This window comes from Pseudophryne corroboree, chromosome 1 (genome assembly GCF_028390025.1).
Source record: "Pseudophryne corroboree isolate aPseCor3 chromosome 1, aPseCor3.hap2, whole genome shotgun sequence".
Taxonomy (NCBI): Eukaryota; Metazoa; Chordata; class Amphibia; order Anura; family Myobatrachidae; genus Pseudophryne; species Pseudophryne corroboree.
Window position 1 is genome coordinate 62879715 of NC_086444.1, and position 144179 is coordinate 63023893.

General features: G+C 46.3%; 2 long non-coding RNA genes and 1 pseudogene across 2 annotated transcripts; all 3 read left to right on the forward strand.

Moving 5' to 3' along the window:
* The first annotated feature begins 11035 nt into the window (after positions 1-11035).
* On the forward strand, positions 11036-36024 carry LOC134919767 (uncharacterized). The gene is made up of 2 exons (XR_010177464.1): positions 11036-11424; positions 35854-36024. It is a non-coding gene; the product is annotated as an uncharacterized LOC134919767 (long non-coding RNA).
* Positions 36025-44596: 8572 nt separating this feature from the next.
* On the forward strand, positions 44597-44715 carry LOC134943484 (5S ribosomal RNA; annotated as a pseudogene).
* Positions 44716-55275: 10560 nt separating this feature from the next.
* On the forward strand, positions 55276-88409 carry LOC134920806 (uncharacterized). Its single transcript, XR_010177476.1, has 3 exons — positions 55276-55435; positions 82088-82127; positions 88248-88409. It is a non-coding gene; the product is annotated as an uncharacterized LOC134920806 (long non-coding RNA).
* The last annotated feature ends 55770 nt before the right edge of the window (positions 88410-144179 follow it).

Sequence of the window (144179 nt, forward strand, 5' to 3'; positions counted from 1 at the left end):
TGCTCATCATCTGCGGCATGAAGAGGGACTGGGAGCCCAGCACCCAAAGCATGAATGGGGACTGGGAGCCCAGTATCCATGGCATGAAGAGGGACTGGGTGCTCATCATCTGCGGCATGAAGAGGGACTGGAAGCCCAGCACCCAAAGCATGAATGGGGACTGGGAGCCCAGTATCCATGGCATGAAGAGGGACTGGGAGCCCAGCACCCGCGGCATGAAGAGGGACTAGGAAGCCAGCATCCACGGCATGAAGAGAGAATGGGAGCCCAGCATCCGCGGCATGAAGAGGGACTGGTAGCTCATCATCTGCGGCATGAAGAGGGACTGGGAGTCCAGCATCTGCGGCATGAAGAGGGACTGGTAGCTCATCATCTGCAGCATGAAGAGATATTGGGAGCCCAGCATCCATGGAAGGAAGAGGGACTGGGAGCCTGGTGGCCATGGAAAGTTTTAGATTTTTTTTATTGATTCAGAATCGTGACATCATTCTGCTGAATTGCATGTGAAGAGTAGCAGCAGAACTTGAAGACAGAGACGGTAAGTGGGGCTGGATACTGAGAGAAATGATGGGGCATATTTATTAAATTGCTAGTTTTTAGAAGTAGAGATGTTGCCCACAAGGTGCTAGATAAATGATAAGTAAAATCTGATTGGATGGACAACATCTCTACTTCTAACTAAGTACCACACTTTAGTAAATATCCCCCGATGGGTGTACTGCTGAACCTGGAGAGGGAGAAGAAGCTTAATCACATTAAAAATAAAACTGAATTAACTTACCTAGTGTTGACAGACGCGTATACTGTACACTCACAGAAACACACTTTTTAATCATCCTACATTTTTGAAAATTGAACATTTATTATTGTCGAAGAACAAAGATTTTAAAAGATCATTTTTTTCTTCTCAGTTTTATTTAGAGAAATGTTCTGAACAATGCACCAACCGTATATAAAAGATATCGCACTGAATGTTCTAGTTTATTTATGGAATGGTTTGTATTCAATCTTGAAAAGTTACAATAGAAATAATTAAAATTTTATGCAAAACTTCTGTGTAATTTCTTTAGAGTCATTTCTGAGGTCATTTAAGGACTTAAGATAAATTCCTTATTTATAGTAAATAGCAGTAACATTCACAACGCTTCAAGAACTTATTATTGGATATTGGACATAATGATGTGATAATGGGGAAAGTCGTTCAGAAAAACAGGTTGTTGAAAATAGAGATGAGCGCCTGAAATTTTTCGGGTTTTGTGTTTTGGTTTTGGGTTCGGTTCCGCGGCCGTGTTTTGGGTTCGAACGCGTTTTGGCATAACCTCACCGAATTTTTTTTGTCGGATTCGGGTGTGTTTTGGATTCGGGTGTTTTTTTCAAAAAACACTAAAAAACAGCTTAAATCATAGAATTTGGGGGTCATTTTGATCCCAAAGTATTATTAACCTCAAAAACCATAATTTACACTCATTTTCAGTCTATTCTGAATACCTCACACCTCACAATATTATTTTTAGTCCTAAAATTTGCACCGAGGTCGCTGTGTGAGTAAGATAAGCGACCCTAGTGGCCGACACAAACACCGGGCCCATCTAGGAGTGGCACTGCAGTGTCACGCAGGATGTCCCTTCCAAAAAACCCTCCCCAAACAGCACATGACGCAAAGAAAAAAAGAGGCGCAATGAGGTAGCTGTGTGAGTAAGATTAGCGACCCTAGTGGCCGACACAAACACCGGGCCCATCTAGGAGTGGCACTGCAGTGTCACGCAGGATGGCCCTTCCAAAAAACCCTCCCCAAACAGCACATGACGCAAAGAAAAAAAGAGGCGCAATGAGGTAGCTGTGTGAGTAAGATTAGCGACCCTAGTGGCCGACACAAACACCGGGCCCATCTAGGAGTGGCACTGCAGTGTCACGCAGGATGTCCCTTCCAAAAAACCCTCCCCAAACAGCACATGACGCAAAGAAAAAAAGAGGCGCAATGAGGTAGCTGTGTGAGTAAGATTAGCGACCCTAGTGGCCGACACAAACACCGGGCCCATCTAGGAGTGGCACTGCAGTGTCACGCAGGATGTCCCTTCCAAAAAACCCTCCCCAAACAGCACATGACGCAAAGAAAAAAAGAGGCGCAATGAGGTAGCTGACTGTGTGAGTAAGATTAGCGACCCTAGTGGCCGACACAAACACCGGGCCCATTTAGGAGTGGCACTGCAGTGTCACGCAGGATGTCCCTTCCAAAAAACCCTCCCCAATCAGCACATGATGCAAAGAAAAAGAAAAGAAAAAAGAGGTGCAAGATGGAATTGTCCTTGGGCCCTCCCACCCACCCTTATGTTGTATAAACAAAACAGGACATGCACACTTTAACCAACCCATCATTTCAGTGACAGGGTCTGCCACACGACTGTGACTGATATGACGGGTTGGTTTGGACCCCCCCCAAAAAAGAAGCAATTAATCTCTCCTTGCACAAACTGGCTCTACAGAGGCAAGATGTCCACCTCATCATCACCCTCCGATATATCACCGTGTACATCCCCCTCCTCACAGATTATCAATTCGTCCCCACTGGAATCCACCATCTCAGCTCCCTGTGTACTTTGTGGAGGCAATTGCTGCTGGTCAATGTCTCCGCGGAGGAATTGATTATAATTCATTTTAATGAACATCATCTTCTCCACATTTTCTGGATGTAACCTCGTACGTCGATTGCTGACAAGGTGAGCGGCGGCACTAAACACTCTTTCGGAGTACACACTTGTGGGAGGGCAACTTAGGTAGAATAAAGCCAGTTTGTGCAAGGGCCTCCAAATTGCCTCTTTTTCCTGCCAGTATAAGTACGGACTGTGTGACGTGCCTACTTGGATGCGGTCACTCATATAATCCTCCACCATTCTATCAATGTTGAGAGAATCATATGCAGTGACAGTAGACGACATGTCCGTAATCGTTGTCAGGTCCTTCAGTCCGGACCAGATGTCAGCATCAGCAGTCGCTCCAGACTGCCCTGCATCACCGCCAGCGGGTGGGCTCGGAATTCTGAGCCTTTTCCTCGCACCCCCAGTTGCGGGAGAATGTGAAGGAGGAGATGTTGACAGGTCGCGTTCCGCTTGACTTGACAATTTTGTCACCAGCAGGTCTTTCAACCCCAGCAGACTTGTGTCTGCCGGAAAGAGAGATCCAAGGTAGGCTTTAAATCTAGGATCGAGCACGGTGGCCAAAATGTAGTGCTCTGATTTCAACAGATTGACCACCCGTGAATCCTTGTTAAGCGAATTAAGGGCTCCATCCACAAGTCCCACATGCCTAGCGGAATCGCTCCGTGTTAGCTCCTCCGTCAATGTCTCCAGCTTCTTCTGCAAAAGCCTGATGAGGGGAATGACCTGACTCAGGCTGGCAGTGTCTGAACTGACTTCACGTGTGGCAAGTTCAAAGGGCATCAGAACCTTGCACAACGTTGAAATCATTCTCCACTGCGCTTGAGACAGGTGCATTCCACCTCCTATATCGTGCTCAATTGTATAGGCTTGAATGGCCTTTTGCTGCTCCTCCAACCTCTGAAGCATATAGAGGGTTGAATTCCACCTCGTTACCACTTCTTGCTTCAGATGATGGCAGGGCAGGTTCAGTAGTTTTTGGTGGTGCTCCAGTCTTCTGTACGTGGTGCCTGTACGCCGAAAGTGTCCCGCAATTCTTCTGGCCACCGACAGCATCTCTTGCACGCCCCTGTCGTTTTTTTAAAAATTCTGCACCACCAAATTCAAGGTATGTGCAAAACATGGGACGTGCTGGAATTTGCCCATATTTAATGCACACACAATATTGCTGGCGTTGTCCGATGCCACAAATCCACAGGAGAGTCCAATTGGGGTAAGCCATTCCGCGATGATCTTCCTCAGTTGCCGTAAGAGGTTTTCAGCTGTGTGCGTATTCTGGAAACCGGTGATACAAAGCGTAGCCTGCCTAGGAAAGAGTTGGCGTTTGCGAGATGCTGCTACTGGTGCCGCCGCTGCTGTTCTTGCGGCGGGAGTCCATACATCTATCCAGTGGGCTGTCACAGTCATATAGTCCTGACCCTGCCCTGCTCCACTTGTCCACATGTCCGTGGTTAAGTGGACATTGGGTACAGCTGCATTTTTTAGGACACTGGTGACTCTTTTTCTGAGGTCTGTGTACATTTTCGGTATCGCCTGCCTACAGAAATGGAACCTAGATGGTATTTGGTACCGGGGACACAGTACCTCCAACAAGTCTCTAGTTGGCTCTGCAGTAATGATGGATACCGGAACCACGTTTCTCACCACCCAGGATGCCAAGGCCTCAGTTATCCGCTTTGCAGTAGGATGACTGCTGTGATATTTCATCTTCCTCGCAAAGGACTGTTGAACAGTCAATTGCTTACTGGAAGTAGTACAAGTGGGCTTACGACTTCCCCTCTGGGATGACCATCGACTCCCAGCGGCAACAACAGCAGCGCCAGCAGCAGTAGGCGTTACACGCAAGGATGCATCGGAGGAATCCCAGGCAGGAGAGGACTCGTCAGAATTGCCAGTGACATGGCCTGCAGGACTATTGGCATTCCTGGGGAAGGAGGAAATTGACACTGAGGGAGTTGGTGGGGTGGTTTGCGTGAGCTTGGTTACAAGAGGAAGGGATTTACTGGTCAGTGGACTGCTTCCGCTGTCACCCAAAGTTTTTGAACTTGTCACTGACTTATTATGAATGCGCTGCAGGTGACGTATAAGGGAGGATGTTCCGAGGTGGTTAACGTCCTTACCCCTACTTATTACAGCTTGACAAAGGGAACACACGGCTTGACACCTGTTGTCCGCATTTCTGGTGAAATACCTCCACACCGAAGAGCTGATTTTTTTGGTATTTTCACCTGGCATGTCAACGGCCATATTCCTCCCACGGACAACAGGTGTCTCCCCGGGTGCCTGACTTAAACAAACCACCTCACCATCAGAATCCTCCTGGTCAATTTCCTCCCCAGCGCCAGCAACACCCATATCCTCCTCATCCTGGTGTACTTCAACACTGACATCTTCAATCTGACTATCAGGAACTGGACTGCGGGTGCTCCTTCCAGCACTTGCAGGGGGCGTGCAAATGGTGGAAGGCGCATGCTCTTCACGTCCAGTGTTGGGAAGGTCAGGCATCGCAACCGACACAATTGGACTCTCCTTGTGGATTTGGGATTTCGAAGAATGCACAGTTCTTTGCTGTGCTGCTTTTGCCAGCTTGAGTCTTTTCATTTTTCTAGCGAGAGGCTGAGTGCTTCCATCCTCATGTGAAGCTGAACCACTAGCCATGAACATAGGCCAGGGCCTCAGCCGTTCCTTGCCACTCCGTGTCGTAAATGGCATATTGGCAAGTTTACGCTTCTCCTCCGACAATTTTATTTTAGGTTTTGGAGTCCTTTTTTTTCTGATATTTGGTGTTTTGGATTTGACATGCTCTGTACTATGACATTGGGCATCGGCCTTGGCAGACGACGTTGCTGGCATTTCATCGTCTCGGCCATGACTAGTGGCAGCAGCTTCAGCACGAGGTGGAAGTGGATCTTGATCTTTCCCTAATTTTGGAACCTCAACATTTTTGTTCTCCATATTTTAATAGGCACAACTAAAAGGCACCTCAGGTAAACAATGGAGATGGATACTAGTATACAATTATGGACTGCCTGCCGAGTGCAGACACAGAGGTAGCCACAGCCGTGAACTACCGTACTGTACTGTGTCTGCTGCTAATATAGACTGGTTGATAAAGAGATGTCTATGTAACTATGTATGTATAAAGAAGAAAGAAAAAAAAAACACGGTTAGGTGGTATACAATTATGGACGGACTGCCTGCCGAGTGCAGACACAGAGGTAGCCACAGCCGTGAACTACCGTACTGTACTGTGTCTGCTGCTAATAATATAGACTGGTTGATAAAGAGATGTCGTAGTAGTATGTATGTATAAAGAAGAAAGAAAAAAAAACCACGGTTAGGTGGTATACAATTATGGACAGACTGCCTGCCGAGTGCAGACACAGAGGTAGCCACAGCCGTGAACTACCGTACTGTACTGTGTCTGCTGCTAATATAGACTGGTTGATAAAGAGATGTCTATGTAACTATGTATGTATAAAGAAGAAAGAAAAAAAAACCACGGTTAGGTGGTATACAATTATGGACGGACTGCCTGCCGAGTGCAGACACAGAGGTAGCCACAGCCGTGAACTACCGTACTGTACTGTGTCTGCTGCTAATATAGACTGGTTGATAAAGAGATGTCTATGTAACTATGTATGTATAAAGAAGAAAGAAAAAAAAACCACGGTTAGGTGGTATACAATTATGGACGGACTGCCTGCCGAGTGCAGACACAGAGGTAGCCACAGCCGTGAACTACCGTACTGTACTGTGTCTGCTGCTAATATAGACTGGTTGATAAAGAGATGTCTATGTAACTATGTATGTATAAAGAAGAAAGAAAAAAAAAACCACGGTTAGGTGGTATACAATTATGGACGGACTGCCTGCCGAGTGCAGACACAGAGGTAGCCACAGCCGTGAACTACCGTACTGTACTGTGTCTGCTGCTAATATAGACTGGTTGATAAAGAGATGTCTATGTAACTATGTATGTATAAAGAAGAAAGAAAAAAAAACCACGGTTAGGTGGTATACAATTATGGACGGACTGCCTGCCGAGTGCAGACACAGAGGTAGCCACAGCCGTGAACTACCGTACTGTACTGTGTCTGCTGCTAATATAGACTGGTTGATAAAGAGATGTCTATGTAACTATGTATGTATAAAGAAGAAAGAAAAAAAAACCACGGTTAGGTGGTATACAATTATGGACGGACTGCCTGCCGAGTGCAGACACAGAGGTAGCCACAGCCGTGAACTACCGTACTGTACTGTGTCTGCTGCTAATATAGACTGGTTGATAAAGAGATGTCTATGTAACTATGTATGTATAAAGAAGAAAGAAAAAAAAACCACGGTTAGGTGGTATACAATTATGGACGGACTGCCTGCCGAGTGCAGACACAGAGGTAGCCACAGCCGTGAACTACCGTACTGTACTGTGTCTGCTGCTAATATAGACTGGTTGATAAAGAGATGTCGTAGTAGTATGTATGTATAAAGAAGAAAAAAAAACCACGGTTAGGTGGTATACAATTATGGACGGACTGCCTGCCGAGTGCAGACACAGAGGTAGCCACAGCCGTGAACTACCGTACTGTACTGTGTCTGCTGCTAATATAGACTGGTTGATAAAGAGATGTCGTAGTAGTATGTATGTATAAAGAAGAAAAAAAAACCACGGTTAGGTGGTATACAATTATGGACGGACTGCCTGCCGAGTGCAGACACAGAGGTAGCCACAGCCGTGAACTACCGTACTGTGTCTGCTGCGACTGGATGATAAATGATATAAAAAATATATATATATCACTACTGCAGCCGGACAGGTATATATTATATATTATATAATGACGGACCTGCTGGACACTGTCTGTCAGCAGAATGAGTTTTATTTTTATAGAATAAAAAAACAACAACACACAAGTGAAGTCACACGACGAGTGTTTAACTTTTTCAGGCAATCACAATATAAGTATACTACTAACTATACTGGTGGTCAGTGTGGTCAGGTCACTGGTCAGTCACACTGGCAGTGGCACTCCTGCAGCAAAAGTGTGCACTGTTTAATTTTAATATAATATTATGTACTCCTGGCTCCTGCTATAACCTATAACTGGCACTGCAGTGCTCCCCAGTCTCCCCCACAATTATAAGCTGTGTGAGCTGAGCAGTCAGACAGATATATAATATATATAGATGATGCAGCACACTGGGCTGAGCCTGAGCAGTGCACACAGATATGGTATGTGACTGAGTCACTGTGTGTATCGCTTTTTTCAGGCAGAGAACGGATATATTAAATAAACTGCACTGTCTGGTGGTCACTCACTATATAATATTATGTACTCCTGGCTCCTGCTATAACCTATAACTGGCACTGCAGTGCTCCCCAGTCTCCCCCACAATTATAAGCTGTGTGAGCTGAGCAGTCAGACATATATATAATATATATAGATGATGCAGCACACTGGGCTGAGCCTGAGCAGTGCACACAGATATGGTATGTGACTGAGTCACTGTGTGTATCGCTTTTTTCAGGCAGAGAACGGATATATTAAATAAACTGCACTGTCTGGTGGTCACTCACTAGTAAACTCTCTGCACTCTCTACACTTCTACAGTACTCCTCCTAGTCCTAAACTCCAGTAAATCTCTCTCTCTTATAATCTAAATGGAGAGGACGCCAGCCACGTCCTCTCCCTATCAATCTCAATGCACGTGTGAAAATGGCGGCGACGCGCGGCTCCTTATATAGAATCCGAGTCTCGCGATAGAATCCGAGCCTCGCGAGAATCCGACAGCGTCATGATGACGTTCGGGCGCGCTCGGGTTAACCGAGCAAGGCGGGAAGATCCGAGTCGCTCGGATCCGTGTAAAAAAAGCTGAAGTTCGGGCGGGTTCGGATTCCGAGGAACCGAACCCGCTCATCTCTAGTTGAAAATGACCTCATTTATGGGCCAAAGTGAACAGGACCAGCAGTTTATCAGGCCCAAGAACTGGTTTGTGTGTAATCATGGAAATGGTCATCATATTAGTTACCATGGCCCTTATTCATGTCGGCTGCGTTGTCCTAGGTTACGGCACTGCTGATCATCGCAACTGAAGCTGCCGCCCAGGAAAGGATATAGACGCCCACCGGGCAATTGCAAACTCAGTTGCAGCTGAGAACACATACGTAGACTATAAGCAATGACGAGGAACATCGACTGCCAGGGTTGGCCTATGGCTAACCAGACTAACTGCGGCAGTAGCGACGCTGGCGCCAAGTTTCTCTATATACATGATCGCAGATGAAGGCAGATACCTACCTCAAAAACGGTCATGACACACCTGCATTTTTCCCGCCACTCCTCGTTAGCCCCCCCAAACATACCCTTCCTTCCAATTATTCTACTTATAAACTGTCAGCGTGAGCATGAGTGCAAAGGTACCTTGACCTGTGGACAATGTGATTGCAGCACACTCGCAGTCTGCTGATAATTGCTCCATTGCAAAAACATCTGCATTTTGTGCAAACATGAATGAGGGGGACATGTACTAAGCAGTGATAAAAGTGGAGAAGTGAGTCAGTGGAGAAGTTGCCATGGCAACCAATCAGCTGCTCTGTATATCAGAATCAGCTTTATTGGCCAGGTATACTTGCGTATACTAGGAATTTGTCTTCGGTTTACTATACAACAGCCAAGTAGGTAACAGATAAGCAGGTGTGTGGGGGCGGGGGGGGGGGCAAGTAAAGTCACACATATAGGTATACCGTAGGGACACAAGTGAGTTACATGTACGTCTAGTCAGTCAATGTTCAGGAGTTCAGCAGGCGGACCGCTTGGGGAAAGAAACTTATGAGGCTCCTGGTGGACCCGGGGGGGGATGGCCCTGTACAGAGGCGGATTGGCCATAGGGTTTACAGGGAAGATTCCCGGTGGGCCGACGCATCCGCGGGGCCTGTTTTGTTTGAGGACATGTGGTCCTTTTTACAGACATAATGAATAAGATGCAAAATAATTTGCATATATGAAAATGACTTTGCCACTTAGCCTGTGATTGCAGATGATCTAGTGTATGCTCTGTCTGCCTGCTTGGCTGACATATAAGATTGAGTGAATAGTGATTGGGATACGGTTGGTGTAATAAGCAAGAAAATATATCTTTCTAAAGAATGATATAGTTTCCTAAATTCTGAAGGTGTATCATATAATGTGCTCATAATATTTAATTTTATTTATTTTTAACTTCCCCCTTGATGCTGGACATGCCCACTATCTGGAAAGTCTTGGGGGGAGGGTGCTGCTGCCATGGCCCATGGCTAGACCTTACACCTCTGGTGCTGCCCATGTGGGGCCACTAGTACAAATTTTTCCAGGGCCGCTTTTTGTTCCCAATCCACCCCTGGCCCTGTAACGCCTGGCTGAAGGAAGTTAAACATGCTGTGGCCGAGGTGTAGCTGGTCCTTTACTATCTTCGTTGACGCTTTTTAGCTATGGACAGGTACAAGTCCTGGACTGAGGGAAGGTCAGCCCTGATGATCTTCTCTGAGGTTCTGACCACTTTTTGGAGCCTGCATCAGTCCCTCATGCTGGTGGAGCCGTACCATACCAGTATCGAGGAGCACAGTACCGACTCCACAATCGCAGAATAGAAGAGTAGCAGAAGCTTCTGTGGGATGTTGAACTTCCTTAGATGCCTGAGGAAGAACAACCTCTGCTGCGCTTTGCCAACAGTGGCGTCAGCGCTGGACCCTCATTTAAGGTCCCGGGAGATTGTGGTCTCTAGGAACTTGAAGGAGTTCACTAGGGATACCACACTGTCAGCAATCGTTAGTGGATGTGCACTAGCTAACTTCTTCCTGAAGTCCACTATCATCTCGACAGTTTTGAGGGGGTTGAGCTCAAGGTTGTTGTGGCTGCACCACTGGGCCAACCGGCCTACTTTCCGTTTATAGGCCGATTCGTCCCCGTCCTTGATGTGGCCAATGACGGTGGTGTCGTTGGCAAATTTGATGATTTTTACTGATTGCGCCTCTGAGGTGCAGTCATTTGTGTACAGGGAGAAAAGCAGGGGTGAGAGGACACAGCCGTACTAATGGACCGCGCTTGAGAGGTGAATTCCCCCGATATCACCACCTGTGTCCTATCTGTCAGGAAGTCTACTATCCAGGAACAGGTAGCTTCTGGGACCCCTAGGCGAAGTAATTTGGGGTGGAAGATGCTGGGGATGATTGTGTAATACCCCACTATGAGCAGTATTGTGTCAGACATTGTGCATCATGCTACAGCGCAGGTGTACGTCATTATACAACTGACAGACCATAACTTCCAGCAGCCCCGGCAACTGCTCAGGAGCAGGTCACATGACCAATCAGGTGGAGAGGTCAGTGACAGTTGGCAGAAAGGCAGTTGGTGAGAGCAGAGGTGAGGTACCTGACCTTGAGAGGAGATCTATGCCGTCAGTAGAGCGCTGAGGTGACTGAGAAGATGGCGGCGGACCCTCCTCCAGCAATGGACAGTAATGTGACTCGTCCCCCATACAAGACAAGATTGGGGATGCGGTTGTAATCAGAGTGACAGCGGCAGGAGCAGTTTCCAATAGTGACGGGTGGAGCAGAGGTGAAATTGCCAGCCCTCTGTGTGTATTATTAAAGGCAGGAGACGGGCCTAGATTCCCCAAATAGGGACAATAATGGGCAGCGGGGAGCGTTATCTGCCTACTGGAGCATGAAAGCCGGCGCAGGTCCTGCACAGACAGCTGTCTACAGCACAGCACTTCCATTACTACTGCACAGGTATCACTGCAAACAGCTGTATCAATACTCAGTAATTGTGAGTCACCACAGTTCACTACACACTAACTATACAAAGAATAAAGCAGTTTCTGTACTTGTGAGTTAACTAAGGCACCCTGCTGCAATATTACCTATTACACGGGGACAGTTATATTTGCATTGAGCAGAACTTAAGTAAATGAGTGATTCAGTCCTGCAGGATTTAATGTAGTGCACATCAACATATTGTGGTACTTCTTCCTAAGCAAGAGTAAAAGCTGGCAGTCATATCAGGCGTGATACTGAGATTTTAACCCTGTTGAGCCAGTTCTGCTAGTAAAGTCCTGCTTGACATCCATCCCCCTACAAACTTCAATGTCAAAATGACAACTTATTGAACCTTTTATCTCAGTTGCATTTGTCTCAAGCTAACCTTGAAATGAGCGCTCTTTAATACTACTCATATGCCTCATTAACTCTTAAAAGGAGACAGGAGTAAAAGACAACTCATGTGCACCACCAAAAGTATATACAGCTGAACTTTGTTGTTTAATTAAATTTGAAGCATGCTCAGTACTGATCAATATTAGAGCTCTGATATCGTGTATTAAAGATAACATACATATGGTAACCGTTTATGTATCTGACACTGTTATAAAATTTACTCTGCTAGTACGGATACAGGTAATTCTGTTTTGACTCCTGAGTAAGAAGACTCTGAGGAGGAGTGATAGATTTTATTGTTTGGTGTGCCATTGCATAGGGTTGTTAATATTGCTAAATTGGATGCTGTTGTACAAACATTGGCCCTCATTCTGAGTCGTTCGCTCGGTATATTTCATCGCATCGCAGTGAAATTCCGCTTAGTACGCATGCGCAATATTCGCACTGCGACTGCGCCAAGTAATTTAACAATGAAGATAGTATTTTTACTCACGGCTTTTTCTTCGCTCCGGCGATCGTAATGTGATTGACAGGAAGTGGGTGTTTCTGGGCGGAAACTGGCCGTTTTATGGGAGTGTGTGAAAAAACGCTACCGTTTCTGGGAAAAACGCGGGAGTGGCTGGAGAAACGGAGGAGTGTCTGGGCGAACGCTGGGTGTGTTTATGACGTCAAACCAGGAACGACAAGCACTGAACTGATCGCAGATGCCGAGTAAGTCTGAAGCTACTCTGAAACTGCTAAGTAGTTTGTAATCGCAATATTGCGAATACATCGGTCGCAATTTTAAGAAGCTAAGATTCACTCCCAGTAGGCGGCGGCTTAGCGTGTGTAACTCTGCTAAAATCGCCTTGCGAGCGATCAACTCGGAATGAGGGCCATTGTGCTTCAATAATATTACTAAGTTAAACCTCTTTGAGTAAGATTCCCTTCTCCCCTCTCTATGGAGATTACAAGGACCTGTGGATTAGGAAGAGAGAGACAAGTTACTACATGAAAACCCTGCCTGAATACTTACCTCTAGATATTAGTATAATACTCACCTGGATATTACAATTGTATTGAAGGCCGAGCTGAAATACACAAACAGGACCCTCGCGTAGGTACCGGGAATGTCTAGGTGCTGTAGAATGTAGTGCAGGCCCAGGTTGACTGCATCCTCGACACAACGATTCGATCGATAGGCAAACTGTAGGGGGTCCAGTTGGGGGCCAGTCACAGTTTTCAGGTGATTCAAAACCAGACGCTCGAACGTTTTCATGACCACAGACGTCAGTGCTATCGGCTTGTAGTCGTTCAGGTTCCTGATCGAGGGTTTCTTTGGGACCTGGACGATAGTGGACCTTTTGAGGCAAGAAGGAACTTTCTGTAGCTGCAGCGATTTGTTGAAGATCTTGGTGATTATGGGGGCATTATGTTTATAGTATGCAAATTCTAAATGTTATGTCAATGCTGATTGGTTGCCATGGGCAACTTCTCCACTGGCTCACTTCTCCATTGTTATCACTGCTTAGTACATCTCCCCCTTTATCATCTACGGCCAAGCTGTCGGGCCAAGCTATGGAATGTTCTCTGGACAAAATGTGTCAGAAAAAACGCAGGCGTGCCCAAGCATTTTTGGGGATGGTCTCTGACATTAGCGCAGACAACTTCCAGCCCGTCTCAGTTGCAGATTAGTGGATGCCTGAGACCTACTCACATTTGCTCAGGCGCCAAAGACTGTCAGGGCGGCGCCTTTCTACTCGCAGACAACTTCTTTGAATAACAATCCATGCTGAATTAGGCGCAATGTGTGCAGTGGGAGCCATGGCCCACATCACACGTTATACTCACTGCTCTGGCATCCGCCGACATGCAGAAATTACCGGCTGCAGCATATGCAGTAAACGCTAGCACAGTGCCGGATTCTACTTTGCACCTGCATATGATCCCAATTAACTTTTGCGTAATGTAGCCCATAGACTAAGGGGGGAGTGTACTAAGCAGTGATAAAAGCGGAGAAAGGAACCAGTGCAGAAATTGCCCATGGCAACCAATCAGCTGCTCTTTATAATTTGATAGTATGCAAATTATAAATGTTACGTCAATGTTGATTGGTTGCCATGGGCAACTTCTCTACTGGCTCACTTCTCCACTCTTTTCACTACTTAGTACATGTTTCCCTAAGGCTCTATGGGCCCGATTCATTGTATGGAATTGCACAGCCACAAGGAAGCGACTATGCAATTCCGTTTAATTTAAATTCTAATGCAGCAGGATGAGTCTGTAAGAGATTGAAGCCTCCTGTTTGCTTTAGCAAGGATTATGCCTTTGATCTCCCTCACAACCATCTGACATGTAGAGCCATTCCGAGTTGATCGCTCGCTGCCAATTTTTGCAGCACAGCCACCAGTTATAAAAAACAGCAAAACTGTGCATGCGTATGCACCGCAATGCGCACACGTGCATCGTACATGTACAAACAGCATCATTGCTGTGCAATGCTTCTAGTGACGAATCCATTCGCACAACCGATCGCAAGGAGATTGACAGGAAGAGGGCGTTTATGGGTGTCAACGGACCGTTTTCTGGGAGTAGTAGGGAAAATGCAAGCATGTCCGGGCGTTTGCAGGGCGGGTGTCTGACGTCAATTCCGGAACCGGACAGGCTGAAGTGATCACAAGGACTGAGTAAGTTCAGACCTACTCATAAACTGCAAAAAACTTTTTCGTACCACTTGCAAAAGCGAAAATACACTCCCCCGTGGGCGGCAACAAAGCATTTGCAAGGCTGCAAAAAGTAGCTAGTGAGCGATGAACTTGGAATGAGGGCCCTGATTCGTGATGGTTACAGCCACCAGCCTGCCTACATAACCTGAGCTTACTCAGGATCATAGGATCCGGACAGTCTGTGTCCTTTTAGATGTGGTAAAAGTTAGAATACACAGAGCAACACAGAGAGGTAAAATTACTCTGTATATATATTGGAAAAATAATCGGCCTATATAAAGTTATTGCAAAATATATATCAGAATTATATGACTATTATTTTTGCATGACACAAATGTACTGATACAAAGTCGAGCATAATTCTCCTGCATTGCATGCACTAAATGCACGCAGTATGGCCCTCATTCCGAGTTGTTCGCTCGGTAAATTTCATCGCATCGCAGCGATTTTCCGCTTAGTGCGCATGCGCAATGTCCGCACTGCGACTGCGCCAAGTAAATTTGCTATGAAGATAGGATTTTTACTCACGGCTTTTTTTTCGCTCCGGCGATCGTAGTGTGATTGACAGGAAATGGGTGTTACTGGGCGGAAACACGGCGTTTTATGGGCGTGTGGATAAAAACGCTACCGTTTCCGGAAAAAACGCGGGAGTGGCTGGAGAAACGGAGGAGTGTCTGGGCGAACGCTGGGTGTGTTTGTGACGTCAAACCAGGAACGACAAGCACTGAACTGATCGCAGATGCCGAGTAAGTCTGAAGCTACTCTGAAACTGCTACGAGGTGTGTAATCGCAATATTGCGAATACATCGTTCGCAATTTTAAGAAGCTAATATTCACTCCCAGTAGGCGGCGGCTTAGCGTGTGCAATACTGCTAAAATCGCCTTGCGAGCGAACAACTCGGAATGAGGGCCTATATTCGCATATATACAGTCATGCATCTCTCTGGCTGTAGTGCTTAGTTGGAAATGTGTTCTCATCATATTAGTGCACTTCTGTACCAGCCATGTTCTAGGTGCAGAAGATCTGTACGAAAAAAGATGTGTTTATGCTTCCATATAACTCTGCAGAACTGGAGGTTCCATCACCACGGCCGCTCTGAACTGTGCCTGCTAGCAAGCGCCCTACTGCAGCACCAATTACAGATTCAGTATGATATCCCGGCTGTCGGGATCGCAGCGGTCAGGAGACCGACGCTGGGATCCCAACAGCTGGATTACCGGCGGCGGGCACAGTTCAGGCCACACCACAGGGTTGTATTCCCCCTCGGCTGGTGGCGTGGACCACCACCCAAGTGGGGATTTCAGCCGACCGCTGGTATTTCACCGGATGTTGGGATTCCGGCGTTGGTCTCCTGACAGCCGGGATCCCGACAGCTGGCAAATTGAATGCCTCCCCCAATGACACCTCTTCAGTCGTAAGTGGATGTGTGATTATATTGTGCACAACTTGGCATGGCGCATACTAGTGTATGCTTAGCTCCAGTGTGCATATGCACACATCCGCCACGTCATGTCCACAATGCTACCGGTGGTGTCAGGATCCAGCTCCCAGCAGCAAACATGATGTAATGCATTGCAACGCTGCTGGGAGCCTGCCAGGAGGCGACAGTGTGGGGAGCCCTGGGGGGTCTATTCATGAAGCAGTGAAAAGTGTATATAAGTGAGCCAGTAGAGAAGTTGCCCATGGCAACCAATCAATATTGAAGTAACATTTATAATTTGCATACTATAAAACTATACAGAGCAGCTGATTGGTTGCCATCGGCAACGTCTCCACTGGCTCACTTCTCCGCTCTTTTCACTGCTTCATGAATAGATCCTCCGGTCTATCAAACCCCCTCGCTAGGGCTGGGCTGGCCATCTGGCAGTTCTGGCAAATGCCAGAAGGGCCGATGACCACATGGGCCAGTCCGACCAGGGAAGCCGAGGGGAACTGTGTCACTAGGCTGACCGCGGCTCTTCCCTCTGTAGATCAAGCACCAGTGGTCTCTGGCGGCGCAGATGAAGGGTTTATTTGCCATACCTGCACCGCAGTGTCTTGGCGCTTCCTCCGCGCCTTGTAATGTCGCAACGCGTGACATTATATATATGCTGCAAGCAGCCGCATGCCACTGAACACAGCTCTAAGGAGCCGGGCTGGTATAGTGAGGTGACTGTCATGTTGCAGTGCTTCCTGCTGCTGATCAGGCTGGGTGAGTTGCGTGTGTGTGTGTGTGTATATATATATATATATATATATATATATATATACATACACATATGTTTGGTACCAGGGTTGTTTAGATGTTTATTGAGTGGGGTATGTGTATACACAGAGGGATGTATATATGTATATGTGTGGGGTGGGATGTCAATGTAGAGGAAGGTGTATATATGAATATTGGGGGGCATGTGTACATATGCATATGGGGGGCATGCGTGTGTACAGGAGGGGTGTATATTGGGGGTATGTGTATATACAGGAAGGGTGTATATGTGGAGGTATGTGCAGTGGTGCATGTATGGGGGTACGGGCCGATACGGTGTACCATTAAGAAATTGGCGGCAGGTACACTGTACCACCTGACCATCTTACAGCTGCTATTAGTTTATACTGCGCCGCTGAGCACTGTACTCGATGGCGTGGCAACTCCTACCATCACCCGTTGGCCAAGGCTGCTGGGAGCACAACGTCACACCATGCGTCGCTCCTTGTCCTGCCCAGCGGCTCACATGAAGAATAGCCTGCTCTCACTGTGTACTTCCTGTGGCGCATGCCTGGCTTCACCGTCCACCTCATACAGAAAGCAGAGGTGAGAGGGGCTGGCTGCCAGTGAACAGGGGCAAGCTGAGCGACACAGAGGGAAGGAGGGTGAGTTGATGTGTGTCTGAGAGATGCATGGGGGAAGATCATGGTGTGGCTGAGAGATGCAGGGGGGGAAAATGATGGTGTGGCTGGGAGATGCAGGGGAGAAGAGGATGGTATGGCTGAGAGACGCAGGGAGGAAGATGACGGTATGGCTGAGAGGTTCAGGGAGGAAGATGATGGTATGGCTGAGAGGTGCAGGGGGAGATGATGGTGTTGCTGGGAGACGCAGTGGGTAGAAGGTGACACAAATGGCATGAGTCTGGTTGAACCTGTGATGTATGATGATGACATTGGTTATATTCCTACACAAACAGGCATCTTCCGGACCATGTGATTTCCTACATGAATAGTGATTACCGACTGAAGACGCTGTCTGACCAGGGAGGATACATTTCTTCAGAGGATCCCCATTGTGAGAAACCACCATATAGGTAAGGTGCATATGGAATGTAAAGGAATGTTCCCAGAGTGACGAGAAATGTGTGGGGTGTCATGTTGATATGCCCCCATGTTCAGTGGCCAGGCCAATTTTTTGCCGTGCGCCTCCGGCGCGTCCACACTGTACCGCTAAGTATTTTTTCTACTTGCACGACTCGGCATGTGTATGTACAGGAGAAGTGTATATACGTATTTGGGGAAGTATGTGAATGTACAGGAGGGGTGTACTGTATATACACAGTATAACTCTGTGGTGGTGGGGTATATGTGTATATATACTAGTGATGTGCACCGGACATTTTTCGGGTTTTGTGTTTTGGTTTTGGATTCGGTTCTGCGGCCGTGTTTTGGATTCGGACGCGTTTTGGCAAAACCTCACCGAAATTTTTTTGTCGGATTCGGGTGTGTTTTGGATTTGGGTGTTTTTTACAAAAAACCCTAAAAAACAGCTTAAATCATAGAATTTGGGGGTCATTTTGATCCCATAGTTTTATTAACCTCAATAAACATAATTTCCACTCATTTCCAGTCTATTCTGAACACCTCACACCTCACAATATTATTTTTAGTCCTAAAATTTGCACCGAGGTCGCTGGATGGCTAAGCTAAGTGACACAAGTGGCCGACACAAACACCTGGCCCATCTAGGAGTGGCACTGCAGTGTCAGGCAGGATGGCACTTCAAAAAAATAGTCCCCAAACAGCACATGATGCAAAGAAAAAAAGAGGCACACCAAGGTCGCTGTGTGACTAAGCTAAGCGACACAAGTGGCCGACACAAACACCTGGCCCATCTAGGAGTGGCACTGCAGTGTCAGGCAGGATGGCACTTCAAAAAAATTGTCCCCAAACAGCACATGATGCAAAGAAAAAAAGAGGCGCACCAAGGTCGCTGTGTGACTAAGCTAAGCGACACAAGTGGCCGACACAAACACCTGGCCCATCTAGGAGTGGCACTGCAGTGTCAGGCAGGATGGCACTTCAAAAAAATAGTCCCCAAACAGCACATGATGCAAAGAAAAAAAGAGGCGCACCAAGGTCGCTGTGTGACTAAGCTAAGCGACACAAGTGGCCGACACAAACACCTGGCCCATCTAGGAGTGGCACTGCAGTGTCAGGCAGGATGGCACTTCAAAAAAATAGTCCCCAAACAGCACATGATGCAAAGAAAAAAAGAGGCACACCAAGGTCGCTGTGTGACTAAGCTAAGCGACACAAGTGGCCGACACAAACACCTGGCCCATCTAGGAGTGGCACTGCAGTGTCAGGCAGGATGGCACTTCAAAAAAATTGTCCCCAAACAGCACATGATGCAAAGAAAAAAAGAGGCGCACCAAGGTCGCTGTGTGACTAAGCTAAGCGACACAAGTGGCCGACACAAACACCTGGCCCATCTAGGAGTGGCACTGCAGTGTCAGGCAGGATGGCACTTCAAAAAAATAGTCCCCAAACAGCACATGATGCAAAGAAAAAAAGAGGCGCACCAAGGTCGCTGTGTGACTAAGCTAAGCGACACAAGTGGCCGACACAAACACCTGGCCCATCTAGGAGTGGCACTGCAGTGTCAGGCAGGATGGCACTTCAAAAAAATTGTCCCCAAACAGCACATGATGCAAAGAAAAATTAAAGAAAAAAGAGGTGCAAGATGGAATTGTCCTTGGGCCCTCCCACCCACCCTTATGTTGTATAAACAGGACATGCACACTTTAACGAACCCATCATTTCAGCGACAGGGTCTGCCACACGACTGTGACTGAAATGACTGGTTGGTTTGGGCCCCCACCAAAAAAAGAAGCAATCAATCTCTCCTTGCACAAACTGGCTCTACAGAGGCAAGATGTCCACCTCATCATCATCCTCCGATTCCTCACCCCTTTCACTGTGTACATCCCCCTCCTCACAGATTATTAATTCGTCCCCACTGGAACCCACCATCTCAGGTCCCTGTGTACTTTGTGGAGGCAATTGCTGCTGGTGAATGTCTCCACGGAGGAATTGATTATAATTCATTTTGATGAACATCATCTTCTCCACATTTTCTGTAAGTAACCTCGTACGCCGATTGCTGACAAGGTGAGCGGCTGCACTAAACACTCTTTCGGAGTACACACTGGAGGGAGGGCAACTTAGGTAGAATAAAGCCAGTTTGTGCTAGGGCCTCCAAATTGCCTCTTTTTCCTGCCAGTATACGTACGGACTGTCTCAGGGCCGGCTCCAGGCCTACTAGCACCCTGAGCGAGAAAATGTAAAAGCGCCCCCCAACCCCTATGCGGCGCTTGCGCTTCGGGGAAAGTGAGCGTGGCCTCCAGGGAAAGTGGGTGTGGTCTCGTAACTTCATATTATTAAACTATAAATAAATATATTTTTTCACACCCCCTCTATGCACACAATTAGCAGCCTTATGCAGAACAGCCACAGTAGTGTTCCTAACACACAATGTCTCCAGTGTAGTGCCAGCTACACATGACATTCCCCGCAGCAGTGCCAGCAACACATGACATGCCCCGCAGCAGTGCCAGCAACACATGACATGCCCCGCAGCAGTGCCAGCTACACATGACATGCCCCGCAGCAGTGCCAGCTACACATGACATGCCCCTCAACAGTGCCAGCTACACACAATAGACCCCCAGCAGTGCCAGCTACACATGATAGTGTTCACGTTTTAGGGCAGGGTGCTGATCACAAGGAGGGCACATTTTTAAGTAAGGAGGGCAAAATGATGTACATACTGTAATGCTTGGTGCTCCTCCACCCACAAGCTGAAGCAGGGACAGTGCGCGCCGAAGGCGCGCAGCAAAAATTTAGGGGCGTTGCTTCGTGGGGAAGGTGCATGACCACAGAATAGTGGCAATTCGCATTACACCACATAGTAGTGCAGCTAATACACATTGCACCAGGTAGAACCTCCTATACACTTTGCGCCAGGCAGAGCACGTTAGACACTTTGCGCCAGGCAGAGCACGATAGACACTTTGCGCCAGGCAGAGCACGATAGACACTTTGCGCCAGGCAGCGCACGATAGACACATTGCCTAGCCACAGACGCCTAGTAGATACACTACATGATATGCCCCCCAGCAGTGCCAGCTACACGTGACATGCCCTCCAGCAGTGCCAGCTACACGTGACATACCCCCCAGCAGTGCCAGCTACACGTGACATGCCCCCCAGCAGTGCCAGATACATAAATGGCCACACAGTGCAGATATGCCCCCAGTGCCAGATACATAAATGCCCCCACAATGCCAGATACATAAATGACCACACAATGCCAGATACATAAGTGCCCCCACAGTGCCAGATGCATCAATGACCCCACAGTGCCAGATACATAAGTGCCAGATACATAAATGCCCCCAGTGCCACAAAACATAAATGCCCCCACAGTGCCAGATAAATAAATGCCCGCCGTGCCACAAAACATAAAAGCCCCCACAGTGCAGATATGCCCCCACAGTGCCAGATACATAAATGCCCCCAGTGCCAGAAACATAAATGCCACCACAGTGCAGATATGCCCCCACAGTGCCAGAAACATTAATGCCCCCACAGTGCAGATATGCCCCCACAGTGCCAGAAACATAATGCCCCCACAGTGCCAGAAACATAATGCCCCCACAGTGCAGATATGCCCCCACAGTGCCAGAAACATAATGCCCCCACAGTGCAGATATGCCCCCACAGTGCCAGAAACATAATGCCCCCACAGTGCAGGTATGCCCCCACAGTGCCAGAAACATAATGCCCCCACAGTGCAGATATGCCCCCACAGTGCCAGAAACATAATGCCCCCACAGTGCAGATATGCGTATGCCCCCACAGGGCCAGAAACATAATGCCCCCACAGTGCAGATATGCCCCCACAGTGCCAGAAACATAATGCCCCCACAGTGCAGATATGCCCCCACAGTGCCAGAAACATAATGCCCCCACAGTGCAGGTATGCCCCCACAGTGCCAGAAACATAATGCCCCCACAGTGCAGATATGCCCCCACAGTGCCAGAAACATAAACGACCCCACACAGTGCCAGACAGATTTTTACTTACCTGTCACTGACACTGCGGTGCTGGGAGCCGGGAGTACTGCTGTAGGCGCGGGTGGGTGGGGGGGCCGCGGACGGAGGAACGATACTGTCTGCGCGCTATGCACGCTGCGCGGCGCCGGCGTCCAACGTCAGACGCCGGCGCCGCACAGCGCGCTGCATATCGCGCACACAAGCGGCCGGGAGTGGGACACAGATTAAAAGCTGGCTCCAGGCAGGAATATGGCGGCCGCAGCGTGCGGCGCCCTATAAGAGTGGAGCCCCGCGCGGCCGCTTTAGTCGAACATGCCTGGAGCCGGCCCTAGACTGTCTAATGTGTCTACTTGGATGCGGTCACTCATATAATCCTCCACCATTCTTTCAATGGTGAGAGAATCATATGAAGTGACAGTAGACGACATGTCAGTAATCGTTGGCAGGTCCTTCAGTCCGGACCAGATGTCAGCACTCGCTCCAGACTGCCCTGCATCACCGCCAGCGGGTGGGCTCGGAATTCTTAGCCTTTTTCTCGCACCCCCAGTTGCGGGAGAATGTGAAGGAGGAGCTGTTGACGGGTCACGTTCCGCTTGACTTGACAATTTTCTCACCAGCAGGTCTTTGAACCTCTGCAAACTTGTGTATGCCGGAAAGAGAGATACAACGTAGGTTTTAAATCTAGGATCGAGCACGGTGGCCAAAATGAGGTGCACTGATTTCAACAGATTGACCACCCGTGAATCCTGGTTAAGCGAATTAAGGGCTCCATCCACAAGTCCCACATGCCTAGCGGAATCGCTCTGTTTTAGCTCCTCCTTCAATGTCTCCAGCTTCCTCTGCAAAAGCCTGATGAGGGGAATGACCTGACTCAGGCTGGCAGTGTCTGAACTGACTTCACGTGTGGCAAGTTCAAAGGGTTGCAGAACCTTGCACAACGTTGAAATCATTCTCCACTGCGCTTGAGTCAGGTGCATTCCCCCTCCTTTGCCTATATCGTGGGCAGATGTATAGGCTTGAATGGCCTTTTGCTGCTCCTCCATCCTCTGAAGCATATAGAGGGTTGAATTCCATTTCGTTACCACCTCTTGCTTCAGATGATGGCAGGGCAGGTTCAGGAATGTTTGGTGGTGCTCCAGTCTTCTGTACGCGGTGGCTGAATGCCGAAAGTGGCCCGCAATTCTTCGGGCCACCGACAGCATCTCTTGCACGCCCCTGTCGTTTTTTAAATAATTCTGCACCACCAAATTCAATGTATGTGCAAAACATGGGACATGCTGGAATTTGCCCAGATGTAATGCACGCACAATATTGCTGGCGTTGTCCGATGTCACAAATCCCCAGGAGAGTCCAATTGGGGTAAGCCATTCTGCGATGATCTTCCTCAGTTTCCGTAAGAGGTTGTCAGCTGTGTGCCTATTCTGGAGAGCGGTGATACAAAGCGTAGCCTGCCTAGGAACGAGTTGGCGTTTGCGAGATGCTGCTACTGGTGCCGCCGCTGCTGTTCTTGCTGCGGGAGGCAATATATCTACCCAGTGGGCTGTCACAGTCATATAGTCCTTAGTCTGCCCTGCTCCACTTGTCCACATGTCCGTGGTTAAGTGGACATTGGGTACAACTGCATTTTTTAGGACACTGGTGAGTCTTTTTCTGAGGTCTGTGTACATTTTCGGTATTGCCTGCCTAGAGAAATGGAACTTAGATGGTATTTGGTACCGGGGACACAGTACCTCAATCAAGTCTCTAGTTGGCTCTGAATTAACGGTGGATACCGGAACCACGTTTCTCACCGCCCAGGCTGCCAAGGCCTGAGTTATCTGCTTTGCAGCAGGATGACTGCTGTGATATTTCATCTTCCTCGCAAAGGACTGTTGGACAGTCAATTGCTTACTGGAAGTAGTACAAGTGGTCTTCCGACTTCCCCTCTGGGACGACGATCGACTCCCAGCAGCTACAACAGCAGCACCAGCAGCAGTAGGCGTTACACTCAAGGATGCATCGGAGGAATCCAAGGCAGGAGAGGACTCGTCAGACTTGCCAGTGACATGGCCTGCAGGACTATTGGCTTTCCTGGGTAATGAGGAAATTGACAGTGAGGGAGTTGGTGGTGTGTTTTGCAGGAGCTTGGTTACAAGAGGAAGGGATTTAGTGGTCAGTGGACTGCTTCCGCTGTCACCCAAAGTTTTTGAACTTGTCACTGACTTATGATGAATACGCTGCAGGTGACGTATAAGGGAGGATGTTCCGAGGTGGTTAACGTCCTTCCCCCTACTTATTACAGCTTGACAAAGGCAACACACGGCTTGACACCTGTTGTCCGCATTTGTGTTGAAATAATTCCACACCGAAGAGCTGATTTTTTTTGTATTTTGACCAGGCATGTAAATGGCCATATTCGTCCCATGGACAACAGGTGTCTCCCCGGGTGCCTGACTTAAACAAACCACCTCACCATCAGAATCCTCCTTGTCAATTTCCTCCCCAGCGCCAGCAACACCCATATCCTCATCCTGGTGTACTTCAACAGTGACATCTTCAATTTGACTATCAGGAACTGGACTGCGGGTGCTCCTTCCAGCACTTGCAAGGGGCGTGCAAATGGTGGAAGGCGCAAGCTCTTCCCGTCCAGTGTTGGGAAGGTCAGGCATCGCAACCGACACAATTGGACTCTCCTTGGGGATTTGTGATTTAGAAGAACGCACAGTTCTTTGCTGTGCTTTTGCCAGCTTAAGTCTTTTCATTTTTATAGCGAGAGGATGAGTGCTTCCATCCTCATGTGAAGCTGAACCACTAGCCATGAACATAGGCCAGGGCCTCAGCCGTTCCTTGCCACTCCGTGTCGTAAATGGCATATTGGCAAGTTTACGCTTCTCATCAGATGCTTTCAATTTTGATTTTTAGGTAATTTTACTGAACTTTTGTTTTTTGTATTTTTCATGCTCTCTACTATGACATTGGGCATCGGCCTTGGCAGACGACGTTGATGGCATTTCATCGTCTCGGCCATGACTAGTGGCAGCAGCTTCAGCACAAGGTGGAAGTGGATCTTGATCTTTCCATATTTTAACCTCCACATTTTTGTTCTCCATTTTTTAATGTGTGGAATTATATGCCAGTATCAATAGCAATGGCCTACTACTATATATACTGCGCACAACTGAAAAGCACCATAGGTATGGATGGATAGTATACTTGACGACACAGAGGTAGGTAGAGCAGTGGCCTTCCGTACTGTACTGCTATATATAGTATACTGGTGGTCACTGTGTCAGCAAACTGCAAAACTAAAATGCACCACAGGTATAGAATGTAGATGGATAGTATACTTAATGACGACACAGAGGTAGGTACAGCAGTGGCCTTCCGTACTGTACTGCTATATATAGTATACTGGTGGTCACTGTGTCAGCAAACTGCAAAACTAAAATGCACCACAGGTATAGAATGTAGATGGATAGTATACTTAATGACGACACAGAGGTAGGTACAGCAGTGGCCTTCCGTACTGCTATATATAGTATACTGGTGGTCACTGTGTCAGCAAACTGCAAAACTAAAATGCACCACAGGTATAGAATGTAGATGGATAGTATACTTAATGACGACACAGAGGTAGGTACAGCAGTGGCCTTCCGTACTGCTATATATAGTATACTGGTGGTCACTGTGTCAGCAAACTGCACAACTGAAATGCACCACAGGTATAGAATCCAGATGGATAGTATACTTAATGACGACACAGAGGTAGGTACAGCAGTGGCCTACTGTACCGTAATGCTATATATTATATACTGTTGGTCACTGGTCAGCAAAACTCTGCACTGTACTCCTCCTATATAATATTATACTGGTGGTCCCCAGTCCCCACAATAAAGCAGCACACTGAGCACAGATATGGAGTGTTTTTCAGGCAGACAACGTATACTGGTGGTCACTGTCAGCAAAACTCTGCAGTGTACTCCTGCTATATAATACAGCTGCTCCCCAGTCCCCACAATTAAGCAGTGTGAGCACAGATATATGCAGCACACTGAGCACAGATATGGAGCGTTTTTTTCAGGCAGAGAACGGATAACTGGTGGTCACTGATCAGCAAAACTCTGCACTGTACTCCTCCTATATTATACAGCTGCTACCCAGCCTTCCCCACAATTAAGCAATAGTGCACAGCACAATCAAGTTCAACAATAACGGAGAGGACGCCAGCCACGTCCTCTCCCTAACATTTCCAATGCACGAGTGAAAATGGCGGCGACGATCGGCTGCTTATATAGAATCCGAATCTCCCGAGAATCCGACAGCGGGATGATGACGTTCGGGCGCGCTCGGGTTACCCGAGCCATACGGGAGAATCCGAGTATGGCTCGGACCCGTGTAAAAAGGGTGAAGTTCGGGGGGGTTCGGTTTCCCGGTCATCACTAATATATACATAGTATATTGGTGGTTTAGGGGTATGTGCATGGACGCCAGCCTGTGCACCCGCTGACCTGGTAACCATTCTTTGTGTTGATTAGATTTGTCTCCGTAGCTCAGTAATACCCCTTTCACACCGCAATGCCAAGTCCCACCAGGGAATTGGAAACGGGTTCTACGCATGCGGGACCTGGCATTGGACCCTTTCACACTGCCCTCCCGACCCAGCAATATGCTGGGTTGGGTTGATATCGCGGGTGGGGGCGGAGCTGGCATCGGGGGTGGGTGCGGAGGTGGCGTTGGGAGATGACATCATCTCCGCGCCGCTTCTCCCTATACAGTGAACGGGTCCCGGGTCGCATCGTCCCGACAACCCGTTCACACTGCACTTGACTCGGTATTTAACCCGGGAATAACACTGCTTTATTCCTGGGTTGAATTACCGGATCTGGCGACCCGGGAATTTGACCATGGCCCCTTTCACACCGTGCAGTGACCTGTGTTATCCCGGCAATATACCAGGTCGATAACGGTTTATTTTTGTGGTGTGAAAGGGGTATAAGTGTGCTGATAAGACATATGTGTGGGCAGGGGAGTGTGTCTTGTGATAGGGAGTGAGGAACTGTACTGATAGGGAGTGAGGAACTGTACTGATAGGGAGTGGGGAACTGTACTGATAGGGAGAGAGGAACCGTACTGATAGGGAGTGAGGAACCGTACTGATAGGGAGTGAGGAACCGTACTGATAGGGAGTGAGGAACTGTACTGATAGGGAGTGAGGAACTGTACTGATAGGGAGTGAGGAACCGTACTGTTAGGGAGTGAGGAACTGTACTGATAGGAAGTGAGGAACCGTACTGATAGGGAGTGAGGAACTGTACTGATAGGGAGTGAGGAACCGTACTGATAGGGAGTGAGGAACTGTACTGATAGGGAGTGAGGAACCGTACTGATAGGGAGTGAGGAACTGTACTGATAGGGAGTGAGGAACTGTACTGATAGGGAGTGAGGAACTGTACTGATAGGGAGTGAGGAACTGTACTGATAGGGCGTGAGAAACCGTACTGATAGGGAGTGAGGAACCATACTGATAGGGAGTGAGGAACCGTACTGATAGGGAGTGAGGAACCGTACTGATAGGGAGTGAGGAACCGTACTGATAGGGAGTGAGGAACTGTACTGATAGGGAGTGAGGAACTGTACTGATAGGGAGTGAGGAACCGTACTGATAGGGAGTGAGTAACCGTACTGATAGGGAGTGAGGAACCGTACTGATAGGGAGTGAGGAACCGTACTGATAGGGAGTGAAGAACCGTACTGATAGGGAGTGAGGAACCCTACTGATAGGGAGTGAGGAACCGTACTGATAGGGAGTGAGGAACCATACTGATAGGGAGTGAGGAACTGTACTGATAGGGAGTGAGGAACTGTACTGTATGTTTTTTTTTTTCAAACATAGTACCACATCGATAGGTAGATATTGACTAAAAGGGACTTTTTCTTTTTTTCTTTTTTACATCATTTTTTTTTCTTAAACTGTTGTGGACACACATTATATTTATTATACTGATTGGCTCGTGACCGGCACAAGATTCCGGCACTGTCTCCATGGCTACCTGGCTACTTGCCAGTGTGCAGCTAATGGTCCAGCACCAAATCCAAACCTGCTGGTGGCAGATGGGGAGGTGAGAGGCTGCTGGAGGGCACAGGGGGAGGTGAGAGGCTGAAAGAGGGGGTGTCATAATGTGTAAGGGGCATTACTGTGTATCATAATGTTATAAGGAGGATTACTACAGTATGTGACCTATTGTGGAAGAGGCACTAATATTGTGTGGCATTTGTAACGGCATTACTGTGTGTGGCATAATGTGTAGGGTAATATGTGGGTGGAGGGTAACCCCTCAGGTGATTATGCACTGGACTGAGCAGTATTCAGAACTAATAATACAATAAACCAGATTATTACTTTTTTGTACATCAAATTGTCATGTGTCAACGAGCTGGAGGTGCACCAGAAAGCGAGATACAATATGTTTGCTTGGGGTGAATGATCTTCTAGAGAGCTTATTCAAGGAAGGCTTTCTTTTTGGTGCACTCTTTTTTAAATCGATTTGTTAGTTTGTTAAAACATAACTTTTAATTTCAATTGTTTAAAAATTGGTGACACTAGTTGTCAAAACGGTGTAACTGACAGTGCAATAATAAAAATATAATGGCTGTTTATTAAGCCGTGCCACAAATGGCAATAGTAATTATATATTAGATCAATGTAGACGTACCAATACTTAATTCCACTTGGATCCGAAAAAGCTGTATTGAGAAAATATTAGTTGGTATGTTTCTGTAAGATATAGACAGTGTTCCACACAGAGGGTATATACTGTACATTTATAAGTGTGAAATTTGTTCTGTGTTCCTGGAACAATGATTGTGCAGCAGTCAGACTGGGCAAGTGAGACACGTGTGTAACAAGTTATAAGTGTCACAAAAAGCTCAGTTCTGCTTTAATAGCCTCTAAGAATACAATTGTATCCACCTGTTCTACTTATATAGCCTCTCAAAATACAATTGTATACAACTAGTGTCGCCAATTTTTAAACAACTGAAATTACAAGTTATGTTTTAACTAACTAACTAACTAACTAACTAACTAACTAACTAACTAACTAACTAACTAATAAATCGATAAAAAATAAGAGTGCACCAAAAAGAAAGCCTTCCTCAAATAAGCTCTCTAAAAGCTCATTCACCCCAAGTAAACATGTGCAGGGTGCATTATTGTGTGGCATAATATATAAGGAGCACTACTACTGTGTAGCATAATGTGTTAAAGGAGCATTTCTACTGTGTGTCATAATGTGTTATAAGGAGCATTACTACTGTGTGTTATAATGTGTAAAAGGGGTTCTACTGTACAGCATAACGGGAATAGACTTAACTTTGTGATTAATGTGTAAAAAGGGGAACTCTGCTGCCATAATGTGTAAAAATGGAACTCTGCCTGCCTAATGTGTAAAAAGGGTGACTCTGCCTGCCATAATTGTAAAAGGGGGACTCTGCTTGCCTAATGTGTAAAAAGGGGGACTCTGCTGCTGTAATATGTTAAAAGGGGACTCTGCCGTAATGTGTAAAAGAGAGCTCTACCTGCCAGTCTGTGTAAAAGGGGACTCTACCTGGCATATTGTGTGATAGGGGCTCTACCTGGAGTAATGTGTAAAATGGGGCTCTACCTGGCGTAATATGGTACAGGGGCTCTACCTGACGTAATGTGTAAAAGGGGCTCTACCTGTTGTAATATGAATTGTTATTATTTTGTGGTCACTCCCATTCCCCATGAAGCCATGCCCCTGTATTTTTTGCGCGTTTTGTATATGGGGGGGGGGGGGGGGGGGGGGCTGATGCTGTTTCTTGAATACAGCACTAAAATGTCTAGTTACGGCACTGCACTACTTTTTGCCATAATTTTAATTTAAGGGTACAGTTGATTTGTCATGCCCATTCCCAGCGCGCACTCTCCCTGCTTCAATTATGGAGGGTGGCATCAATGCTCTTTATGTACCCAACTTGGTACGGCACTAACATTCAAACAGAGAAGGGGGGGTGGGGGGGTTTGCAAATCCCACCCCTACATTTCCCTTCAGCACACTAAAAATTAGCTGTAACCATACCTGAACCAATCTGGTAATAAAAATTCAGAGAATTAGTCACACGTTTGCAAACGCATGTTTAAGCTGCTGAGCCACTTCATGGCTTCTCCGATGTCAGCAGTCCTAACACTACATGATAGCAGTGCCCACATAGGGCCATGTAATTTGTCACAGTAGGCCTCATGATAAAGGCTATTACTAAAACACATCCAGACAGAGAGTTAACTTACCCAGGAGCCACCCCCAGGATTTCCCATTGACTACAAGGAACAGCATGCCTTCCAAATACTGCTCCCATTCAATGCCTCTCGCACACAAGCAGACAAACAATGGAAGTTGCTTGATCATTCCTGGAGATAATTATGTATCAGGTGCTGGAAAGGGGGAGGGGTCACAGACAAACAAACAGAGGGGGGGTTGCAAATCCCACCCCTACATTTCCCTTCAGCACACTAAAATTACCTGTAACCATACCTGAACCAATCTGGTAATAGAAACATTGCAAGATGCTTCATCATAGGCGTATCTATCATGGGTGCAACGTGCGCAGTGCACACGGGCTCCTGGGTCCAGGAGGCTCACACAACACACATTGCACCCATATTGTTTTAACACTCACCTTTCCGGAATCCAGCGACGGGAGCTGCAGCCGCATAAAAAAAAATCACATCCAAATTGCCCGCTTCGCAGTAGATAATTAGTCTCCGGATCATGGCGACCTTCGGCGCCATGAAGAGGAGGGGACCCACCCAGAGTCTGCACAAGGGCCCCCTCTTCTTTTAAAACGCCCCTGCTCTTCATTCATACATACTATATGTTTGGAACCTAAGTGAGCCATACTTACCTACTGTGCTGCCCCCTTCTCCGGGAGGAGGCAGCATTGTAGGTGCATGGGGGTGTGGCCGACAGCAGAATGGGCATTCCGGGGGCGTGGCCAACCGGATAGTGGACAGTCCAGGGGGCGTGGCATCAGGATCACGTCATTGTGGCTCCACCCCCCGCTATGCAGTGCCGAGAAAAAAGGCGCTGTATAGTGGGGGAGGAGCTACGATGATGCGATTCAGCGCGAATCACATCATTGGACCCCCTCGGACCGCCCACTTGTTCTCTTCGATTTTCGGGAGCCTCCCAGAATGGCAAGTATGGTTTAGTGCAGCCACATCTGATTGAACCCCAAAATATTCAAGTTCTGTTTTTACCTTGCCATTCCGCAATGTCTGTAAAAAAAATCTGGGTCATCCCCCCCCCCCCACCCGGTGTGGAACAGATAGGACAGAACTGGGATCATTTGCACCTGAATCCTGCTTGTGGAGCATAGAACATTTGGTGCCACAAGACAACAATGTGAATTTTTCAGTTACTATAAATATTTGGATAATTACGCCCTTCTCTACTACAGGTCCGAGGCTGCAGGATAATAATCACCTGCAGTGTACAGATGGGTCCTCCGTTATCTTGACTGTTTCTGCGCCTAGATGGAGGTTTAGTCACGCCTAGGCGATAGCTTAGGTTGCTGAGTTTAATCACGGACAGGCGCATTGTGGCGCGACTAGATACTCAGCATGCAATACACATCTCCACCACTGGGTGGCTAATGCTTCACTAATCCAGTACTTTAGTTTGAATAGCGGCGGATTGATCTACAGTACAAGCTCTGGCAAATGGTCAGTGGCGACTGTAATGTTAATATACAGTCCTGTACTGCATAGTGTACACACAGATGGTGACCAATGGTCAGACGGACTGAGCAAAAAAAAAAAAAAAGTTTATTCAGACACAAACGAACGTGTTAAAAGTTAAAACACTTGTGTATGCAGACGCAACTAATGTCTGAACACTTGCGTATGCAGACGCAACTAATGTGTGAAAGGAATAATGTAGCTCACTGACTTTACAGTATGTACAGTGCACGAAATGAGCGTGTGTTCTAGGAAGTGGAGTAACTGAGCTTCAAGAGCTTAATTCTTAATAAGAAAACAAAATTCAGTAGAAGAGTTTGGAATCTTCTCACACTGTACGATTCTCTGCTCGAGTGATAATTGTCCCTTAACAATTAATATCCCCGCGCAGCACAACCTCTTTCTTACTATTTGTATAATCATGATAATTTAATTGACTGCTCACACAAGAGAACATTGCTCAGCAGATCACTGCGAAGAAAGAAAAGGGACTATTGATCCCCGGCGCAAATGAATACAAATAAGAACCCAGCATCATAGACAGAATTATTAATGATTAGAGGAATAGATAAGTACAAAAACATATATATCTAAACCAAGAAATGTAAAACGCCGCTGTGATTAAACTGGAGACTCAAAGAGGGAGTAAGTGCAGGCAGCAGCGGACAAGATTTATTTTTTAATATTTTAAATAAGGTTCTTTTTGTCACTACAGTAAAAGAGATACTGTGAAAGATGCCTGCAGTCGCCGATGCTCTCTAGCCAAGCGTTCCGCTCACTGATGTTTTCTGAATGCTTGATCAAAGACCCCCTGCAAAATAAAATGTGCTGCTTTTCTCGTGTCTAAAACGACAGTTTATCCCGTCTAGTTGCTGTCCAAGCTGCACACCGCGGTGACTCTATTAGCTGGTGGTTATAATAATGTGACTCCACCGTGTATTTCCAGTAAATAAATAAATAAAGGGCCCAGTTACAAAAAGGGTGGTACTCCTCTAAGGAAGCTTCATTCCCTGTACCAAGATGTCTACTCTGGCTACTACTGAAAATGTGCAGAGCCATCTTGAGACTGTGGGAGAGTGCCACAGAGAAAGACAGGAATGCAACCTGGTATCTACTTACACTCACTGGCTGGGGAGCTGTATGACATTCCACTCTGCTCAACCACGCCCCTTCTACCAGTGTGTATAACAGTGAGTACGGCTGTATTGAACCTTCTTTATCTTCAATAAAACCACTCCACTGTTTAAGTAAGTGGGCTTCAGGCTTCCTTTGGTGTCTGTACACACATACTGTATTTCCAATATCTTTAAGTTTTATAACTTTTCTCTTTGTTATAAAATGTTAAATTGGGAAAGTAGAGACTTCAACAGGTCTTTTCTATGGAGGTTTACCAATATTTACTTTTCTAAGGAATTTCGTATATCAAAAAGACATTACTTAGCATACATCAACATATATGATCTTTATTTGTTTATGTTACACATATATGTTAATGTTATTGGGAACCTCTGCATGGTCCCTTATGTACTGTCTCTGATCCTATGAATAACATTTATTACAGATACAGTATGTCTTCTTACATCTTTGCTGCAGTCACGCCAAACAGCTCCACTTGGCACGCCAGGTCACGTGAGAATTTTTGGGTGTGGTATGTTAGGTAGATTAGACTTAGGTCAACAGTTTTTAGGTCAACCATAATTGGTCGATAGTAAGTATGTCATTTCTAGGTCGACAAGGATTCTAGGTCGACATGTACTAGGTCGACTTGAGAAAAGGTCGACTTGAGTTTTTTTATACTTTTTGTGGTGTCGTTTTCTCCGTACAGTGACCGGGAACCCCAATTAGTGCACCGTATCCCCTCACATGGTGAGGAAACTTTGGGCAAGGAGCCTCCATCCGCTACCACACCGCTCGGCACAGGTTACCATTCCCAATTGTAGTTCCCAAAAGTATGAAAAAGTATGAAAATGCAAAAAAAAATATAAAAAAAATGTGAGCCTTTTGTCATGTCGACCTAGAACAAATCGACCTAGAGTTCTTGTCGACCTAGAAACCATGTCGATCTACTTACTGTCGACCAATAGTGGTCGACCTAGACTGTGTCGATCTACTTACTGTCGACCTAAAGACCGGATCCCCTTTTTTTAAATCTTTTTTGCCCTACATGAATCAGCACAGAGTCCTCATGCTTCTTAAACTGGGCATACACTATACAATTATCTGGCAGATAATCTGTGGTTGGAATGAAAACCTGGTAATGGATGAGAGCAACTGACAATCGATCATTTGCTCCCAAACACTGGAAAATGGACAAAACCTGTCTGTGATTTAACCAATTTGTATAAACAACAGGTTTTGTCCGTTTTCCCGTGTTTGGTAGCAAATGAGTGATTGTCAGTGTATGCCCAGTTTAAGAAGCATGAGGACACTGTGCTGATTCATTTGATATATGACATGTGTACAGTGCAGATGGGTCCTCACATAGCTTTGCTGTGATGCGAACACATCGCAGCGTCCTATTACCTATTCCTACTAGCAGCAGAAGCGTTCGCATTGCGGCTGCATGCAGCCGCAGGCAGCGGGTTAGCAGCGTTCCCGCGGCCTGATATTACAGGGGAGTCACCAGCACATATTAGGAACAAGTAGCAGCGAGCTATGCGCCTGCATTCTATTGTTATTAGCTGGCTCCCTGTGGCGTTCGTGGGAGCGTGTGTATGCATGCTTCCACGAATAATAGCAAGACAATGTTGTGCGGCCGCCATGCTGCTCGCAGCAGCACCCCACCATGAAGCCATTTGTGGCAAAGGTGTGTGAGGATGCATCTGTATACCCCGGGCTGACTCTCTGTTCTGCTCTGCGCCATATACAGCCTCAGTCACACACAATATGTTGTACGAGTGTCATATATCAAATTAATCACAGTCTCTCCTTGTGCAACCTAGCCGCATTGCTTTGAGACTAGGAGCCTAATTTTGGGTGGGTTATTTTGTTTCTGTGCAGGGTAAATACTGGATGCTTTATTTTTACACTGCAATTTAGATAACAGTTTAGACACACCCCACCCAAATCTAACTCCCTCTGCACATGTTACATCTGCCCCACCTGCAATGCACATGGTTTTGCCCATTAGAGTACAATTTTGCTGCTGCGATCAGGTCTGAATTAGGCCCTAAGATACATTTTCAGCACCTGGCCGCTCACTCATGCCAGACATTTTGCGCTGTATGGTGTATTGAGTCTTTATGAATGAGGACACATCTGTATCCTTGCCAACAATCCACCAAGACCCCAGATGCTTATTAGAAGTCCATATCCTTTTCCTGGTAGTATTTGGTTGCTGGTCATCGTGACTGTTGCATAAAATCACTGTTGGCTTGTAACACTTGGAAAATATTTATCATAAAATAGTTTTATAATTAATAGTGATTAAACTAAGAATCCTATGGAACAGGAAGGTCTCTGCTATGAGCCTTGCATGAGGTATGGGCCCTCATTCAGAGTTGTTCGCTCGCAAGCTGCTTTTAGCAGCTTTGCACACGCTAAGCCGCCGCCTACTGGGAGTGAATATTAGCTTATCAAAATTGCGAACGAAGATTAGCAAAATAGCGAATAGACACTTCTTAGCAGTTTCTGAGTAGCTCCACACTTACTCGGCATCTGCAATCAGTTCAGTGCTTGTCATTCCTGGTTTGACGTCACAAACACACCCAGCGTTCGCCCAGACACTCATCCGTTTCTCCAGCCACTCCCGCGTTTTTCCCAGAAACGGTAGCGTTTTTTCGCACACACCCATAAACCGGCCTGTTTCCGCCCAGAAACACCCACTTCCTGTCAATCACATTACGATCACCAGAACGAAGAAAAAACCTCGTAATGCAGTGAGTAAAATACCTAACTGCATAGCAAATTTACTTGGCGCAGTCGCACTGCGGGCATTGCGCATGCGCATTAGCGACTAATCGCTCCGTTGCGAGAAAAAAATACAGAGCGAACAACTCGGAATGACCCCCATATCGCAGTGCTTTTCTTTGGCAGACCAGTGCTGAGATTGTGGTTGCAGAGTTCCCTACCTTCATTAGGAGTGTGTAGGCTCTCTTCAATAAACACCTGTGTCAAGTCTACACAGATAATTAGCGTAATTCTGCCATTTCACTGTCTTAATGGTGTAATTTGCCACGCCTTTCAAGCCCTGGACAGCTGCTGCTATAGAAAATAACCTCAGGATTAAAGTCTAATTCCCATCCTTGCATCCTTAGGGCTTTCTGGAGTAGTCATGGCAACATACAACGGCTGCAAATGATTTCCTCTAATAATAGCATGAAAAATGATGATCATTTCATTGAGGTTATCTATATCAGGTAACGCTAAAGAAAAATTAAGTTGCTCTTTTAAATTTACAGTAATAAAGTGTTCGTCTCCTTTGAGAATTTTTGCATGGTGTTTTTATTTCATTTTTTTCTTCTTGTCTTTATTAAGATTAGAGAAGAGACACGTTTTGCAAAGCATACAGTAAATCATGTGTATCTTCATGCTAACTAGTAGTATATACCAACATCGCAGTAATTCCCCACCAGTATGGTAGAATACATTTATACATCACAAGATCAGACTTTGGGGCTTATTCAGACTGGATCGCTGCAGCGGCAGTGATCGCAATCTTAATTTTATTTGTGGAGTGCGCACGCACAGCGGCCGCACTGCGCGTGCGCTCCCCGGGAGCCAAGTGAGATGCTATTAGCATCTCACTGGCTGTGATCGCCTCTGCCTGATTGACAGGCAGAGGCGGTTGCTGGGTGGGAGGGGGCGTGCTAATGGCGTTAGAGCGCCGATAGCAGGGCGTGGTCCGGACAGCGGAGACGTGCCCGGACCATTTTGTTGGGGCGGGCCGCAGTGGCTGCGTGACATCACAAGCAGCCGCTGCGTCCCAGAACGCGGTTGGTAGCTCCCTGCCAGCACGAGGGAGCTGCGCAAGTAGGGAGCTACTCACCAGGTACAAAAGCATTGCTGACATGTGGGGCGGACTAGCCCTGTGCTGGGCGTCTCCCCGCATGTCAGAGTAACTGATCGTAGATGTGCTAAATTTAGCACATCTATGATTAACTCTGAATTACCTCCTTTGTCTAATAAATTCAGATGTAGACGTAAACAAAATAACATTATAATATGCAATCTTAATTGTATTCTTGCTTTGGATGCACCCAGTTACAGTAGAATGTAAAGTTTAAGCTTAATGAACCTGTATCATTTTTAAATCCTCAAAAAAAAGAATCACCTGGCATCTGTGCTGTGTCAACATGACCGACACTGGCAGAATGCCGACAGTGGACAGAGTAATTATTTTACCCCTCCCCTGTCCCCTACGCTAACCCGCATGGGGTAGCAGCTAGGATTTAGATTTGTGGGGTGGCAGCTAGTGCTAAGAATCTGGGGGTGGCGACTAGGGCTAAGATTCACGGGGTGCCAGCTATGGCTAAACCCCTGCTACTGCCTAACCCTAACCACCCCGGGCCCTAAGCCTAACACTGACCGCGACACTTACTTTTTGGATGTCGGCGGACAAGTGTTCTGGCGCTGGGATTCCGAGTTGTGTTGGGATTCTGGTGTCAGTCACATGACACAGGCATTCTGACTGCTGGGATACTAACTGCATCCTGTGTCAACCATATAGAGTGGGAACCATATATCTCAGCTGTTGTATGGCTATAAGTCATAGTTATAGATTTATTATGACATTTTTGAAGGTAATTAAAATGTAAGTTATGTAACCAAAGAATTAGAAGGCTATATATATACAGGTTGAGTATCCCTTATCCAAAATGCTTGGGACCAGAGGTATTTTGGATATCAGATTTTTCAGTATTTTGGAATAATTGCATACCATAATGAGATATCATGGTGATGGGACCTAAATATAATCACAGAATACATTTATGTTACATATTCACCTTATAAACAAAGCCTGCAGGTAATTTTAGACAACATTTTTTATAACTTTGTGCATTAAACAAAGTGTGTCTACAGTCACACAAATCATTTATGTTTCATATACACCTTATACTCACAGCCTAAAGGTAATTTAATACAATATTTTTAATAACTTTGCGTATTAAACAAAGTTTGTGTACATTGAGCCATCAGAAAACAAAGGTTTCACTATCTTACTCTCACTCAAAAAAGTCTGTATTTCGGAATATTCCGTATTTCGGAATATTTGGATATGGGATACTCAACCTGTATATGGTTTATGCATACAGTGCTTCTGTCAAATATACAGAATGCATTCAGCACTTCAATATGGTGAGTTTCTGTTACTGAAAGAAAAAAGGAATTGCTGATTCTGGGGTTATAAGCAAACCATATCACAAATGATGGTCACTGATGATGATGATGATGATGATGATGATGATAATAATAATAATGATGATGATGAAGATGACGACGATGACAGTGATAGCATAGTGTGTGTTTATGGGTATTCATTGTACTTCAATAAGTAAGGCAACAAGACCTCTCACTAATGATGATGATGATGATGGCAATGACAGTGATGGCAGAGTGTGTGTTTATGGGTATTCATTGTACTTTAATAAGTAAGTTAACAAGACCTCTCACGTGTGTAATATTCTCTATTTCATTATAATTTCCCACCAAGTCAGAGCAAGTAGACCCCTGCTTCCCCTCACGCCCATTAGACTGCGCCCCTCACGCCCATTAGACTGCGCCTGAAATCAGTCATACTGTCCCAACATGAGCAGTGAAATAGCGGGTCGGTCGGAAACATATCAGGTACACCTAGACAAGCTGCCAATGACTTTCAGCTGCTGATGTGCCCTTTAGATGCAGAAATCTGATCACACTACGCACCTCAATGTTTGACCATGTTTCCTACCGGCTGGCCATCTTACAGCTGATGTTGGGACAGTATGACTGATATGAGGAACAGTCTGATGGTCATTAGGGGAAGCAGAGGTCTACCTGCTCTAACGTGGTGGAAAATTAGAATGAAATAGAGAACATTACACACGTTAGTGGTCTTGTTACCTTAATATTTGAACCACCTTCGTATATTTGTAATATTTATATATTTACTGTGTGTCATTTTGTTATCACTGTACAGCGATGAGTACACTTTGAGGAACCCTATAAATAAAATAAATAATTACCACTTCACCGAGGTCTATCACCAGCTCAGTTGCAGGAGGTCAATTAAACAATTGATAGATACAGCCTTAAATGGAGGTTTCAAATAACTAGCCCTTGTTACAAAGCTAATTGATTCTAGTAAAGGGTTTAAAAATGTTTGGCCCCACAAGAGATCCATATTAAAGAAACACAAGGGACCCCCTAGCCCCACCATGGCTGTAAGGTACTGTACAGCAAGGAGAATGCACCATTTAAAGAATTAGACCAAGTGTTAAGACAAGTTGATGGAAATCAGTTACTGAGATTGTGTATAGCAATCAGGTGGACAACACATAAACTGGTTTAATTAAAGGTTGTTGAAGCTAAAGAACTACTGTATGACATCAGTAGTGGATCTTGCTACGGGCAAGCAGGATTTTTGCCTGGGGAGCCGCCTTCCGGATGGCGCCGCCACCGTCCGGAGGGTGCCACCGCCGTGGCAAGATCCGCTACTGGTGCCGGTGCTGTGCGGTGCGCAATGAAGTAATCGCGCAATACACTGCATTGTGGGAGCGGCACATAGGCGCTAGAGGTCATAATTTACCTCTAGTGTCTATGTGGTGCTAGTGGAGAGACGTCATGTCGTCTCTCCCATAGATCCGAGGAGCGGCGCCAGTGGCCAGAGACGGAGGGCAGCAGAGGTCGGGAAGCAGGAGCATGGATTGTATGTATTAATTTATTTTTATTATTTTTTTTATTTTCTACTTTACAGAGGGCACAGTACTGGAGACAATTCTACAGGGGGCACAGTATTGGGGGTAATTCTACAGGGGACACATTATTGGGGGCAATTCTACAGGGGGCACAGTACTGGGGGCAATTTACAGGGGGCACAGTACTGGGGGCAATTCTACTGGGGGCACAGTACTGGGGGCAATTCTACAGGGGGCACAGTACTGGGGGCAATACTACTGTGGGCACAGCTACAGGGGGCATAATTGACCACACCCCTTCTCCATGAAGCCACGCCACTATTTTCCGCCCGGGGCATTGCAAGGTCTAGATCCGGCCCTGTATGACATTTTGGAAAAACAAGAGCACATCCCTTAATAGGCAGCAGCTGTCAATTGTTGGGAATGTGTGTGCAGTTTTATAGATAGGCAGAGTACTGTACATCGCAGTTATAATGTAGGCAATGATCAGTCCAGTAACTTAACCAGGCTTTGTGGTTTATTGTACAGCTGTACTCACTGTTATACTGTTTGGATGACAGACACTGTATAGTGCAGTCTGTAGCAGAACAGGGGTGTAGGCAGCTCACCATGGTTCTGGAACAGGAGTCACAACTGGGTAAATATGTGGGACTCAGGAGCTAAAAGGAGGATGTCCTACAACCACCATGTCACTCTTACACATTCAGAACAAGATGGTTCTGCTCACGTGCAGATACACTATTGGAGGCCATCTTGGTTTGCGTATGAAGTTTCCCTAGAAGAGCCATTTTGTTGGTGCAGGAGTGCAATACACGTCTAACATCAATCTCACCATTTGCATCTTGACTTGACTGGCTGAAAATGTATGAGGTGTTGCAACCATGTCACTTGTGCTACTCCACACTGTTGTTTAAAACTGTCATTTTACAGAGAGGGGCAGGGCAACTAAGATACGATTAAATGTAAATACTATCATCAAACCTCCAAACGTCCACTTTATTTGGGAAGTGGGCGGTGTTCATGGGACTGGACCACTCTCTTGGGAGCCCTGTAACTGTAACAGGTGTGGAACATACCTGCCTAACTTTTTGAAACTTTTCTCCGGTTAAAGCCAGGTGAGAGGTTCATGCTTTGCCAGTGAGGGGGCAAGGCTCAGGACCTTCTGTCATTAAGCCATGCCCCCATCATGACTAACCCTGTGAATAGAGAGTCTAAGAAGAGGGGACAGGGCCAAGATGATTCTTAAATAATCGCGTCATACTGAACTCACCCTCTTCCACAGACAAGTGACTCATTTTATTACTCTCACCATCCTAATTCATTAGAAATATATAGTGGGGGACCTTCAACTGCACACGCTACATCCAAACATAATAAGAGGTGTTTTCATGTTAAGACTTGTAGTTCCACACAGAAATAAAAGAAAGAAAATGCAGATGCACACTCTAGAGTACTAATTACATTGCTAATCAGAATAATTATAATAAACTATGCAATCCAACATAGAATAAAACGGAGGTGCTTAGCATAATTTTTGGCCAAAAATATGTGCCCACCAACATTAACCATGTGACCTCATCTGGTGGGACCCTAACACTAAGGTTCAAGTCCCATACCCTGATTTTGAACCTTAGTGTTAGGGATCCACCAGATGAGGTCACCTGTTTGTTGTTGGTGGGCCCATATTTTCGGCCAAAAATTATGCTAAGCGCTTCAATTTTGCACTATGTCAGATTACAGAGTTTATTATAATGATTCTAATTAGCAGTGCTTAGTACTATAGAATGTACATCTGCATCTTCTTTACTTTTTGTTCTGTGTAATTCATTAAGAAGATAGAAAGTGGACAGGATGCTGGATATCCTCCCATCTTCCAGGGGTCCGGTGGATTACCCAAATAATCGCGAGTCTCCCGGATGGCCTGGGCGAGTAGATAAGTATGGTGTGGAACTGTACTATAATATCAGATACTGTAAATGTTGTGGTTTGGAGTTAAACTAATGTATGGGTGTTTGCATTGCACATTTTAAACCACAGCTACATTTGTCAACTATTATTAAAGTTAATTTTTAAATTGCTTATGTATTTTCATCTAAATTGTGCACTTCTATCAAATATGTGTATTATGAAAGTATGTAATTGTTATTTTAAAATGATGGTGAGGAAATGAAATACTTATACAAAACAATATTAAAAATATCAATAATTTGTTTCGAAATTGGTTGTACATAATAAATTTAATAAATCTTGGTAATGGAGACTTACTGTACACTGGGATGTGAATTCACTTTCTAGGTTGCGACGTTCTGGTTAAAGGCCCAAGTAACATTAGTGTATCCTGAGCATTATAGTGCAGCAGTCTGAGATGATGATTAAATATTCTAAACATTACACAACTATGATATAAATTGCTATTAATAATAAAACAAGACGAAGGAATGCAGTGTACCTAAAAGAAAAACGTTTTTCAGCTTATTGAACAATTTCATTTTTACTTGATCTGAGTTTAAACTTTGTTTTAAATTCTGCATAAATGAGAAATTCAGTTCAATTATTTAAATCAGATATAATTAATTTAGGAGATTTTGGCACTAACTCTTGCTACCAGCTACGCATCAGATCCCAGGTCTTTGGGAACCAAGATCATCATCAGCTTCATTTATTTTTGCCTTCAGACTTCATGGATGAATTGAGAAGAAGTTCTTGATTTATATGATGTTCCAGAGTAGAGACACATCTCTAGTTAAAATAATGTGCATTAATATAGAAAATCTGATCAGCATCTCAACTACTTGTGTTGCTTTTCCAAATAATCATATTTTACATGGCTCCTTAGCTGAAGGAATTTTAGAGGATCTTCAAACCATAAAAAAGTTGAAAGAAAATGTTGGATTTAGCATTAGGCTTATGAGCAACATCGGAAGGGCTGGTGGGATTCTGTGTATGGTGCAGGAGGGCATTTGGCTGGAGAAGCCTTTCCCTGCTCTTCCAGTAAATAGCTATAGGGACCCATCGACCATTAATGATTCCAAATTATTAATGATTTATGCCCGATGATGAATACTTTTTGCCATCAATGGATGAGAACCAGGTGCAAACAACATGGAGCATAACACCCATAAAGCCCCGCCCCAGGTTCTGATTGGCCCACAGGCCAACCAGTGAAAGAAAAGGGATGACCATCAGTTGGTAAAGCCAGTGTCCTTTTATAACAATGCCATGTTACGTACACATTGCAACATGCGTATCATGGTAAATCAGGTGCGTGCATACACTCGCACTCATGATCATACGCATTGCATTGTAAGACTGCGGGTGTGAGTGTGTAGCCTAGCACTGCATAGCAGTACCACAATGCGTGTACCCATGCGTTTGCATTGTGGCTGCATTGTAAGAGGACACATCTGTAGTTTGCAACCATTGATGGTAAAAACACCGATGGCCATCCCAAGCTAGATATTTCTCTGGGTCCCCTACCTTATCTGTGCTCTTTTATTTTACCTTGAAATACAAGGTGCATGGCTTCAAATGCCCAGTAAAGTGCAAAAACCATGCTAGGGCCCCATTACTCCCTATGCCCTCAGAGCCAAAAGGCTCTATGAGAGGGAAAGAGATTCTTCAGGTCCCTTCTTGCTGAGGCTTAGAAGGACCCCTTGAATCACCGACCCACAGAGCCAAATGGACCCCCAGGGGGCAAAGGTCTTCAGGCTTCCCTCCTCACAGCTCATGGTTGCCCCTTTCTCCCCAGAGTTGGTTCCTCCTCACAGCTCGTGGTTCCCCTTTTCTCCCCAGGGTTGGTTCTTCCTCACAGCTCGTGGTTACCCCTTTCTCCCCAGGGTTGGTTCTTCCTCACAGCTCGTGGTTGCCCCTTTCTCCCCAGGGTTGGCTGAATCTTCTTCCTGGGGAATGGAATATTTGGCTATTCCCAAAAGGAGAGAGCCTCAGGTAACTAGGGGAGAGGGCTTCCCATAATGGTCTTGCACAAACCCTCACAAATGTGACAGACTCACCAAAGCAACAGAAAAAGGTGAGGTAAATGGGTACAAAAAAAGTTTAAAAATGTGCATAAATAAATATGCCCCAGCCAGAAGGTTGGGTACTGTAAATACAAATGTATTTTTGCCCCAACCATAAGGACAAAGTAAATCAAAAATAGTGCAGCCTGGAAAATAAAGTGATCCAGGAAGTGATCAAGCCCGTGTCACGGGTGAAACGCGTCTTCTGTGTGCTCATCGTTGGTCCCCTTTGCCGTTGGATGCCGCATATCCACTACAATCAGCCGCCGCCTCGCTGCCCAGTGTCTGTACCAGCTTCCGTGTGCTCATCGGTGATTTCCTTTACCGCTGAATGCCGTACATCCATCACAATCAGCCGCCGCATCGCTGCCCAGTGTCCGTACCAGCCCCGCCGAGTGACGTCATTCCATCGTCAAGACTGTCTCCAGATCACGACCCGATCTCAACGAGTCTGCCCGGTATGCGTGCCTCATGTCCTGGAATGTGACTACATCATATGAGAACTCTACACCTCACCTCATAACAGGACCATCATCTACATTTGGGACCCTTCTCCCTCCGACTACTTTGCGGGTAATATCGCACCATTTACCGACTTAACCCCGGCAGTGTAATTCTATTTCTATTTTTTCATATACTATTTTTTCACTTGTTAATTTAATCACGGCTGTGCAGTTTATTTCATCCAATTTAATTGATATTATTCAATCATTTGTTGTAATTAATTTTCTGATAGGAATTACAAGATATGTATATCAGTAGATCAGTGGGTTCTTCTGTGACCTGGAATCAGCAACATTGACAAAGTATCTTTTTCCTTCTGGGCTAAATCACGGAGCACTGGCAACATTGCTGTTACATTTTAAAGCCTGATATTATGTTCCTTGCATTCATGTTAAGAACTCATCACTTTCTATCATTTGATAATGTCTGTGCATATTAAGAATCCTAGTTTTGACACTATTCATTAATTGATCTGACAGGCACTATCATCTGCTTTCATCCTTTATATCTTTTTCGTGGACTCTCACCATTGATTCAGGGTTTATCCCTGTCTAACATTGGCAGCAGATCCATCTTCTTCTTTCTACTATACATTTAGTGAACTCTCATCAGTGATTCCAGAGCCCTTGCCTTCATCTGCAATCCTCTACTATCATACCACACTGTAAACGCCCGAAACCGTCCGATCTTGGAAGCTAATCAGTGTCGGGCTGGGTCAGTACTCTAGTGGGTGACCATTGAGGAATACCCGGTGTTGTAGAGCTCACATTGGTCCGTTACGCTCTGAGTCTAACGCTGACAGCAGATTCACACTGCTATCTTTTTCTTATCTGCTCTATCCCCTGCTCAAATAGTGTGAAAATTATCATTTTATTATCATTTGATCTTGCACGGTTACAGGGCCAACCAGTTTAGGCAGCCCCAGTATTAATTGAAGGCGTTATATTTGATTTATTATTTTCAGGGCATTCTTACTAGATTTATGCAATCGGGACCGATTATGCTAATTCGAGCATTGACTTGTTACTAATTTAACATTTATCTACTTTATATTATTAGTTTATGCTACTGAGGATCAACATAATTTTTGTTATCCTAATTTCAGTATATATTGGATTGTTACCTTACTTGACGACTATACATCCTTTTATTCCATGATGCTAGTAAAAGTTATATTTTATATTTAGACTTTTCCGTATTTGATTGATGTAATATCTACATTATCATTTAAAAGTAAAGAGTGCGCCCACAAAAGAGTCTCTTTTTTCTCTTCACTGTTTTCGTTAGCAGCCCCATTGACTCTGGGTGCACCGCCAAATCATAACTGAAAACGTAGCGTTTTCCATAACTATTAATTTTGGCTGATTTGATCTATTTTACCATATTCTATACACCGGTGCGGTATTTATCCAAATATAAATACCCTTACAAATATATTTCATTCCATAATTGACTCTGGTTCCCTATCCTTACATTTCAATTCAGATATTGTAAGGGCTTTACCAAAGCGTAGCAAACAGTTGTGGATTCAGGTGGGGGGGGGCACCCAGACACGTGCCCCCCCTGTCGCTTAGGATAATTTCTGAATCCTTTATAGTCATTACATTCCGGCTGCATAGCAACAGGGCTGGCCAGAGCGGCGCAGCGGTGCACGGGGGGCGTGATTTAGGGGCACTGCTTCTAGCTCTCTTCAGCCCAGACTGCTGCTGCCGCTGCCGGGTCCCGCTGCTGCCCGTACTCGGCACAGTGACAGGGTGAAGCTCTCGTCTCCAGCGTTCCCTGTCACGCAGGCTGGGTGCTGGGCAGCTCAGACTGCCCAAACTCCTCCCATGCTCTGGTGCTCTCTCACCCTTCTGGAGACCCCGGTTGACCAGGGAGCCAGAACCGGCATCTTCACCAACGGCTCCCCTCGCTGAACACTGTAAGTAAGATTGGTATCCCTGGCAAGGGGGCAGAGGTTGCGGGAAATACTGACAAATTAGTAAAATACAGAGGGATTATGCTTCATTTTTTCAGTGTTTATATTTTTAGTGTTTTACAGAAAATAAACTCTGCACTCTTTCCCCAAAACGTTCCCTGTTCAGATTTTCATACAGCGATTCTATCAGAGAGCTCAGGGGCAGATTTATTAAGCATGATGAAATGATAAAGTGGAAGGTGATAACGCACCAGCCACTCAGCTCCTAACTGTCATTTTTCAAACCCAGCCTGTGACATAGAAGTTAAGTTAGGAGCTGACTGGCTGGTACTTTATCACCTTCCACTTTATCACTTCACCGAGCTTAATAAATCTTTATTAGGCATCATCTTAAACTGTCATTCAGCCATCTGCTCAGTGGCGGAACTACCGCAAGTGCAAGCAGTGCCTTGCACTGGGGCCCGCCACTGTCCAGGGGCCCAAATCCAGTGCGGCATGTAATGAGTCAAACTGACTCATTACATGACGCTGTCTGCCGTAATGTGTAAAAAAGGGGGACACTGTCTGCCATAATGTGTAAAAAAGAGGATGCTGTCTGCCTTAATGTGTAAAAAGGGGGACGCTGGCTGCCTTAATGTGTAAAAAGGGGGACGCTGGATGCCTTAATGTGTAAAAAGGGGGACGCTGTCTGCTGTAATGTGTAAAAAGGGGGACGCAGTCTGCCGTAATGTGTAAAAAAGGGGACGCTGTTTGCCATAATGTGTAAAAAGGGGGACGCAGTCTGCCATAATGTGTAAAAAGGGGGACGCAGTCTGCCGTAATGTGTAAAAAAGGGACGCTGTCTGCCGTAATGTGTAAAAAGGGGGATGCAGTCTGCCATAATGTGTAAAAAGGGGGACACTGTCTGCCGTAATGTGTAAAAAAGAGGATGCTGTCTGCCTTAATGTGTAAAAAGGGGGACGCTGGATGCCTTAATGTGTAAAAAGGGGGACGCTGTCTGCTGTAATGTGTAAAAAGGGGGACGCAGTCTGCCGTAATGTGTAAAAAAGGGGACGCTGTCTGCCATAATGTGTAAAAAGGGGGACGCAGTCTGCCGTAATGTGTAAAAAGGGGGACGCAGTCTGCAGTAATGTGTAAAAAAGGGGACGCTGTCTGCCGTAATGTGTAAAAAAGGGGACGCAGTCTGCCATAATGTGTAAAAAGGGGGACGCTGTCTGCCATTATGTGTAAAAAGGGTATGCTGTCTACCGTAATGTGTAAAAAGGTGGACGCTGTCTGCCGTAATGTGTAAAAAGGGAACGCTGTCTGCCGCTATGTGTAAAAAGGGGACGCTGTCTGCCGTTATGTGTAAAAAAGGGGATGCTGTCTGCCGTAATGTGTAAAAAGGGATGTAGTCTGCCGTAATGTGTAAAAAAAGGGGGACGCTGTCTGCCGTAATGTGTAAAAAGGGGACGCTGTCTGCCATAATGTGTAAAAGGGGCTCTACCTGGTGTAGTGATGTTACTGTGCGGCGTAATTTGAATAATGGAGACTGCTGTGAATTGGTATTATTTTGTGGTCATGCCCCTATATTTTTTGGGCGCGCCTATGGCGCGCACTGCCCCTGTTTTACATAGAGGGGGTGGGGCTCCGATGCTGTTTCTTGCACACAGCCCTAAAATGTCTAGTTACGGCACTGTTGCTAGGTATCCATTTCCATGGCCCCGAGCAGGTCCCCCTCACCAGATCCTCTCCAGGGGTGAGGGGGTGAACTTGGATGGGATGGGGCCCAAAGCATTTTGTCGCACCTGGGCCCACCGCTCGCTAGTTCCGCCACTGCATCTGCTCATGGATGTCTCAAAGACATTTAAAGTTAAATATAGAAAAACACTGACTTTATTCCTCCTGTCACTGTATTAACCACTGCATGATGCCTTTTCCACAGTCAGTGACCCTGCTATCCTATGTGACTGCAAACCTCTGTGCCACCTCCCGCTCCCCACTATGTATCACTCATTGTATCCCACATCCTGCATTATTTGCATACACAAATCCAAACCCATGCTTCCTTACCCTGATTGCACCATACTGTGGCAACTAGCAGTGCAGAGTGGCTCGTCGGCATGCCATTACCTGTGAGGCCACAACCCATGTTATGAGCCACACCCAGGAGCATGAGCAAAAGAACCCCCCCCCCCCCCCGACTTCCGCTATCATGGTGCCCCCCCTGTCATTTTGTTCTGGATCCGCCCCTGGTAGCAAGTATCCTATTCTTATGCCCTTCTACAGACTTCTGGAGATTGTCTCAAATGTTTCATTATTGCATAATTTATGGCAATGCCAAAAAATAAGTAGGTTCTGAGGTAAGCTCCTTGGCTACTTAAATGCCACTCTAGGATTTATAATCACTAATACCACCTTCACACTGCACAAATAACCCGGTAATAACCCGGCATATTGTCGGGTTGACACTGGTTGCTGTACGGTGTGAAAGGGGCTATGGTCGAATTCCCGGGTCGCTTGACCCGGTAATTTAACCTGGGAATAAAGCAGTGTTATTCCCGGGTTGAATACCGTGTCAGTGATAGTGTGAACAGGTTGCTGGGATGATGCGACCCGGGAACCGTTCACTACATATGGAGAGGCGGAGCGGAGATGAGCTCATCTCCCAGTGCCACCTCTGCCACCGCCGACGACTCTGCCCCCCGCCGCTATGGCAACCTAACCAAGCATATTGCAGGGTTGGTAAGCCTGCAGTTAGGGTCCAATGCCCGGATCCCACCCGGGAAGGACACATTTCCAATTCCCGGGTGGGATCCGGCATTGGAGATGTGAAAGGGGTATTAGAGGGCTGAAGCTATTTTATTTATTTTTTTGGTGTGGGGATGCTTACTCCTCCTGGATTGCGAATTCTTCGTTGGGTCAACATGTGCCCCTCCTAGCTGTCATGGTTATGGTGACTAAGCAGATTATTGTAAAACATTGGATCTTTCTATTTCTTTAGAGACCCTTTATTCCATAATACTTACTTCTGCTCTGTGGGTTGCCACCACTTCTCCCTTCCTCTTTCTCTCCTTTTCATCGCTTGCTAAAATTATGGGACACATAGCATTATGGTACTGGCGTGGCATGATGTTTTTTATTACTATTTTGCACTATATTGTAATCTTAATGTGGTTTTCCCTTTTCCTTTCTTGCATTATTTTGTCTCCTTTTATTTATTTACAGTAATTTCTTTTTCCTTTCTCCCCTTTGCTTATCTGTGTATAGCTCCTTGTCAAGTTTTATTTTACCGCCTCTGTTTTTATGGGTACTAATTTGCCATGTACAGTATGCTTACTGTTCATTTAGAATAAAAAAACAACAACAGCAAAAACAAAGTCGCAAAGAAAACTGTAGGCAATTGAAAAAATGTAATTCTGCTTTATTTAGCTTTTGTTTTCTGTATCTGTGCCTTACAATCAAAAATAAAGTAAATGAAACTGTGTATCAGGTGCAGGATTGCAGAAAGTGGAGTAGGCAAAGGGTGCAAACTAAGTACTCTGGCCTGCATCTGCCGTTGAAGTGTAGCCATGCCCCCCCCCCCCCAATATTATGTGGCCCCCATCCAGTGTCATGACGCAACCGCATTGAATCTTCAGAATCTGATAAACAATAGTGGCAAGACCACACCACTGACTTGGCCACACACCCTTAAAGTACTGGAGTCTGGAACTTTTCATGGCAGCCCCGCTCAAGGGTTTTTCCGGGTCATAAGAACATGTTAGATATGTTTACACCCAAAAAGAGGCGGATGAGAGGGGACATTATTAATATTTTTAAATATATAAAGCGACAATACAATCGATCTATCAGGCAATTTGTTTTTTGCTACCCAGGACACGTGGATACCGTCTGAGGTTAGAGGAGAGAAAATTTAATACCCAACGAAGGAAAGGATTCGTCACAATAAGGGCAGTAAAAATTTGGAATTCTCTGCCAGAGAAAGTGGTAATGGTGGACTCAGTCAACATGTTTAAAAATGGATTAGATAAATTCCTAACTGAAAGAAATATCCAAGAATACAGCATTTAAAGAAAAATAATTTTAGAAAGGGCGTGACTTATAGCTTTCAGTTAGACTTAAAAATATAACTTCATCTGGGCCATTATAGTTAAAATATACAGTAGTTATATACATATTAGTGTAAGAATTATAATGCAGGTTGAACTCGATGGACATTTTGTCTTTTTTCAACCTCAGTAACTATGTTACTTTGTATGACAGCAGTGCATCAGATGATGCAGTACATTGAGCTGTCCAGGCAGAAGATATGTACACTGTTATCTAGGCATCTATAAACAGGTGTTATTGGGTATGCTCTACTTGGGAGCAGAGCTGGATTAAAGATGGACATAGAGGCATGAACAACATGTGAGGACCACCCAGAAGATGAATGGGGGTGAGTCGGATGATAAGTAGTTATGAGCTGGATGTCGAGTGCTGACAAGAGGGGGAGGACCGCAGGAGTGGGGGCACGTCCCCCTGACTTAAGTGCCCCAGGCTCCCTGAAGGCTTAATCTCACCCTGCCTGGGAGTCTACAGTAGGATTAAGATGGAACACATTATTCTTTATGGACAAAAGCTTTACAGGACATTGCCCTACCCAGGGAACCCCTGAGCTCTGGAAACTTTGCTGTTTGTTGTTCCTGATACTTTCCCTGTGGGCACATAAACTTCTGTCTCTGTGCAGGTGACTAAGGCAGATGGGCGGACAAGGTGGCATTTGCGATCAATGTGAGAGCGATGTTCTGAACTTCACAGAGGGAGTAGTGTGAAATGTTAATATATTCCAATTAGATTTTGCCAATTGCCAAGTAATGGATGACTGGATCTCCTGCCCCTGTTTACTCATAAGTGTATTCACATTATGTAAATATTTTGTCATCTTATTTCTTTGCTCTTGCTAGAAGAGAGCCATCTTTTCCCTTGGAGAATTATTCATGTGTGATAAATATGTGGCTCACATTGTAAAGCACAACGTGACACAGTAGTGATGTATAAATGTTTGCTAAATGGAAATAAATAAATGGCAAACCTTCACTATAATTGTACATATTATTATATTATTATTTTGATCTATGCGTAATGGGAAGGGAAGCCTGTTATTAACAGATCTCTTGCACCCAGCATAGGGGAGGGAGTGTACAAGTGCTGATACTAATGGCATATTAAAAGAGGAAGCGGCCCGTGCGCAGTTTCTGTCTGGGGCCCCCACCCCTCTCTAGCAGGCAGTGGCAGTGACTCTAAGCACTAGGTGGTGTAAAAGTCTCTGGTCAAATGGTATGGCGGCCATTTTCCTGGTGACTTTGTCTACTGCGCATGTGGAAAATGCCAGGAAAATGTCTGATGCGCCATTTTTCAGAGAGACCCACGGCACCACCTAGTACTCAGAGTCACTGTCACTGCTGCGGGACTCTGGAGAGGTAAGTATTGATAAAAAGGGGAAATGGTGTTCGGTGTGGGCCCCTTTGGACTCAGGAGACCATGTGCACCACACACACTGTACCCATTATAGATACGACACTGCTAATGGTGATGGTTGAGGTTGTTCATGAAGCCATACGGATCCTCACTTTGGCCCTACGGATACTTATGCACAGTGCCATAAATGGACTCTACGTTGCCCTGTGCCAGCCCCGCCCCCAAGCACATGATGTTGCACTTAGTGAGCAGAGCCACCAATCAGTGGGCTGTGGATGCTCTGAGTGGCACTACAGACGACAGGGTGCTTGTCTATAGTATCAAGGATGCTCCAGGGGGCATGGTTGCATTTATAATGGCTGTAGGGTGCTGTTCCAGATACCATACTATCTAGATGCAAGGAATGTGGGGCAGTGATGGTGCCGCATACAGAGCCCTAACCTCTGTGTGGAGTCAACACTTGCACACCATGGGCCTTATGCAGTTCAGCGATCCAACACGCAGCTTCCAGATAATCCCGATCCAACCTGAATAATGCCCCCTATTTGCAGTTTTGCTTATGTATTAGCATAAGGTAGAAAATCAGGCTTCCAGTATAAATTCGGCCAGCTGGGAATCAGGCTCATAGTGAAACAATAATAAACAGGACACTTTTTGTTTTTATGTAGTTATCACGCATTATCTAGAACACCTCAAAATGTATTTATGTCACATTATGTATTACAAATACATGGCAAAACATATCCATTATAGTTATTACTACATCCATCATTTTATATGATGGGGTACTGTTTATGTAAATGTCATCATTAATATTCATTATACCTATTAGTATTCACTAACCATTTAAAAAATATTGATAGTAATTTTAAGATAGTAATAAAATATACAGTATTTGTGATCTATATTAAAATATAAAAATCTATCAATTTATCACACGCTTAGTATTACTTTTCATCACTTAGGGGGACATGTACTAACAGTGATAAAAGTGGAGAAGTGTGCCAGTGGAGAAGTTGCCCATGGCAACCAATCAGCTGCTCTGTACACTTTTACAGTATGCAAATTATAAATGTTATGTCAATGCTGATTGGTTGCCATGGGCAACGTCTCCACTGGCTCACCTCTCCACTTTTATCACTGCTTAGTACATGTCCCCCTTAGTAAACTAGGAATATGGTAGCTACTGTAGGTGAGAGATGGAGGGTGGATGGTATCTGCCTTAGGATAGAAGAGTAACACTTATCTTTACAAAAACATAACATACAGATGTATCCACATTTATCTTGACGGTTAATAGGATTAACTGTGACTGGCCAGTCGGACTTAATCCCCTGCTGTAATGACTTAATCCCCTGTTGTATTGTTCTCTGTATTGTATTGCAGTTAAGAACAATAGATATAGGGTTTATGCTAATAAGTCATGATGTGACTAGGCACAGAAAACTACTCAAGATAACGGTGGACACATCTGTATAAGAAATATCAAATAATAACAAAAACAGACATTTTTAAAATTCATTGAATGACTAATAAAACAAAACAGATGCAAACATAGAAATCGATGGGTTTGGATCATAGGGTCAACCTGGAAAAGGTTGACAGAAACCAGGTCAATCCCAAATGGTCAACACAGAACAGGTCAACATGGGAAAAAAGGTCAACATGGTAACATGGTCAACACAGTAAAGGTCAACACAGGAAAAGGTTGATATGAGATGTTTATTTCGTGTCATTTATGCCATAAAGTCACCGGAAACCCTAGTTAGTGCACCGCATCCTCTCGCTTCGCTCGCCATGCTGCAGGCAAGGTGCCCGCTCCACTACAGTGGTGCTCGGCACAGGTTACTATTCACAATCGTAGTCCACGTGGATGGTAAAGAGAGAAAAAGTTGATATTTAAAAAAAGAACACGTCAACATTTTCCTGCGTTGACCATTGCCATGTCGACCTTTTTACAATGTTGACCCTTTGTTTATGTCAACCTACAGTAATGCATGTTGACTAATAGTGGTTGACATATTGGGGGAGATTCAAATGTTTGAAAAGTCAGTTGGGAGTCTGTCTAATAGACAGGAAATAACAGACACCCAACCGACTTTTCAAACATTTGAATCTCCCCCATTGACTGAAGACCTTAGTAGTGTCTACCTACAATCTGGAGACCAGAAATCCATATACAGTAGATGATGGAAATATAGAAATGCCGCACAATCTGATTTATTTTGTGATGTAATACATGCTATACATCAATACAATTTTCCTGCTATTAACATACAAAGTACTTTTATTACATTTCAGACAATATAATTGACGGTATTTTTGTTACATATTCTGGGTCTGATAATATTAAGATAATTAATACTCCCATCACATATGATCGTTTAACAAATCTATTCTCCTCTCTGATTAATATCAGCACTTCAGAGGTTAATCCTAACATAATGAGTGATGTCACCAACTGAAGCCAAATGATTGGCTATTCATGGTTTAAAGGAACGAAAGACTGCATAGGATAGAGTGAATATAAGCACCCTGTTTGTTTATGTAACTAAGCTAGATAGATCTGGTTTTTGTGTTGATATTAGTTGATAGGTCACTGACGTTTGTCAATCAAATAAGTTAGCCAATGAGAAGGGTTTAGGTAGGCGGGTTATATTAGTTTATTTAAGTGAGGGCTGAGGTAATCTAATTCCTCTTGCCATTTTGTGATCCCTGGACTGGTAAAGTATTTTGGTATCACTCTGCAGGCGTTTCATTAATTATAAATTGTATTCTGGGTTTTATCTTTTCATATTATTATATCATTTAGCTTAATTATATTTGCTTGGTTTGTTTCATTTGGTACATTAATTTAGTAAAAAGTTTGTTGTGAGGTAAATTTCGGGAGCTATTTTTGTCAGTGTTCTGCTGCTATTTTTAATTGCTTCTTGTAGCTATAATGCCTTGTCCCCGCTGAAGTGCACCCCCTCCCCGCCGCCTGGTTGAGGCGTCCAAGCCTCTCTCTGCCGCCGCTGCCTCTCCGGCGGTGAGGGGAGCGCAGCGTTTCTCCGTCAGGGGAACAGCTCGCGCTGCGCCGTCGGAGGTAGCGGTGATGAGTCACCCGCCTCCCGCTCCCTCTCCCTCAGTGCTGCGGGCCTGGCTGTCGGGCGTGACGGCCAGCCCAGCGAGCACACCCCGCCGGCCATCCTCAATCATAAGCAGCGGGTCCGGTGCATCGGCACCCGCTGCCACAAGCCCCGCCCCCATTTCAGTGACAACGCACCCGGCGGCCGTTAGCCCCTCTCCCACAGCTTCAGGAGCTGGGCGGGGGGGGGGGGGGGGGGAGCGCGGCTGCAGGGACAGGAGAGCAAACATTAGGGCCCCAAGGGAGAGGCAGCATATTAGCCTCTCCCATAGTAAGAGGTATAAATGGTGCAATGGGTCAGGTGGGGGCATCAAGGGGAGTAGTGAGTTCCCCAGGACCTGCAGTGGCAGGTTTGCATCTGACAGGGGGATTGATTACAATCCCCCCCCCCCCTCCTTCCCATCAATTTTAATGTCCAGGCAGGTGGAGATTTTCAACCCCAGCAAGTGTCATGGTCTCCGTATTTGAATCAAGGGGCCCAGCAAAATATTGTGCATTTGCCTTTAACAAGGCAGCAGTATTTATTTAACCCTCAATATCCCCAGCAATTAGGTCAATTATATTAACCGTATGCTTGCCCGCAGTTTATGCAGTTTTCGGCCCCTCAGCAAGCAGGCCCTCAATATGGGCATTGGTTCCAGCCTGCGCCTAATCAATTAATAGGCGCTCATCAGGTAGGGCTGCCGCCCCTGCCCCAAGTTCCTCCACCAGCTAGACCTCCATCACCAAGGCAGTCGGAGAGTCATCAAGTGCAGGCATCGGCGGCAGCGGCCGGTGGGTTAGACGAGGTCGGTCAAGCAGGAACTAACGTTGTCTTATTGAGTCCGCAGGTTTTAACATCTCACACAGCTTCGTTGGATGCGGCAGCAGTCGGAAGGATTTCACTTGATCAGCAATCATCAATTCAAGCTGCGGCGGGTGTGACGGGCGCGTCGCACAATGCGGGACAAGAAGTCGCAGGAGAAACGGACGCGGGTCTTTCTACATCTGGAACTGGTGAGAAAAATTTAGAAGTTAAGTTTAGCGCAATTCTTTCTCATTCTGACGAATCATCTGATACGTCTAGTTCGCTAGAATCCACGTAAATTTATGCGGACATTTGTTCAGCACCTTAGAGGGAAACGTAAAAGTTCAAAGGGAGGGCGTAGCGTAGCGATGCAGCTCGGCTCCTGATGCAACTGGGGATAACGTACATTGCGCGAATACAGCAATACTAAGATGAGTTAGGTCTAAGGTTAGGAAAAGGATAAAAGGCCGATTTGTAGACATGTTTGCGATTACGCATGATGCCAAAAATAAGTTTTACTCACCGGTAAATCTATTTCTCGTAGTCCGTAGTGGATGCTGGGCACTCCGTAAGGACCATGGGGAATAGCGGCTCCGCAGGAGACTGGGCACAATTAAAGAAAGCTTTAGGTCACCTGGTGTGCACTGGCTCCTCCCACTATGACCCTCCTCCAAGCCTCAGTTAGGACACTGTGCCCGGACGAGCTGACATAATAAGGAAGGATTTTGAATCCCGGGTAAGACTCTTACCAGCCACACCAATCACACTGTACAACTCGTGATACAATACCCAGTTTAACAGTATGAAAACAACTGAGCCTCTCAACAGATGGCTCAACAATAACCCTTTAGTTAACAGTAACTATGTACAAGTATTGCAGACAATCCGCACTTGGGACGGGCGCCCAGCATCCACTACGGACTACGAGAAATAGATTTACCGGTGAGTAAAATCTTATTTTCTCTGACGTCCTAGTGGATGCTGGGAACTCCGTAAGGACCATGGGGATTATACCAAAGCTCCCAAACGGGCGGGAGAGTGCGGATGACTCTGCAGCACCGAATGAGAGAACTCCAGGTCCTCCTCAGCCAGGGTATCAAATTTGTAGAATTTTGCAAACGTGTTTGCCCCTGACAAAGTAGCAGCTCGGCAAAGTTGTAAAGCCGAGACCCCTCGGGCAGCCGCCCAAGATGAGCCCACCTTCCTTGTGGAATGGGCTTTTACTGATTTAGGATGCGGCAGTCCAGCCGCAGAATGCGCCTGCTGAATTGTGCTACAAATCCAGCGAGCAATAGTCTGCTTAGAAGCAGGAGCACCCAGCTTGTTGGGTGCATACAGGATAAATAGCGAGTCAGTTTTCCTGACTCCAGCCGTCCTGGAAACATACATTTTCAAGGCCCTGACTACGTCCAGTAACTTGGAGTCCTCCAAGTCCCTAGTAGCCGCAGGCACCACGATAGGTTGGTTCAAGTGAAAAGCTGATACCACCTTAGGAAGAAACTGGGGACGAGTCCTCAATTCTGCCCTATCCATATGGAAAATCAGATAAGGGCTTTTACATGACAAAGCAGCCAATTCTGACACACGCCTGGCCGAAGCCAAGGCCAATAACATGACCACTTTCCACGTGAGATATTTTAGATCCACGGTCTTAAGTGGCTCAAACCAATGTGATTTTAAGAAACTCAACACCACGTTGAGATCCCAAGGTGCCACTGGAGGCACAAACGGGGGCTGAATATGCAGCACTCCCTTCACAAACGTCTGAACTTCAGGCAATGAAGCCAGTTCTTTCTGGAAGAAAATCGACAGAGCCGAGATCTGTACCTTAATGGAGCCTAATTTCAGGCCCATAGTCACTCCTGTTTGTAGGAAATGCAGAAATCGACCTAGTTGAAATTCCTCTGTTGGGGCCTTTTCGGCCTCACACCAAGCAACATATTTCCGCTAGAGATGAGCGGGTTCGGTTTCTCTGAAACCGAACCCGCACGAACTTCATGTTTTTTTCACGGGTCCGAGCAGACTCGGATCCTCCCGCCTTGCTCGGTTAACCCGAGCGCGCCCGAACGTCATCATGACGCTGTCGGATTCTCGCGAGACTCGGATTCTATATAAGGAGCCGCGCGTCGCCGCCATTTTCACACGTGCATTGAGATTGATAGGGAGAGGACGTGGCTGGCGTCCTCTCCATTAGAAATTAGATTAGAAGAGAGAGAGAGATTGTGCAGAGTCAGACAGAGTTTACCACAGTGACCAGTGCAGTTGTTGTTAGTTAACTTTTATTTATTTTAATATAATATATCCGTTCTCTGCTATATCCGTTCTCTGCCTGAAAAAAAACGATACACAGCAGCAGCCAGTCACACAGTGTGACTCAGTCTGTGTGCACTCAGCTCAGCCCAGTGTGCTGCACATCAATGTATAAAAGGCAAAGCTTATAATAATTGTGGGGGAGACTGGGGAGCACTGCAGGTTGTTATAGCAGGAGCCCCCAGGAGTACATAATATTATATTAATTTAAAATTAAACAGTGCACACTTTTGCTGCAGGAGTGCCACTGCCAGTGTGACTAGTGGTGACCAGTGCCTGACCACCAGTATAGTAGTATATTGTTGTATGTATTGTATACTATCTCTTTATCAACCAGTCTATATTAGCAGCAGACACAGTACAGTGCGGTAGTTCACGGCTGTGGCTACCTCTGTGTCGGCAGTCGGAACTCGGCAGGCAGTCCGTCCATCCATAATTGTATTACAATATATACCACCTAACCGTGGTATTTTTTTTTCTTTCTTTATACCGTCGTCATAGTGTCATACTAGTTGTTACGAGTATACTACTATCTCTTTATCAACCAGTGTACAGTGCGGTAGTTCACGGCTGTGGCTACCTCTGTGTCGGCAGTCGGCAGGCAGTCCGTCCATCCATAATTGTATTATTATTATAATATATACCACCTAACCGTGGTTTTTTTTTCATTCTTTATACCGTCATAGTGTCATACTAGTTGTTACGAGTATACTACTATCTCTTTATCAACCAGTGTACAGTGCGGTAGTTCACGGCTGTGGCTACCTCTGTGTCGGCAGTCGGCAGGCAGTCCGTCCATCCATAATTGTATTATTATTATAATATATACCACCTAACCGTGGTTTTTTTTTCATTCTTTATACCGTCGTCATAGTGTCATACTAGTTGTTACGAGTATACTACTATCTCTTTATCAACCAGTGTACAGTGCGGTAGTTCACGGCTGTGGCTACCTCTGTGTCGGCAGTCGGCAGGCAGTCCGTCCATCCATAATTGTATTATTATTATAATATATACCACCTAACCGTGGTTTTTTTTTCATTCTTTATACCGTCGTCATAGTGTCATACTAGTTGTTACGAGTATACTACTATCTCTTTATCAACCAGTGTACAGTGCGGTAGTTCACGGCTGTGGCTACCTCTGTGTCGGCAGTCGGCAGGCAGTCCGTCCATCCATAATTGTATTATTATTATAATATATACCACCTAACCGTGGTTTTTTTTTCATTCTTTATACCGTCGTCATAGTGTCATACTAGTTGTTACGAGTATACTACTATCTCTTTATCAACCAGTGTACAGTGCGGTAGTTCACGGCTGTGGCTACCTCTGTGTCGGCAGTCGGCAGGCAGTCCGTCCATCCATAATTGTATTATTATTATAATATATACCACCTAACCGTGGTTTTTTTTTCATTCTTTATACCGTCGTCATAGTGTCATACTAGTTGTTACGAGTATACTACTATCTCTTTATCAACCAGTGTACAGTGCGGTAGTTCACGGCTGTGGCTACCTCTGTGTCGGCAGTCGGCAGGCAGTCCGTCCATCCATAATTGTATTATTATTATAATATATACCACCTAACCGTGGTTTTTTTTTCATTCTTTATACCGTCGTCATAGTGTCATACTAGTTGTTACGAGTATACTACTATCTCTTTATCAACCAGTGTACAGTGCGGTAGTTCACGGCTGTGGCTACCTCTGTGTCGGCAGTCGGCAGGCAGTCCGTCCATCCATAATTGTATTATTATTATAATATATACCACCTAACCGTGGTTTTTTTTTCATTCTTTATACCGTCGTCATAGTGTCATACTAGTTGTTACGAGTATACTACTATCTCTTTATCAACCAGTGTACAGTGCGGTAGTTCACGGCTGTGGCTACCTCTGTGTCGGCAGTCGGCAGGCAGTCCGTCCATCCATAATTGTATTATTATTATAATATATACCACCTAACCGTGGTTTTTTTTTCATTCTTTATACCGTCGTCATAGTGTCATACTAGTTGTTACGAGTATACTACTATCTCTTTATCAACCAGTGTACAGTGCGGTAGTTCACGGCTGTGGCTACCTCTGTGTCGGCACTCGGCAGCCCGTCCATAATTGTATATACCACCTAACCGTGGTTTTTTTTTCTTTCTTTATACATACATACTAGTTACGAGTATACTATCTCTTTATCAACCAGTCTATATATTAGCAGCAGACACAGTACAGTGCGGTAGTTCACGGCTGTGGCTACCTCTGTGTCGGCACTCGGCAGCCCGTCCATAATTGTATACTAGTATCCAATCCATCCATCTCCATTGTTTACCTGAGGTGCCTTTTAGTTGTGCCTATTAAAATATGGAGAACAAAAATGTTGAGGTTCCAAAATTAGGGAAAGATCAAGATCCACTTCCACCTCGTGCTGAAGCTGCTGCCACTAGTCATGGCCGAGACGATGAAATGCCAGCAACGTCGTCTGCCAAGGCCGATGCCCAATGTCATAGTACAGAGCATGTCAAATCCAAAACACCAAATATCAGTAAAAAGCCTCTTTTTTTCTTTGCGTCATGTGCTGTTTGGGGAGGGTTTTTTGGAAGGGACATCCTGCGTGACACTGCAGTGCCACTCCTAGATGGGCCCGGTGTTTGTGTCGGCCACTAGGGTCGCTAATCTTACTCACACAGCTACCTCATTGCGCCTCTTTTTTTCTTTGCGTCATGTGCTGTTTGGGGAGGGTTTTTTGGAAGGGCCATCCTGCGTGACACTGCAGTGCCACTCCTAGATGGGCCCGGTGTTTGTGTCGGCCACTAGGGTCGCTAATCTTACTCACACAGCTACCTCATTGCGCCTCTTTTTTTCTTTGCGTCATGTGCTGTTTGGGGAGGGTTTTTTGGAAGGGACATCCTGCGTGACACTGCAGTACCACTCCTAGATGGGCCCGGTGTTTGTGTCGGCCACTAGGGTTGCTAATCTTACTCACACAGCTACCTCATTGCGCCTCTTTTTTTCTTTGCGTCATGTGCTGTTTGGGGAGGGTTTTTTGGAAGGGCCATCCTGCGTGACACTGCAGTGCCACTCCTAGATGGGCCCGGTGTTTGTGTCGGCCACTAGGGTCGCTAATCTTACTCACACAGCTACCTCATTGCGCCTCTTTTTTTCTTTGCGTCATGTGCTGTTTGGGGAGGGTTTTTGGAAGGGACATCCTGCGTGACACTGCAGTGCCACTCCTAGATGGGCCCGGTGTTTGTGTCGGCCACTAGGGTCGCTTATCTTACTCACACAGCGACCTCGGTGCAAATTTTAGGACTAAAAATAATATTGTGAGGTGTGAGGTATTCAGAATAGACTGAAAATGAGTGTAAATTATGGTTTTTGAGGTTAATAATACTTTGGGATCAAAATGACCCCCAAATTCTATGATTTAAGCTGTTTTTTAGTGTTTTTGGAAAAAAACACCCGAATCCAAAACACACCCGAATCCGACAAAAAAAATTCGGTGAGGTTTTGCCAAAACGCGTTCGAACCCAAAACACGGCCGCGGAACCGAACCCAAAACCAAAACACAAAACCCGAAAAATTTCAGGCGCTCATCTCTAATTTCCGCCATATGCGGTGATAATGCTTTGCAGTTACATCTTTCCTGGCTTTAATCAGCGTAGGAATGACTTCCTCCGGAATGCCCTTTTCCTTCAGGATCCGGCGTTCAACCGCCATGCCGTCAAACGCAGCCGCGGTAAGTCTTGGAACAGACAGGGCCCCTGCTGCAGCAGGTCCTGTCTGAGCGGCAGAGGCCATGGGTCCTCTGAGATCATCTCTTGAAGTTCCGGGTACCACGCTCGCCTTGGCCAGTCCGGAACCACGAGTATTGTTCTTACTCCTCGTTTTCTTATTATTCTCAGTACCCTTGGTATGAGAGGCAGAGGAGGGAACACATAAACTGACTGGTACACCCACGGTGTCACCAGAGCGTCCACAGCTATCGGCTGAGGGTCCCTTGACCTGGCGCAATATCTCTCTAGTTTTTTGTTTAGGCGGGACGCCATCATGTCCACTTGTGGACGTTCCCATCGATTTACAATCAGCGTGAAGACTTCTGGATGAAGTCCCCACTCTCCCGGGTGGAGGTCGTGCCTGCTGAGAAAGTCTGCTTCCCAGTTGTCCACTCCCGGAATGAACACTGCTGACAGTGCTAGTACGTGATTTTCCGCCCATCGGAGAATCCTTGTGGCTTCTGCCATTGCCATCCTGCTTCTCGTGCCGCCCTGTCGATTTACATGGGCGACTGCCGTGATGTTGTCTGACTGGATCAGTACCGGCTGGTTTTGAAGCAGAGGCCTTGCCTGACTTAGGGCGTTGTAAATGGCCCTTAGTTCCAGAATATTTATGTGTAGGGAAGTCTCCTGACTCGACCATAGTCCTAGGAAGTTTCTTCCCTGTGTGACTGCCCCCCAGCCCCGAAGGCTGGCATCCGTGGTCACCAGGACCCAGTCCTGTATGCCGAATCTGCGGCCCTCTAGAAGATGGGCCCTCTGCAGCCACCACAGCAGAGACACCCTGGTTCTTGGAGACAGGGTTATCAGGCGATGCATCTGAAGATGCGATCCGGACCACTGGTCCAACAGGTCCCACTGAAAGATTCTGGCATGGAACCTGCCGAAAGGAATTGCTTCGTAAGAAGCCACCATCTTTCCCAGGACCCGCGTGCAGTGATGCACCGATACCTGTTTCGGTTTCAGGAGGTCTCTGACTAAAGATGACAGCTCCTTGGCTTTCTCCTCCGGGAGAAACACTTTTTTCTGGACTGTGTCCAGGATCATACCCAGGAACAGTAGACGTGTCGTCAGAACCAGCTGTGATTTTGGAATATTCAGAATCCAACCATGCTGGTGTAGCACCTCCTGAGATAGTGCTACTCCCACCAACAACTGCTCCTTGGACCTCGCCTTTATTAGGAGATCGTCCAAGTACGGGATAATTAAAACTCCCTTTCTTCGAAGGAGTATCATCATTTCCGCCATTACTTTGGTAAACACCCTCGGTGCCGTGGAGAGTCCGAACGGCAGCGTCTGGAATTGGTAATGGCAATCCTGTACCACAAATCTGAGGTACTCCTGGTGAGGATAGTAAATGGGGATATGCAGGTAAGCATCCTTGATGTCCAGGGATACCATGTAATCCCCCTCGTCCAGGCTTGCAATAACCGCCCTGAGCGATTCCATCTTGAACTTGAATTTTTTTATGTATGTGTTCAAGGATTTCAAATTTAAAATGGGTCTCACCGAACCGTCCGGTTTCGGTACCACAAACAGTGTGGAATAGTAACCCCGTCCTTGTTGAAGTAGGGGCACCTTGACTATCACCTGCTGGGAATACAGCTTGTGAATTGCCTCTAGCACAGCCTCCCTGCCTGAGGGAGTTGTCGGTAAGGCAGATTTTAGGAACCGGTGGGGTGGAGACGCCTCGAATTCCAGTTTGTACCCTTGAGATACTATTTGCAGGATCCAGGGATCCACCTGTGAGCGAGCCCACTGATCGCTGAAATTTTTGAGGCGGCCCCCCACCGTACCTGGCTCCGTCTGTGGAGCCCCACTGTCATGCGGCGGACTTGGAAGAAGTGGGGGAGGACTTTTGCTCCTGGGAACCTGCTTTTTGTTGCAGCCTTTTTCCCCTACCTCTGCCTCTGGACAGAAAGGACCCGCCTTTTCCACGCCTGTTTTTCTGAGTCCGAAAGGACTGTACTTGATAAAACGGCGCCTTTTTAGGCTGTGAGGGAACATGGGGTAAAAATGCTGACTTCCCAGCAGTTGCTGTGGAAACTAGGTCCGAGAGACCATCCCCGAATAACTCCTCACCCTTATAAGGCAAAACTTCCATGTGCCTTTTTGAATCTGCATCCCCTGTCCACTGGCGAGTCCATAAGCCTCTCCTAGCAGAAATGGACAGTGCACTTATTTTAGATGCCAGCCGGCAGATCTCCCTCTGTGCATCTCTCATGTATAAGACTGAGTCTTTAATATGCTCTATGGTTAGCAGAATAGTGTCCCTGTCTAGGGTGTCAATATTTTCTGACAGGGAATCTGACCACGCAGCGGCAGCACTGCACATCCACGCTGACGCAATAGCAGGTCTAAGTATAATGCCTGAGTGTGTATATACAGACTTCAGGATAGCCTCCTGCTTTCTATCAGCAGGCTCCTTGAGGGCGGCCGTATCCGGAGACGGTAGTGCCACCTTTTTAGACAAACGTGTGAGCGCTTTATCCACCCTAGGTGGTGTTTCCCAACGTGACCTATCCTCTGGCGGGAAAGGGAACGCCATAAGTAACTTCTTAGAGATTACCAATCTTTTATCAGGGAAAGCCCACGCTTCTTCACACACTTCATTTAATTCTTCTGATGGGGGAAAGACTACGGGTAGTTTTTTCTCCCCAAACATAATACCCTTTTTAGTGGTACCTGGGTTTATATCAGAAGTGTGTAACACCTCTTTCATTGCTTCAATCATGCAACAAATGGCCTTAGTGGACATTAGACTAGACTCATAGTCATCGACACTGGTGTCAGTATCCGTGTCGACATCCGCGTCTGCCATCTGAGGTAGCGGGCGTTTTAGAGCCCCCGATGGCCTTTGAGACGCCTGGACAGGCACGAGCTGAGAAGCCGGCTGTCCCGCATTTGGCATGTCGTCAAATTTTTTGTGTAAGGAGTCGACGCGTGCACGCAATTCCTTCCATAAGTCCATCCACTCAGGTGTCTGCCCCGCAGGGGGTGACATCCCTTCTATATGCAACTGCTCTGCCTCCACCTCATTATCCTCATCAAACATGTCGACACAGCCGTACCGACACACCGCACACACACAGGGAATGCTCTAACAGAGGACAGGACCCACAAAAGCCCTTTGGGGAGACAGAGTGAGAGTATGCCAGCACACACCAGAGCGCTATATAATGCAGGGACTAACTGAATTATGTCCCCTATAGCTGCTGTTATATATACTGCGCCCAAATTTAGTGCCCCCCCTCTCTTTTTTACCCTTTTCTGTAGTGTAGACTGCAGGGGAGAGCCAGGGAGCTTCCTTCCAGCGGAGCTGTGAGGGAGAAATGGCGCCAGTGTGCTGAAGGAGATAGCTCCGCCCCTTTTTCGCGGACTATTCTCCCGCTTTTTTCTGGATTCTGGCAGGGGTAATTATCACATATATAGCCTCTGGGGCTATATATTGTGGTATTTTTGCCAGCCAAGGTCTTTTTATTGCTGCTCAGGGCGCCCCCCCCTAGCGCCCTGCACCCTCAGTGACCGGAGTGTGAAGTGTGTATGAGGAGCAATGGCACACAGCTGCAGTGCTGTGCGCTACCTTGGTGAAGACTGATGTCTTCTGCCGCCGATTTTCCGGACCTCTTCTTGCTTCTGGCTCTGTAAGGGGGACGGCGGCGCGACTCCGGGACCGAACACCAAGGCCAGTTCCATGCGGTCGGTCCCTCTGGAGCTAATGGTGTCCAGTAGCCTAAGAAGCCCAAGCTAGCTGCAAGCAGGTAGGTTCGCTTCTTCTCCCCTTAGTCCCTCGCTGCAGTGAACCTGTTGCCAGCAGGTCTCACTGTAAAATAAAAAACCTAAATATATACTTTCTTTCTAGAAGCTCAGGAGAGCCCCTAGTGTGCATCCAACCTCGGCCGGGCACAAAATCTAACTGAGGGTTGGAGGAGGGTCATAGTGGGAGGAGCCAGTGCACACCAGGTGACCTAAAGCTTTCTTTAATTGTGCCCAGTCTCCTGCGGAGCCGCTATTCCCCATGGTCCTTACGGAGTTCCCAGCATCCACTAGGACGTCAGAGAAAAAGCGTTAAATACAGCAAAGGCTGGAGGGCCTGCTGCCGAGGAAGCAAGAAGGAGTTATCCTAGCTGGCTTGCGCGAATGTATATATTTGCGGCCTGCTATATGGGGTCTCGTCCGTCAAAATTTATGAATGTTCTGAAGTATTTTCATCTGATACATAATATGTATCTGACGGAGAGGCACAATGTTTGGAGGCAGTATGACGAGTTATTTAGGAAAAAGCCAAAGCAATAGGCCTTTAAACGAACAGGTGGGTCGAAGGCAGACCTTTCAGGTCAGACCAGTTTTTAACAAGGCAGGAAGAGGGAAATGTTATGCATTTAATAACACGCAATGTAATAAAGGAACATCGTGTAGATATAGGCACGTCTGTATGCTGTGTGGTGGAAATCACCCAGCAAAGGACTGCAACAGACCACCAGTTCAGTCAGCGGGTAGAGGTGAACAGAGAACCGTCCCAAAATAAGGTGGAGTCACCAGTGATTTTAGAAGTTTTAGAACGGTGGTTGGGCCGCTATCCTCTTTAGGGAGGAGGTGGCATTTTTATTACAAGGTTTTAAATTCAGTTTCAATCTACCTGTAGTTAGGCCAGTTATAGTTTTAGCTAGAAGAAACCTAAAATCAGCTAGAGATTTTCCAGAGATCGTAAGAGTGAAGATTGCAGCGGAGGTAGCTTTAGGGCGTATGTGTGGCCCTTGCAAAAGTCCACCTCTGGCTGAGTTTTGCGGGTGTAGTTCCAAAGAAGGAGCCGGGAAAGTTTAGGATTATTCAACACCTTTCCTACACGGAAGGGGGCTCAATAAATGAGGCTCTTGACCCTTCTTTGTGTAGCGTTAAATATCAGTCTTTTTTGGAAGAAGCTGTGGCTATGGTTAAAGATTTCGGTTCGGGTGCGCTGTTAGCGAAAGTATATGTAGAATTAGCTTTTAGACTGTTGCCCCTGCATCCTGATTCGTTTAAGTATATGGGTTTCAAGTTGGATGGTAAATTCCTTATAGATAGTGTTTGCCTAGGTGTTGTTCAGTTTTGTGTTCTTATTTCGAATGATTTAGTTCATTTCTGCAGTGGTGTGTGCAGGTAGGCACCGGTCAGTTGGGAGTCGCCCATTATTTGGATGATTTCTTGTTGGCAGGTCCTGCGAGTAGCTCAGTATGCCAGGAATTATATTTTTCGGTTCAGGCAATTTTTCAGTTGGGGTAGTACCGATAGCTAAAGATAAAACGGAGGGTACGGTGGCCCGTTTGTCTTATATGGGCATAGAAATTCGATACTGAGGCAGGCCTTTGTTGATTAACAGCGGAAAAAGTAAATCGTTTAAGGAGTTTGTTAAGAAATTTCATTTCAGTTAAGAAGATGACGTTTAAGCAAGTACAGTCACTACTTGGTTTATTGAATTTTTCATGCAGGGTCATTCCGAGGGGTAGGATTCTTAATCGTAGGTTGGAAAGAGCCACAGCAGGGTTTAAGAGATCTTACCTTTTTATTCGGATTTCACTGGATTTGAAAGAGGAGTGTAAGCAGGGCCGGATTAACAATGGGGCGGATGGAGCTGCAGCTCCAGGCCCCCCATCAAAATAGGCCCAAAGCAATTGCGCTGTGCTGCTGCTGTAGACAGGAAAACATTTTTTCCTGCTACAGGAGCCTGCCAAAGTCTGTCTGAGGCCCCGCCCACGGGTCGCGACCCCCCTTCTCTCCCTACCTCTGCTCCGGCATGGCACAATGGAAGATTCACTTTAGCTAGCCCTGGAACCCTTGCGCCGCATACAGTGATGTCAGGACGTGTGACGTTGCAGAGGCGGCGCTCTAGCACTACCGAGCGCTCTGCAGGAAGCAACTCTGCAACAGCATTGTGACAGCAGCTGCGAAAGCTGCTCTGAGAAGGCTGCCTGATCTGGCAAGGAGACTGATCATCTGGGGTGAGGTGTACCCCTGCTGGCTGTTACGCTGCTTATACAACAAGTAAATGTAATTTAGGCACTGGCATTACCATAAGGATATATATATATTCCATAGACAAAAAACCTTACGGTTTCACATGTCCCATTAAGGCTTCTTAGACATGATCGAAATTTCAGAAACCTGTTGTAACTCTTCCACTCAAACTCCAAAAAGCAATGAAATTCCGATCATTAAGGCTGACGCCTTAATGGACGTGTTCCTTGCGCAATACAGATATGGTATGCCATCACAGCCTGTGGGTAAGTGCAGATTCAGCACTCTCACAGAGTGAGATTGCTGTCACTCACACAATGGTGGAGCTGCTAATTCACAGATTTGTGTGCTCATTGGAATACACACATGCAGTCTATGCAACTGAAGGTCTGAGCAGTTTTGTGGTGCTCCCATCCCACACAGTGCCCACAACCATCCCATTCGGTCACAACCATCCCACCTTGTTACAACATCCTTCTGACTCCATACATCCATCTCACATAGTATACACATTTAGCTCCCTCAAACATCTTGGTTAATTGCTAAAACTATAATACCCTATCTACGGTCTATGCATCTACACTTACTTCCCCTATACACCCCCATGCTGCCCTGTCTTCCCCAATCCCTACTGCTGTGTTCTCCCATCTGTGCTAGTCTGTACTAACTTATCTGCACCATCTGTCTTTCCCCACCTGTGCCTTGTCTGTACCACCGTTCCCTTCTCTCTGTGCTGCTCAGTGTTTCCTTCTTCAACGTCACTCTGCCTCCTTCAGTACATGGCACACTATTTTCTCTCCCATCTGCACCAGTTTTCTACCCATCCATGCCAGTGTTTTCAACCCATCTGCACCGCTCTGTCTCCCTTCCCATACTTGCTGCTTAATCTACCCCCTATCCACACCACTCTTACCCCATTCATGTAGCTGACATCCTGAAGGTAAATTTCGTGGATCATGTGCTCTTGGCAGGGGGATAACCGCTACAGCCCACCCCCCAGTGGTCTGGAAACGCCTCCGTTGTGCAGACCATGCCCTGCCAATGGCATGCTAACGCTGTTTGCACGCCCCCCTCCTTCCCCGCAACCACCTCTGCCTATCAATCAGGCAGGGTGATCGCAGCCAGTGAGATGCTGATAGCATCTCACTGGGCTCCTGGGGTACGCACGCGCAGTGCGGCCATTGCACGTGCGCACCTCACAAACTAATTCAGACTGCGATTGCTGCTGCTGCGGTCTGAATTACCCCCTGTGTTTCTTTGTCCCCCCCATCAGTGCTGCTTAGTGTTCAACTCTATCCACACACTTCTGTTCCCCCATCCACACCGCTCTCCTCCCTCCAATCAACAACACTCTTACCTCATCTGAGCAGCTTTGTCTTCCGCTCAGACCTTCAGTTGCATAGACTGCATGTGTGTATTCCAATGAGCACACAAATCTGTGAATTAGCAGCTCCACCATTGTGTGAGTGACAGCAATCTCACTCTGTGAGAGTGCTGAATCTGCACTTACCCACAGGCTGTGATGGCATACCATATCTGTATTGCGCAAGGAACACGTCCATTAAGGCGTCAGCCTTAATGATCGGAATTTCATTGCTTTTTGGAGTTTGAGTGGAAGAGTTACAACAGGTTTCTGACCACAGCCAGCCACTACTCCGGCCACCTTCTTGTGACACCAAAATGCATCTTACCTATCATCAGGGTGGTGCTGCTGCTGGGGGTGGGTTGCTGCCTCAGTCTCCAGGTTGGTGCTGCGATTGGAGGGGGTACTGCTTCCCTGTGCTGCCACTGTCTCCCGGATCATCGTGCCGCTGGCTGAATTGCAGCTTGACGCTACTGCTGCCGGGAGTAACAGCTTCCTGGCTGTTGTTGCTGGTGGCTGCCTACTGCTCATTGCCACCGGAACACTGACCGGCTCGGCAGTGATGCTGGCGGAGGAGTAGTGGCGGTGGGGTGGGGGTGGGGGGGTGCCTGCTCCCTTCCCTCGAGCATGCTGCAGTGTACAAAAATAAATAATAAATAGAGAGCTTACCAGGGTGAGAGTCTGTATGGATCACAGTGATTACATGGGGCACAGCAAAAGGACACCTTGCTGTGAGGGGCTCTGCCCACACAGATTGCTGCACCCTCTCTGATGTCAGCCGCTGCCCTCTCGTTCTCTGGGCGGCTAGTTCCAGTGTGAAGTAGGAGAGGAAGAGAACACACAGGAGAGCAGCCCTGATATATAACAGAGGTGGAAGTTCTATAGGCAGCAGAGACGGAGACCAGCCAGCCAGTCTCCCAGTGCCCTGATCACTACACGCCTCCAGCACAGCATTACAGGAGGGTCCTATAGTGCTGCCCTGAGCTAACAGGTGTGTGTACCAAGTGTACCCCGTACAGTGTGCTGCGCCCTGGTATCTCTGAGAGGGGTGAGGTCACCGTGCCGCTTTAGTATATGGCTTTTCCTTAGTACTGTACGTTACAGCCCTGCACTAGTGGTGGCAACTCTGCCCTATGTGAACCTGTGAGGTTATTTTCCTATTTACAGAATAACCGGGGAGAAGGCGGCCATATTGCGGCTCTCAAGTGAAGGCACTCTAATACACCCCCTGCTGGCGGCCACTGTGCAGGCGCAACAAATTGAAATGCCCGATCTCTAATGGGGCATATTTCTCTTAATTAAAAAAAACCTGTAACTTTCTGAAAAACCACAACCCCAAAAGGCACTTCACTGGGACATGCTCTATCTAATAAAACAAACCCCAAGTCATATATATATATATATATATATATATATACACACACACACACACACTCATGTATATACATGTATACACAAATACACGTATGTCCATGTTTATGTATGTATAATACATTGATAGAGTACATTATATTTATGAATTAATTGCTTCCCGATTCTGCAGCAGCATCATCAGCACCACCAGTGTTACTCACAGTCACTTCACACTGACTGCTGCACAACACATCACTTAATTTCCGGGCCGCCCGCCACCTGGTGAAGAGACATGGGAGATGAAGGATCAGCAGTGCCACGTTGAGCGGAAGTATTGTGAATTAGTTACCCACACACTCCTTGTGACACCTGCTCCCCGTCTGCCCTCCCACCCGCCGCCTGCCGTCCGGAACCCGCACTGACAAGTAAGTCTCAGCAGAATGTGTCTGCCGGCGGCTCCCAGTCCCCAGTGGTGTGGCGGCCGCGGCACACTAGGACTGAGAGACCGCAGCGGGAGGAAAGCACAGGTGGGCGGGAGGAGAGCATGGGCGGACATCACCAAGTCACATTGCAAGGTGACGCCAGTCCCCCCAGTGAGGCCGCCAACTAATGCACTCAGCATAGTATTAGCAGCAGGCAGAGGGGGGGCGGGCGCATCGGTGGTGGGCGGTACGGAAATGAGCTGCAGGCTAGGCTCCACCGATCACACACTCAGTGATCACTGTGCTACAGCAAGCGTGGCGTGCAGCGGTGCTGGACATTAGGGAGTGCCTGTGCGCACCAGGCACCCCCTGTACGCACGCCTATGCGCTACCACCCCCCATATGCCACACTACATCACTATGCTATAGCCCTCCCATATGCTGCACTTCATAATTACACTATACCCCCCATACAACATACTACATCACCACACTACACTACTCACAATAAAATTAAAGCATCCCAGTTCCTCATTCTTAATGAGCTCACGTGAGTTCTCTTCCCAACGGAGCTCCAGACCAAGTAACAATGAAGACACCAGCAGCGTGTAGGGGCATGCCTGGTCCACTTGTCAGGAGAGAGCAGTCACTGGAGGGTAAGAAGGGGGCGGGGCCTAGTCCTACAGACGGGAGAGAACACAGACAGGAGAGAGCAAGGTACAGGGGTAGAAGGGGACGGCTGATGTGAAGAAGGGGGCGGGGCCTATTCTTACAGGCTTTCAAAATTCGATTTTTTTAAAAATTCGACATTTGACAAATTCGACTTTTCTGCAATGGTACAAATGCGGCAATTCGACAAAAGTATATTCAATTGAAGTTTGTAAATTCGACAACAGTGCTTTTAAACAGTAAATTCGTCATTTTCAATCCGCCACACTTTGCTGGCGGAATCTAATAAAAAAATGTAAAAACATGTTTTTTTTGCAGTTTTCTTTTTTGGTAATATCATATCTATTTATATTAGAAGGGATTAGGTACTTGGTTTGTCTTTTTTGGAGGCACAAGTATTATTTATATATTTTTTAAAAGATTATTATTATTTTTTAAATGGAATGTGAAAAACCCGTAAAAAAAATTGCGTGGAGTCCCCCCTTAAAGCATAACCAGCCTCGGGCTCTTCGAGCCGGTCCTGGTTCTAAAAATCCGGGGGGAAAACGGACAGGGGATCCCACGTATTTTTAAAACCAGCACCAGGCTCTGCGCCTGGTGCAAAAAATACGGGGGACAAAAAGAGTAGGGGTCCTCCTTATTTTTTACACCAGCATCGGGCTCCACTAGCTGGACAGATAATGCCACAGCCGGGGGTCACTTTTATACAGTGCCCTGCGGCCGTGGCATTAAATATCCAACTAGTCACCCCTGGCCGGGGTACCCTGGGGGAGTGGGGACCCCTTCAATCAAGGGGTCCCCCCCCCAGCCACCCAAGGGCCAGGGGTGAAGCCCGAGGCTGTCCCCCCCATAAAAGGGCTGCGGATGGGAGGCTGATAGCCTTGAGAAAATTGAAAGAATATTGTTTTTTCCAGTAGTACTACAAGTCCCAGCAAGCCTCCCCCGCAAGCTGGTACTTTGAGAACCACAAGTACCAGCATGCTGGAGAAAAACGGGCCCGCTGGTACCTGTAGTTCTACTGGGAAAAAAATACCCAAATAAAAACAGGACACAGACACCGTGAAAGTATAACTTTATTTCACACCTGCCGACACACACATACTTACCTATGTTGACACGAAGCAGTCGGTCCTCTTCTCCAAGTAGAATCCACGGGTAACTGAAAATAAAAGATAATTATACTCACCTGATCCAGGTTCCAGATTAAATCCACGTACTTGGCAAAACAAACCGAACACACGGACCAGACGGACTGAAAGGGGTCCCATGTCCACGAATGCAGACATCCGAATCTCGCGAGAATCCGACAGCGGGATGACAACGTTCGGGCGCGCTCGGGTTAGCCGAGCGAGGCGGGAAGGTTCGAACCTGCCTCGGACCCGTGTAAAATGGGTGAAGTTCGGGGGGTTCGGATTCCGACGAACCGAACCCACTCATCACTAGTATGTACGTGTGCGTCAGGTGCCGTGCGTGCACGTACGTGTGTGTCAGGTGCCGTGCGTGTACGTACGTGTGTCAGGTGTCGTGCGTGTACGTGTGTGTGTGTCAGGTGGCGCGTACCTACATGTGTATGTCAGGTGCTGTGCATGTGTGTACGTACACGCGTGTATGTGTCAGGTGCCGCACGTGTACGTGTGTGTGTGCCAGGAGCCGCGCATGTACATGTGTGTGGGTGTCAGGAACCGCGCGTGTACGTACATATATGTGTATGTGTGTGTGTCAGGAGCCGCGCGTGTACGTACATGTGTGTATGTGTGTCAGGAGCCACGCGTGTGCATACGTGTGTGTGTGTCAGGTGCCACACGTGTATGTACGTGTGTGTGTGTGTGTCAGGTGCCGCGCGTGTACGTACGTATGTGTGTGCCTGGAGCCGCGCGTGTACATACATGTGTGTGTGTGTGTGTGTCTCAGGTGCTGCACGTGTATATGTGTGTATCTCAGGGGCTTCATTTGTATGCGTCAGCTGCCACGTGGGTGTCAGGTGTTGAGAGTGTATGTGTTTGTGTCAGGTGTCGCATCTGCATGTGTGCGACTGTCAGGTGCTGCGCGTGTATGTGTGTGTCAGGTGCTGCATGTATATATGTGTGTGTTAGGTGCTGTTCATGTATGTGGGAGTGGCAGGTGCTGCATGTGTATATATGTGTGAGTAGCAGGTGCTGCGTGTGTATATGATTGTGTGTCAGGTGCTGTGCGTGCGTGCGTTAAATGCCACATGTATATATGTGTCAGGTGCTGCCTGTGTGTGTGTCAGGTGCTGCATGTCTGTATGTGTGTGGGTGTGTCAGGTGCTGCATGTCTGTGTGTGTGGGTGTGTCAGGTGCTGCATGTCTGTGTGTGTGTGTGTGTGTCTTTCAGGTGCTGCATGTGTGTGCCAGGTGCTGCATGTCTGCGTGTGTCAGGCGCTGCATGTCTGTGTGTCAGGTGCTGCGTGTCTGCGTGTGTGTGTGTCAGGTGCTGCGTGTCTGTGTGTGCGTGTCTGTCAGGTGCTGCATGTGTGTGTCAGGCGCTGCATGTCTGCGTGTGTGTGTGTGTCAGGTGCTGCGTGTCTGGTGCTGCGTGTGTGTGTGTGTCAGGTGCTGCGTGTGTGTGTGTGTCAGGTGCTGCGTGTGTGTGTGTGTGTGTGTGTGTGTGTCAGGTGCTGCGTGTCTGCGTGTGTGTCAGGTGCTGCGTGTGTGTCAGGTGCTGCGTGTGTGCGTGTGTGTCAGGTGCACATCCCAGTTCCTCATTCTTAATGAGCTCACGTGAGTTCTCTCCCCAACGGAGCTCCAGACCAAGTAACAATGAAGACACCAGCAGCGTGTAGGGGGCAGGCCTGGTCCACTTGTCAGGAGAGAGCAGTCACTGGAGGGTAAGAAGGGGGCGGGGCCTAGTCCTACAGACGGGAGAGAACACAGACAGGAGAGAGCAAGGTACAGGGGTAGAAGGGGACGGCTGATGTGAAGAAGGGGGCGGGGCCTATTCTTACAGGCTTTCAAAATTCGACTTTTTAAAATTCGTCATTTGACAAATTCGACTTTTCTGCAATGGTACAAATGCAGCAATTCGACAAAAGTATATTCAATTGAAGTTTGTAAATTCGACAACAGTGCTTTTAAACAGTAAATTCGTCATTTTCAATCCGTCACACTTTGCAGGCGGAATCTAATAAATAAAAGTTGTTGTTTTTTTGGTAATAGCATATCTATATTAGAAGGGATTAGGTACTTGGTTTCTCTTTTTTGGAGGCACAAGTATTATTTATATATTTTTTAAAAGATTATTATTTTTTTTTAAATGGAATGTAAAAAACCCGGAAAAAAAAATTGCGTGGGGTCCCCCCTCCAAAGCATAACCAGCCTCGGGCTCTTCGAGCCGGTCCTGGTTCTAAAAATCCGGGGGAAAAACGGACAGGGGATCCCCCGTATTTTTAAAACCAGCACCGGGCTCTGCGCCTGGTGCTGGTGCAAAAAATACGGGGGACAAAAAGAGTAGGGGACCCCCGTATTTTTTACACCAGCATCGGGCTCCACTAGCTGGACAGATAATGCCACAGCCGGGGGTCACTTTTATACAGTGCCCTGCGGCCGTGGCATTAAATATCCAACTAGTCACCCCTGGCCGGGGTACCCTGGGGGAGTGGGGACCCCTTCAATCAAGGGGTCCCCCCCCCCCAGCCACCCAAGGGCCAAGGGTGAAGCCCGAGGCTGTTCCCCCCATCCAAGGGCTGCGGATGGGAGGCTGATAGCCTTGAGAAAATTGAAAGAATATTGTTTTTTCCAGTAGTACTACAAGTCCCAGCAAGCCTCCCCCGCAAGCTGGTACTTTGAGAACCACAAGTACCAGCATGCGGGAGAAAAACGGGCCCGCTGGTACCTGTAGTTCTACTGGAAAAAAAATACCCAAATAAAAACAGGACACAGACACCGTGAAAGTATAACTTTATTTCACACCTGCCGACACACACATACTTACCTATGTTGACACGAAGCAGTCGGTCCTCTTCTCCAAGTAGAATCCACGGGTACCTGAAAATAAAAGATAATTATACTCACCTGATCCAGGTTCCAGATTAAATCCACGTACTTGGCAAAACAACAAACCGAACACCCGGACCAGACGGACTGAAAGGGGTCCCATGTTTACACATGGGACCCCTTTCCACGAATGCAGACATCCGAATCTCGTGAGAATCCGACAGCGGGATGATGACGTTCGGGCGCGCTTGGGTTAGCCGAGCAAGGCGGGAAGGTTCGAACCTGCCTCGTGTAAAAGGGGTGAAGTTCGGGGGGTCCGGATTCCGACGAACCGAACCCACTCATCACTAGTATGTGCGTGTCAGGCGCTGCGTGTGAGTGTGTTAGGCGCTGCGTGTGAGTGTGTGTGCGTGTCAGGCGCTGCCTGTGAGTGCGCGTGTGTGTCAGGCGCTGCGTGTGAGTGCGCGTGTCTGTCAGGCGCTGCGTGTGAGTGCGTGTGCGCATGTCTGTCAGGTGCTGCGTGTGAGTGCGTGTGTCTGTCAGGCGCTGCGTGTGAGTGCGCGTGTCTGTCAGGCGCTGCGTGTGTCAGGCGCTGCGTGTCTGTGTCTGTCAGGCGCTGCGCGTCTGTGTGTGTCAGGCGCTGCGCGTCTGTGTGTGTGTGTCAGGCGCTGCGCGTCTGTGTGTGTGTGTCAGGCGCTGCGCGTCTGTGTGTCAGGCGCTGCGCGTCTGTGTGTGTGTGTGTGTCAGGTGCTGCGCGTCTGTGTGTGTGTGTCAGGTGCTGCGTGCCTGTGTGTGTCAGGCGCTGCACGTCTGTGTGTGTGTGTCAGGTGCTGCGTGTGAGTGTGTGCGTGTGTCAGGTCCGTGTGAGTGTCATGTGCTGCGTCTGTGTGTGTGTGTCAGGTGCTGCCTGTGTGTGTGTGTGTCAGGTGCTGCATGTCTGTATGTGTGTGGGTGTGTCAAGTGCTGCATATTTGTGTGTGTGTGTGTGTGTCAGGTGCTGCATGTCTGTGTGTGTGGGTGTGGGTGTGTCTGTCAGGTGCTGCATGTCAGGCGCTGCATGTCTGCGTGTGTGTATGTGTCAGGCGCTGCATGTCTGTATGTCAGGTGCTGTGTGTGTGTGTGTGTCAGGTGCTGCGTGTGTGTGTGTCAGGTGCTGCATGTCAAGTGCTGCGTGTCTGCGTGTGTCAGGTGCTGCGTGTCTGCGTGTGTCAGGTGCTGCGTGTGTCAGGTGCTGCATGTCTGCGTGTGTCAGGTGCTGCGTGTGTGTGTCAGGTGCTGCATGTGTGTGTGTGTCAGGTGCTGCGTGTGAGTATGTCAGGTGCTGCGTGTGAGTGCATGTGTCAGGTGCGTGAGTGTGTGTGTCAGGTGCTGCGTGTGTGTGTCAGGTGCTGCTGTGTGTGTCAGGTGCTGCTGTGTGTGTCAGGTGCTGCTGTGTGTGTGTGTCAGGTGCTGCGTCTGTGTGTGTCAGGCGCTGCGCATCTGTGTGTGTCAGGTGCTGCGCGTCTGTATGTGTCAGGCGCTGCGCGTCTGTGTGTGTCAGGCGCTGCGCGTCTGTGTGTGTCAGGCGCTGCGCGTCTGTGTGTGTGTCAGGCGCTGCGCGTCTGTGTGTGTCAGGCGCTGCGCGTCTGTGTGTGTCAGGCGCTGCGCGTCTGTGTGTGTCAGGCGCTGCGCGTCTGTGTGTGTCAGGCGCTGCGCGTCTGTGTGTGTCAGGCGCTGCGCGACTGTGTGTGTCAGGCGCTGCGTGTGAATGTGTGCGTGTGTGTCAGGTCCGTGTGAGTGTCAGGTGCTGCGTCTGGGGACGGCGGGGAGGGATGGACGGACACAGCAGGGAGGGCGGGGGGGATGGACGGACACAGCAGGGAGGGCGGCGGGGGGGGATGGACGGACACAGCAGGGAGGGCGGGGGGGGATGGACGGACACAGCAGGGAGGGCGGGGGGGATGGGAGGCCGGGGGGGGATGGACGGACACAGCAGGGAGGGCGGGGGGGATGGACGGACACAGCAGGGAGGGCAGGGGGGGATGGACGGACACAGCAGGGAGGGCGGGGGGGATGGACGGACACAGCAGGGAGGGCGGGGGGGGGATGGGCGGACACAGCAGGGAGGGCGGGGGGGATGGACGGACACAGCAGGGAGGGCGGGGGGGATGGACGGACACATCAGGGAGGGCGGGGGGGGATGGACGGACACAGCAGGGAGGGCGGGGGAGGATGGACGGACACAGCAGGGAGAGCGGGGGGGGGATGGACGGACACAGCAGGGAGGGCGGGGGGGGATGGACGGACACAGCAGGGAGGGCGGGGGGGGGGGATGGACGGACACAGCAGGGAGGGCGGGGGGGGGATGGACGGACACAGCAGGGAGGGCGGGGGGGGATGGACGGACACAGCAGGGAGGGCGGGGGGGATGGACGGACACAGCAGGGAGGGCGGGGGGGATGGACGGAAACAGCAGGGAGGGCGGGGGGGGGGATGGACGGACACAGCAGGGAGGGCGGGGGGGATGGACGGACACAGCAGGGAGGGCGGGGGGGATGGACGGACACAGCAGGGAAGGCGGGGGGGATGGACGGACACAGCAGGGAAGGCGGGGGGGATGGACGGACACAGCAGGGAGGGCGGGGGGGGGTGGACGGACACAGCAGGGATATGGACGGACACAGCAGGGATATGGACGGACACAGCAGGGAGGGCGGGGGGGATGGACGGACACAGCAGGGAGGGCGGGGGGGGGGGGGGTGGACGGACACAGCAGGGAGGGCGGGGGGGGGATGGACGGACACAGCAGGGAGGGCGGGGGGGGGGGATGGACAGACACAGCAGGGATATGGACGGACACAGCAGGGAGGGCGGGGGGGATGGACGGACACAGCAGGGAGGGCGGGGGGGATGGACGGACACAGCAGGGAGGGCGGGGTGGACGGACACAGCAGGGAGGGCGGGGGGGGATGGACGGACACAGCAGGGAGGGCGGGGGGGGGATGGACGGACACAGCAGGGAGGGCGGGGGGGGGATGGACGGACACAGCAGGGAGGGCGGGGGGGGGTGGACGTACACAGCAGGGAGGGCGGGGGGGGATGGGCGTACACAGCAGGGAGGGCGGGGGGGATGGGCGGACACAGCAGGGAGGGCGGGGGGGGATGGGCGGACACAGCAGGGAGGGCGGGGGGGGGATGGGCGGACACAGCAGGGAGGGCGGGGGGGATGGGCGGACACAGCAGGGAGGGCGGGGGGGGGATGGGCGGACACAGCAGGGATGGCGGGGGGGGGGGTGGGCGTACACAGCAGGGAGGGCGGGGGTGGGGTGGGCGTACACAGCAGGGAGGGCGGGGGGGATGGGCGTACACAGCAGGGAGGGCGGGGGGGGATGGGCGGACACAGCAGGGAGGGCGGGGGGGTGGGCGGACACAGCAGGGAGAGCGGGGGGGATGGGCGTAGACAGCAGGGAGGGCGGGGGGGGATGGGCGTAGACAGCAGGGAGGGCGGGGGGGATGGGCGTAGACAGCAGGGAGGGCGGGTGGGGATGGGCGTAGACAGCAGGGAGGGCGGGGGGGATGGGCGTAGACAGCAGGGAGGACGGGGGGGGATGGGCGTAGACAGCAGGGAGGGCGGGGGGGGATGGGCGTAGACAGCAGGGAGGGCGGGGGGGGATGGGCGTAGACAGCAGGGAGGGCGGGGGGGATGGGCGTAGACAGCAGGGAGGGCGTAGACAGCAGGGAGGGCGGGGGGGGATGGGCGTAGACAGCAGGGAGGGCGGGGGGGATGGGCGTAGACAGCAGGGAGGGCGGGGGGGGGGGTGGGCGTAGACAGCAGGGAGGGCGGGGGGGATGGGCGTAGACAGCAGGGAGGGCGGGGGGGGATGGGCGTAGACAGCAGGGAGGGCGGGGGGGATGGGCGTAGACAGCAGGGAGGGCGGGGGGGGATGGGCGTAGACAGCAGGGAGGGCGGGGGGGATGGGCGTAGACAGCAGGGAGGGCGTAGACAGCAGGGAGGGCGGGGGGGGGATGGGCGGAGGACGGACACGGCAGGACGGACACAGCAGGGCGGGCGGCCGGGCACAGCATCGGAGGACGGACACAGCAGGGCGGGCGGGCAGGCGGGGGACGGACACAGCAGGGCGGGCGGGCAGGCGGGGGACGGACACAGCAGGGCGGCCGGGCGGACACAGCAGGGCGGCCGGGCGGACACAGCAGGGCTGCCGGGCGGACAAAGCAGGGCGGCCGGGCGGGCGGACACAACAGGGCGGGCGGGAGAAGTATAAGAAAAATAAGAAAGGATGGCATACATCCTGCCGGCTTCCTCCGAGCTGCGGCTATCTCCTCCCGCTGACACTCCTGAAGGGGACCCGGCTTCTGCTCCGTCGTTCTCCTTCCCCAGTAAGGCTCCCTCCGTCGATCACGTCCCGCGATCTCCTCCGGGTCTTGTAGACGCTCCCTCCTTCTCGTCCTCCCGCCGCCTGCAGCTGTCCTCGTCATGCACGAGACACTGCTTCCCGCGCTCTCCTCGTGCACAACTTGACAAGCTCATCTATGTTCACCCCCTGCTGGCGGCCACTGCGCAGGCGCAACAAATTGAAAAGCCCTATCTTTAAAATGGGGCATATTTTACTTAATTAAAAAAAAACTATAACTTTTTCAAAAACCACAACCCCAAAAGGCACTACACTGGGACATACTCTATCTAATAAAACAAACCCCAAGTCTTAATTTGTCCTCTATCCTGAGTTATGCCTTCCCAAAAAAATCCTCATTCACTCTATAGGAAAACCATGTCAAAAAGCCACAGAGGGAGTGGCAGAAAAAAACTGACAGTTGGAACTTTAGCTTACTCTCAATTCCTCATTTTTTATTATTTTGCCCTGAAATTTGGCATGCACCAGCGGGTGACGATTCTACACGTCCATGCCAAATTTCAGCTCGGTACGTCCAATCAGTTTTGAGGTGTAGCCCCTCAAACACCATGCCCCCATCTCAGAAGTTCCCTATGGGAGAATTCCGTTTGTTCGATTCAGCCTTAATATAAGGGCACGACCGTGCCCTTATAATTTATATTTATTATGCAGAAGAAATGTCCTGCACTCACCCCAACTAATCAGCTTGCCTGGGTGCCACTCCTGAGTAGTATACAGAAATAATATGTAGTGGATGGTGCTCCAGGTCTAGATATCCAATAAATAAATCACAAGCTGGGAGCAATCAGTATATATGCAGTATATATATTTAGATATTGGCGTTATTATAAGGCTTTATAATATTGTATGGGAGAAGGAGAAGTGCTGCCCGCACGCTGCTATTATATATATATATATATATATATATATACACACACACACACACACACACACACACACACACACACACACTCCAAACATCGGCATTCAGTGGTCCATTGTTCATTCAGTGATTCAGCAGCAGGCATGTACTGCCTGAAGACGGGCGGATAAAGCCTGAAGCGTTGGTAAACTGTCTGTTGGACTATTTGAGTTTGTTGTTGCTGAATGAACTATGGGCCACTGACTGCCGATGTTTGGACTGTATGTAATTACTTTTCTGGCACTGTGGTAGCTGAAATTTATAGGAGTGCCTGCTATTCAGCTATATTACACACATCATATATATATATATATATATATATATATGTATATCCCCACTTGGGCAGGGAGTGATGTGCACGAACCATAATTCTTTGTAAAGTTCTACATAGCACATTATGGCTATATAAGTAAAACATTTATCTGGCACAATATAACTGGTGTGTCCATATACATAGTGTATGAATGCGTATATATATATATATATATATATATATATATATATACACATTCTATACTAAGTATATATATATATATATATATACTATATACATTATATACTCTGTATCTTATTTATACTGACATAATGATGCTGACGAGTCCCAAGCCGCACCTACTGCCTAATATATATATATATATATATCTGTGACTTCCAGATACAGCCAAAATTTCCTCCAGGGATTTGTTCCTTGAGATCTATTTGGGGAAGTCACATCTTTTATATTCCTGTGATTGTCAGACCAGCTATTTGAGTTTTGAATTTTATGCGAGTCAACATTTGAACCACTAATAACCTTGATTATAAGAACTGGAGACCATACTCTAGCAGTTTGCAAAAACACCGGCATACAGTTGTCGGCATTTCCAACGGACTATAATCAAGAGTATTTCCTAGACGGCCGTTAAGGAATCATACTTAATTAGTTTTAAGATTTCTATATCCAAAAAGAATTACCACTCTGGCTAGGAGCCTGAATATAGGAATTCCATCTACTAAATCCTGATAAAGGAGACTGTATTAAATCCCATTTGAGGTTACATTTTGCCATATAAACCCATCGAGAGTTAATTAGTCTTTTTTCCTATATGTGTTACCCCTGATGAAGTCGATAAGACGAAACGCGTTGGGTCTGTCAGTCAGAAAATCGCACCCTAGTTTGTGAAGATACTCCCTTCGAGCTCGCACCTTGAAAAAGGTGAGGGAGTATCTAGAATCCATCTTACAAACATGTTGGTCGTGACTGTGTTTTATTGATATAATTTTATATTGTGTATAAAAATCATATGTTATTAAAATAACTTTTTATTAATTGGCCTGTTGGCCTCTTGTTTTGGGTGACTTTCTGGTGAGGGGTGTCTGTTACAGGTCCCCAGAATTAAACATCTTCCAGTCCACATTTTCTGATGAAATAAACGCTGGAAGAATTATATAATTACATTACATCACTAGCGCACTTGGGAATCTGTGTTTTTCTTTGTATGTTCCTGAGGTCTCCCAACAAAGACCTCTCCCAGTGTGTCGCTCTTGAGTTGGCGCAAGATAAGGATACTTCTGTGTTTTTTTTATATATATATATATATATATATATATATATATTTATTTGTGTGTGTGTGTGTGTGTGTGTGTGTGTATGTAATGTATATGCGTGTATATAAAAATATATTTGTATTTATAATATGCTCATATTACATTGTTTTTGCTTGCATTTATTCCTAGGCTTGTTCACCCGTTGGAGCCATGGTGACATGAGATAAAGGTGTGTGCCCAATTTTTCCTGTAGTTTAGCTAGACCTTTAAAACTGCAAGTGAAATTATATGGTTCCACGCCCAACATGTTTCGTCAAGGACTTCGTCACCCTCACAGGATACAGTGATGTCACACGTCACTCACAGTGCTGTAACTGAGTCAAGCAGCTTTTTTGAATTACCGGAACTCTGTAAAAAGCAGGGGGCATTTCCGTTGCTGTCCGTAGGTATTGTATGTCTGTCCTTAAGTTGTGAGACGGTACCACACTTGCTCTTTTAGACATAGATATACAGTATGTGAGCATATATTTTAACTAAGTAAAGTCTATAATTTACTTACCCACTGGTGCACCCTCCAATTTATCCCTTTATGATTTGATGGTTTTGCCCTTGTTGAGGTGGAGAGGAAGGACCTGCCCACATCTATCACTGCAGTTTATGCACAGGTTCTATTCCCACTCTATGGGTGCCGTGGACACCCACGAGTGGGAATAGTCCCTGTTGGTCGGCCAACAGGTGGCCTATCCAGCTTTCGGGATCGCGGCGTCAGTAACCCCATCCCCTATGTGTGTGTGTATGTATGTAAATAAATATTTTATATATAGAGATATATATATATATATATATACACACACACACAGTGCCTCCGTAAAGTATTCACACCGCCTCACTTTTTCCACATTTTGTTATGTTACAGCCTTATTCCAAAATGGAATAAATTAATTTTTGTCCTCAAAATTCTACACACAATGGGGGGGTCATTCCGAGGTGATCGCTAACTGCTGTTGTTCGCTGCGTAGCGATCATTGAAAAAAGTGGCTAATCTGCGCATGCGCATCGCATGGGTACGAAGTCCTTTGTGGTTTTGCACTGGTTCTGGCGACGATTCCAATCGCACAGCCAACCGCAAGGAGATTGACAGGAAGAGGGCGTTTATGGGTGTCAACTGACTTTTTTTCTGGGAGTGGTTCGAAAAACGCAGCCATTGCCGGGTGTTTGCTGGGTGGGTATCTGACATCATTACCGTGTCACTCATCGCACAGTATAAGTAACTACAGGGATGGTGTTGTTTTGCACAAAATGTGTTTGCAGGTGCTCTGCTGCACAGGCGTTCACACTCCTGCAAAGTGAAAATACACTCCCCCGTCGGCGGCGACTATGCGTTTGCACGGCTGGTAAAAACTGCTAGCGAGCGATCAACTTGGAATGACCCCCAATACCCCATAATTCCAACGTGGAAAGACTTTTTTTGCATATTTATTAAAAATAGAAAAACTAAGAAATCACATGTACATAAGTATTCACAGCCTTTGCCATGAAGCTCAAAATTGAGCTCAGGTGCATCCTGTTTTCACTGATCATCCTTGAGATGTTCCTAGTCCTACAGCTTAATTGGAGTTCATCAGTGGTAAATTCAATTGATTTGACATGATTTGGAAAGGCACACACCTGTCTACATAAGGTCCCACACTTGACAGTGCATGTCTGAGCACAAAACAAGCATGAAGTCAAAGGAATTGTCTGTAAACCTCTGAGTCAGGGTGTCTCGAGGCACAAAATTGGGGAAGGGTACAGAAAAATATCTGTTGCTTTGAAGGTCCCAATGAGCACAGTGGTATCCATCATCCGTAAATGGAAGTAGTTCGGAACCACCAGGACTCTTCCTAGAGCTGGCCGTCCATCTAAACTGAGCAATTGGGAAAGAAGGGCCCTAGTCAGGTAGGTGACCAAGAACCCGATGGTCACTCTGTCAGAGCTACAGCATTCCTCTGTGGAGAGAAAAGAACCTTCCAGAAGGACAACCATCTCTGCAGCAATCCACCAATCAGGCCTGTATGGTAGAGTGGCCAGATGGAAGCCACTCCTTAGTAAAATGCACATGGCAGCCCGCCTGAAGTTTGCCAAAATGCACCTGAAGGACTCTCAGACCATGAGAAACAAAATTCTCTGGTCTGATGAGACAAAGATTGAACTCTTTGGTGTGAATGCCAGGCATCATGTTTGGAGTAAACCAGGCACCGCTCATCACCAGGCCAATACCATCCCTACAGTGAAGCATGGTGGTGCTTCACTGTAGGGATGGTATTGGCCTGGTGATGCTGTGAGGATGTTTTTCAGCGGCAGGAACTTGGAGACTAGTCAGTACAGAGGGAAAGATGAATGCATGCAATGACCAGAGACATCAACAAAGTACTGAGCAAAGGCTGTGAATACTTATGTACATGTGATTTCTTTGTGTCTTATTTTTAATAAATTAGCAAAAATCTCAAAAAAACACTTTTTTCCCGATGTCATTATGGGGTATTGTGTGTAGAATTTTGAGGGGGAAAAATTAATTTATTCCATTTTGGAATAAGGCTGTAACATAACAAAATGTGGAAAATGTGAAGCGCTGTGAACACTTTCTGGATGCAATGTGTGTGTGTATATATAGATAGATATAGATAGATAGATATATATGTGTGTGTGTGTGTGTGTGTGTGTGTGTGTGTGTGTGTGTGTGTGTGTGTGTGTGTGTGTGTGTGTTTACTTGCAGCTTGGTTCAATCTGTGTGGAGTCACAGGGCTTTGCACAAAGGACACTAGGGTAAAAGCACACCAAACAAACAAAAACAGAAAAGGAAAAAAATATATATCTATTTGTACTAACTTGCTGCTTGGTTCAAACTGCCTGAAGTCACAAGGCTTATAGATGCACATCAACCAGTACAATTTACACCAGAGAACAGTGCAGCATGCAGCGTGCCCCCTATACACAGTCACTTTGTACAGCACAGCCACTTGCGAGTCCGGAGTCTCAGTACAGCCACTACAGCAGAGTATAACGCAGCTATCAGCAGCATGCCCCATATACACAGTCACAGCACAGCCACTTGTGAGACCGGAGTTTCAGTACAGCCACTACAGCAGAGTATAACGCAGCTATCAGCAGCGTGCCCCCTATACACAGTCACAGCACAGCCACTTGTGAGACTGGAGTTTCAGTACAGCCACTACAGCAGAGTATACGCGCAGCTATCAGCAGCGTGCCCCCTATACACAGTCACAGCACAGCCACTTGTGAGACCGGAGATTCAATAAAGCAGAGTATAATGCAGCTATCAGCAGCGTGCCCCATATACACAGTCACAGCACAGCCACTTGTGAGACTGGAGTTTCAGTACAGCCACTACAGCAGAGTATACGCGCAGCTATCAGCAGCGTGCCCCCTATACACAGTCACAGCATAGCCACTTGTGAGACTGGAGATTCAATAAAGCAGAGTATAATGCAGCTTTTAGCAGCGTGCGCTAGTGTGAAATGACGCAGAGTCCCGGCTGCAGCGCCTTATATAGAATCCAAGTCCCGTGAGAATACAACGCCAGGAGGATGACGTGCAGCCTCAACGTGGAATCCAAGTCCGTCCGGAATCACAATAGAGGACTAGTATTTAGGGATTTACACAAATTTTCAGGTACATACTGCACTATTTGGCACTAGTGATGAGCGGGTTCGGTTTTACTCGGTTCTCAAAACGGCATCTTCCTCTTTTTGTTGTTTCTAGATTTTGATCCTGGACTATTGAGGATGATGGCCACCTTTTTTTGAAAAAGGGAGTGTGTACATATTTGTTTTATCTCATTTTAATTTTTGGAACTTCTCTTTTTTCTGTGTATGTTTTTGTTTTAATAATTGATATGTTGGAGATAACTGGGCATTTAAGTGTTGAGAGTTCTCTATTTTTCAAACACATGCATACTTATACACACACATATATATAAAAATATATATATATCATTGAACACACCTCCATATCAGTAGTCACACTCTCGCCATGCTGGTCTCACCACCTGCACTGGCACACCATAGGCCCATCAGAAATTTCAGCTCCAGGCCCATAAAGACCTTAATCTGGCACTGAGTGTAAGGTTTGGTGGAAATTTTTGAGTGAGCTCAATGGTGTACGCGTTTGGTTGCACGAAAAAGTGAGTAATTGTGAGCTGCAATTTTTCACGGATGCATCAGGGTCGGTAGGTTTTGGCGCGTATTTTGAAGGAGAATGGTGTGCCGAAGTTTGGTCTGAAGAGTGGCGCACAAGGAAGCTTACTGATAGTATGCTTTTGCTTGAGCTTTTTCCAATTATTGTTGCGGTTGAGATATGGTGCTTAGGAGTCAGAGAATTTTATTCTGGTGTGATAATTTAGGGGTGGTTCAAGCGATCAATAATCAAAAATCTTCGTGTTTGCATGCTTTGAAGTTGATAAGGCAATTGACCTTTAGGTGTTTGCAGTTGAATATAGATTTGAATGCTAGGCATGTCCCGGTCGTTGAGAACGAGATAGCAGAGGCTTTGTCTCGTTTTCAGGGGGATAGATTTAGAGCATTAGCCCCAGTGGCTAAAGTAGAAGGTTTATCATGGCCTGATTTTGTATGGCAGATCATCAATACAGTATGAAAGCTTTAGCATTGAAAGCATTGGCCCCGGGAACTTTGAGATCGTATTCCACAGCTTGGAATGATGGGCAGGCGTACTTGAATTCTGGAGTAAGAGTATGCACGATGCTATTTTGGAATTTGTATGGTTAGGGCATGAGAGGGGACGTTCTAAAGCAGCTATGTCGGGTGCCTTAGCAGGAATTTCAGATTTTTCGCATTTGGAAGGGTTGTCGGATCCAACTAAATCTTTTATTTTATCAAAGGCTTTGAGGCGTTGTGCTAAGGAGCAAGCAGCTGTAAGTGATGCGCGTAGACCAATCGGCATCGAGTTATTGAAGGGTTTAATTAGCGCTGTTTCTGGTATTGCATTAGGGGAATTAAAAGTGGCCCCTTTTTTAGTTTAGCATTTGCTATAGCTTTTTTCGGAGCTTTAAGATTAGGTGAGTTAAGGGGGGGGGGGGGGGGGAATTCAGTAGATTCAGGTATATAAAATACACCTTTCCAAAACGGATCAACGGTGGAGAAGTAAATGGATTTCTGTTCCTAGGCATGCGGAGCCGAGCATTTGCCCAGTAAGACTAGCAGCCCATTCGTTTAGAATAGGTGCAGCGACTTGCGCGGCATCGACAGGTTCTTCCAGCGAAGATATTAAAAGGTTAGCGCGGTGGAAGTAGGATGCTTATAAGGGATATATTAGGAGCAATAAGTTGCATTAATAATACGCATCCTGCGAGTTTGTTGTTTGGGAATCCCAGGGCCATAAGCCACCCGCCTTTAAAGGGGGATTGGAGTTCTTTTCACCTTTTTCCTCACAACATTTTTGAGGTTTGGTGTTGTTCACCTCCATCTGGGTCGCCTAAACAACTAAGTTCTTACCCCTCCCTCTTTTCCTCTGGTAGTTTAGTTAAATATTAAATAATATTGATTAAAATTTTCTTTGTTGGCTGTTTTTTCTACAGGTTTTTTGTCATTATCAAGCCGGGTGTGGATTGTAGGTCATTCATATGTTTATTGGGCCAGTAGGCATAAGATGTCCAAGTCGTTTCCCTTTGAAGTGAAGTGGATAGGTTTAAGGGGAATGAGATGGAGTAACCTATTGAGTGTGCTCTGGGACCTTGAAGAAAAGTGGGGTGCCCCTGACTGTTCGTTGATTCATTTGGGAGGTAATGATTTCGGTACTTGTAAAGGTATAGAACTTATTAACGCCATAAAAAAGGATTTTCAGATAATCACGGAACATGGGCCTTTGGTTAAGGTGATATGGTTTGGAGTGGTACCGCGTAGATATTGGAGGGGCACCCAAGGGGGAGTGGCTTTAGATAAAGTAAGGAGGAAACTCAATGCCGCAACCTCCAGATATGTCATTAATTTAGGAGGAAAAGTTGTTAAACATCCAGATTTGCGTTACGAGAAGGAAGATTTTATAGGTTGGATGGAGTGCATTTATCTGAGAGCGGTTTGGAGTTATCTGTCACAGCCTTATTGAGGTGTTTAAAGGAGGTTTGAGGTTTTAGGTTGGTGGCGGTTTTCGTAGTTTCTGGTTGCCCGAAAACCTCCTCTCGTCTTGGCCAGTGGCTCAAATCATGACCACAATAGCAACAGTATATAATATGATTACTTGAGCTGCCACCACAATATGCAGTTTAAGGGTGTTTTTGCTGTGTTTGTGTAATATCAGCCCCTGTGATGGTGTGGTGTCGTACCTGTGCTTCCAGACAATGCTTGCGGATTCAGGACCTCTCGTAGCTTCGTCCCTAAGAGCCTGTGGCAGGAGAATGGACACCCCAAGGAGGACCCCATGGATAAAGGAAAGGCAAATTGATGGTGACAGCAAGTTTATTAACTCAGGATGAAAAGGATTTTCACAGTTTCAATGAATGCACGTGTTGGCTAATAAATCCAGTTTACCTCAAAAAGGCACATTTCCGAATATCACATATCATTTGCCTAATAGACATACATGTATCGCTACGGTAAGGCTGGTTCAGGAATGTTCAAACAGTATACTAGCGAACCACTAGGTGGCAGTATGAACTCAAATAAAAGAAAACCTTTAACGTTACACACAATCCGGAGAAGTCCACAAGTAAGTATATGCATATGCACAACACACAATAACCATAACCGAATCTTTGGATTACTTTCCCCAGTGTCCGGTTTAAAGGGGTGGTCAATGAACTCACTCAGGGAACAAATAGTTCATGCAGCTTAGTGGGAATCTCAGTTCCCTTGTATAGCTGCATAACGTGACTTGGAATAGGTGCAACCTGTTAAGATTGGGGACTCGGGTATGACTTTACAACACTGCCACGGGGAAGTTCTGGTGGCAAACAAAGGGTGCAAGGCTGTAGCAATAGTCTGTGGAGCCCAGTATGTGCATCTATTCTGGTAGGGGTGCCCACAGCGTCAGTGGTGAGTTGGTAAAGACTGAGGTACAGTAGTAGGGGTGATGCAGGATACTACCTTCCCCAAAGTTTCTAATACTGCAAGATGTATGGCGTTTGGGGATATTCAGTGTTACTTATGTGGCAGGAAGAGGCAGCCAGGGCACCAAGGGTATGTTTTTCATGGAACCTAATATAGGGCTCTTGCACCCCTACAGCCTGCCTTCAGTCAATTCAAAAGGAACGGATGGATTGGGGGAACTATTGGTGGAGTAAGTACTTGCAGCCTTCTGTGTCTTGTTTGCTCCTCCACTCCGGTCATGGTACCCCCCTCTCAGCGGTGCATGCTGCCCTGGTCTCTGGGTCTAGGCGGCGTCAGCGGCTGACTTATGCACCCTGCTGCGGCTCTCCTTCTCCTCTTCGTGACTTGCTCCCACACAGCCTGCTTCTTGGGTCCCGGGGCCACGGCTGCGGCTCTCCCCCTCACTGCGCGGCTCTCTCCTTCTTCGCGGCTCCGTCTGGCTCGGCCGTGGCTACCCTAGGGGTGACAGGGGCTGGCAGCGGTCGGATCCCGGCTCTCTCCGTGTGGCTGGCAGGCGGACTGTGGCTAGCGGGTCCCGACTCTCCCCCTCTGCAGGCTGACAGACGGGTGATAGCTGGCGGGTCCCGGCTCTCTCTGCAGGCTGGCACTTGATCCTCCACAGAGCTCTCTGTCCTCTCACACGCGGCTCTGCTCTCTTGCGCGCCAACACGGCTCCTTTTATTAACAGTCCTCCTCATTCTTCCTGCCCGGCTCCAGCCAATCCAAACGGGAACAAGCTTCCCGCACTGCTGGGACATGCATGACACGTCCTGGGTCCTAGTGCCCTACTGGTTTCTCCTCCCTGGCACTACTGTTGCCTAGCAACCAGTATGGGAAGATTAACCCCCTGCAGTCTCTATTCTAAGGGCTCAAACAGTTAAACTAGGGGTACCCCAGGGGCAGGGTACCACATTTGTGTGGCTCTCAGTCTCTGCACTGGACCATAGAGAATCTGTCAGGAAGAAGAGAAAGGAGCCTTACCATGAGGTGGGAGAATGTGTGCTACAAATGTGCAGCTCTCTCTCCTACGAGGTCTTTTAGAAGAAGAAAAAGGAGCATTACCATGAGGTGGGAGAATGTGTGCTTAAAATGTGAAGTTCTCTCTCCTACAGGTTCTATTATGTACAGTATGTGTATTTAATATTTATATATTATGGGATGTTTAACCTTTTCCTGACCACTTATGTTATTTATGTTAAATATGTTTGGCACATCCTATTTATTTTATTATTTATTGCCAGTTATATATGTATTTACAATGCATCTGGAAAGTATTCACAGCGCTTTACTTTTTCCACATTTTGTTATGTAACAGTCTTATTCCAAAATGGAATAAATTCATATTTTCCCTCAAAATTCTACACACAATACCCCATAATGACAACGTGAAATATGTTGGTTTTTTTAGATTTTTGCAAATTTATTAGAAATAAAAAACCAAGAAATCACATGTACATAAGTATTCACAGCCTTTGCTCAATACTTTGTTGATTCACCTTTGGCAGCAATTACAGCCTCAAGTCTTTTTGAATAAAGACTTGAAGATGATGCTACAAGCTTGGCACACCTATCGTTGGACAGTTTTGCTCATTGCTCTTGGGAGCACCTCTCAAGCTCCATCAGTATGGATGGAAAGCGTCGGTGCACAGCCATTTTCAGATTTCTCCAGAGAAGTTCAATCAGATTCAAGTCTGGTCTCTGGCTGGACCACTCAAGGACATACACAGAGTTGTCCTGAAGCCACTCCTTTAATATATTGGCTGTATGCTTAGGGTCGTTGTCCTGCTGAAAGATGAACCATTGTCCCAGTCTGAGGTCTAGAGCACCTCCCATACCCTCCCCTTGTGTATATCCTTTTTATCTGTAATATTGTTTATTAGAGATTTAATACATGTATAGATTAATCTCTTTTTTTCTATTTAATGTGATATTTACCTATTATTATTTTTGATCAAGTAAAGAAATGTATTCACATAATTATGGAGCTTAGGTCATAGCTAGCAAAACCCCTATACTTGATTTTCCATAGATCAGGCAGGCTACCTAAGGATTGGTGCTTAGTGGAGGTAGTGCCTTCATTTAAAAAGGGAACTAAAAATAATCCCGGTAACTATAGACCAGTTAGCTTAACATCTATAGTAGGTAAAATATTAGAGATGAGCGGGTTCGGTTTTACTCGGTTTTACTCGGATTTACTCGGTTCTCAAAACGGCACCTTATTGGCTCACGGATGTCACGTGTTTTGGATAGCCAATAAGAAAAATCCGGATAAAACCGAACTGGCGTTAATTCTGGCGTTAAATCCGAACCCGCTCATCTCTATAAAATATTAGAAGGTATCTTGAGGGATAGCATAGAGGATTATCTGCAGGTTAATAAGATTATTAGCAAAAGTCAGCATGGTTTTGTAAGGGACAGATCATGTCAAACTAACTTGATCAGCTTCTACGAGGAAATGAGCGAGAATCTTGATCAGGGAAAAGCAGTGGATGTGGTGTATTTAGATTTTGCAAAAGCCTTCGATACAGTGCCTCACAGGAGACTGATCATCAAATTAAGGGAACTTGGTCTAGGATATACTATTTGTACATGGATAGGTAATTGGCTGGATAACAGAGTACAACGAGTAGTGGTCAACGGGATGTTCTCCAGATGGGCACCAGTAGTCAGCGGAATACCACAAGGGTCCGTACTTGGCCCACAACTGTTCAATATATTTATCAACGATTTAGAAATAGGCCTGGAAAGCACAGTGTCAATCTTTGCGGATGATACTAAGCTGTGTAAGGTAATTAATTCAGATAGCGATGTGGAGTTTCTACAAAATGACTTATTTAAACTTGAATCCTGGGCATCTAAATGGGGAATGAGGTTCAATATAGAAAAATGCAAAATTATGCATTTTGGGACAAAAAACACACAAGCATCGTATACTCTAAATGGGGAAATTATAGGGGTAAGTCTTAGATAATAGTCTTAATAACAGTACACAATGTCAAAATGCTGCAAAAAAGGCAAGTAAAGTGCTTGCAAGCATACAACGGGGCATTGAGACAAGGGACGAGGATGTAATCATGCCACTGTACAAATCATTGTACAATGGAGGCACCATATTATACAAAAAAATATATCGGGGAACTAAAAAGGGTTCAAAGGCGGGCTACTAAATTGATTAAAGGGCTAGAGACACTGGAGTACAAGGAAAGGCTTGCTAAGTTAAATATATATACACTAGAAAAAGTGGCGACTAAGAGGTGACATTATTAATATCTTCAAATATGTAAAAGGTCATTACAAGGAGTTAGCAGGGGATTTGTTTATTAAAAGAACTCTGTATAGGACGCGTGGGCACTCACTGAGGCTAGAGAAGAGAAAATTCCGTACACAACGTAGGAAAGGGTTCTTCACGATAAGGGCAATAAAAATTTGGAACTCCCTGCTGGAGAACGTAGTAATGGCAGTCTCTGTAAATGCATTTAAAAACCGATTTGACAAATTTCTAACTGGAAAGGGTATCCAGGGTTATAGCATTTAACATAGTGACATTAATCTGGGAGTGGTAAGAATCATTGTTGTCAATTGGTACTAAGCCATTACTTCAGCAGGTACTGTACATTATAATATGAACAGCTGATCACAAAATACAGGTTGAACCCGATGGGCATTGTGCCTCTTTTCAACCTCACTAACTATGTAACTATGTAACTATTACATAATGTGATCTAAACAATTATGTATAAGAACACATATCATGATTTGCTTTCAACTGTAAATACCTGGGTTTGCAATTTTGCTCAGTTATACATAGTTAATGAAGGCTTGCTGGCCTGCTGTTTGCATACTCTTATACAGTGTCATTTTTTACCTATCAGCAACTAAACATTTGGCTCACTGGTAGCTTTTATTAATTTGCCAAGTACTCCTTAGATGCAATCTAGGGTCAGCTGTTCTGATCAGTTTGCAATCACATACGGAAATTGTTCTTAATATTAGGTGTTTGTAAATGAACAGCTGAACAACACCAGTAAACAGGTATTTGAACGTTTAAATGTAAATATTGCAACTTCTTTACACTCCAAGCCTAAAAACTGTACTTTTATTTCTAATGAACCATGTACCACAAATTGATTTACTTCATTGCACTCCATAGTTTTGTCTCTAAAACAATAACATCCTTCATTCTCCCTGCTACTCACCCCTATGTACACATTACCGCCTCAATTATTGACTCCCCTCTTATTAACACTCATGAGATTTTTACTTATCTATCTACTTTGACAATAACATCCACAACTGGTCACCATAAAAAACATTCACAAACCTCCAACTGTATTTATCTCTCTCTCTGCTTCTATTAGCTCAGGCCTGTCCAACCTGCGGCCCTCCAGCTGTTGAGAAACTACACATCCCAGCATGCCCTGACACAAGTCTTTTTAGACTTTGCCAAAGCGTTCGATACTGTACCACACATGAGACTTATCTACAAGCTACAAGAGTCAGGGCTAGGAAGCACAATATGCACTTGGGTCAAAAACTGGTTAGATAATAGGAAGCAGCGCATTGTGGTTAATGGATCTTTTTCAACTTGGACTGAAGTGCTAAGTGGTGTGCCGCAAGGCTCAGTATTAGGACCGCTATTGTTCAATATTTTCATTAACGACCTAACAGAAGGTCTAGAGAGCATGGTGTCAATTTTTGCAGATGATACCAAATTGTGTAAGGCTATAAATACAGAGGAGGATGCCGAGTCTCTTCAGAACGACTTAGTTAAATTAGAAGCATGGGCAGCCAAATGGAGAATGCGCTTCAACACAGACAAGTGTAAGGTAATGCACTGTGGTAACAAGAACAAAAATTACACCTACCTACTAAATGGGGTAAAATTAGGGGATTCTGTACTGGAAAAGGACTTAGGTGTCCTCATAGATAGCAAGCTAAGCAGTAGTACCCAAAGTAGGACTGCAGCAAAGAAGGCTAATAAGATATTAGCATGCATAAAACGGGGTATTGATGCTAGGGACGAGAGTATTATACTCCCGTTATATAAATCACTAGTGAGGCCACACCTTGAATACTGTGTACAATTCTGGGCACCGTACTACAAAAAGGATATCCTGGAGCTTGAAAAGGTACAGAGGAGGGCGACCAAACTAATTAAGGGCATGGAGACGATGGAATACAAGGAAAGGCTTGAAAGACTAGGCATGTTTACATTGGAAAAGCGGAGACTAAGAGGGGATATGATCAACATCTACAAATATATAAGGGGACAATACACAGAGCTTGCGCGGGACCTGTTTTTGGTTAGATCAACACAGAGGACTCGTGGACACTCGCTCAGGTTAGAGGAGAGGAGATTCCGCACAATACGGCGTAAAGGCTTTTTCACGGTAAGGACAATACGTGTTTGGAATTCCCTGCCCGAGGGAGTTGTAATGGCGGAATCTGTCAACACCTTTAAGAATGGGTTAGATAAATTCCTATTGGATAAGGATATCCAGGGGTATGGTGCATAGTCATGCATTATAGTTACTATAAATAGGGATAAAATGCAATGGCTGACAGCAGCATCAGTCAGAAATTTTAGTCAAATCATCATGCATAGGACACCACAAATAGGTTGAACTCGATGGACAATTGTCTTTTTTCAACCTCAGATACTATGTTTCTATGTTACTATGTTACTAGTTTTAGCATTCTCTAACAGCAAAACTGTGTCAGGGCATGCTGGGATATGTAGTTTCACAACAGCTGGAGGGCTGCAGGTTGGACATGCCTGTATTAGCTGGTGACATTTCACCAAATCCAGGACCCAATCTCTTATCCCACTCACATCCACCTGATTCGCAACAATATAGAAATTGAGCCAACCTCATAAACATCACATGTCTCCCTGCACCCTCCAAATCACTAAAATGTGCCTTATGGAATGCACACTCTGTTTGGAACAAATTAACATCCATACATGACCTCTTCATATCTAACAACTTCAATCTCCTGGCTATAACAGAAACATGGCTCACCCAATCAGACACAGCCTCCACTGTAGCACTGTCACATGGTGGTCTCCACTTCACATACACCTCCAGGCCTGGTAACAGTAAAGGAAGTGGGGTTGGATTATTATTTTCTCAATCTTTCGCATACACAGTTCTACCACAAATTCCATCACTCACATTCACATCATTTGAAGTGCATTCAATCAGGACTTACACTCCTTTCTCTCTGTGTGTTGCAGCTATCTACCGCCCACCTGGGCAACCCAAACAATTTCTGGAAGATTTTTCTGTCAGGTTCCCTCACTTTCTATCCTCTGACATCTCCACGATCATCAAGGGTGATTTCAATATTGCTATTGATAATCCATAATCTGCTGCTCATGTCTCCAAATTCTCTCTCTAACCTACTCTCCCAGCCTCTACCAACAGACTGACTCTTCTACTCATCAGGAGGGCCACTGCCTTGGTCTAGTATTCACCAGATTGTGCTCAGTTTCTGAATTTACTAACACTCCTTTCCCTCTCTCAATTCACAATCTTATCACCTGCATGCGCTCCACCATTACCTCAAACTTAGAGTCATTGAAGTCTTCCAATCCTACTCAAACCAGCAGAAATATTAACACAATTAATTTACAAGAACTATCCACCTCTCTGCAACAACTGATCTCACCTATTTCTGCGTTTACTTCTCCTGAGACTGCTGTATCACATCTGAACAAGACTCTAGAAATAGCCCTTGATCAAGTGGCTCCAGCTACCATCACACTCCACGTAGGCCTAGATGTCAACCGTGGCACTCTAAATTAATAAGACACTTACAAAAACTCATGGAAAGTTGAGCATCAGTGGCGTAAATCTCGTATTCCAAGTGACTTCCTCAGATATTAGACTTTCTACCACTCTTATCATAATGCCCTGGACACTGCCAAACAAACATATTTCTAAACTCTCATATCTGCTCAAGCCTCGAACCCTAAATTACTTTTTAATGCATTTAAAACACTTTGAACCCTCCCTCACCCAATCCACCAGCCACTATCAAGGCGCAAGATCTTGCTTCCTTCTTCAAGGACAGGATTGTGAGATCCAAGATGAAATGGTATGCTCTTCCTCAGCCAGTGACCTGCTCAATTCTCTACCTGAACCCTCTGGCACTCTCTCGTCATTTGATGCTACAAATGAAGATGAAGTGTCAACACTCACCTCATCCTGCTACTCTACTACCTCTCCTCTTGAGCTTATATCCTCACAAGTAAGTAAATGTCTGTCTCCTGTGCTCATCCCAACTTTAACTAACATCTGTAATCTCTCTCTCTCTCTCTCTCTCTCTCTCTCTCTCTCTACTGGTTTCTTTCCTTCACTCTTCAAGCATGCAGTGATTACACCCATTCTGAAAAAAAAAAACAGAATTCTGACCCTAACTCTATCTCAAACTACTGTCCCATCTATCAGCTACCATGCCTCTCCAAGCTACTTGGGGGAATTGCCTACACTTGCTTCACACACTTTCTTTATTCACACAATTTATTGGACCCACTTCAGTCAGGCTTTTGTTACCAACACTCTACAGAGACAGCACTGACTAAAGTAGTGAATGAACTAGTCACTGCGAAGTCCAAAGGCCATTACTCACTTTTTATACTTCTAGATCTCTCTGCTGCTTTTGATACTGTTGACCATTTTCTTCTCATACAAACACTACAATCCCTAGAACTTCAAGACACAGACCTCTCTTGGTTCTTATCCTACCTATCTAATCACTCCTTCAGTGTTCGCTTCTCTGAATCCACCTCCTCTTCACTACCTCTTTCAGTTGGAGTACCCGAAGGCTTGGTCTAAGGTCCTCTGCTTTTATCAATCTATACCTCATCTCTTGGCAAACTAATCAGCTCATTTGGATTTCAGTATCATCTGTATGCAGATGATATGCAAATCCTCCCCAGATTTTTCACCATCTGTATTGGTCAGTGTCACTGAATGCCTTTCTGCCATTTCATCTTGGATGTCATCTCGCCACCTCAAACTTAATATTTCCAAACCAGTAGTTTCTAAAAAAGTAGTTACCAACCTGATATCGCTATCACTGTTGAGAACTTAACAATCAATCTTACCCCACAAGCTTGCTGCCTAGGTATCATACTTGTCTCAGAACTGCCCTTTGCTAACCACGTTCAATCTATCTCAAAATCATGTTACATGCATCTAAAAAAGATATAAAAAATATGCCCATACTTACACAAGTCACTGCAAAAACTCTAATCCATGCTCTCATTATCTCCTGCATTGATTATTGCAATAGTCTTCTTACTGGTCTTACCAAAAAGAGACTTTCACCCCTACAATCCATTTTGAATACAGCTGCAAGGCTAATCTTCCTTGCTAGACGTTCATCATCTGCAGATCCGCTCTGTCAGTCCCTCCATTGGTTACCTGTATTCTACCATATTCAATATTAAATACTTTTACTCACACACAAGGCCATTAACCAAACAACACCAATGTACATCTCTTTGCTTATCTCAAAATATCTCCCAACTCAACCTGTGCAGAGCAGAGATGCTCTTCACAAGATCTACGTCTCTGATCCACACTCATTACTCGCTCCCACGCACGATTGCAGGACTTTCGTCAGGCTGCACCCACTGTGTGGAATGACCTCCCGCGCACAATAAGACTCTCCCCTAGTGTCCAAACCTTCAAGCGTTCCCTGAAAACTCATCTCTTCAGGCTAGCTTATCACATCCAGAACCACTCACTACAATTATATCCCCACTGTACAGTCCACACTTATCCTCCACATATTTTTTTTTCTTCACTTTCCCTTCCTTCTGACCCTGGTTCATCATTGCTGTTATGTGATATCAGGCAGTCCACCTAGAACCTTTGCCACCTAGTGGACAACTATGCAATAGATATCGCCTATCCCTGTGTATCGATGCCTATTTCCCTATAGATTGTAAGCTTGCAAGCAGGGCCTTCCTACCTCTATGACTGTTTGTTATTACCCAGGTTTGTTTTATCATTGTGTACAATTGTAAAGCGCAACGGAATTTGCTGCGCTATATAAGAAACTGTTAATAAATAAATATATAAAATATATAAACACTAACATCTAATTAGTTATAAAATGTGTTTTTATATGGAATGTGTTTTTGCATCCTGGTGGTAAGGGTGCCGGCTGTCATATGACTGACACCACTCAGGAGACCAGCACTGCAACAGAGACAGCCAACATCCTAAAGGTAACTATCGGGGTTCGCTTTAGGGTTAGGGCAAAGGGGGTAATTTTAGGCACTAGAGGGGGTTAGGGTTAGGCACTAGGGAGGTGGTTATTCCTAGCCGCCACTGCCCAATAGTTGTCCCTAGCTGCCACTCCCCAACGGTTAGTCCCACCTGCCGCCCCTGGACGGTTATCCCTAGCCGCCACCCCTAGGGGGGTTAGAGTTAAGGTAGGGGAGGGTAAAAATACCTTCCCCCTCCAATGATGGGATCTTTTGTTATGTTCTCTGTACTTGGAACCCAGGAGATAGGGTGGCAGCAGAAGAGTTCCAAGTGCAGATGTGTGAAGCTGCGACAGAACTGGGGTAGGCAGCAATACCTAATGGAAAACCTGACTCTGTTGTCTCTTCCAAGTGGTCAGTCAATGCCTGCGAGACTATGGTTTCTTGGGCCCATGGCAGCCGCGTTTGACAGGCGGATTATGTTTGCCCAACTCCGATGCCCCCCGGTCTTAGTAGGTGACAAGGTATTAACCGAGACAGAGAGAGAACAAGGGAAAACTAACCAAGACAAATACAAAAGAGAAAGGGGACACTACTGAAAACTATAATTTATGTGAGGCGCGTCCGCCAAGAAAACCGTAACCAAAGTAACACAGCCTAACCGCCAAATACGAACCCGTCGTAATAAGGCGAGGACAGCGATGCGGAACCCTCTGCAAAAATGACACAACCAAACACAAATAAAGAAAATACGGCTTCAGTCTAACAGTGCGGCAAAGCCACTACTCACGACACCATGAAGGGTGTATGCAGAAGGAACAGGACCCCAAGGCTGAAGATTCAGGATCACTAGACCGGAAGGCTGGAACAGATTCACAGGACCAGGATCCAGAAACCGTGACACAGGACACAGGAACGGACTGGCTGCAAGCAGGAACACTCCAGATGCAGGATACAAATGCCACAGGAAGCTGACAGGTTCTCACAAGAACATACAGGTATCATAACAAACTTCTATCACCAGCACTGGACTGCAGGGCTAGCTGGGTAATAAGGGAAACATGCCACAATCAGGATGGCTGGAAGCCAGGCACAAGGTATTGGCCAAAATACTGGCAGGTGAGGTTACACAGACAAGAGCCAGGCTGCAGTACACAGACTCACCATATAATGACCAAATTATCTGACAGGTGAGGCTTAACACCTAGAAAACAGGCTGCAGTTACACAGACTCACCACTAGCAGCCAACAAGAGTCTTCTAAACAAGTACAAGAGAAATCCCGGCATGCAAACAGAACTATAACATAAAATTCATGAACAGAAAGCAAACAGGAATGAACCACTGTTTGTGGTTCATAATAGTACTCCCTCCTTAAGGGTGGACTCCGGACACCCCATAAAAGCCAAGGGGAACAGAAACAGAAGTATAACATAAAATACATAACCAAAATGCAAAACTGCCGTGGCACATAACATCTTCAGTGTCGGGATGCTGACCACCGTTATTTCATGGCAAACCCATTTATATTTTAGAACTGAACCCACTGAAGTAATTATATTCTCACTAGTTACCAGCCCATCAAAATGACAGAACAACATAACAGTGATGTGCGTGCCCAAAGGAGTAACAGTTGAATTGCTCCATTAGTGGCCACGGTATGTAGAACACTTGAATTTCCCTCACAGAGGTAAGGAGCAGCATTTGTCTTTTATTATCTCCTATATATTAGCCCAGATCTGTCACTCTGTGACTGTGTGACTAACGTTGGGCGGAGTCACAGCGCTGGGCGGAGTCACAATCATAGAGTCACAGATTTGGCCAAATACCTTTCCGCCATTTCCCGGCCGGATGCATTCTCCTCTTCGTGGTTCCCGGCTCCTGTGCTAGGGTTAGGAGGGCGGCTGAGCCAGGCCACAGGATGCCATGATGCGCAGGTTGAGGCTGCCTCCCGCCGTTGATGCTGCTGCGGCCACCAAAGATCCAAACTCCAGACTCTGTCAGCCAACGGGGGCGTGCCCTGCACGTGTCACTGCCCGGAGTGCTCCCACCGGTCACCTACTCCTGCTGCGGCACTGCCGCCTCCCGGACTCTGAGCCCCCACTCCATCTCCCAGAGCACTCTGAGCGCTGTTTTTTTCTTTAATTCTCCCCCCACTGTGCTTTTCCTGTAATGTGTACCTCCACTGATTGCACACCCTGCCATTGTGACCTACATACAGGGTATATCATACTACTACACAAGTGTCACTTTTTGCATATATACACTGGGTCCTTGTATGGCTCACCTCCCACAGTGTAACCTTCAAAGTATGCCCAATATGGCTGCCTCATCTATTATGCTTGTGGATGGGATGAAAAATACACTGACCTGGTGGTTTTGTTGGAACTCTACTCTGAACTTTAAGACTCTGCAATCTCCCCATTTTGTGTTATCTCTTCTAGGGGTAGACTATTCCTCCCAGGGTAATCCTACGTAGTGCACCCAAGATGGTGCCGCACCTGTTCAGAGGATAGAATACACAACCCTTGGAAGTTATTACCCAAAATGCCTACCCCAATCCTGCATTATGCTGTCTGTGTGCTCAAGGTTTTATTTTATCTCTGTGACGCTTACCTATTGCTGTATTGCTTAAACCTTCTGTATTATGGCCCTCATTCCGAGTTGTTCGCTCGTAAGATTTTTTCGCAACGGAGCGATTAGTCGCAAACTGCGCATGCGCAACGTTCGCAGTGCGTCTGCGCCAAGTAAATTTGCAAAAGAGTTTGGTATTTTACTCACGGCCTAACAAAGAAATTTCATCGTTCTGGAGTGTGATTGACAGGAAGTGGGTGTTTCTGGTCGGAAACTGGCCGTTTTATGGGTGTGTGCGAAAAAACGCTTGCGTTTCTGGGCAAAATGCGGGAGTGGCTGGAGAAACGGGGGAGTGTCTGGGAGAACGCTGGGTGTGTTTGTGACGTCAAACCAGGGACGAAACTGACTGAACTGATCGCAGTGGCAGAGTAAGTATCGAGCTACTCAGAAACTGCAAAGAAATTTCTATTCGCAATTCTGCTAATCTTGCGTTCGAATTCTGCTAAGCTAAGATACACTCCCAGAGGGCGGCGGCTTAGCGTGTGCAATGCTGCTAAAAGCAGCTAACGAGTGAACAACTCGGAATGAGGGCCTATGTGCTTTGTTTTTGTTTTGATGCCTTGAGTCCTGTTGGAGAAAGTGCGCTATATGAATAAAATGATTATTAATTAATATTAAAAGAAAATTATGAAACTTAATTAGTGATGTGATTGTTATGAAAATGGAATTTGAAGGTGTCTGTTAAACTTACAGGTTTTTTTAACAGACACCTTTAAGTTGAATTTTCATAACAATCACTTCACAAACTAGTTTTTATCATTTGCTTTTAAAATAATTAATAAAAGTTATATTTTAATAAATTGCTGCTTTATAAGTGTCCCAACATAGATATTCTGTCTTTTTTGTTGTTTATTTTTCAAATGCAGCCTGAAAAATGGCAGAAGCTGATTGGTTGGTACTTTGTCTCTCTCTCTCTGATATCTCTTTACAAACATTGGGCAGCAGCACACCCAACTGAGTTATAAATATAATAATAGTTACTGTAAACTGGATTTGTTGGGACTTTAAATAATGAGAATAAAAATCCGTTGCAGGAATATTGTAACTAATCCATAGGTGGGAATTCAATTGTTGGTGAATGTGGTGAATTGCCATTGCCACGCGTTTAAATGCCAGCAACAGCAGCCTAATTTGCACCTTTCACCTGACCAAGGGAGTAATTCATATTTGATCGCAGCAGCAAATTTGTTAGCTAATGGGCAAACCCATGTGCAGTGCGAGGGGGGCAGATATAACATTAGCAGAGAGAGTTAGGTTTGGGTGGGTTATATTGTTTCTGTGCAGGGTAAATACCGGCTGCTTTATTTTTACACTGCAATTTAGATTTCAGTTTGAACACATCCCACCCAAATCTAACTCTCTCTGCACATGTTATATCTGCCCCCCCTGCAGTGCACATGGTTTTGCCCATTAGCTAACAAATTTGGTGCTGCAATCATATCTGAATTAGGCCCCAAATTCACACCCTTTTCGCTTAAAAGTGCTCGCTAACCTATGTATTAGTGAACACTTTTGAGCTATAGAGATCTCGGTGCTATAAGGTGCACTGGGTGTAGTCGGAATTCGGCTAAACAAACAAGTCGCCGGCAGTTGAATCACCCCCATAGTGCGCAGTGCGTGGTTGCTATCTCCGCAAACTGCCCTCACATCAGAGACAGCAGGATAAGGATGTACAGATGTAGATGTAGTACATTTCTTATGGGAAAATAGCGCAATATTGGCAGTTACTGCACTATGGACATAGATAGTGCATAACCTTGATAAATGCAAGTGATAAGGGGACTAATTAAGAGCATATTTGTTCCAGATGCTAATTAGAGATGTTTACAAGTGGTTTTGTGTACACCAGGCGCACCGGCGTGTGTACAGTATGTACATCTGGTGTTGTTGGATGTGCCAGCACTAGGCTGTAGTGACATTATCCTATTTGTACATGACCCAATAATGTAATAAAAACATGATTCAACACATATTATGTTGTGTAAATATAGGGTCATGTGATTACATGCAGACAGTGCTGAAAGTAGGGTGGTATGGGGTGGTACGGAATACCATTAAGAAATATGGTGGTGGTACTGACAATGTTAAATTCCTTTGTCGTATAAACAACCCTTAATGAAGTCTAAGAACACAGTACGCTGTTTACTTAAGAAGTACCGTAAGGGTACGCTTGTTGCGTAACGATCTCTTAGCCGTAGGCGAGACGCTCAAGCGTCACGTTCGCTCACGGCCCAACGATCACAGGACAGCACGTTATTGGTGATGACTAGAGTAATGATTCGCTATGGCGTAGCGGACGCTCGAGACCACGAGGAGATCACCAGCGGCGCAGACGCTCACAACGCTATACCTTTATGTCTAAACCTATTATTAATGAAATACACAGAATACCTTAATGTGAATACAGGGTGTAAGTGCAACCTTGTGTAACCTGACTAACTACAAAGCTGCTTGAGCGTCACCGACGCTCAAGTGAACACTTGAAACTATAGGGAATACACAGATACTGGTTTAGGGTCCAAAGCCTATTATCTGTATTATGACTATTATACTTGCAAAAAGAATCACAGTACAAATGATACACTACAATATAACAGAGACTTCCTAACCAAATAACTATACAAGAAATACAATACAATACTATGCTGATCTAATACAATACAATACTAGTCAATGGGAGATACGAGAGAAGGAGAAGGGAGAGAGAGAGAGAGAGAGAGAGAGAGAGAGAGAGAGAGAGAGAGAGATTGGCTCACAGTAAGACAATATGATTGCGGAGTGAAACTTACGCACAAGGGGAAACGATCGCATGCGCCTGGACATCCAGCACCCGATTTTCAGCAATGAGAACCGTTGAAGAGTGAGAGCTGGATGTGGTCGGCCTGCCTATTTATGCCCCACACACAATGCAATCTAATGGTCCCTACAATCTGATCGTCCATTGGACACAGGAATTCGGCTTCGCATTATAACAAAAGGTCATAGGGTGATTCATACAGGTGGGCTGTGACGATTTCAAACAGCTCAGGTGGGTGGGAAACTAGGTTTCCCGCCGCATACCTGAGTATGTGTAAATAATAGTAATGGACATAAACTTCTTATGTCCATAACTATTCGCACGAGCGATTAATACGCTCCAAACCAACACCGGAATATTGCTAATTAAATACTCTTCCGATGGGTACCAAACACTGCCGTATGATTCCTGTTAGACCCTTCGCACAATACAAAGAGGGATTCCTCCATTCAGGGACATTTTATATTAACCAAACTTTCAGAATCTATCAAAGGGACCATGATCTACAAACTACATTAATTGTGGAAATATGTAACGATTGGGTCGCACGCTACGACTACATACTCTTTACCGTAAATACGCATACCGATGCGAGCGGGTGCACGCATCAGCGGGTATGCGCTATCACGGGAAAGCGCACGCATGCGCAGCACGGACCAGCATGAGGTGCAAATATGGCAGCGTGTATAGGGATATTTTTCTGACTTTGACAGTCCACCCTTTGGCAGTCAATAATAACTGCCACCTTCTAAAACATTTCAAAAGGAGAAAAATATATGTCAGGGGTTAATTCATTTCCATGGTTGGGTGAGGGAGGAGAGAGGAGTAGGTGTGAAGAGGGTATGACCTAGTGTGATAGCAGAAGCATGTGTGTATGAGTCCATGTTTGGAGGGTTATGTATCATCGTGCCGTACGTGTTGTAAGTCAAGCTTCGAGGTATTGCGAAGTATACATTTGAATTCCTTCTTATCCCGTGGTACGGGTCTGTGGATGGGCTGTCAAACTTTACCGAGCTCTTTTCAGATTTTGAACAAAATGGGGAGCACATTTTAGTTGATGATACATGAATGGGGGGATATGTGATTGCTGATATCTGTGCCTGTATTCCCTTTACTATGTGTGTTATTACCTGAGGGTTGTAGAGATGAAGATAAAGAACACTTATTGGAAAATGCAATGATATTCTATGTCAGGTAAATGTACATCTGTCGTTGAAGTTTTGTTCGGTATCTGTTGAGAGTCGTCTTCTTTGCGCTGTATTGCTCCTTGGGCATGAGCAAATAGCTTTGTCAGTGCCATCAGATTTACAAAAATGTTGGGCTAGCGTGAGTTTAAAAATACTAGGGAAACTGGGGATCCATGGCAAAGTTCATCAAATGTCCATTTCTCAAGTGGTCAAAACTTCATCTTTGGTGCTTGTCTGTTGTCTGTATAGCGTCTCGTCAACTTCCTCGTCCAAGGGGGTCTTTGTATCTTGGAGAAAAGCAGAAAAACAGGTGAAAGAAACGGACCGTATAATCGCATTTTTCATCACATCCTGGTTTCTATCATTGGGTCATAAATCAAATCCAGGTTAATTACAGTTTCCTCACTCCTCAAGCTCATCACTTTTGTACTTTGTTTGCACCTCATTAAAGCCTGCCCGCATCTAAATATCAATCCAATAGATATAACAACACCTAAGATACATAGGAGGAACTTTCCAACATCCATTATGACTCCTTGAGCCCAGTCTCCTAAACCGGAGAACCAATTTCGCGGGTTCAACCATGACACCCAACCAGTCAGCTCATTACCTACAGCAGCAAGGGTGAGATTGTGTTTTCGACGAAATTCCCACTTCAATTGGAGAATATCGTCCATCTTTTGGTCTATGACCTCTACCGGATCCTCGGTGCTATTTGTGATATACGTGCAACACTTTATGCCGTACTGTGTTGCCAATGTAACACAATATCCGCCTGTTACTGCTGTAAGATAATTAAGAACCATCCTATGCTGAACTAGTTCTGTTTTATAAGCTTGAAGTTCTCTTCCAGTGTATCTGAACGTGTCATCATACATTTCAGTGATATTATCTAACAAATTGGCGAGTGCGGAAATGTATCTATAATTCATCACTCCTCGAGCGGTGCGAGTGAAATCTAACGCTACCAGAACCTGAATCCCGGTGGATTCATGGATAAGATCAGAGGCCGGATGCTCTAACCTTTCTGACAGTTGTCTTTTAACTCGGTGCTCGTAATGAGTGTGAGTATAAGGAGCTTGGGCACCACGGTGTATGTCTTTCATTTTGTCATGTGTTACAGTCATCACTTCAGGCAATACTTTTCCAATATAACACAATCCTTCAGAGTTTGGGGCAAGCCACTTGTACGCCTTTCTCCCGCATATGAAATATGCATCATCGGGGAGAACATATGGGACAGAGAAGGACATTACCATATTACACACCTTCCAGGTGAACTCTCCTGACCCTAATTCTTCCATCTGCTTAATGCACGTATCGGTTTGTACGATATGTGCACAGTATCCTGGTGATACTTCTCCTACTCTAGTAATCCTATTTCCTAAGGTATATCGATACCGGAAAGATTTTCCTCTACTGGCTATGTGGCGTACAAGCTCTGTATCTGTAGGCATTCTATCTGCTCTGTGTGAAAAGGTCATGGTAAGGTTGCTCCATGACACTTCCCAATTTCCCGGCTTACGGGGATTGGAGATATTAAAACATAAGAGGGACCTATCCACATGGTATTGGTGGAGCTTCAAACTAGGAGGGCTGGAGATGTTAAACCTCCGGTCCACCGGTCTCCCACCATTTAACTCAAGTACCTCCCCTAACGTTAAAGGAAATGGTACTAGCCCTGATTTGCTATGACCCTGAGGTACTTGAGAGCATACCCAACAATCTGTTTGGTTTAATACGTTACCCACTAAGGAGTGATAGTCACTCAATGGATGCCGGTCCATATGGATATTAAAACTGGATTGGCATTTCTTTATGCACCCATCCTCAATCAAATTGTCACAGAGCCTACAGATACAGTTTTCCTCAGCTAACAATCCATCACAATTTCTTCTATCGGATCGTTTTCTGATACTCGCCTTTGCTTGTTGGTTTGGTTGATCTTGGAAAACTGCGCCTCCATCATCATAATCGGAACCCATTCCAGAACCTCTCTCGACCTCTATGGTACTCTCGCCGGAACAGACTGCTCTGGTCAACATCATGGTTAACATCAAAATCCGGATCACAGTCTCTTGGGGCAAGTCCATCTTTGAGGAGGAAATAGAGAAGAATGAGGAGGGGGAAAAAGAAATTTTTAAGGGAGAGGGGATGGGAAGTGGAGAAAACAATAAAAGGGAGAAGGGAGTCAACAACTGCTTTCGGTCTTCAAGGCTCAGGTGCCGCCTCAGTCCTCCTGGAACAGACACTCCAGTGATACAACCTCTACCGTCTGTTCCTTATCACGGGACATCTCTGGATCAGCAACCTTTTTGCAGTGGGATGAATGGACCCAAGTCTCTCTCTCAGCAACCTTCAATGCTGTGGTGCTAGTCAATAAGACCTGGTATGGTCCTTCCCATCTATCAATAAGACAACCTGAGCGTAGAAAATTTCGTATCATTACATAATCCCCAGGTTCAATGTCATGACAATTACTATCTGGTAAATCAGGAATCACCAACTTCAGATTATCATTTTGATTCCTCAACTGCTTACTCATGTTAATCAAGTATTTTACAGTCACTTCATTGTTACATTTCAAATCATCCTGAGGGTTAATCATGACATGCGGTTGTCGACCAAACAGAATTTCAAAAGGGGACAGGTTAAGAGGGGACCTGGGAGTGGTTCTGATGCTATACAAAACAATGGGTAAAGCTTCTGGCCACGTCAATCCTGTCTCTGCCATTACTTTACTCAATTTATTTTTAATAGTGCTGTTCACTCTTTCGACCTTCGCACTCGCCTGTGGACGGTACGGAGTGTGCAGCTTGCTATCAATACCCATTAATTTACACATTCCTTGAAAGACATCACCGGTAAAATGGGTACCCCTATCACTTTCAATGATTCTAGGGATACCATATCTACATACAAATTCCTGCACAATTTTCTTAGCTGTAAACATAGCGGTATTTGTAGCTGCTGGAAATGCTTCGACCCAATTCGAGAAAACATCTATACAAACAAGTACATATTTCAAATTTCGACATGGGGGTAATTGAATGAAGTCAATTTGTATTACCTGGAAAGGGCCGCCGGCAGGTGGGACATGGGATGGTTCTGTAGGTATTGCTTTTCCAATATTCTTTCTCAGACAGGTAAGGCATGACATTGCTCTTTTACCCGCATGAGAGGAGAATCCTGGGGCGCACCAGTATGCTCTTACCAATTTGCACATCCCCTCCCTGCCTAGATGAGTCAGCCCGTGAGCTGCTTCAGCCAGACATGGAAGGTATGTCCTGGGGGCCACTGGTTTACCATGTCCATCCGTCCAGAGCCCTGAGGACTCCTGGCCATATCCCTTTGCCTTCCAGACTGCCTTTTCCTGTGTGGAACACAAATTCTGCATCTCACACAACTTCTGTGTGTTGATGGTATTAAATACCATCAGTTGTGTGGTGTCTGTCTGTATGGGGGTAGCAGCTGCAAGCTTTGCGGCTTCGTCTGCTCGGCTGTTGCCAAGGGATACTGGGTCTTGGCTATATGTGTGTGCTTTACATTTGATAACAGCCACTCTGTCGGGTTCCTGTATCGCTGTTAGAAGCCTTTTTATATAAGCTGCATGCGCTATCGGTGTACCAGCTGCCGTCATGAAATTTCTGAGGCGCCATAGGGCTCCGAAATCATGTACTACCCCGAAGGCGTATCTAGAATCGGTGTAGATATTGGCTGACTTACCCTTAGCCAATTCACATGCTCTGGTTAGGGCGACCAGTTCAGCAACCTGGGCTGAGTGAGGTGGACCTAGCGGTTCCGCTTCTATGGTGTCTTGGTCATCTACGACTGCGTATCCAGTACACAAGTCTCCCGAGTCTGACTGTCTATGACAACTACCGTCCGTGTAGAACGTGAGTTCTGCATCTTCCAGTGGATTGTCACTGATGTCAGGCCTTGCGGTAAAATTTTGGGTCAAATATTCCATACAATCATGTGTATCTTCCTTTGTATTAAATCCTCCTTCCCCATCACTCTCACCTTCCACCCTTTGTGTCTGACCAGGCACACCTGGGAGAAATGTTGCAGGATTTAATGCGCTGCATCTCCTTATGGTGATGTTTACTGGGGCCATTAGTGCCAATTCCCATCTTGTAAACCTCGCTGATGAGACGTGTCTGGTTTGGGCAGAATTTAATAGGGCAGATACCGCATGTGGTGTATGGATTGTGAGGTTGTGGCCTAGCACGACATCTTCGCTTTTTGTCACTAGCAATGCTATCGCCGCAACGCTACGCAAGCATGTGGGGAGGGATCGTGCTACCGTGTCTAGCTGAGCGCTGTAGTATGCAACTGGCCTGCTGGCATCACCGTGTTTTTGGGTTAGTACACCTGCTGCGCAACCAGCACTTTCTGTTCCGTATAGTTCAAAGGGTTTCCCATAGTCTGGCATACCTAGTGCTGGCGCCTGCGTTAGGCACTGTTTGAGTCTCTCAAATGCTGTTTCGGATTCGTCTGTATGCGAGATCCTATCAGGTTTGTTTGAGGAGACCATTTCCTGCAAAGGTAGCGCCAATATGGAAAACCCTGGGATCCAATTACGGCAATACCCACACATTCCTAAAAACGTTCTGATCTGTTGCTGGGTTTGTGGCAGTGTCATGTCTCTAATTGCTTGGATTCTATCAGCGGTCAGGTGTCTCAGTCCTTGTGTTAGACAGTGTCCCAAATATTTTACCTTAGCTTGGCATAATTGCAACTTGTCTTTGGACACCTTGTGTCCGATGTCTGAAAGATGAAACAGGAGCTGTTTCGTATCCTTCAGAGATGCTTCCAGTGAATCTGAACACAGTAATAAATCGTCCACATACTGTATCAATACTGATCCACTGTCTGGTTGGAAAGACTGTAAACAATCATGCAAAGCCTGAGAAAATATACTTGGACTATCTATGAACCCTTGGGGCAATCGAGTCCACGTGTATTGGACTCCTCTGTATGTGAATGCAAACAAATATTGGCTGTCAGGGTGCAGAGGTACCGAAAAGAATGCGGAGCAGAGGTCAATAACAGTGAAAAATTTGGCAGTGGGAGGAATTTGCATTAGGATGACAGCTGGATTAGGCACTACGGGGAACTGACTCTCAACTATTTTGTTAATCCCCCTTAGATCCTGCACTAGCCTGTAACCCCTCCCCCCACTCTTTTTAACAGGGAAGATGGGACTATTTGCTGTGCTGGACGTTCTTACTAGAATGCCCTGTTGTAGCAAGCGCTCTATTACTGGGAAAACTCCTAACTCCACCTCTGGCTTCAGAGGATACTGTGGGATTTTTGGAGCTATCCTACCATCTTTTACTTGTACAACTACTGGAGCTACGTTTGCCATTAATCCAGTGTCCTGTCCATCTTTTGTCCAAAGTGACTCTGGTATCTGAGATGTCATTTCTTCTATTTGGGATGGATTCCTATTTGTCATAATGGGATGTGACATTAATTTTGATGGGGAGTCTAACATGTCTCGTACTTCCTGAGCGTGATTCTCAGGAATGTCCAAGAATACACCTTCAGGAGTACAATAAATGACGCAACCCATTTTACATAGTAAGTCTCTTCCCAGGAGATTGGTTGGTGCCGATGCAGCTAGCAAAAACGAATGCTTGGTATGCAAAGGCCCTATTGTAATCTCGGCTGGTTTGCTAACAGGGTAGTGCTGGACTACTCCTGTTACTCCCATGGCTGGAACTGTCCTACCAGTGGTTCTCATGCCCACTGTCGAATTTATCACTGACTTGGCCGCCCCTGTGTCTACAAGAAAGTTTAAGGTTTTACCAGCTACATTGATTGCAATCTCTGGTTCACTTCCAAGACTGGCAATCAATTTAACTGGCTGCAGATTACAGGTATGGCCACACCCCTATTGGGTATGCTGACCTCCCTGAATCCCGCTGGCAGCAACTACTTGTGAGGGAGTCAGCTGGGAACTACCAGAGGCATGCCAATCTCTGTTCGGGGGGTATCTTTTTGTTTCCCCTGTATGTGGCTCAAAACTCCGCCTCTGTGGACCCTGCTCCCAATGTCGTGTGTCGTGTCGTTGTCTAGGGGGTTGAAAAGATCTTTGTACACTCTTTGTTCTACAGTCTCGTGCATAGTGTCCCTGTTTGTTACAAGAAAAACATGTTATTACACTTGACTTACCCACAGGATTCGGTGGTACATACTCAGGCTGCCTTGTGGTCAGCGCCTGTATACTTACTGACATCAATTTATCACTTTGCGACTCCCTGTGTCTAGTGATGTTCCTGTCGTGATCAATAGCAGCCTCTCTCAAAGTAGCCACAGACAGACCTCGCCAACAAGGTTGCGTGGTCTGTACCCTAGTCTTCAATGACTCTTTTAAACCATCCATCAGTACCGATACTGCTACTTCCCGATGGTTTGTGTCTGTTTTAATGTCCTCTATACCTGTGTATTTTGCCATTTCTAATAATGCTCTGTGAAAATACTCTGCAGCTGTCTCTGACTCCTTCTGTTTAATGGAGAATATCTTATTCCATTTTGCTACTGCTGGGAAATACTCTTTTAGCTGCAAATTTATTCTTTTCACATTATCTTGGTTGTACACATCTGTAAGAGGTACATCTTTATCTAGTCCACAATCAGCTAAGAATTGAACTGAGTCGACATTTGAAGGTAAACAAGCTCTTAGCAGTATCTGCCAATCCTTGTTGTTGGGTTCTACAGTGTTACCTAGATCCCTGATGTATGTTTGGCTAGCAACTAAGTCTTTCCTGGGGTCAGGAAATTCGGACACTATTGTTCTTAATTCCATTCGGGAAAATGGAGTGTACATGGCAATGTTCCTTATGGGAGTGGCTCCTGATACATCTGTTTTCCCATTGGGAACTGCTATTACTCTAACAGGGTTTACTCTAACAACCTCATTCTGTGTAGATTCTACAACTTGTGGTGAAATTGTTTCAGTATAATACATGGTGCCGTACTTACCCGTTGACACGACCTCACCTATCCCTCCGCTAGGGGCCTTTGCTAATCTTGTGGGTGTTGCTGTGCCTACTGTGGTCTCTGCTATGGTGGCTGCGAGAGAGAGAGCTGAAATTGTTGCCGGATCGTCTTCTTGATCACACTCCTGAGGAAAGTTCAAAACAGGGTACAACTTGCACGGGTTAATACTTGCATGAGTTACTTGGTTAACATCATTAACATTTACAGGGTTACTAAGTGTTTGTGTTTTACAACCCAGTGCGTTTCTCTCCGTAATCAACTTCTCTCCTGCTATATATGGTGGTGGCGGGGCTGTGGCAATCAGTTTCCTGACTGCCCCAGATCCCGCCGCCAGAGCCAAACCTCTCTGTATCTCACCTTCCTGTTGCCACAACTGTAAATAATCATGATGCTGAATTCGTCTCTTTGTTGATTTTATGAGACATATCCTCCTCCTTAAATTTTGTAACACTTCTGGACTGAAGCTACCTATTCTTGGGAATTTCTCCCTGTCTTGTACAGTCATTCTCTCCCATTCATCACATAAAACCTCTGTGTGACTTCCGTATTTTTCACACATGATGTACCTGGCCGACCCAATTGGTCGGACCACTGAATCAACCCGAACCGAGGTTGATCGCCCCCTACCTGAACAATTGGCCCCCATAATCTGCAGGTGTTGCTTACTACTCCTTTGATCTTTATATCACGGTCTTCAGCGAACCCTTACAGCAAACCAAATTATTCAAAATAGGCCGGCGGTGGCGGTTTACCGAGTACCCCACTCACTCGCCCACCTCGACCAATACGACCTGATCACACCGATATGGTGCTGGCGTACTCGATACAGGGCCCTACCAGAAAAACCTTCTGTTTACTGGAACATATGAGGGTTACCCGCAGGACACTTACTCTTTCCAATAAAGGTGGGGTTGTTAGATAGTTCCTGAGTGACCAGCGAACTTCCCTTTAAAAATAAAAAATTACACAAATCACGTCAGAATGTACAGATAGCGTTTGTGACCACTTTACTCTAATGGTATTAGGTCAGATTACTAACTACTGCACACAATTACGTGCGGTACAATCGTTCAGTACATAAGCACTACCTGTTATGTACTGCGAGATCAGTGGAATCGAAAATTGCGGCTGCGAATTCCTTCAGCCAGAGCTTCCAATGGCCTATATGGGTTTTAGCACCAACCCCCGGGGTTGTGCTTCTTGTACCTTTATAGCGGACCTTCTTGTACCTTGTGACCTCCTGGCCTTGTCCTTGTGACCTCCTGGTCTTGTTACCTTGTGGTCCGCTATACTCTAATGCTCTTATTTTATTTAACCAAGGATGCCTCCTTAGCCACCGTATGTCACTTACACGTATGTCCTACCTGATTTCTATTGGTTCAACCTCTAAGTTATATAAACTTATGTAATAAAAACACACTCACTCAACACATGTACACTTTCGTTTCTATATCTATTTCTGCGCAGAAATTTTCTTTAGCCCAGCTGTGTTACCAATTAGGAGCAGGATCTGTTAAACTAAATTTCAAATTTTCCAAAAATAGACTTGCGTTATTTACCGCGTCGCGTTATCTACCGCTTTGCGCTAATTATCGCTTATCGTGACTTGAGCTACGTGGGCGTAACCGGACGCCACGTTGCGTAATGAACGCTGCGTGCGTCGGCCTTTGGATTGCGTACGCTAGTCTTTGTTAGAGACACGTGTACGCAAAACAAAGATCCACCGTAACACAATATACTTTTATCAATGTAAACGATCCCTGATCATCTACCGCGTACCCCACTGGCTTTGCCTTATCTCCCAGGCAAACCTGTGTGTTTGTCTTACACTTTTAACTATTACCTCTATTCTTAAATTATGAAATAACAGCAAGTCTCTTTTAGCACTTTTCTTTCAACTATAAAAATTGGCAAACAGGAATAGTGATATACGAAATTTTGAAAAAGAAATGCAGATATATATGTATGCGTGCGTGTATACGCAAGACAGAAAAGAAATAAACAGTTTTAAAAGACACAAGCGTTTTGTTCTTACTTCCGGTTCCCGGATTCCTTCAGCACTCTTTATCTAAGTGAAGCAGACGCTTATCCCGTCAGCACTGTGAGACAATCTCCCACCCTTTGCTGGGGGATAATGTCTGCTGATCTACCTAGTGCAGATATGAGAAGGACAGGACGAGTCCCCAATTGACAATGTTAAATTCCTTTGTCGTATAAACAACCCTTAATGAAGTCTAAGAACACAGTACGCTGTTTACTTAAGAAGTACCGTAAGGGTACGCTTGTTGCGTAACGATCGCTTAGCCGTAGGCGAGACGCTCAAGCGTCACGTTCGCTCACGGCCCAACGATCACAGGACAGCACGTTATTGGTGATGACTAGAGTAATGATTCGCTATGGCGTAGCGGACGCTCGAGACCACGAGGAGATCACCAGCGGCGCAGACGCTCACAACGCTATACCTTTATGTCTAAACCTATTATTAATGAAATACACAGAATACCTTAATGTGAATACAGGGTGTAAGTGCAACCTTGTGTAACCTGACTAACTACAAAGCTGCTTGAGCGTCACCGACGCTCAAGTGAACACTTGAAACTATAGGGAATACACAGATACTGGTTTAGGGTCCAAAGCCTATTATCTGTATTATGACTATTATACTTGCAAAAAGAATCACAGTACAAATGATACACTACAATATAACAGAGACTTCCTAACCAAATAACTATACAAGAAATACAATACAATACTATGCTGATCTAATACAATACAATACTAGTCAATGGGAGATACGAGAGAAGGAGAAGGGAGAGAGAGAGAGAGAGAGAGAGAGAGAGAGAGAGAGAGAGAGAGAGAGAGAGAGAGAGATTGGCTCACAGTAAGACAATATGATTACGGAGTGAAACTTACGCACAAGGGGAAACGATCGCATGCGCCTGGACATCCAGCACCCGATTTTCAGCAATGAGAACCGTTGAAGAGTGAGAGCTGGATGTGGTCGGCCTGCCTATTTATGCCCCACACACAATGCAATCCAATGGTCCCTACAATCTGATCGTCCATTGGACACAGGAATTCGGCTTCGCATTATAACAAAAGGTCATAGGGTGATTCATACAGGTGGGCTGTGACGATTTCAAACAGCTCAGGTGGGTGGGAAACTAGGTTTCCCGCCGCATACCTGAGTATGTGTAAATAATAGTAATGGACATAAACTTCTTATGTCCATAACTATTCGCACGAGCGATTAATACGCTCCAAACCAACACCGGAATATTGCTAATTAAATACTCTTCCGATGGGTACCAAACACTGCCGTATGATTCCTGTTAGACCCTTCGCACAATACAAAGAGGGATTCCTCCATTCAGGGACATTTTATATTAACCAAACTTTCAGAATCTATCAAAGGGACCATGATCTACAAACTACATTAATTGTGGAAATATGTAACGATTGGGTCGCACGCTACGACTACATACTCTTTACCGTAAATACGCATACCGATGCGAGCGGGTGCACGCATCAGCGGGTATGCGCTATCACGGGAAAGCGCACGCATGCGCAGCACGGACCAGCATGAGGTGCAAATATGGCAGCGTGTATAGGGATATTTTTCTGACTTTGACAGTACGCAATGAACATGTAACACCTGGCAACGAGCAAGAAACCCCTGGTGGTGAGCATGTAGGGCAGTTAATCCTACTAGAGGCATTATGTGTGTAAGCAGCACTGGAGCGGGCATTATGTGTGTGACACTAGTGGGGCATTATGCGTGTAAGCAGCACTGCAGGGAGCATTATGTGTGTAAGCAGCACTACAGGGGGCATTATGCTTGTAAGTGGCACTAAAATGCCATGGGGGGCGCAAAATGTTTAATTACACTACTGCATGTATAGCATGCTTAGTTAGGGACCTCCAGTAATAGAGCAGCCGTGAAGTGGCCTGGAGGCTTATCATATCTTTTGCAAAACATATGTAACGAAGAGCTCTAAATTTTCTATTATTACATAGTGTATACAGTTCTTCTTACTAACAGCCAGCAGAGTGCGTGGGAAAAATCCCTTTTGTATTTCTTGTCTAGAGTAACCCCCTCCCGCAGCACCTGGGGATTGTTACCAGCTTGATTAGAGCAGTTTTCCACTATTTATTGCAGTTCAGTGAGGCATAGATGGAGCCAGCATTAGGAGGGCATGCTGGGTCCTGTGGTGCCATTTGGAGGATACAGGGGTGCCTCCAGGTAAACTAGCTCTCAATCTGGATATGTTTTGTATGTGCCATTATCATGTGGCCATACATTAAGCAATTGTATGACCCATAGTGGATGTTATTATTATTATTATTGTGCTGTGCATGGGTTTGGGGAGTGGTACCCCCCAGGTCTGGTGGGGCTGGGCCACCTTGGGGTAGCATGCCATATTATTTATTTAGCACTTATGTAACACTCTTATTTTTTCACTAATATTACTCTTTTGAGTATTTTATTAACACCCTTATTTTTGTAGCACTTTCTAACCCATAGCTTCTGCTTCTTTCTTAACACATATTAACACTTTAGTATTTCAATGGTGTGCTGCCCTATGGTGGTCGGGCCTGAGCCGACTTTGTGGGGTCCAAGCCCTGGACTTATGCTTAGTTAGGGACCTCCAGTAATAGAGCAGCCGTGAAGTGGCCTGGAGGCTTATCATATCTTTTGCAAAACATATGTAACGAAGAGCTCTAAATTTTCTATTATTACATAGTGTATACAGTTCTTCTTACTAACAGCCAGCAGAGTGCGTGGGAAAAATCCCTTTTGTATTTCATGTATAGCATTACCCAGAAGTGCCAGGAACGCTGGCGCTACCAGGAGAAGATGCAGAAAGCTGCATCTATTGCCAAGAAAACCGTGGCAGTAAATTGAAGCCTTACTGTGGGGAATAAATTGTAAGGGGCAATTTTGTGTGTGGGACATAACTCTGTGTGGTATACTATGTAATGTGCATTACGGTGTGTGGTATAATATCTAACAGGCATTATGGTGTGGCATAATGTGTAATGGGCATTATGTGTCTGTCATAATGTGTAATGGGCATTATGCTGTGTGGCATAATGTGTAATAAGCATTACGGTGTGTGGCATAATGTGTAATGGGCATTACTGTGTTTGGCATAATGTGTAAGGGGCATTATGGTGTATGGCATAATGTGGCCATGCCCCTATTGTCAGTTTGTCATGTAGCCACTCCCCTAGTTTTGTGTGACCACTTCCCCTCATGACACGTGACCACACCCATTTTTACTATCAGTACCACTAAGAAAAAATTTCTGCTTGCACCACTGCATACAGAACATAAGGCATAAAAATGTCGTATTAATGAAAGTGCAAGTAGCATTTCGCATATAGGGGGTAATTCCAAGTTGATCGCAGCAGGAAATTTTTTAGCGGTTGGGCAAAACCATGTGCACTGCAGGTGAGGCAGATATAACATGTGCAGAGAGAGTTAGATTTGGGAGGGTTATTTTGTTTCTGTGCAGGGTAAATACTGGCTGCTTTATTTTTACACTGCAAATTAGATTGCAGATTGAACACCCCACACCCAAATCTAACTCTCTTTGCACATGTTAAATCTGCCTCCCCTGCAGTGCACATGGGTGGTCATTCCGAGTTGTTCGCTCGGTAAAAATCTTCGCATCGCAGCGATTTTCCGCTTAGTGCGCATGCGCAATGTTCGCACTGCGACTGCGCCAAGTAAATTTGCTATGCAGTTAGGAATTTTACTCACGGCTTTTTCATCGTTCTGGCGATCGTAATGTGATTGACAGGAAGTGGGTGTTACTGGGCGGAAACAGGCCGTTTTATGGGCGTGTGGGAAAAAACGCTACAGTTTCCGGAAAAAACGCAGGAGTGGCTGGAGAAACGGGGGAGTGTCTGGGCGAACGCTGGGTGTGTTTATGACGTCAAACCAGGAACGACAAGCACTGAACTGATCGCAGATGCCGAGTAAGTCTGGAGCTACTCAGAAACTGCTACGAGGTGTGTAATCGCAATATTGCGAATACATCGTTCGCAATTTTAAGAAGCTAAGATTCACTCCCAGTAGGCGGCGGCTTAGCGTGAGCAAATCTGCAAAAATCAGCTTACGAGCTAACAACTCGGGATGACCCCCATGGTTTTGCCCAACTGCTAACCAAATGTCCTGCTGACATCAACTTGGAATTACCCCCATAATGTATAAAAGATATTGAATAGAATACCATTGTCCACTTTAAATATATAGAAATTATCTTTCCTGACAACTAATGTAAATAGAAGGTGACATATAAAAAGATTAATTACTCCAGAATAGCTGGGATGTTATTGGATACAGCAGCTTGTCAGTCTGCTACCAACCAATCGGAATGCTAGATTGCACTGCCGCATACCTCCCAACATTGGCTTTGTGGGAAGAGGGACATCCGCGTGGTGAAGCCGCACCCGATTTCCGAAAGGGGCGTGGTTTACCGGAAAGGGGGCATGGCTTCGTGGGAGTGCCGCGATCGCGCGCCACGCCCCCCGTTTTTGTCACTGAGGGGGCATGCCCAGCTCTCTGTGAGCTGCTGGCATGCCCCCTCTCCCTCTGTCATCTGTGAATAGACGCTGTGAGCATGCGCACAGCATCTATTGACCGCTGCTCTGCTAAGCAGGGCAGCGAGAGACAAAGCCTCCCAACTGTGGCCCACGGGTGGGACAGCGGGACAGTCCCCAAAAAACGGGACTGTCCTGCGAAAATCGGGACAGTTGGGAGGTATGCTGCCGTGTCTAGTTCATCATCATTGGGTATATTTGCACCAGCCCGCTAGCATCCACAAGGAAAGCTGCTCCTGACAGATGCACCTGCAGATACATTCATGTTTTGCTGACTTGCATAACTTTATATTACTCAGCCTGTGCTTGCCTGTTCATCCCCTTTTTCCCCTGTAGTGTAGAGCACAGGTTCTCAAACTCGGTCCTCAGGACCCCACACGGTGCATGTTTTGCAGGTCTCCTCACAGAATCACAAGTGACATAATTAGTAGGGATGAGCGGGTTCGGTTCCTCTGAATCCGAACCCGCCCGAACTTCAGCTTTTTTCCACGGGTCCGAGCAGGCTCGGATCCTCCCGCCTTGCTCGGTTAACCCGAGCACGCCCGAACGTCATCATCCCGCTGTCGGATTCTCGCGAGACTCGGATTCTATATAAGGAGCCGCGCGTCGCCGCCATTTTCACACGTGCATTGAGAGTCATAGGGAGAGGACGTGGCTGGCGTCCTCTCCGTTTAGAGAAGAGAGAGACACAGTATTTTGGGGAGCATTATTAGGAGGAGTACTACTATACTGTATACTACTATACTACTTGCTGAAGTGATATTTATAGAGTCATAGGGAGAGGACGTGGCTGGCGTCCTCTCCGTTTAGAGAAGAGAGAGACACAGTATACTATTTTGGGGAGCATTATTAGGAGGAGTACTACTATACTGTATACTACTATACTACTTGCTGAAGTGATATTTATAGAGTCATAGGGAGAGGACGTGGCTGGCGTCCTCTCCGTTTAGAGAAGAGAGAGACACAGTATTTTGGGGAGCATTATTAGGAGGAGTACTACTATACTGTATACTACTCAGACACAGTATTTTGGGGAGCATTATTAGGAGGAGTACTACTATACTGTATACTACTCTACTACTTGCTGAAGTGATATTTATAGAGTCATAGGGAGAGGACGTGGCTGGCGTCCTCTCCGTTTAGAGAAGAGAGAGACACAGTATTTTGGGGAGCATTATTAGGAGAAGTACTACTATACTGTATACTACTCAGACACAGTATTTTGGGGAGCATTATTAGGAGGAGTACTACTATACTGTATACTACTCTACTACTTGCTGAAGTGATATTTATAGAGTCATAGGGAGAGGACGTGGCTGGCGTCCTCTCCGTTTAGAGAAGAGAGAGACACAGTATTTTGGGGAGCATTATTAGGAGGAGTACTACTATACTGTATACTACTCTACTACTTGCTGAAGTGATATTTATAGAGTCATAGAGAGAGGACGTGGCTGGCGTCCTCTCCGTTTAGAGAAGAGAGAGACACAGTATTTTGGGGAGCATTATTAGGAGGAGTACTACTATACTGTATACTACTATACTACTTGCTGAAGTGATATTTATAGAGTCATAGGGAGAGGACGTGGCTGGCGTCCTCTCCGTTTAGAGAAGAGAGAGACACAGTATACTATTTTGGGGAGCATTATTAGGAGGAGTACTACTATACTGTATACTACTCTACTACTTGCTGAAGTGATATTTATAGAGTCATAGGGAGAGGACGTGGCTGGCGTCCTCTCCGTTTAAAGAAGAGAGAGACACAGTATTTTGGGGAGCATTATTAGGAGGAGTACTACTATACTGTATACTACTATACTACTTGCTGAAGTGATATTATAGAGTCATAGGGGGAGAGGACGTGGCTGGCGTCCTCTCCGTTTAGAGAAGAGAGAGACACAGTATTTTGGGGAGCATTATTAGGAGGAGTACTACTATACTGTATACTACTCAGACACAGTATTTTGGGGAGCATTATTAGGAGGAGTACTACTATACTGTATACTACTCTACTACTTGCTGAAGTGATATTTATAGAGTCATAGGGAGAGGACGTGGCTGGCGTCCTCTCCGTTTAGAGAAGAGAGAGACACAGTATTTTGGGGAGCATTATTAGGAGGAGTACTACTATACTGTATACTACTCTACTACTTGCTGAAGTGATATTTATAGAGTCATAGGGAGAGGACGTGGCTGGCGTCCTCTCCGTTTAGAGAAGAGAGAGACACAGTATTTTGGGGAGAATTATTAGGAGGAGTACTACTATACTGTATACTACTATACTACTTGCTGAAGTGATATTTATAGAGTCATAGGGAGAGGACGTGGCTGGCGTCCTCTCCGTTTAGAGAAGAGAGAGACACAGTATACTATTTTGGGGAGCATTATTAGGAGGAGTACTACTATACTGTATACTACTATACTACTTGCTGAAGTGATATTTATAGAGTCATAGGGGGAGAGGACGTGGCTGGCGTCCTCTCCGTTTAGAGAAGAGAGAGACACAGTATTTTGGGGAGCATTATTAGGAGGAGTACTACTATACTGTATACTACTCTACTACTTGCTGAAGTGATATTTATAGAGTCATAGGGAGAGGACGTGGCTGGCGTCCTCTCCGTTTAGAGAAGAGAGAGACACAGTATTTTGGGGAGCATTATTAGGAGGAGTACTACTATACTGTATACTACTATACTACTTGCTGAAGTGATATTTATAGATTAGATAGTGTGACTGTAAGTGTATTATCTGACTTGTGGGGGAGACACTGACAGTGGGGAGCAGTTAGAGTCTGAGAGCAGGACTCAGGAGTACATATAACGTACAGTGCACACTTTTGCTGCCAGAGTCAGTGCCACACTGCCATTGTTGTGACCACACTGACCACCAGTATAATAATATATTTTGTGATTGTCTGCTTAGGACTCGGAGTACTAGTTGCAAGTTGCAACGTGACCTGACCACCAGTTTAATAATCAATCACCACCAGTTTAATATATATATAATTGTATATAATATATATATATATATATATATATATATATATATATATAATATTGTATACCACCTACCCGTGTTTTTTTTTTCTTTCTTCTTTGTACATACTACTATAGTATAGTAGCTTACTGTAGCAGTCTGCGGTGCTGCTGAGCTGACAGTGTCCAGCAGGTCCGTCATCAGTCATCATTACCAATACCTAATAAATATATTATCTACCTGTCCGGCTGCAGTACTAGTTATATTATATATACATACATATATATATTGATTTCATCTCATTATCAATCATCCAGTCTATATTAGCAGCAGACACAGTACGGTAGTCCACGGCTGTAGCTACCTCTGTGTCGGCACTCGGCAGTCCATCCATAATTGTATACTAGTATCCATCCATCTCCATTGTTTACCTGAGGTGCCTTTTAGTTGTGCCTATTAAAATATGGAGAACAAAAATGTTGAGGTTCCAAAATTAGGGAAAGATCAAGATCCACTTCCACCTCGTGCTGAAGCTGCTGCCACTAGTCATGGCCGAGACGATGAAATGCCAGCAACGTCGTCTGCCAAGGCCGATGCCCAATGGCATAGTACAGAGCATGTCAAATCCAAAACACCAAATATCAGTAAAAAAAGGACTCCAAAACCTAAAATAAAATTGTCGGAGGAGAAGCGTAAACTTGCCAATATGCCATTTACCACACGGAGTGGCAAGGAACGGCTGAGGCCCTGGCCTATGTTCATGGCTAGTGGTTCAGCTTCACAGGAGGATGGAAGCACTCAGCCTCTCGCTAGAAAACTGAAAAGACTCAAGCTGGCAAAAGCACCGCAAAGAACTGTGCGTTCTTCGAAATCCCAAATCCACAAGGAGAGTCCAATTGTGTCGGTTGCGATGCCTGACCTTCCCAACACTGGACGTGAAGAGCATGCGCCTTCCACCATTTGCACGCCCCCTGCAAGTGCTGGAAGGAGCACCCGCAGTCCAGTTCCTGATAGTCAGATTGAAGATGTCAGTGTTGAAGTACACCAGGATGAGGAGGATATGGGTGTTGCTGGCGCTGGGGAGGAAATTGACAAGGAGGATTCTGATGGTGAGGTGGTTTGTTTAAGTCAGGCACCCGGGGAGACACCTGTTGTCCGTGGGAGGAATATGGCCGTTGACATGCCTGGTGAAAATACCAAAAAAATCAGCTCTTCGGTGTGGAAGTATTTCAACAGAAATGCGGACAACATTTGTCAAGCCGTGTGTTGCCTTTGTCAAGCTGTAATAAGTAGGGGTAAGGACGTTAACCACCTCGGAACATCCTCCCTTATACGTCACCTGCAGCGCATTCATAATAAGTCAGTGACAAGTTCAAAAACTTTGGGCGACAGCGGAAGCAGTCCACTGACCAGTAAATCCCTTCCTCTTGTAACCAAGCTCACGCAAACCACCCCACCAACTCCCTCAGTGTCAATTTCCTCCTTCCCCAGGAATGCCAATAGTCCTGCAGGCCATGTCACTGGCAATTCTGACGAGTCCTCTCCTGCCTGGGATTCCTCCGATGCATCCTTGCGTGTAACGCCTACTGCTGCTGGCGCTGCTGTTGTTGCTGCTGAGAGTCGATGGTCATCCCAGAGGGGAAGTCGTACTCGTAAGCCCACTTTTACTACTTCCACCAAGCAATTGACTGTCCAACAGTCCTTTGCGAGGAAGATGAAATATCACAGCAGTCATCCTGCTGCAAAGCGGATAACTGAGGCCTTGGCATCCTGGGTGGTGAGAAACGTGGTTCCGGTATCCATCATTACTGCAGAGCCAACTAGAGACTTGTTGGAGGTACTGTGTCCCCGGTACCAAATACCATCTAGGTTCCATTTCTCTAGGCAGGCGATACCGAAAATGTACACAGACCTCAGAAAAAGAGTCACCAGTGTCCTAAAAAATGCAGCTGTACCCAATGTCCACTTAACCACGGACATGTGGACAAGTGGAGCAGGGCAGGGTCAGGACTATATGACTGTGACAGCCCACTGGGTAGATGTATGGACTCCCGCCGCAAGAACAGCAGCGGCGGCACCAGTAGCAGCATCTCGCAAACGCCAACTCTTTCCTAGGCAGGCTACGCTTTGTATCACCGCTTTCCAGAATACGCACACAGCTGAAAACCTCTTACGGCAACTGAGGAAGATCATCGCGGAATGGCTTACCCCAATAGGACTCTCCTGTGGATTTGTGGCATCGGACAACACCAGCAATATTGTGTGTGCATTAAATATGGGCAAATTCCAGCACGTCCCATGTTTTGCACATACCTTGAATTTGGTGGTGCAGAATTTTTTAAAAAACGACAGGGGCGTGCAAGAGATGCTGTCGGTGGCCAGAAGAATTGCGGGACACTTTCGGCGTACAGGCACCACGTACAGAAGACTGGAGCACCACCAAAAACTACTGAACCTGCCCTGCCATCATCTGAAGCAAGAAGTGGTAACGAGGTGGAATTCAACCCTCTATATGCTTCAGAGGTTGGAGGAGCAGCAAAAGGCCATTCAAGCCTATACAATTGAGCACGATATAGGAGGTGGAATGCACCTGTCTCAAGTGCAGTGGAGAATGATTTCAACGTTGTGCAAGGTTCTGATGCCCTTTGAACTTGCCACACGTGAAGTCAGTTCAGACACTGCCAGCCTGAGTCAGGTCATTCCCCTCATCAGGCTTTTGCAGAAGAAGCTGGAGACATTGAAGGAGGAGCTAACACGGAGCGATTCCGCTAGGCATGTGGGACTTGTGGATGGAGCCCTTAATTCGCTTAACAAGGATTCACGGGTGGTCAATCTGTTGAAATCAGAGCACTACATTTTGGCCACCGTGCTCGATCCTAGATTTAAAGCCTACCTTGGATCTCTCTTTCCGGTAGACACAAGTCTGCTGGGGTTGAAAGACCTGCTGGTGAGAAAATTGTCAAGTCAAGCGGAACGCGACCTGTCAACATCTCCTCCTTCACATTCTCCCGCAACTGGGGATGCGAGGAAAAGGCTCAGAATTCCGAGCCCACCCGCTGGCGGTGATGCAGGGCAGTCTGGAGCGACTGCTGATGCTGACATCTGGTCCGGACTGAAGGACCTGACAACGATTACGGACATGTCGTCTACTGTCACTGCATATGATTCTCTCAACATTGAAAGAATGGTGGAGGATTATATGAGTGACCGCATCCAAGTAGGCACGTCACACAGTCCGTACTTATACTGGCAGGAAAAAGAGGCAATTTGGAGGCCCTTGCACAAACTGGCTTTATTCTACCTAAGTTGCCCTCCCACAAGTGTGTACTCCGAAAGAGTGTTTAGTGCCGCCGCTCACCTTGTCAGCAATCGGCGTACGAGGTTACATCCAGAAAATGTGGAGAAGATGATGTTCATTAAAATGAATTATAATCAATTCCTCCGTGGAGACATTGACCAGCAGCAATTGCCTCCACAAAGTACACAGGGAGCTGAGATGGTGGATTCCAGTGGGGACGAATTGATAATCTGTGAGGAGGGGGATGTACACGGTGATATATCAGAGGATGATGATGAGGTGGACATCTTGCCTCTGTAGAGCCAGTTTGTGCAAGGAGAGATTAATTGCTTCTTTTTTGGTGGGGGTCCAAACCAACCCGTCATTTCAGTCACAGTCGTGTGGCAGACCCTGTCACTGAAATGATGGGTTGGTTAAAGTGTGCATGTCCTGTTTATACAACATAAGGGTGGGTGGGAGGGCCCAAGGACAATTCCATCTTGCACCTCTTTTTTCTTTCATTTTTCTTTGTGTCATGTGCTGTTTGGGGAGGGTTTTTTGGAAGGGACATCCTGCGTGACACTGCAGTGCCACTCCTAGATGGGCCCGGTGTTTGTGTCGGCCACTAGGGTCGCTTATCTTACTCACACAGCTACCTCATTGCGCCTCTTTTTTTCTTTGCGTCATGTGCTGTTTGGGGAGGGTTTTTTGGAAGGGACATCCTGCGTGACACTGCAGTGACACTCCTAGATGGGCCCGGTGTTTGTGTCGGCCACTAGGGTCGCTTATCTTACTCACACAGCTACCTCATTGCGCCTCTTTTTTTCTTTGCGTCATGTGCTGTTTGGGGAGGGTTTTTTGGAAGGGACATCCTGCGTGACACTGCAGTGACACTCCTAGATGGGCCCGGTGTTTGTGTCGGCCACTAGGGTCGCTTATCTTACTCACACAGCTACCTCATTGCGCCTCTTTTTTTCTTTGCGTCATGTGCTGTTTGGGGAGGGTTTTTTGGAAGGGACATCCTGCGTGACACTGCAGTGACACTCCTAGATGGGCCCGGTGTTTGTGTCAGCCACTAGGGTCGCTTATCTTACTCACACAGCTACCTCATTGCGCCTCTTTTTTCTTTGCGTCATGTGCTGTTTGGGGAGTATTTTTTGGAAGGGCCATCCTGCGTGACACTGCAGTGACACTCCTAGATGGGCCCGGTGTTTGTGTCGGCCACTAGGGTCGCTTAGCTTAGTCATCCAGCAACCTAGGTGCAAATTTTAGGACTAAAAATAATATTGTGAGGTGTGAGGTATTCAGAATAGACTGAAAATGAGTGTAAATTATGGTTTTTGAGGTTAATAATACTTTGGGATCAAAATGACCCCCAAATTCTATGATTTAAGCTGTTTTTTAGTGTTTTTTGAAAAAAACACCTGAATCCAAAACACACCCGAATCCGACAAAAAAAATTCGGTGAGGTTTTGCCAAAACGCGGTCGAACCCAAAACACGGCCGCGGAACCGAACCCAAAACCAAAACACAAAACCCGAAAAATTTCCGGCGCTCATCTCTAATAATTAGCTCCACCTGTGGACCTTTTAAAATGTGTCAGTGAGTAATTAATACACCTGTGCACCTGCTGGGTTACCTGCAAAACATGCACTGTGTGGGGTCCTGAGGACCGAGTTTGAAAACCACTGGTGTAGTGTAAGCTCTGACCCTCAGTGATATCATTCTAGACATGTGTGATTATGTCATTATAGTGTGGCTTCCTCCCCTGCTGTCCCCACTCCCCTCTGGAAGTAATAACTGGTGGAGTATCTCCTATATAATTGCCCAGATCTGTCACTCTGTGACTGTGTGGATAACGCTGGACGTGGCTATGAGCTCTCATTGGGTTAGCAGCAGGTCTATCACACCCAGCCCACAGCTGATTGGGCGAGAAACGCCCTCCCACACAGGTTAGATCCAATGGCAGGTTCTGCCCTTTGGCTGCTGTATGTTCACAGAGCAGGATTAACAATGGGGCTGATGGAACTGCAGCCTTAGGTCCACACCCCAAAATAGGGCCCCTGCATCTGCAGCAACATACCCTCCAACAATTTACACATAAAGGCCCTCATTCCGAGTTGTTCGCTCGCTAGCTGCTTTTAGCAGCATTGCACACGCTAGGCGGCCGCCCTCTGGGAGTGTATTTTAGCTTAGCAGAATTGCGAACGAAAGATTAGCAGAATTGCGAATAGAAATTTCTTAGCAGTTTCTGAGTAGCTCGAGACTTACTCCTACACTGCGATCAGTTCAGTCAGTTTCGTTACTGGTTTGACGTCACAAACACACCCAGCGTTCGCCCAGACACTCCCCCGTTTCTCCAGACACTCCCGCGTTTTTCCAGACACTCCCGCGTTTTATCCTGGCACGCCTGCGTTTTTCCGCACACTCCCATAAAACGGCCAGTTTCCGCCCAGAAACACCCACTTCCTGTCAATCACACTACGGTCACCAGAACAATGAAAAAACTTTGTTAGGCCGTGAGTAAAATACCAAACTTTTGTGCTGATTTACTTGGGCAGGCGCACTGCGAACATTGCACATGCGCAGTTTGCGACTAATTGCTCCGTTGCGAAAAAAACTAAAGAGCGAACAACTCGGAATCACCCCCAAAAATCGGTACAAATGTGAAAAGGGGGCGTGGCCACGGGTACAGTGGCATGGCCACGCCCCCTTTTCTATACTTTCAATGGAAGTTCGGAGAGCCAAAAATCGGTACAGACCATAAAAAAAGGTGCAGCTGGAGGGTATGCCACTGCATCTGCAGCAAGTCTCTGCACTGTAGATAGGGAAAACGAAAAATTATTTTACTGCAGCGTCCTAATTGGGGGTCATTCCGAGTTGATCGCACGTAGCAACTTTTTTCTGCCCGTGCGATCAACTAGACACCGCCTAAGGGGAGGTTTTTTTTGCATAGCAAGGCTGCGAACCCTTGTGCAGCCAAGCTATGCAAAAACATTTTGTGCAGTTTCTTAGTAGCTCTGGAGTTACTTACCCACTGCGATGTCTTCAGCCTGTCAGGTCCCGGAACTGACGTCAGACACCCGCCCTGCAAACGCCTGGACACGCCTGCGTTCACTGTACCACTCCCAGAAAATGGTCACTTGACGCACCGGAACGCCTTCCTCCTGTCAGTCTTCTTGCGATTGCGGCAGCGATAGCTTTCTTCGTTCTTCTTGTTGTTGCATGTGCAGAACCGACCCGTTCGCACCGCTACAAAAAACAGCAGCATGCAAACGGGTCGGAATGATCCCCTATGTCCTGCTGCCAGTCCGCCTGCCCCCTCCGGCATCAACAATCCCCACTCCCTAGCCGTGGCGCAGATGGAACAAAAGCTGCTGCGGACACCATCATAGACAGTGTCGGACTGGGGCATGTAGGGCCCACCGGGGGGATGCAGTGGTAGGGGTCCATGTTTAGGAGTGTGGCCAGTCTCTAGAGGGGGGGTGCCCAGCCATCACATTGGTTTGCCTAACCATTTTGCAAGTGTTGGTCCCCTAGATAAATATATACAGTAAATACTGTAGTGCATGCAAGATAATGTACTAGATTAGTAACAGCACAGTCTGACACCTGATCCCTAGAGGAGGGGGTGGGCCCCCAGGCAGTAGGGCCCACCGGTGGTTTCCCCTGTTCCCCTGTGGGCCAGTCCAAGCCTGGGCATAGATGTTTATGAAAGCGGCGCAGCGGAAGGCTTTCAAAGCCCTCCCTGCGCCGCATACTCTCTGAGCCCCGGAGCCTCCTCTGCGCGTGATGTCACAGAAGTGCCTCCCCGCCACAGCCACGCCCAGATCCCCAGAGGGCCTGACTCTGCAACACCGTACCTGGGCTGCCGGCCTGGAAGCTCCGAGATGGCTAATGTAACGGATAGAGTGGGTGATATCGCGGAGGGTAATGTCTGGACACTGAATCATAAAGGTGACAGTGCTGTGCTATGCAGTGCAGTGGGTGTGCAGTGTCACTGACACTGCACAGCACTCTCACCTTTTACATTGATTCAGCCAGCCAGTCAGTCAGTTCTGTCAGCCAGTCACTATTGTTAGCGCCGGTGTCCCAACACGCAGCATTACAGGGAAGTATACGCACTAAATAAACTACACCTCCCAGCAGCCAAAGCATTCTGGCACTAAGGCTGCTGGGAGCTGTAGTTTATTGAGTGCATCTTCTTCCATGTAATGCGGCGCGTTGGGACAGCAGCACTAACAATAGTGACTGGCTGCTTGGCTGCTGTGCGAGTCTCCGGGAGAGCCACTGCCAAAGGGAGGACAGCAGCTTAGCTGCTTCCAGGAGGAGAAGCAGGAGAAGCATTATCCGTCCCTCCCCCACTAGCAGTACCTCCGGGCCCCATCCGCGGCACCCCCACACACACCCCTCCACCACCCGTGGTGGCTCCGGACCCCCATCTGCAGCACCCCCGCACCCACCCCTCCCCCACCCGCCGCACCCCTGCACCCGCGGTGGCTCCAGACACCCACCCACGGCACCCACCCCTCCCCCACCCACGGCACCAAAACACCAGCCCCTCCCCTACCCGTGGCACCCCCGCAACCAACCCTCCCTCACCTGCAGCACCCCCGGACCCCCTGCCCCATTCGTGTCTCTGCCGCACCCGCCACTTCTCCAACCACAGCACCTACTAGGTGATTCATCAGGCCCTGCATGTGCTGTTCAAGCTGTTGCAAGGTGCTATGACCCCTTAACCATCGCAGGTCCTTTGTCCGCGCAATATTTAACTACTCACACAATTGTGATTGGAGGTAATACTCCATATGATACAAATATTACAAGGGCGTGCAAGGGTTAAGGGGGCGTAGCCCCTTACGATGGTGTGAAGAGCGCCCATAGGGTGCGATGAATCACCCAGTTGGTAAATATGTTCTAAGCTTACCAACAGCACTACAGTGCTGAATACGAGTAATAAACATCAAAGTTTTTATATACATGTTCCATATTGAAAACACAACGTATAACTGTAGCTTTAGTGGGATCCTGCAATATTTAACAATTCTATGAATTATCCATGATAAAAAGACATTCAGCTCTGCCAGCAATGCCAGGTGCATTGAAATACTTACATACTACAGTATGCAGGACCATTGAAAAACACCGACTGCGCCAGCATGGCATCAAAATGTCAGCGTTTTCCTTAACTAAACCATTTGGCTAACAATGGAAAACTGCAATATAAGTATTTTACATTCATTCCTAATAATGGGAAACTGCAATATAAGCATTTCCCATTCATTACAATGGGGTTCTAATGGGGTTTATACATATGGCACACTCCCTGGATACCCCATTGATATGCAGGGGATTAATGAATGTTAAATATTCCATGATTTACAATATATTCATCACTTGTGAATTCATGTTTTCAAATCAGCACAAAGTACTGAAATTTTATTGTTTGGTGATTTTTAAAGATTTTAATCCCACTGGACCACTCCATCCAGATATCCCACAGGCCACCATCATAAAGTAGGAAAGTGTGTTATTATTAGAGATGAGCGGGTTCGGTTCCTCGGAATCCGAACCCCCCCCGAACTTCAGCCTTTTTTGCACGGGTCCGAGCAGACTCGGATCCTCCCGCCTTGCTCGGTTAACCCGAGCGCGCCCGAACGTCATCATCCCGCTGTCGGATTCTCGCGAGACTCGGATTCTATGTAAGGAGCCACGCGTCGCCGCCATTTTCACACGTGCATTGAGATTGATAGGGAGAGGACGTGGCTGGCGTCCTCTCCGTTTAGAGAGACGAGTGACATTTGATTTACTACTAATTTTGGGGAGCAGTTGTTAGGAGTACTCAGTACAGTGCAGAGTTTTGCTGATAGTGACACTGACCACCAGTTTTATTATAATCCGTTCTCTGCCTGAAAAAAACGATACATACCATATCTGTGCTCTGCCTCAGTGTGCTGCATGATATATCATCTATGTATATCTGACTGTGCTGAGTGCTCACTGCTCACACAGCTTAATTGTGGGGGAGACTGGGGAGCAGTTATAGCAGGAGTACAGTGCACACTTTTGCTGCCAGTGACCACCAGTATATTGTCTGCCTGAAAAAGAAAAACACTCCTGTGGTGTTTTTTTTTTTTATTCTATAAACGCATTCTGCTGACAGTGTCCAGCAGGTCTGTCATTCATTATATTATATAAATATTTACCTACAGTAGTGTTATATATTTTTTTCATCTCTATCATCTTTATCATCTCTATATTAGCAGACGCAGTACGGTAGTCCACGGCTGTGGCTATCTCTGTGTCGTCAGTGCTCGTCCATAATTGTATACCTACCTACCTGTGGTGGGTTTTTTTTTTTCTATCTTCTTCATACTAGTAGTTTAGGAGTCTGCTGACAGTGTCCACCAGGTCCGTCATTATATTATATACCTGCAGTAGTAATATATTTAGTATATTATCTATACTAGCAGACGCAGTACGGTAGGCCACGGCTGTGGCTATCTCTGTGTCGTCAGTGCTCGTCCATAATTGTATACCTACCTACCTGTGGTGGGTTTTTTTTTTCTATCTTCTTCATACTAGTAGTTTAGGAGTCTGCTGACAGTGTCCACCAGGTCCGTCATTATATTATATACCTACAGTAGTAATATATTTAATATATTATCTATACTAGCAGACGCAGTACGGTAGGCCACGGCTGTGGCTATCTCTGTGTCGTCAGTGCTCGTCCATAATTGTATACCTACCTACCTGTGGTGGGGTTTTTTTTTCTATCTTCTTCATACTAGTAGTTTAGGAGTCTGCTGACAGTGTCCACCAGGTCCGTCATTATATTATATACCTACAGTAGTAATATATTTATTATATTATCTATACTAGCAGACGCAGTACGGTAGTCCACGGCTGTGGCTATCTCTGTGTCGTCAGTTCTCGTCCATAATTGTATACCTACCTACCTGTGGTGGGTTTTTTTTTCTATCTTCTTCATACTAGTAGTTTAGGAGTCTGCTGAGAGTGTCCACCAGGTCCGTCATTATATTATATACCTACAGTAGTAATATATTTATTATATTATCTATAATAGCAGACGCAGTACGGTAGTCCACGGCTGTGGCTATTTCTGTGTCGTCAGTGCTCGTCCATAATAGTATACCTACCTACCTGTGGTGGTTTTTTTTTTCTATCTTCTTCATACTAGTAGTTTAGGAGTCTGCTGACAGTGTCCACCAGGTCCGTCATTATATTATATACCTACAGTAGTAATATATTTATTATATTATCTATACTAGCAGACGCAGTACGGTAGGCCACGGCTGTAGCTACCTCTGTGTCGTCAGTCACTCGTCATCCATAAGTATACTAGTATCCATCCATCTCCATTGTTTACCTGAGGTGCCTTTTAGTTGTGCCTATTAAAATATGGAGAACAAAAATGTTGAGGTTCCAAAAATAGGGAAAGATCAAGATCCACTTCCACCTCGTGCTGAAGCTGCTGCCACTAGTCATGGCCGAGACGATGAAATTCCATCAACGTCGTCTGCCAAGGCCGATGCCCAATGTCATAGTACAGAGCATGTAAAATCCAAAACACAAAAGATCAGTAAAAAAAGGACTCAAAAATCTAAATTAAAATCGTCGGAGGAGAAGCGTAAACTTGCCAATATGCCATTTACCACACGGAGTGGCAAGGAACGGCTGAGGCCCTGGCCTATGTTCATGGCTAGTGGTTCAGCTTCACATGAGGATGGAAGCACTCAGCCTCTCGCTAGAAAAATGAAAAGACTTAAGCTGGCAAAAGCACAGCAAAGAACTGTGCGTTCTTCGAAATCACAAATCCACAAGGAGAGTCCAATTGTGTCGGTTGCGATGCCTGACCTTCCCAACACTGGACGTGAAGAGCATGCGCCTTCCACCATTTGCACGCCCCCTGCAAGTGCTGGAAGGAGCACCCGCAGTCCAGTTCCTGATAGTCAGATTGAAGATGTCAGTATTGAAGTACACCAGGATGAGGAGGATATGGGTGTTGCTGGCGCTGGGGAGGAAATTGACAAGGAGGATTCTGATGGTGAGGTGGTTTGTTTAAGTCAGGCACCCGGGGAGACACCTGTTGTCCGTGGGAGGAATATGGCCATTGACATGCCTGGTGAAAATACCAAAAAAATCCGCTCTTCGGTGTGGAAGTATTTCAACAGAAATGCGGACAACAGGTGTCAAGCCGTGTGTTGCCTTTGTCAAGCTGTAATAAGTAGGGGTAAGGACGTTAACCACCTCGGAACATCCTCCCTTATACGTCACCTGCAGCGCATTCATCATAAGTCAGTGACAAGTTCAAAAACTTTGGACGATAGCGGAAGCAGTCCACTGACCAGTAAATCCCTTCCCACTCCACCAACTCCCTCAGTGTCAATTTCCTCCTTCCCCAGGAATGCCAATAGTCCTGCAGGCCATGTCACTGGCAATTCTGATGAGTCCTCTCCTGCCTGGGATTCCTCCGATGCATCCTTGCGTGTAACGCCTACTGCTGCTGGCGCTGCTGTTGTTGCTGCTGGGAGTCGATGGTCATCCCAGAGGGGAAGTCGTAAGACCACTTTTACTACTTCCACCAAGCAATTGACTGTCCAACAGTCCTTTGCGAGGAAGATGAAATATCACAGCAGTCATCCTGCTGCAAAGCGGATAACTGAGGCCTTGGCATCCTGGGCGGTGAGAAACGTGGTTCCGGTATCCATCGTTAATTCAGAGCCAACTATAGACTTGATTGAGGTACTGTGTCCCCGGTACCAAATACCATCTAGGTTCCATTTCTCTAGGCAGGCGATACCGAAAATGTACACAGACCTCAGAAAAAGACTCACCAGTGTCCTAAAAAATGCAGTTGTACCCAATGTCCACTTAACCACGGACATGTGGACAAGTGGAGCAGGGCAGACTCAGGACTATATGACTGTGACAGCCCACTGGGTAGATGTATTGACTCCCGCCGCAAGAACAGCAGCGGCGGCACCAGTAGCAGCATCTCGCAAACGCCAACTCTTTCCTAGGCAGGCTACGCTTTGTATCACCGCTTTCCAGAATACGCACACAGCTGAAAACCTCTTACGGCAACTGAGGAAGATCATCGCAGAATGGCTTACCCCAATTGGACTCTCCTGTGGATTTGTGGCATCGGACAACGCCAGCAATATTGTGCGTGCATTATATCTGGGCAAATTCCAGCACGTCCCAAGTTTTGCACATACCTTGAATTTGGTGGTGCAGAATTATTTAAAAACGACAGGGGCGTGCAAGAGATGCTGTCGGTGGCCAGAAGAATTGCGGGACACTTTCGGCGTACAGGCACCACGTACAGAAGACTGGAGCAACACCAAAAACGCCTGAACCTGCCCTGCCATCATCTGAAGCAAGAAGTGGTAACGAGGTGGAATTCAACCCTCTATATGCTTCAGAGGATGGAGGAGCAGCAAAAGGCCATTCAAGCCTATACATCTGACCACGATATAGGAGGTGGAATGCACCTGTCTCAAGCGCAGTGGAGAATGATTTCAACGTTGTGCAAGGTTCTGCAACCTTTTGAACTTGCCACACGTGAAGTCAGTTCAGACACTGCCAGCCTGAGTCAGGTCATTCCCCTCATCAGGCTTTTGCAGAAGAAGCTGGAGGCATTGAAGGAGGAGCTAAAACAGAGCGATTCCGCTAGGCATGTGGGACTTGTGGATGGAGCCCTTCATTCGCTTAACCAGGATTCACGGGTGGTCAATCTGTTGAAATCAGAGCACTACATTTTGGCCACCGTGCTCGATCCTAGATTTAAAACCTACGTTGGATCTCTCTTTCCGGCAGACACAAGTCTGCAAGGGTTCAAAGAACTGCTGGTGAGAAAATTGTCAAGTCAAGCGGAACGCGACCTGTCAACATCTCCTCCTTCACATTCTCCCGCAACTGGGGGTGCGAGGAAAAGGCTCAGAATTCCGAGCCCACCCGCTGGCGGTGATGCAGGGCAGTCTGGAGCGACTGCTGATGCTGACATCTGGTCCGGACTGAAGGACCTGCCAACGATTACTGACATGTCGTCTACTGTCACTGCATATGATTCTCTCACCATTGAAAGAATGGTGGAGGATTATATGAGTGACCGCATCCAAGTAGGCACGTCAGACAGTCCGTACGTATACTGGCAGGAAAAAGAGGCAATTTGGAGGCCCTTGCACAAACTGGCTTTATTCTACCTAAGTTGCCCTCCCACAAGTGTGTACTCCGAAAGAGTGTTTAGTGCCGCCGCTCACCTTGTCAGCAATCGGCGTACGAGGTTACTTCCAGAAAATGTGGAGAAGATGATGTTCATTAAAATGAATTATAATCAATTCCTCCGTGGAGACATTCACCAGCAGCAATTGCCTCCAGAAAGTACACAGGGAGCTGTGATGGTGGATTCCAGTGGGGACGAATTGATAATCTGTGAGGAGGGGGATGTACACGGTGATGAATCGGAGGATGATGATGAGGTGGACATCTTGCCTCTGTAGAGCCAGTTTGTGCAAGGAGAGATTAATTGCTTCTTTTTTGGTGGGGTCCAAACCAACCCGTCATTTCAGTCACAGTCGTGTGGCAGACCCTGTCACTGAAATGATGGGTTGGTTAAAGTGTGCATGTCCTGTTTATACAACATAAGGGTGGGTGGGAGGGCCCAAGGACAATTCCATCTTGCACCTCTTTTTCTTTCATTTTTCTTTGCATCATGTGCTGTTTGGGGACTATTTTTTGAAGTGCCATCCTGTCTGACACTGCAGTGCCACTCCTAGATGGGCCAGGTGTTTGTGTCGGCCACTTGGGTCGCTGAGCTTAGTCACACAGCTACCTCATTGCGCCTCTTTTTTTCTTTGCGTCATGTGCTGTTTGGGGAGTGTTTTTTGGAAGGGCCATCCTGCGTGACACTGCAGTGCCACTCCTAGATGGGCCAGGTGTTTGTGTCGGCCACTTGGGTCGCTGAGCTTAGTCACACAGCTACCTCATTGCGCCTCTTTTTTTCTTTGCGTCATGTGCTGTTTGGGGAGTGTTTTTTGGAAGGGCCATCCTGCGTGACACTGCAGTGCCACTCCTAGATGGGCCAGGTGTTTGTGTCGGCCACTTGGGTCGCTGAGCTTAGTCATCCAGCGACCTCGGTGCAAATTTTAGGACTAAAAATAATATTGTGAGGTGTGAGGTGTTCAGAATAGACTGAAAATGAGTGTAAATTATGGTTATTGAGGTTAATAATACTATGGGATCAAAATGACCCCCAAATTCAATGATTTAAGCTGTTTTTTAGGGTTTTTTGAAAAAAACACCCGAATCCAAAACACACCCGAATCCGACAAAAAAAATTCGGTGAGGTTTTGCCAAAACGCGTTCGAACCCAAAACACGGCCGCGGAACCGAACCCAAAACCAAAACACAAAACCCGAAAAATTTCCGGTGCACATCTCTAGTTATTATCACATTGAGATACTACCATACACAGATGTTCACATATATCTTTACTGAAATTGCACAGAATAGCCCCATTTGGTGAGTCACAGACTTTGCAACTAATTTGCAACAGGTGTCCTGCCACACAATTTTGTACCGAATGTGGGCATCACTAATGTGACAAGAGTACAATGCTCAAATAACCAGGACACTGGTGCTAGCAATCATTATATGCAGAAACTGTTTGCAACTGGGACACTAACCACAGTAAAAGACAAAAGACAGAGGACAGATATGAATGACTCCGAATGGTCGACATGCATTAGGTCGACCCCGACAAAAGGTCAACACATGAAAGGTACAACAGGTGCAAAAGGTCGATACGGGAAATGGTTGACACAAAAAAAAAATGTATGTGTCGTTTTTACCATCAGAGCACAGGGAACCACAATTAGTGTACCGCATCCCCTTGCTGTGGGCAAGGTTACTATTCCCAATCATAGTCCACGTGGATGGTAAAATATGAAAAAGGTGTAAAAAAAATGCAAGCAACTAAACAGCTGTGTTGACATGTTGACTTGCGTCAACTATTGCCATGTCGACCATTTGAACCTGTCGACCCTTTGTACCCATCGACCTATTCCAGTGTTGACCATTTTTTCAGTGTTGACCTAATGCATGTCAACCTAATGACTGTCGACCTAGAGATTGTCTATCTAAATATTGGAACCTATGGGAGACTGAGTACCTAGAAATACAATATAGTGCCCCACATGAATTGGCTTCATGTCTATCATTAAGGAATGAATAAGTCCTGCTTCTGTGGATGGACGCCTGGGGGTATATTTACTATCATTTGATTCTCAGTTTTGAGCGATTTGGCATTAGATTTCTATTCAAATTTCATTTGATTTTGATTGAAGAGATTTACTAAAGGCAAAATTGAAAGTCAAACTGATTCTAAAACTGAGGGGGTGATTCCGAGTTGTTCGCTCGCTAGCTGCTTTTAGCAGCATTGCACACGCTAAGCCGCCGCCCTCTGGGAGTGAATCTTAGCTTAGCAGAATTGCAAACGAAAGATTAGCAGAATTGCGAATAGAAATTTCTTTGCAGTTTCTGAGTAGCTCCAGACCTACTCACAAATAGCGATCAGTTCAGTCAGTTTCGTTCCTGGTTTGACGTCACACACACGCCCAGTGTTCGCCCAGACACTCCTCCGTTTCTCCAAACACTCCCGCGTTTTTCCCTGAAATGCCTGCGTTTTTCCGCACACTCCCAGAAAATGGCCAGTTTCCGCCCAGAAACACCCACTTCCTGTCAATCACACTCCGATCAGTAGAACGATGAAAAAACTTTGTTACGCCGTGAGTAAAATACCAAACTTTTGTGCTAATTTACTTGGCGCAGGCGCGCTGCGTACATTGCACATGCGCAGTTTGCGACTAAGCGCTCCGTAGCGGAAAAAAATAACGAGCGAACAACTCGGAATGACCCCCTGAATGCAACTCAAATCCCACTTAACATCAAATTTCTGAAAAACATTGATGTTTGACCCATAGTCGAATATAGGATCCTCTCATTTACTAAAATTTGCAAATGGAGTTGAAATTGAATATTGAATCGAACCTTTAATCCCCAGATGAATTGAATCATGTTAGACACTCGATTTGTGCTTCTAAACACCATTCTATTGGTAGGAAATTATTTGTGATGACTTTTAAAGTTTCATAAAGCATATGGGGGTCAATCCGAGTTGATCGCTCGCTAGCTACTTTTAGCAGCCGTGCAAACGCATAATTGCCGCCACGGGGGAGTGTATTTTTGCTTTGCAAGTGTGCGAACGCGCGTGCAGCAGAGCGGGACGAAAACGTTTTTTGCAGTTTCTGAGTAGCTCTGGACTTACTCAGCCCTTGCGATCACTTAAGTCTTTCTGGTCCCGGAATTGACGTCAGACACCCGCCCTGCAAACGCTTGGACACACCTGCGTTTTTCCAAACACTCCCTGAAAACGGTCAGTTGACACCCACAAACGCCCTCTTTCTGTCAATCTGCTTGTGATCGGCTGTGCGAATGGATTCTTCGTTAAATCCATCGCCCAGCAACAATGTGCTTTGTACCCATACAACATGCTTGCGCATTGTGATGCATATGCATTAGAGATGAGCGGGTTCGGTTCCTCTGAATCCGAACCCGCCCGAACTTCAGGTTTTTTACACGGGTCCGAGCAGGCTCGGATCTTCCCGCCTTGCTCGGCTAACCCGAGCGCGCCCGAACGTCATCATCACGCTGTCGGATTCTCGCGAGGCTCGGATTCTATCGCGAGACTCGGATTCTATATAAGGAGCCGCGCGTCGCCGCCATTTTCACATGTGCATTGAGAGTCATAGGGAGAGGACATGGCTGGCGTCCTCTCCGTTTAGAGAAGAGAGAGACAGTATTTTGGGGAGCATTATTAGGAGGAGTACTACTATACTGTATACTACTATACTTACTACTTGCTGAAGTGATATTTATAGATTAGATAGTGTGACTGTAAGTGTATTATCTGACTTGTGGGGGAGACACTGACAGTGGGGAGCAGTTAGAGTCTGAGAGCAGGACTCAGGAGTACATATAACGTACAGTGCACACTTTTGCTGCCAGAGTCAGTGCCACACTGCCATTGTTGTGACCACACTGACCACCAGTATAATAATATATTTTGTGATTGTCTGCTTAGGCCTCGGAGTACTAGTTGCAAGTTGCAACGTGACCTGAAGTGACCACCAGTTTAATAATCAATCACCACCAGTTTAATATATATATATATATATATAATTGTATATAATATATATATATATATATATAATATTGTATACCACCTACCCGTGGTTTTTTTTTTTTCATTCTTCTTTATACATACTACTATAGTAGCTTACTGTAGCAGTCTGCGGTGCTGTGCTGACCTGACAGTGTCCAGCAGGTCCGTCATCAGTCATTACATAATAAATATATATAGTACCTGTCCGGCTGCAGTACTAGTGATATTATATTGATTTCATCTCATTATCAATAATTTATCATCCAGTCTAGACTCTATATTAGCAGCAGACACAGTACGTTAGTCCACGGCTGTAGCTACCTCTGTGTCGGCACTCGGCAGTCCATCCATAATTGTATACCACCTACCCGTGGTTTTTTTTTTCTTTCTTCTTTGTACATACTACTATAGAGTATAGTAGCTTACTGTAGCAGTCTGTGGTGCTGCTGAGCTGACAGTGTCCAGCAGGTCCGTCATCAGTCATCATTACCTAATAAATATATTATCTACCTGTCCGGCTGCAGTACTAGTGATATTATATATACATACATATATATATTGATTTCATCTCATTATCAATCATCCAGTCTATATTAGCAGCAGACACAGTACGTTAGTCCACGGCTGTAGCTACCTCTGTGTCGGCACTCGGCAGTCCATCCATAATTGTATACCACCTACCCGTGGTTTTTTTTTTCTTTCTTCTTTGTACATACTACTATAGAGTATAGTAGCTTACTGTAGCAGTCTGCGGTGCTGCTGAGCTGACAGTGTCCAGCAGGTCCGTCATCAGTCATCATTTCCTAATAAATATATTATCTACCTGTCCGGCTGCAGTACTAGTGATATTATATATACATACATATATATATTGATTTCATCTCATTATCAATCATCCAGTCTATATTAGCAGCAGACACAGTACGTTAGTCCACGGCTGTAGCTACCTCTGTGTCGGCACTCGGCAGTCCATCCATAATTGTATACCACCTACCCGTGGTTTTTTTTTTTTCTTTCTTCTTTGTACATACTACTATAGATTATAGTAGCTTACTGTAGCAGTCTGCGGTGCTGCTGAGATGACAGTGTCCAGCAGGTCCGTCATCAGTCATCATTACCTAATAAATATATTATCTACCTGTCCGGCTGCAGTACTAGTGATATTATATATACATACATATATATATTGATTTCATCTCATTATCAATCATCCAGTCTATATTAGCAGCAGACACAGTACGTTAGTCCACGGCTGTAGCTACCTCTGTGTCGGCACTCGGCAGTCCATCCATAATTGTATACCACCTACCCGTGGTTTTTTTTTTTCTTTCTTCTTTGTACATACTACTATAGTATAGTAGCTTACTGTAGCAGTCTGCGGTGCTGCTGAGCTGACAGTATTCAGCAGATCCGTCATCAGTCATCATTACCTAATAAATATATTATCTACCTGTCCGGCTGCAGTACTAGTGATATTATATATACATACATATATATATATTGATTTCATCTCATTATCAATCATCCAGTCTATATTAGCAGCAGACACAGTACGTTAGTCCACGGCTGTAGCTACCTCTGTGTCGGCACTCGGCAGTCCATCCATAATTGTATACCACCTACCCGTGGTTTTTTTTTTTCTTTCTTCTTTGTACATACTACTATAGAGTATAGTAGCTTACTGTAGCAGTCTGCGGTGCTGCTGAGCTGACAGTGTCCAGCAGGTCAGTCATCAGTCATCATTACCTAATAAATATATTATCTACCTGTCCGGCTGCAGTACTAGTGATATTATATATACATACATATATATATTGATTTCATCTCATTATCAATCATCCAGTCTATATTAGCAGCAGACACAGTACGTTAGTCCACGGCTGTAGCTACCTCTGTGTCGGCACTCGGCAGTCCATCCATAATTGTATACCACCTACCCGTGGTTTTTTTTTTTCTTTCTTCTTTGTACATACTACTATAGAGTATAGTAGCTTACTGTAGCAGTCTGCGGTGCTGCTGAGCTGACAGTGTCCAGCAGGTCCGTCATCAGTCATCATTACCTAATAAATATATTATCTACCTGTCTGGCTGCAGTACTAGTGATATTATATATACATACATATATATATTGATTTCATCTCATTATCAATCATCCAGTCTATATTAGCAGCAGACACAGTACGTTAGTCCACGGCTGTAGCTACCTCTGTGTCGGCACTCGGCAGTCCATCCATAATTGTATACCACCTACCCGTGTTTTTTTTTTTTTCTTTCTTCTTTGTACATACTACTATAGTATAGTAGCTTACTGTAGCAGTCTGCGGTGCTGCTGAGCTGACAGTGTTCAGCAGGTCCGTCATCAGTCATCATTACCTAATAAATATATTATCTACCTGTCCGGCTGCAGTATTAGTGATATTATATATACATATATATATATATTGATTTCATCTCATTATCATCCAGTCTATATTAGCAGCAGACACAGTACGGTAGTCCACGGCTGTAGCTACCTCTGTGTCGGCACTCGGCAGTCCATCCATAAGTATACTAGTATCCATCCATCTCCATTGTTTACCTGAGGTGCCTTTTAGTTGTGCCTATTAAAATATGGAGAACAAAAATGTTGAGGTTCCAAAATTAGGGAAAGATCAAGATCCACTTCCACCTCGTGCTGAAGCTGCTGCCACTAGTCATGGCCGAGACGATGAAATGCCAGCAACGTCGTCTGCCAAGGCCGATGCCCAATGTCATAGTACAGAGCATGTCAAATCCAAAACACCAAATATCAGTAAAAAAAGGACTCCAAAACCTAAAATAAAATTGTCGGAGGAGAAGCGTAAACTTGCCAATATGCCATTTACCACACGGAGTGGCAAGGAACGGCTGAGGCCCTGGCCTATGTTCATGGCTAGTGGTTCAGCTTCACATGAGGATGGAAGCACTCAGCCTCTCGCTAGAAAACTGATAAGACTCAAGCTGGCAAAAGCACCGCAAAGAACTGTGCGTTCTTCGAAATCCCAAATCCACAAGGAGAGTCCAATTGTGTCGGTTGCGATGCCTGACCTTCCCAACACTGAACGTGAAGAGCATGCGCCTTCCACCATTTGCACGCCCCCTGCAAGTGCTGGAAGGAGCACCCGCAGTCCAGTTCCTGATAGTCAGATTGAAGATGTCAGTGTTGAAGTACACCAGGATGAGGAGGATATGGGTGTTGCTGGCGCTGGGGAGGAAATTGACCAGGAGGATTCTGATGGTGAGGTGGTTTGTTTAAGTCAGGCACCCGGGGAGACACCTGTTGTCCGTGGGAGGAATATGGCCGTTGACATGCCTGGTGAAAATACCAAAAAAATCAGCTCTTCAGTGTGGAGGTATTTCAACAGAAAAGCGGACAACAGGTGTCAAGCCGTGTGTTGCCTTTGTCAAGCTGTAATAAGTGGCGGTAAGGACGTTAACCACCTCGGAACATCCTCCCTTATACGTCACCTGTAGCGCATTCATAATAAGTCAGTGACAAGTTCAAAAACTTTGGGTGACAGCGGAAGCAGTCCACTGACCAGTAGATCCCTTCCTCTTGTAACCAAGCTCACGCATACCACCCCACCAACTCCCTCAGTGTCAATTTCCTCCTTCCCCAGGAATGCCAATAGTCCTGCAGGCCATGTCACTGGCAATTCTGACGATTCCTCTCCTGCCTGGGATTCCTCCGATGCATCCTTGCGTGTAACGCCTACTGCTGCTGGCGCTGCTGTTGTTGCTGCTGGGAGTCGATGGTCATCCCAGAGGGGAAGTCGGAAGACCACTTGTACTACTTCCAGTAAGCAATTGACTGTCCAACAGTCCTTTGCGAGGAAGATGAAATATCACAGCAGTCATCCTGCTGCAAAGCGGATAACTGAGGCCTTGACAACTATGTTGGTGTTAGACGTGCGTCCAGTATCCGCCGTTAGTTCACAGGGAACTACACAATTTCTTGAGGTAGTGTGCCCCCGTTACCAAATACCATCTAGGTTCCACTTCTCTAGGCAGGCGATACCGAAAATGTACACAGACCTCAGAAAAAGACTCACCAGTGTCCTAAAAAATGCAGCTGTACCCAATGTCCACTTAACCACGGACATGTGGACAAGTGGAGCAGGGCAGGCTCAGGACTATATGACTGTGACAGCCCACTGGGTAGATGTATGGACTCCCGCCGCAAGAACAGCAGCGGCGGCACCAGTAGCAGCATCTCGCAAACGCCAACTCTTTCCTAGGCAGGCTACGCTTTGTATCACCGCTTTCCAGAATACGCACACAGCTGAAAACCTCTTACGGCAACTGAGGAAGATCATCGCGGAATGGCTTACCCCAATTGGACTCTCCTGTGGATTTGTGGCATCGGACAACGCCAGCAATATTGTGTGTGCATTAAATCTGGGCAAATTCCAGCACGTCCCATGTTTTGCACATACCTTGAATTTGGTGGTGCAGAATTTTTTAAAAAACGACAGGGGCGTGCAAGAGATGCTGTCGGTGGCCAGAAGAATTGCGGGACACTTTCGGCGTACAGGCACCACGTACAGAAGACTGGAGCACCACCAAAAACTACTGAACCTGCCCTGCCATCATCTGAAGCAAGAAGTGGTAACGAGGTGGAATTCAACCCTCTATATGCTTCAGAGGTTGGAGGAGCAGCAAAAGGCCATTCAAGCCTATACAATTGAGCACGATATAGGAGGTGGAATGCACCTGTCTCAAGCGCAGTGGAGAATGATTTCAACGTTGTGCAAGGTTCTGATGCCCTTTGAACTTGCCACACGTGAAGTCAGTTCAGACACTGCCAGCCTGAGTCAGGTCATTCCCCTCATCAGGCTTTTGCAGAAGAAGCTGGAGACATTGAAGGAGGAGCTAACACGGAGCGATTCCGCTAGGCATGTGGGACTTGTGGATGGAGCCCTTAATTCGCTTAACAAGGATTCACGGGTGGTCAATCTGTTGAAATCAGAGCACTACATTTTGGCCACCGTGCTCGATCCTAGATTTAAAGCCTACCTTGGATCTCTCTTTCCGGCAGACACAAGTCTGCTGGGGTTGAAAGACCTGCTGGTGAGAAAATTGTCAAGTCAAGCGGAACGCGACCTGTCAACATCTCCTCCTTCACATTCTCCCGCAACTGGGGGTGCGAGGAAAAGGCTCAGAATTCCGAGCCCACCCGCTGCCGGTGATGCAGGGCAGTCTGGAGCG